This window comes from Cetorhinus maximus, chromosome 8, assembly GCF_964194155.1.
Source record: "Cetorhinus maximus chromosome 8, sCetMax3.hap1.1, whole genome shotgun sequence".
Taxonomy (NCBI): domain Eukaryota; kingdom Metazoa; phylum Chordata; class Chondrichthyes; order Lamniformes; family Cetorhinidae; genus Cetorhinus; species Cetorhinus maximus.
The window spans coordinates 67,236,842-67,381,020 of NC_135886.1; the positions used below are offsets into that span (position 1 = coordinate 67,236,842).

The following is a 144,179-nucleotide window of genomic DNA, read 5'->3' on the forward strand; positions in this document are numbered from 1 at the left end:
ATGGTTGCATGCTGTGCTCTCCACAAACTGGCGCTGGCAAGGGAGGACCCACTGGAGGAAGAGGATCTTGATGAAGCTGCATAGGCCACAGATGATGAGTCCAGTAGCAAGTCAGAAGAGGAGTACGTTGAGGGGAATGCTGAGGGTGTGGAGGCAGACCGCAGTAACCTCCAGGGAGGCAGGGACACGGGGGACGCCTTGATCCAATGCTCCTTCAACTAGGCTAACAGAGATCAGTTTCAACCGCAAGCCAGAGCTACTGCCTCCATCTCGGATATCTGAAATACCTTTTCATTTGCACCCAAAGTCCACTCAGTGTCTGTGCAATAAAGTTTAGAGCCACTCACATCCAGCATTATATACTGACATACACTGCACTAAGAAAATAAAAAGGTGAAGCATATTACGACAAAAACAAAATTTATCTCATTTTGACAATTCAAAAAATTTACATAACCTTCTCTGGTCTTCATTCCCAAACCAGTAAAGATAAACCAAACGTAAATGAACAGAAAATCACCCGTGTATGGTCCCTCTTGTGTGCCTTTAACTTACGTTTCTGAGTGCTACGCCTTAGTGCCCCTGCCTCGCTGGCACCGGCACTGGAGGCAGCCTGCTGACTCTGCTGTCTTGATGACCTTGGTGGTCATCCTCTGGCCAGTGGAGCCTGTGCTGGCCCCGCCTGGGAGGGAGTGGCCAGTTCCATGGTTGGCATCTTCCCAGTTGCCGCAGCCTCAGCAGGTGCGACAGTCACTGGCAGAGGGGTGGAGGAGCTGATGCTGTCATCCAGAGCATCCTGAGAGGAGCCCGCAGAGACAACAAGCAGCTCATGTGCCAATGTGCGGTCGATCTCGACCTCCCTGCTCATCATTGATAGACGGGCACCTAGCTGGGATACTGAATGCCTCATCCACCTCCCACACTGACACCGCCCACCTGAGGTGATTGCATGTGTGAGGTCTTGCAGGTCCAAGCACAACCCCAGGAACCCCTGATTCTGTCCCTGGAGCTGCCTCTCCATGAGAGTCGCCACTCTCTTAAAGGAGGAGGCAGTGCACTTGGCTATGAGGGTCAATGCAGTGATTGTGCTCCGGACTTCTCCACAACGGAGACCATGGCACGCATACCCTCATGGGTCTCTGCCAGATCCTCCCACACATTTGGTTGGGCATCCAGCATCTGCCGCCTAATGGATGACTCCAGAAGATCATCATCTGTCTTCGACTGAGCATCGTCCTGGACCCCAGCAGTCCTCCAACGGCCAGCGTCCTGGACACTCTCTGCCTCCGCCTGCACCTCAAGCGTGTGTGAAGTGCCCTCACCAATGTACATTGACAATCTAGCTGCCGATCTAATGCCCATCGTGGTGCTTGTATCTGCGCTGGTGCCTGGTTCAGAGAGTGGGTGTGATGCAGGTGCAAGTGAAGCCCGGTGGTCCTCCGGCATCAGGGGTGGCCCTTCGGGGTCCACAGGGCGTTTGCGTGCAGGCAAACCTTGAAGGGAGAACAACGACATATCATTAGTTCAAGTCATCACACTGTCACTGTGCATGCCAGGCACCCTGGTGAGACAGTGGAGATCTGCATCATGGTGTCATTGTCTCTCAATGATCAATGGCGACTCCAGGTTCGAGGTTCCCATCAATGAAGGGACTACGCTAGAATGGTTGCACAATCTGAAACTCTCACCTCTGTGTACTGCACTCTTACCTTTGTCTGGCACCCCCCCCACCCTCTCCACACCCGGTTATACGGGGACCGTGCTGGCTCTCCAGATCGAGGGCGTCCTGCTTGAACCGGGTGAGCAGCAGCAGGTTGGGTGGGCCTCCGCCTGTACGTGACCTCTCTGATTGGTTATGGCTCGTCTTCTCGTCAAAGAACAGAGGAGCATTGATTGGTCCACTCTCTACCTGCAGCACCACTGCAGCCTGGCCAACTGCAGCTGAGGAACACCTCGCAGGGCACATCCGAGTCATGGCCCTCGAGGCCCAAGACACTCAGTCCAAGCAGCCAGGCTCAGCCCCTTTGCCAGCTCCAGCGTTATTGACAGTTGGCAGTCAGACTCTAGCCCTCTTGATGTCCAAGGGGTGGACAGCCATGCCTTAATGCTTCTGCACACTGACCCACGTCATCATGCTACTCACCCTTCCTCAGCACAGCAGGTCATTGGATCGCTTCCGGCACTGCGCCACACCACATCATGGCTGCTCATTAGCACTGCCACCTCCTCCGCTGCCCTCTTGATAAGGTGCGGTGGCCTCCTCCCATCTCTGGGGACAAGGGTGTCCCTCCTGGCAGCCACCTCCTCCAGCAGGACGGTGGGGCACTCATCCGAAAAGTGGGGGGGGGGGCCGAGTGCCCACTCGACCTGCCCTCCCACCTGACGTCTCCAGCCATACACGACTCTATCACTTGAGCTTGCTAACGCAGAACAGATGTTCTTCCATGCCAGCCTTCCAGGGACTGCCTGGGCCATTTTTAAACCGGCCGCTGGGTCGCCATTGGGCCTAGTGGTCGACAGGCACCTGCCCCCGCTCAGCCCTTTCCAGTCAATGGCGAGCCGCGTTTCACACTGGGTGGCCTTAATTGACCTGCCAGCCTGAAATTGCGGTCGGGGGCTGATCGTGGCAAGCGGACTGTTTCCCAGCCACTCCTGGGCCCGCATACCCTGCCCGCCCGACAACCTCAAAATCCTGCCCCATGAGTTTTAAAGATAAACCAGCAAAATATACACTAACCAGTCATTTAGCTGTTTTCCTGTGATATGACACTTTGGTTTCTCTCAGAATGTAGCCACTCTGCCCTGGAGCCACAGACTGGACTAGATTGGACAGCTTTTCTAGGTGCTGCTGACTGCCTCTGGGTCATGTTTTTGCCTGTTCTTCTAGGTGCTGCTGACTACCTCTGGACCCTGCTTTGTCCGTTCTTGCAGAGGCTGCTGATTTCCTCCAGGTCCTGCTTTTCACCCGCTCTTCTAGATGCTGCTGACTGCCTCCGGGTCCTCCTTTTGCCCACTATTCATTCACCCACTCTTCATTCGGACTGTAGAATATGGAAACTTGTGTATTGTGAGACTCAAAAACACAGTCACACCATATAGAGAGATACAGGCAGAAGAGGAAGAGTGTGGAAAAGAGGAAACCAAATGGAGGTAGAGAAGGAGAAACCCCAGGAACTGATCTTGTTCAAAACAGTGTGATGTACTCACTATCTGTGGGGTGAGGAAGAAGACTGAAGTTCATGACCTCTGTACTAACCAAAGCACTGTGGAGGAGGAGGCAATTCAAGAGGGGAGAAGACTAGAAAAGTTGCAGTTTTAGGGAATTTAATAATTAGGGGGATAGACAGTATCATGATTTCGGGTCAAGGAGGATACGTTGCCTACCTGATGTTCAAGGAAACTTGGGTGTGGTTTGTAGAAGGAATGCAGAAAGTTAGTATGCAGGTGCAGCAAGCAATCAGGAAGGCAAATGACATGTTGGCCTTTATTCCAAGGGGATCGGAGTACAAAAATAAAGTCTTGCTGCAGTTGTATAGGGTTTTGGTGGGACCATATTTGGAATGCTGTGTGCAGTTTTGGTCTCCACATTTAAAAAAGAACATACTTGCATTGGAGGCAGTACAGTGAATGTTCATTAGACTGGTCACTGTGATGAGGGGGTTGTCCTATGATGGGAGGCTGAGTAAATTGGGTTTATATTCTCTGGAGTTTAGAAGGATGAGAGGTGATCTCATTGAAACCTACAAAATTCTGAAGGGGTTTTAGAGTAGACGCTGAGAGATTGTTTCCGCTGGTCGGGGAATCTAAAACACCGGGACCACAGTCTCAGGATAAGGAGCCAATCATTTAGGACTGAGATGAAGACAAATTACTTCACTTCAAAGGTTGTGAATCTTTGGAATTCTCTACTCGAGGGTTGTGGATGCTCCATCATTGAATACGTTTCAGGCTGGGATATACAGATTTTTGATCTCTCAGGAAATTAAGGGATATGGGGAGCGGGCAGGAAGATGGAATTGAAATCCAAGATCAGCCATGATCATATTGAATGGTGGAGCAGGCTCGATGGGCCATATGGTCTACTCCTGCTCCTTTTTCTTGTGTTCTTATGTTCTGATGCCAGGGTATAGGACATTTCAAAGTGGCTAGAAAGGAACTGAGAAAGGGCAGGGGAAAAATTAGTTGTCATGGCCCATGTAGACCATACCAATGATGTAGGAACAGGGAAGAAGTCCTCCTAAGGGAATAGGAGGAGCTGAGAGTTTAATTAAAAAGCAATACTTTGAGGGCATTCATCTCCAGAAAACTACCTGAGGCGCACACTACTAGGAATAGGGTGGATGAGATTAGGAAATTGGGTGGCAAGGTGGCGCAGTGGTTAGCACTGCTGCCTTATAGCTCCAGGGACCTGGGTTCAATCCAGGTGTCTGTTTGTGTGGAGTTTGCATGTTCTCCCTGTGTCTGTCTGTGTTTCTGACAGGTGCTCCAGTTTCCTCCCACCATCCAAAGTCATGTTGGTTAGGTGGATTGGCTATGGTAAATTGTCCCCCAGTGTGTGTGTCTGTGTGCCCTGTGATGGACGGGTGTGTACACTGTCTAGTGCCCATTGCCTGTTGGGATAGGCTCTGACTCCCCGTGACCCCGAATTGAATGAAGCGGTTCTGGAAAAGTGAGTGAGGTTAGGAAATTGAATATGTGGCTGAGCGAATGAAATTAGGAAGGAGGGGTTCTAATTCAGGGAACACTGGCAGCATCCTGAGATGGGAAGGAGCTGGTCCACTGGAATAGGATGCCGCTGACCTGGGCTGTGACCAAAGTCCTAGCAGAAAAGATAAATAGGACTGTAGGAAGGACTTCAAACCACTAAGTAGATGGAACTATTAATATCATATAGTTAAGAAAAAGGAAGGAGATTGAAGGTCAAAATGCAAACAGAGATAAAATAAATCAAAAACTCTCAGGGAATGATAAAATAACTTTTAAAATAAGTCAGGATGAATGAAAAATAAAAGCTTATGAAATTTCTGGTATACCAATGTACAGGACATCAGCAGTAAAACAGAGGAATTGCAGGAAATAATTAGAAGTGAGGATATAAATGCTTTGACATAACATAGACCTGCTGCAGACAGGATAACATTGTTAGTTAAATATTGCTGGATATAATGTATTTAGAAAAGATAAGGGAAGAAGAAAGAGTGCTGGGTGGCTATGTTAATCAAAAAAAACATAATTAGAGTAGCAAGAAAAGACATAACTAAAAAGTAAATAGAAACAGAATCCACATGGAATGAGATAAAGAAATGGAAGCGATCAGTCACATTATTAGAGGTATACTACAGACTATTGAATAACAAAAACAGTAGAAGAAGAAATATTTTTGCAAAAATGCCATCAGTAAAAAAGCATAATCATAATTATGGGCTATTTTAGTTACGCTCAAGTAAATTGGCAGGAAGAATGAATGAAAGGGGATAGATTTTTATGTGTATTGTGCACAAGAACATTTTGTGATCCAATTTTTATTATTATGTTTTAAATTTATTTCCATTCATTGTTTTATCCTCACCTTTTAGCCTATTTCGATCTTTTTTCCCCACACCATCCCCTCCCCCACCACGCCGCCCCCACTAGTGCCATCTGTCACTTGCTCATCCTGCTTTCTACTCTTAGGGCAGGAATTTGAGTTCGGTGAGTGGGGGGGGTGGGGGGCGGGGCTCGCTCACCGACGCGTAAATGATGCGTGATGACATCCGGCGGAACTCCCGACTCACCCTGCTTCATTTCAATTTTCAGGTCGGCGGGGGCGCAGCCGAATCAGCTGTGCGCCCGCTGACCTGTCAATGGCCAGTTGAGGCCATTTAAAAAGTAATTGCACTAGTTAAAGGACCTGCCCGTCCAACATTAAGGTTGGCGGGCAGCCCGGGAGCCCTGGCGGGCTTCAGAAAAAACATGAAACCTCATCCACGGGCGGGATGAGGTTTCATGTAGGTTTTTAAAAATTTTATAAAAGTTTAATTAAAAGTAATGGACATGCCCCAACTCATGTGACAGTATCACATGAGGGGACATGTCAGGGAAATTTTATTTTTCTATATTTAACATTTTTGAATTTGGCGCCGATCTCCCTGAGGCAGCACTTAGCCTCAGGGAGATAAGTGCGATCTTTCACGTGGGAATCCCCCTCCGCCCGCACAGGGAGCGGATAGCGTGACGCTGGTCGGGCCTTAATTGGCTCGCCCCGGTAAAATGCCGGCACACCCCTGATTGGGGGCGCCGATCAGAGGCGCGCCTGCATGCGCCGGTACCTGAACTTCCCCAACAGGGGGAAACTTCTGCCCTTAATGTCACCATTTGCACCTCCTTTATCCAGTATCACCACCATCAACATCCCGTGGACATTTTGTTTATGACATCTTTGACAATCTCTCCTTTGCCTCCAACATGAGGTAACGGGGTGAGTTCCGCCAGACGTCATCCCGCGTCATTTTACGTGTCAATGGCTTTCTATCCAGCTTCACCTGTTCCACCCACCTTAAACAGTATATATTTCACCACATTTTTACTTCTCTTTAGTTCTGAAGAATCATACAGATTCGAAATGTTAACTCTGTCTTTCTCTCCACAGGTGCTGTCAGGCCTGCTGAGTTTTTCCAGCAATTTTTGTTTCAGATTTCCAGCATTCGCAGTATTTCGCTTTTGTCATATTTAACTAACCATTTCGAATTTTTGATGAAGAAACAGAAAGAGTAGACAAAAGCAATCTATAACATGTCTGGATTTTCAGAAGGCCTTTGTTAACGTATCATATAAAGACTTATGACTAAAGTCAGTGGGCAGGATCTTCCAGGCCCATCCACCACCAGGATCATCCAGCCTCACCCACCACCAGGATCGTCCAGTCCTGCCGCAAGTCAATGGGCCACCAAATCTCCCGGGGCAGGTACGGCCACAACAGACTGGAAAATACTGGCCAGTGTGTATGGAGTCTGGATTAGGGAGCAGAATGTTTTGAAAAATAGCTAGAAAACAGAGTTAAGGGAAGTTTCTTGGACTTGTGGAAAGTGATGTTCCACAGGGGTCTATGCTGGGATAACTGTTTTTCTTCACACATTCGCACACGAGTTAAACTCAGGGGTTTGAGGTACAGTGTTCAAATTTGCATTGCACCAGTTCATAATGTGAAGAACTGCACCAAAACATAGGAGTGGGTTGGTATGTGGCAAATAGAATTCCATACAGCGTTATGATCCCTGTGGAGATTGTTAACGGTTAGAGAAATTCAAACAACCAGTGATAACTGAAAGAAATTATGTCACAAGATTTCACGTTTTTAAACAAAAACAATCCTTACTGCATATAAAAGATTTAAACTAAACAAGCACTACTAACTTAATATTATGATTTGTTCATAGTTAGAGTATATTCACTTCTCCTTTTGGAATTCAAACCAAGTATGCCACAACTCCCCAGAATTCACTTCTATTTTTCTTCAGTGTTCCCGCTATTCTTCAAGGTGCAACGTTTCAAGAGAATCCTTCCATTATCTTTTATCCAAGTGATCCTTCAACTTTGCTTCAAAATCTCATGACTGTGGACTTCTCAGCTCAAGCTTAGACTTGACTGCATTTGGGCTCAGTAATTTAACAGTCAAGAACGCCTCCCTGTTCACCCCACCCCCACCACCACCGCCCCACCCCACACACCCCTCACTACTTCCGGTTCCTAATAGCTTCTATGCCCCTTGTATTGGCTTTGGGCAGACACAGCTTCTGAACGTCTCTCTTTCTCTCTGCCTTCTCCAAACTAACTGCTTATTTTCCTGTGAGGGTTACTCTAGATTTCTTCCTCTAGGTCCAAGCTAGGCAAATCTTCCAGTCTCTGTCCGAAGGCTCATTAGATTGGTCCCTGGGATGAGGGGCTGATGTTGAGGCTGAGGGGCTCTGATGAGAGGCTGAGTAAATTGGTCTTATATTCTCTGGAGTTTAGAAGAATGAGAGGTGATCTCACTGAACCTACAAAGTTCTGAGGGGGCTTGATAGGGTAGATGCTGAGAGATTGTTTCTGTTAGTTGGTGAGTCTAACACACGGGAGCACAGTCTCAGGATAAGGGGCCAATCACTTAGGGCTGAGATGATGAGAAATTACTTCATTCAGAGGGTTGTGAATCTTTGGAATTCTCTACCTCAAAGGACTGTAGATGCTCTATCCTTGAATACATTTAAGGCTGGGAAAGACAGATTTTTGGTCTCTCAGGGAATTAAGGGACTTGGGGAATGTGTGAGAAAATGGAGTTGAAGCCCAAGATCAGCCATGATCATATTGAATGGTGGAGCAGGCTCAATGGGCTTTATGGCCTACTCCTGTTCCTATTTCTTGTGTTCTCTTATCCCTCATGAATTCTCTCTCCAAATTGAACTTGAGCTTCCATCCCCATTTTGTGTGCTGAACGACAAAGTTAGAATTTTCTCTGTTTAAGGTGCAGGTTTCGCGAACATTTATCTTTTGCTCTCTTGACTAGGTGAGCTGCAACTGTCTCTGTCTGTTCCTAAACTGAACTGCTGACTGCCTGTTCCGTAAACCAACACGCAGGCAGATAAATTAAACCAAAGGAATCTGCCTAACCCTCACAGCCTATCTCCATGGAAACATGGCACATGGGATGTTCCATGAAACATAAAAGATGTGGGGTTTGCTTATGGGAGAGATCAGTAACACAGAACCCCTGTAAGTATCTAGTGCAGAGCAAAGTTTGTAACAATGGCTCAAATTGGGATCTAGTGGAAAACACTCACTACTTTATTACCATACTATTATATTTCACTGACTTCACCACAGAGTAGAAAGGCAATGGAAGGTTGCAACCTTCACTGATAGATTTAGTAAATTACTAGCTTAGCCGGGTAGGTTTCAACACTCCAGGGCAGTATTGATGATTGACAAGCCAGCCTAGCGATGGATGCTGGTGGGCGAAGTCTCTCACTGGGGCAAGCCAATGCCATAGAACCATTGAGCCATAGAAAAGTTACAGCGCAGAAAGAGGCCATTAAGCCCATCGTGTCTGCGCTGGCCAAAAAGAGAAAAAAGAAACTAGCCGCTCATTTTAATCCCACTTTCCAGCACCTGTTCGTAGCCTTGCAGCTTGCAGTACTTCAGATGCAGATCCATGTATCGTATAAATGAGTTGAACCTTTCAGCCTCAACCGCCAACTAAATCTGAATTCCAGATGCCCACCACCCTCTGAGTGAAAAGGTTTTCCCTCTAATCTTTCTACCAATCACTTTAAATCTATGCCCCCTGGCGATTGACTCCTCAGCTGGAGAAACAAGTCTTTCCTGTCTACCCTATCTAGGCCACTCATAATTTTGTACACCTCAATTAGGTCACCCCTTAGCCTCCTCCATTCTAAGGAAAACAACCCCAGCCTATTCAATCTCCCCTTACAATTTCAATTTTCAAGCTCTGGCAACATTCTTATAAATCTCCTCTGCACTCTCTCCAGAGCAGGGGTAGTGGTATTGTCGCAGGACCTGTAATCCAGAGACCCGGTGTAATGCTCTGGGGCCCCAGGTTGGAATCCTGCCAGGCCAGGTGGTGGAATTTGAATTCAATAAAAATCTAGAATTAAAAGTATAATGATGACCATGATACCATTGTTGATTGTTGTAAAAACTAATGTCCCTTTGGGGAAGGAAATCTGTTCTGGCCTACATGTGACTCCAGACCCACAGCAATGTGATTGACTCTTAAGTTCCCTCTGAAATGGCCTAGCAAGCTACTCAGTTGTATCAAACTGTTAAAAAGTCTCAAAAAAGGGAATGAAACTGGATGGACCACCCGGCATCAACCCAGGCACCGGAAACGACAATGGCAATTTCAGCCCTGTCAACTCTGCAAAGTCCTGCTTACTAACATCTGGGAGAGCTGTCTCACAGACTAGTCAAGCAACAGTATAACATAGTCATCCTCACAGAATCACATCTGACAGATAATGTCCCAGGCACCTTCACCATCACTGGGCATGTATTGTCCCACCGGAAGCATAGACCCAGCAGAGATGGTGGCACAGTGGTATGCAGTTGGGAGGGAATTGCACTGGAAGTCCTCAAAATTGACTCTGGACCCCATGAAGGCTCATGGCATCAGTCAAACATGGGCAAGGGGACCTCCTTCTGATTGTCATGTACTGCCCTCCCTCAGCTGATGAATCAGTGCTCCTCCATGTTCAACACTACTTGGAGGAAGCACTGAGAGTAGCAAGGGCGCAGAATGTACTCTGGGGGGGGAGACTTCAATGTCCATCACCAAAAGTGGCTCGATAGCACTACTACTGACCGAACTGGCCAAGTCTTAAAGGACATAGCTGCTAGACTGGGTCTGCGGCAGCTGGTGAGGGAACCAACAAGAGGGAGAAACATACCTCATCCTCACCAACCTGCCTGCTACAGATGCATCTGTCCATGACAGTATCGGTAGGAGTGGGCAGGGCCCTGTCGTTGTGGAGACGAAGTCCCATCTTCATATTGAGGGTACTCCCCATCGTGTTGTGTGACACTACCACCGTGCTAAATGGGATAGATTATGAATAGATCTAGCAACTTGAGATTGGGCATCCATGAGGCACCGTGGGCCATCAGCAGCAGCAGAATTGTACTCAAACACAATCTGTAACCTCATGGCCTGGCATAACACCCACTCTACCATTACCGCCAAGCCAGGGGAGCAACCCTGGTTCAATGAAGAGTATAGGAGGGCATGCCAGGAGCAGCTCCAGGCATAACTAAAAATGAGGTGCCAATCTGGTGAAGCTATAACATAGGACTACTTGTGTGCCAAACAGCATAAGCAGCAAGTGATAGACAGAGCTAAGCGATCTCACAATCAACAGGTCAGATCTAAGCCCTGCAGTTCTGCCACATCCACTGGTGGACAATTAAACAGCTCATTAAAGGGGGAAGCTCTACAAATATCCCCATATTCAATGACAGAGGAGCCCAGCACATCAGCACAAAAGGCATTTGCATTTGAAGCATTTGCTACAATCGTTAGCCAGAAGTGCAGAGTGGATGATCCATCTCGGCCTCCTCTGGAGATCCTGAGCATCACAGTTGCCAGTCTCCAGCCAATTCAATTCACTCCACGTGCTATGAAGAAACAGCTGAAGGCACTAGATAGTGCGAAAGCTATGGGCCCTGACAATATTCCAGCAATAGTGCTGAAGACTTGTGCTCCATAACTTATGGCGCCCCTAGCAAAGCTGTTCCAGTACAGCTACAAAACTGGCATCTACCTGGCAATGTGGAAAATTGCCCAGGTATGTCCTGTACACAAAACGCAGGGCAAATCTACCCGGTCAAATTCCGCCCCATCTGTCTACTCTTGATCATCAGTAAAGTAATAGAAGGGGTCATCAACAGTGTTATTAAGTGGCACATGCTTAGCAATAACCTGCTCAGTGATGCCCAGTTTGGGTTCCGCTCAGCTCCTGACCTCATTACAGCCATGGTTCAAACGTGGACAAAAGAGCTGAACTCCAGAGGTGAGGTGAGAGTGACTGCCCTTGACAAGGTAGCATTTGACCGAGTGTGGCATCAAGGAGTCCTAGAAAAACTGGAGTCAATGGGAATCAGGGGGAAAACACTCTGCACAAGTACAAAGGAAGATGGTTGTGGTTGTTGGGGGTCAGTCATTTCAGCTCCAGGAGGTCCTCAGGATAGTATCCTTGGCCCATCCATCTTCAGCTGCTTCATCAATGGCCTTCCTTCCATCATAAGGTCAGAAGTGGGGATGTTCGGTGATGATTGCACAATGTTCTGCACCATTTGCGACTCCTCAGATACTGAAGCAGTCCATGTCCAAATGCAGCAAGACATGAACAATACCCAGGCTTGGGCTGACAAGTGGCAGGTAATATTTGCAGCACACAAGTGCCAGGCAATGACCATCTCCAACAAGACAGAATCCAACCATCGCCCCCTGATGTTTAATGGCATTACCATCATGGAATCCCCCACTATCAACATCCTGGCAGGTTCAGAGGCTAGGAATCCTGCGATGAGTAACGCACCTCCTGACTCTCCAAAGTCTGTCCACTATCTAAAAGGCACAAGTCAGGAGTGTGATGGAATACTCCCCACTTGCCTGGGTGAGTGCAGCTCCCACAACACTCAAGAAGTTTGACACTGTTCAGGACAAAGCAGCCCACTTGATTGGCATCACATCCACAAACATTCACTCCCTCCACCACTGATGCACAGTAGCAGCAGTGTGTACCATCTAGAAGATGCACTGCAGGAATTCACCAAGGCTCCTTAGACAACACCTTCCAAACCCATGACCACTGCCACCTGGAAGGGCGAGGGCAGCAGATTGATGGGAACACCACCACCTGGAAGTTCCCCTCCAAGTCACTCACCATCCTGACTTGGAAATATATCACCATTCCTTCACTGTCACTGGGTCAAAATCCTGGAACTTCCTTCCTAACAGCACTGTTGGTGTACATACATCAAATGGACTGCAGCATTTTAAGAAGGCAACTCACTACCATCTTCTCAAGGGCAACTAGGGATGGGCAATAAATGCTGGCCCAGCCAGCGAAGCTCACATCCTGTGAATGAAAAAAAAAACAATTTTGCCCTTCCTGTAATGTGGTGACCAGAACTGTACACAAAATTCCAGCTGTGACATAACCAGCGTTTTATACAGTTGCATCATTATATCCCTGCTTTTGTATTCAATACCTCACCCAATAGAGGAAAGCATTCTTTAACCAATAATGCTACACCCCATCTTTTTTATCCCCCTCCTGCCTGAAAACTCTATATCCAGGGATGCTGAGTTACCATTTTTGCCCCTCCTTAAGCTAAGTTTCCATTATAGCGACGATATCATGCTGCCACATGTCTATCTGTGCCCTCAGCTCATTGGCTTTATTTGCTATGCTCCTTACATTTACATATATACCTTTTAACTGCCAAATTCCTGTGCTGTACACTTTTCGACTTGTGCTGCTGCTGTCTTTCAGAGTCACTCACCAATTCTCCATCTCCCATTCCCTGCTCCGAATTTGCCCTCAGGTTCCCACCCCCTGCCAATCTAGTTTAAACCACCCCACCCCCCAACATGTCCTAATGGCCCTTGCTAGACAAGCATTGCAAGCTTACCAAGAGTCTTCCTCAGAAAACTCTTGTTTTAGCTGATTAAAATCCAGAAGCACCTAACGTGTCCCTAAGCGGGGTGTGCCTAAACAAAAAACTATGCAACCGATTCTAGGCAAACAGAGACCCTGCACAGATTTATTGGCAGCTGAGTTTGGAGACTCTTAAGCATGGTAATGGATTTCTGCGCACGTCACTCATGGCTCAAAAAAATAAAATTCTCAGTGCGAATCAATGTATCAACAGAAATCACTTTGTCTGCAGAATTCATTGTACCCAAACAAACTAATGAAGACACAGAAATCATTGCATCTGGGCACCCAGCCAAATAGTTTGTATCCACAGAAATAACTATCTGTAGACAAATCACTGTACCTACAAAATCATAGTACAGATAGATATCATGGCAAGCTCAGAAAACACTGCACCCAGGCACACTGCTGTGCCAAGGAAAATTACTGTAGTTGGGTAAATAATTTAGAGCAGGAAATCCTGGTACTCAGACAAATCACTATCCTTGTTGGAAATTGTGGTTGAGCCTAGTTCACATCAGTCACTGGTAAGAGCTTATTGTAGTTAAATTTAAACTTGAATCCACCAAGGGCACCAATTCTAATTGAGGGTGTGAACAAGAAATATGCTTACACATGAAGGTATAGCAGAACCTGAAGTTAGGGTGGCTGAGTTTCCCCATCAATTTTAATTATTTCTGCTAAAATAAATTGCACTGAGCTGTGGTCTTTAACCTGTCCATGCCACAGTGGAGTGACCAGACTCAGATGTGACATCTTTTGATTATCTGCTCCTATCACTGCTTGCTTGTCCCTACTACCAACCCACCACCCCCCCAACTTCTCTGCCCCCACCCCACCCCCCACCTTAAACCAGCTTATATTTCACCCCTCTCCTAACTTTACTCAGTTCTGCTGAAGGGTCATGAGGACTCGAAACGTCAACTCTTTTCTTCTCCGCCGATGCTGCCAGACCTGCTGAGTTTTTCCAGGTAATTCTGTTTTTGTTTCAGATGTACATTTATGTCTTCAAATATCAGCCTGAATGTGGGAATTGTATTGAGTGCCACAGGGTATAAAACAGACATGTCATTTTAATATTCTCCTATACCTGTCCAAATGCTAGTCCATGACAACAATGATGAATTCATCAGGAAATGAGAGCTCTCACAATTAATTGAACAGTACAAATAAATGAAGTAATCCTGTTTAAAGAGTAGACATGTTAATTTAAAAAAACACTGAACAGCGTCAACGTGGTATTTACAAAGAACAAAGGAGGTGTTGACAGAAACCAATTACAGTGATGGATCCTCCTACACCTTCCTCGTACTCTATGTCTTTTATAAACTCATTAAGAATTCATGAGCAGATGACACAGGGAATTATTCACTCAAAGAACTCTCTGTTAATGCACAATGGAAGGTTGTTCCAAATTACAGCAGTGTGCGTACGCGTGTGCCGGTCAGATTAAGAATTGTGCTCTCCCAATGACTTGAGTGAGTAAATGCATTTCATGATGTAGTATTGATCCACACAAATAAGGAATATCCTTGGTTTAAATTCCAGTTGAGAAACATAGGAACATGAGTAGATCATTTAGCCCCTCAAGCCTGTTGCACCTTTCAATGAGATCTCTTTGTTGATGTTGCCAGCTGATCTGTGACGTAACTCCGCCTTTGCTCAAATCCCGTGATACCATTAATTAATACAAATCTATCAATCTCAGTTTTAAAATGAACAATTGATTTAGCATCAGTTGCTGTTTGCAGAAGAGATTTCCAAACTTCTACCGCCCTTTGTGTGAAGAGGTATTTCTAAATTTCACTCGTAAAAGGTCTGGCTTTAATTTTTTGACCATGTCCCCCGACCCTGGTCCAGGACTCCACAAACATTGGAAATAGTTTTTCCAAATTTAGCCTATCCGTTCCCCTCAAAATCTTGAAAACCTCGATCAAATCACCCTTTAACATTTTAAATTCCAGGAAATACATCCTAATCTGTATGCTGTCCTCATAATTTAACTCTTGGAGTTTAGGTATCATTCTGGTAAATCTACTCGGCACTCCCTCCAAGGTCAATACATCCTTCCGAAGGTGTAGTGTCCAGAACTGTTCACAGTACTCCAGGGTTTTGAATAGCTAAAGCATGACTTCGACCCCTCTGTATTTTATTCCTCTAGGTATAAAGTTTGTTGATCTCAGCTGGACTGTCAGTGGAGATGCTACAATTGGCCTCAGGTTGCGAGTAAAATAATCAGCCAAGGATCACATTCCTAAACTACTGTGGATGCCGGAAATCAGAAATCAAAACATCAAATACAGGAAATACTCAGAAGGCTAGGCAGAGAAACAGAGTGAGGAAACAAAATTGGGTAACATTGTTTCCCCAAAAATGTGCTTTCTTCATAAAATGTATAAAAGTACATTACATGACCATTCAAAATTGATAGTACATAAGGTGCAAACCAAATCAGTTCCTTCCAATACTGTATGTTAGTCACTAAATTTATAACTACAGTTAATATTTACAATGTTCATTGGGCAGAATATTACACTCGGCGTGCGGGCACGTGCCTCACATGTCCGAGTGTAAAGCGACGTGTGACGACGTTGGGCGTGCATCCTGACGTTATCGCGCACTCGTTCGGCGGGCGCTCGCATGGGTCGGCTGCGCGCCCGCCGATAATTAAGTGGCCTATTAAGGCCATTAACAAGCTAATTAAATTCAAATCTACACTGCCCGTCCAATCTTATAGTTGGCGGGCAAGCAAAAAGGCCAAATGGCCTTTACATTTTTTAGGGAACCTCATCCACAAGCGGATTGAGGTTTCCTAAAGCAAACAAACATTAAATAAAAACTTTATTTTGTAATTAAAAACATGTCCCATGCTTTTTTAAAATTATAACTGTCTTTATTAATTTTTTTTAAAAAGCACTTTAATCTCGAACTGCGTGCTAGGCCCAGCTCTCCCTCTTCATCCCCCCGCCCACAAAGGCAGTGGTCAGCACTGCCGCTCACGGTCAATGCAGGGCGGGCCAATTATGAAATTCCGGTATGGAGCCGATTGCGAGTGGTGGTCTGCTGCCCGACTGTCCCTGCCCACCGAGCACCCCCGCCAAGGGCAAAATCCTGCCCATTATACACTGAATATACAGTCCAAGGGGTTTTACCCAGTTTTTAATCCCTTGGTGTACTATGGTTGGAAGGTCTTAGACAGTGGCCTTTCTATATTGCGTCTTTGCTGCAACTGCCCCAAACTTTACTGCGTCTCTCAGCATGTAGTCCTGGATCTTAGTATGTACCAGTCTGCAAAACTCGATCATGGATAACTCTTTGCATTGGAAGACGAGCATGTTTTGGGCAGACTAAAGAACATCTTTTCTGAGTTGACGCTCCTCCAGCAGCAGTTGATGTTTATCTTGGCGTGCATCTCTGGGAACAGACCACAGAGCAGAGAGTCCTGCTGTTTGGGGTGAACCTCGACAAAACGACTGCATCTTTTTTTAGACCTGTTTTACAAAGGCATGTTCCAGAAAGAAGTGGACAATGATCTCTACCCCACTGCAGCCACCTCGAGGGCAACATGCGAAGCGATGAGACTGTGCGTGCAGGAAGGATCTGAGAGGGTGGGCCTTTCTCACCGCCAGCCAAATTATGTCTTGGTGCTTGTTTGAAAGTTCTGTTGATGAAGCATTCTGCCAAATCACTTTGAGACTCTACTCATGGAACCATACAACTGAATTCACCACTTTGTTTTCCAGCAAGCCCTTGAAGATGTTACGTGCGGGCCACTGGCTGATGGACATGTGGTCAAGGTTGTTTTTCTGCATAAATTTCTCCATGAAGGACAGGTTATATGGCACAGTCCAACTACTTGGAGCATTCTGCAGCAACATGGCCAGACCCATCCTTTGCAACACCTGGGACAGATAGTAACTCAGCACATAGTGACACCTGGTACTTATGTACCAAGGGTCTACACACAGCTTGATGCAGCCACACGCAAAGGTGGCCATCAGGGTGATGGCAACTTTGGGTACGTTCTTCCTCTCCTTATCTAGAGACTTATTCATCATGTCCCTGTGGGCCTGGTCCATTTTCAATCTCCAGACAAAGCAGAAGATGGTTTAGGTGCACTGGCAAAGGGGACAGGGATCACAATTAACATGTGCCCATTGCTTCTGATGAAGCCAACATGCAAATGTTATGCTGCCTGCTCATTTAACTGAATGTAGCCCGCAGGCCATTGCTAAATATGTTGAGCAGCTGCAGTGTCAGCAGGGGACCCAAGATCATGGTAGGCTAGATCTACTTAAAGCTACCAGCATTATTTAAAGTCAGCCTGCACCTCTTAAAGGGGGGGTGCATTCTGGTTGGAGCAGGTGATGGAAGTGACTGAGCAAAAGTATCTATCTGACCTACAAACAGAGTGACTAATGTCACAATAAGGGAGTAAACACACTCCAAGATTCTCAGATGCTGTTCTGGAGATCTTGGTGAGGAGTGGAGAGGAGGAGAGAGGTCTTCAAGCTACAGGACGCCCTCCTACAGACATTGCAAAGGCAGTTGAATCAGATAACTGTTGTGATCAATGCCAGCAGTCTGGCCCCAAGGACCTGGATGCAGATGTTTAGTGACTTTAGTGAATGCACCTTCAAGTGTCATATCCCACCAACTGTGCCAGTAGCCTCAGACACCGTTCAATATACCACACCCCATCACTCACCTACCAACAATTTCTATCAATTATGACTCATACATAGCATTCATAGCTTCAGCTCACCCTTACACATTTAGCACTGCTGAACGCCTCACACACTGCCAGTTATTAAACGATGAAAACCAGATCACACAAATACATTGTACCACACCCACTGACATACTTCCCTCTCTCTTGCACGTAATGGTGCTACATAACCAGAGGCAGCAGCACCTAACTGAGGGTGGTGGTGGGGGAAAGTGGGGAGTGGCATAGCTGCATGCCATCACCCTCATGAAGCAGACAGTGTTTGCCATTAATGGAGCAGTCATGACAGCACCCATGACCAGTGGCAGGGTTGAAACCATTGAATGTGGTGGTAGTCTCATGTGTAATTCTCCTTCTCACTTCCTGCTTCCTCCCCATTCCACAGCTTTTTCTAGTTTATAAGCTTCAGGTGGTATAAACAGGCAGCTCTTGCTTTCCATCCCTTTCCTCACCATAACTTTACCCTTGAGCCTTTCTCTTTTCAGGATACCCGAAACTTGCAACATGAACAGGCAGTGGTGAGAAAAAAATGGAAGAGCGTGAAGATAGTGATAAAGAAGAAACACCATCATTGATTCGTATTTTCGCAGCCACCAACTCAGATACCACACTTCAGAGAATGGCTTAGACGTGGCATTTGCATGTGGTGAATCACTGGGAACAAATGGTCCACAGCCAAGACAGCAGATAAGGGTAGCGCAAGTGCCTGTCTTTCAGAATGCAAGGTCTCCCATGAGTTCTGCTGGAGGGGACTCAGGTGAAGATGTTGATGGGACAGTTTACAATAGAAGACTGATAGGTATGCATACAGAAATTTCTGATGCATTGCCAGGTCTGTCAGGAAGTCTGCTGTCAATATGAAGGAGTCTTGCACCAACTTGGCACAGGGCTTTGCGCAGACTTTGGAGCCTAACCTTTCCAGCATTAGAGTGGTGGCAAACTTCAACAGAACACTTGCAGGCCAATCTAAGCTGCAGTATCTGGTGGCTGGCATGTCAACTTTCATTGCAGTATAAGACAAGCCACCTAAAATTTAGGTGCTGCAGTCGGAAGCTCAGACTAAAGTCATATAAGCTCAACTTGTTGCCATGCAAGCTCAGACTGCTGCCATCATAGCTGCAGATGCCAGTGTTCAATAGAGCTTGCAGGGTATCACTACAGTACACCAATCTCTCCAACAGATTACTAGGATTGCTGAGGCATTGATCCGGAGGGGCGGCAGTGGTTGTATGAAACCCAAACTTGCAGTCCTCTCTCAGGATGAAGGAATTCACCCTTTCACCGCTGCCACTCCACCAGTGCCTTTGGAATTTTCAGCCAGCTAGACTAGACTGCTATCTATGGGAGTGTGAGTTCGCATTATCTATGTATCTCAATTTACCGATTATTAGTGGGATCAGCACATGATGAATTAAAACAGCTGCCAGTTCTGCTGAACATAGATGTGAAGCTAAAGGAATCAGAAAGTCTCTCATCCATGTCTTGAGGGGGTGTGACATGTTATTTGGTCATTGTTTGTAGTAATAAGGCTTAAGTGGACCATTTAACCATGGTAACAGAGTCATTGGGAGAAAGAGATGAACATGAGTGTAACTTCTTGGTTCAATAATATCTGAAGTTCTCATTGCCTGTCTTTTGATGGATTGTAATTAAGTGTGAGTATGCATACTATGTAACAATCAGGAGAATTGGTATAAGAGTTTTGAGCAAACCACCATTTGCTGTAGTCAATCTGGAATGGTAAAATTTAGTACCTGAGCTCTTATAGTGAATTGTGAACTCAGTAATAAAGAATGATATAATCAAATGGAATTATATTGTATGATTTAACTGAGCATTCATGTTGAATGTTGTAACTTGAGCTCATTAAAGTCAAAGATGTGATTATGTAGTTGTTGTAACTGATGTCTGTGTTTAAAGTAATGAAAGAAAATAGAACAGGGAAACAGTCCAACGTCGCTCATACTGAGACGGTGCAATATGCAGCCAGGCTTTCTAGGCCGAGTAAGGCTATTTGCAGCCACTCCATTGAAAGTCAGCAGCCGTCCACCACCAGCCATGCTGCAATGCCTGTCGGTAGCAATGCCTCGGAGCACTAAGACAATCAAGGGTACACAGAAGACAAAGGTTAAGGGATGCACAAAGATGATTAGATGACCTATGGAATATTATATGGTTTCATTTATAAATTTGGTTTGGAATGTTTGTTTTGTGGTGGCTTTTATTTTAGCATTATGACCAAGAGGACACTATGATGGTCAGTAACAGTGGGAAGGTAAAGTTTGAGGTTGTTAGTGAATAAGGAATTGGGTTGCATTCCTTGGTACTGCAGCTGGATGATTCGATCACAGACAGCTCAGCCAGAAAAGGGACGTATTGGTAGCCTCCTCTCTGCCTTCTCCTCTCCTCGTTCTCAGCTATTTGCCGTATACCTGGTGGCAAGCGCTGTGCAGTCATGATGGCAAGATTATGCAACAAGCAGCAACCAACATGAATCCAAACATATACTCTGCTGAATACTACAGGGCCCTTCCAAAGCAATCCAGGCAGCAGAATTGTTTAAGCACCCCAATGGTCTATTCGATCAAATTTAATGTGGCAGCAGGTTCTTGCTGTATGTATGCTGCGCAAGTCTGCATGGGTTGCACACAGACGTCATCAGCCATGTGTTCAGAGGATAGCCCTTTCACTCAGTATGAACGACAACACATATTTATATGGTCCCTTAAATGTAATAAAGAGTCCTGAGGCACTTTATAGGAGCATTATAAAAAAGACACTGAGCCACACAAGAAGGTATTAGGTCAGGTGATCAAAAGCTTACTTAAAGAGATGGTTTTTCAGTGTGTCTTAAAGGAGGAAAGTGAGGTAGAGAGGCATGGAGGTCTAGGGAAGGTATTCCAGAGATTAGGGCCTGGGCAACTGAAGGCACGGCCACCAATGATGAAACAATTAAAATCAAGGGTTCTCAAGAGGCCAGAACTGGAGAAGCATAGGTGTCTCAGAGGGCTGTGGGGCTGGAGTTGATTACAGAGCTAGGGAAGGGTAAGACCATGGAGGGGTTTGAAAGCAAGGGTGAGAATTTTAAAATCAAGAATTTGCTTGACTGGGAGTCAACATAGGTCAGGAAGCACAGGGGTTATAGGGGAAAGGAACTTGGTGCAAGTTTGGATGCAGGTGGCAGAACTTTGGATAACTTCAAGTTTATGGAGAGAAGGTGGGATATCAGCCAGAGATGCTTTGAAATAGAAAAATCTAGAGGTAAAGGCATGAATGAGGATCTCAGCAGCAGCTCAGTTGAGGCGGGGCAAATTTGGGCAATGTTATAGAGGTGGAACTAGGTGGTCTTAATGATGGCACAAATATGTGTTTGGAAGCTCATCTCAAGGTCAGATATAGCACTAAGGTTGTGAGCAGACTTGCTTAATCTCAAATAGAAATTGTGATTCACAAAGACATCAATGAAATTTTTTAGTGCTGCTGCACTTCAAGCACTGGTGCCACCCACCTACCCACCACCGCACCCCCCACTCCCTATTATAGGCACTGATGACCTATTCTGTACACTTTATTCAGAAAGTGCATGATAAACTGCCCTTGAAGCATTTCTAGTGCACATGATGTAGGTCATGTCCTTTTATACCTTCAGCAAGCATCCCATTATGTATCTGGTGTGTGGCTGCAGATGCTAGGCACCTACTTGATATGGTCAGTGGAAAGCTGACTATTATCTCTTTCTGACTTCATCCCCATTTGATCTCCTGTTACTAAATAAACCTAAGCCACAAGGATTTGAGATGAGTCCATTTGGTCAATCTTAATTAATTCATCCAGAGATTCTAAATTCCTTCCTTTTCAGCTGCCTATTGTTTCTTAAAACATACTAGGTTTTGTGTCTCCACCACTCTTCCCGAAAGTCTGTGCCATTCATTGATCACGAAGCATTAAGATTTCCACGTATCATAAAGTTGCCTTTTATTAGTTTGAACCTGTGCCTCTTCTCCTACTTTCACAAACAAGGTATATTCCAGATCTATCCTCTTCATTCCCTCACCTATCTCATAGATCATCACTCAGATAATTCCTTTCCAAGATGAAATACATAAAGGCCCACCCTACCCAGTTCAAAATGGCAATGGAAGGATTTGGTGAGGGTTCTCAATGCATTCATGCTTGTCGCCATTATAACATCCCGGATTCCAGCAGCAAGGCAGGTGGGGACTTAATTAAAATGTGAAAGCCGCAGTACTGATCACTGTCATGCTGCAATTTTAATTTTAAATCCTGGGAGGTTTGCACAATGCTACAGTCACTAATGAAACCTGGCATGAGGTAGCAGAATGACTAGAAGAGGTCAAGGTACATTCCATTTATCAGTTTTAAGAAAAATTCCTTGGGGGCCAGGTGGAGTAAGAGCCTTTGACACTAGGAGTCAATCTTGCAACTCGTCCCTTTAGTGCTGAATATCTTCTTTCTTTCTTGATAACCAGGACTGGATGTAGTACTCTAGGTATGTTCTAACTGAGCATTATACAGTTTGCTTACAACATTCTTCTGACTTGTGTTCTAATGTTTGGGCTATGTATTTTAATATTCAGTTGGCTTTGGTGACTGCTTTTCTGTATTGGCTCGACGTTCAGCACCAAGACTCAGAGTTTTGTTCAACTTTATCCTTTGCAATTTCATTACGTATCTATGTCAGTTGCTTTTTTTATTGTACGCAGTACTTCATAAAAACATAAGAAACAGGAGCAGGAGTAGAACATACAGCCCCTCGAAACAACTCAATAAGATTATCTTCTACCTCAGTCCACTTTCCTATCTGATCACCATATTCTTTGTTTCCTTTTGTGTCCAAATATCTATTGATTTCAATACACCATGTCTAAAAACCACAACCCTCTCAGTGAAGGAATTTCTTCTTATCTCAGTCCTAACTGGTCGACTCCTTATCCTGAGACTAGAGTTCTAGACACTCTAGCCAGGAGAAACAGCCTCGCAGCATCAATCCTGCTAAGCCTTCTTACACTAGTCTGCATTAAATTTCATGTGCTACTGTTCTGTCCATTAATTATACAACACATTCTATATTTTCTGAATTGCCTTCTCTGAGGAATCAGTGAAGGAGTCTTATGGGTATTTGAGCATGCCCAAAGATATAATGGCTTTTGTTTTGCTGTGCAGCAGTGAGAGAGTTAATGCTGTCTCAGGGAAATGTTGTGGCTCAGCCCCACAATCAGCTGGGATGGGAGCCCCAAGGTTGGACATATAGCCTTGCTTGGTCTTTAACTCTGAGAACTTGACAGCAGATGCTTTTCTGCAGAGCCAGACTCAGAGGGATCACATCAAATTAAATCAGGTCAAAGCAACTGTGTCGTTCTTTAAAATTATAGGTTACATGCTCTGCAGGTCTATAATCCATCAAACTGCATGAAGCAAAGCAGGAGATAGGAATTCTTTGGCTGATTTCCAATGAGGTGGGGACCTCACCTGCCAACATTGGGCTATTCAAAGTTCAAATTTATGGGCATGAAATTGGGCAGTACACTGGTACAGGCGCCATGGAACTCCTGAGGCAAGAAAATTGCATAACCGAGCTTCTGGAAATTTCTGGCCTGGCTCGCACAGTGCCCTATGCTGGCAAGGGTATTAGCATGGGCATGCTATGCATGTATTGGAAGGGTCAGAAGTGGCACTATCATGATGTCAAAAGCTGCTCTAGCTGATTGGACATTAATTTCAAGAGTTCTGCCTGTGCTATGAATGTCTATGCTGATCACTCCCAGCTGATGAGGCATTCAACAGCACAGAAGCCTCCCCTAACAGCAATATTTAAAGCGATAGGCATCAAATTTGTTATGATCCTGGGTCAGATCCCCAATGATTTGGCAAGGTCTGGTTAGGGACCAACAATGTTTTGCTTAATGTAGACAAAGTTTGAGATTCAAGACACTTGCTAAGAGAATAAAACCATGAGATTTCATGGGTTTTGAACAAACAAAAAAAACTATACCATAGTAGGTCAGAAAGATGAAACTTTACAATATCAATCTAATACGCTAACATTCAGGGTTAATATGTAGTACATATGGAATAACATGCAAACTGCAGTTGAACGCACTACACTGCATAATAAATGACAAATGTGACCGAGACAGATTTACCCACCCAGATGTCGATAACGCTGTGAGTCAACGAATCTTACTGAAACTCACAAGGGATTCCACTCCTCACCTTCGAATATCTCGCCTTGGAATTCTCTCCAAAAGTTGCTCCAGCTCGATGATGGCCACCTCACTGGGTTTCAATGTCATCTCCCAAGATTCAGTTCCCCTGGATTTGGAAGTCTGCACTCCTGCACCAACTCACAAGCTTCAGCTCTTCAGCCGTGCCGAGCAGAATACTACTGCTCCAAAGGATACCTTAGCCCCAGCGGCCCGTAGCATGGAGTCACCAACCTTCTATGGCCTCCTTTGATTGCCAGGACTTCTCCTGAGCCCTCACCACTTAAAGCCTGCCCATTCTCAGAAAGGTGTGCAGACCAATTTCCCCTGCTCCCACCAATGTTTTATGAACTTAGTGTTCAAAACTACCCCAGTCTCTTAATTAAAGCCCATAACTTACATGTGACAATAAATTATTACCTGAGGTTTAGGGAATTACAATGCAGAGAGCACCACACATCATCTGAAGAGCAGCAGCCCCCTGAACTTGTCCTTTACCCTTGTTCTGCTCGCCTTTCCTTATTACTGCTAGTTACTTCTGTTGGTCCTTCACAGGAACAGTGAGAGGCTTAGCATGTTCAATGCAAAAGGAAAACTCAAATGACTCAATGGTCAGTTAAAAATGAAGCTGTAATCTCTCTCTAACCTGTGCTCTACTTGAGCTGGGAATGATCATTGGGATAGTGTAATGAGTGTGTATAAGTGCCTCACCTTGACTGTACCTATGAATCTGATTGATGCACATCGGTGTGTGTATTTTTCATCTCTATTCAGTACAGTAGTTTCCCATGAGACATTCTTGAAACACAGAGCTTGAGGATGAAAGAAAAGCTTTGTGCTGGAAGGTCACGTATGAGTTACTTTGTGTAATTTGGCAACAAAGAATCAAATGTTGGTCAAAGTAGGAGGTCAACAGAGAAAAGAGTTACAACAGAGGCTACTGACTGGCACCTTCAATCATGTCCAGCTCTGCAGCACATTTGTATCTCAGTATCAGTCGTTTCACATTCTGTCTACCATAGTGCTGACTTACTTTCAATAAAAATGAAGAAGCATATTGTTAGTGATACTGGTCTCAAAATTACAAATAGGGATGATTTTCACCTCACCACCTGGGCAGTAATTTTGCAGAGTGTATCGCACATCCATCATAGAACCTGTGAAAATTAGACAAGTTCTGTGATTTGCTGGTATGGTAGACTGTGGTGCATTCTTTATTTTGCATTATTATGCAAAGATAAGTTTTACTGATTTAATTAAATAAACCTGATCACAACTGCTGTTTTGTTTATTCACTTTACTGTAAGGTAAAGTAAGTTATTGTTTTGTATCGGTTTCTCACTAAATGCTTGCTCCATCCGCTTTTGGAGAGATTGAAGACATATTCATATGGAAGATACAAATGTCAAGTGCAGATCACAAGAAGGTACAGTACTGTTGTTGCACATTATTGTGCAAGCAGAAAAAGGCAGTGTGATTTAAATCAAAATAGAGGTGCTTATATTGATTATGCTAGCAAGTAATTTTACATTCCGACCACCCTCTGTGTAAATTCACCTTTTCTATCTTCCTATTAATTCATTTTTAGATTGTCTTCAAGTTGCATCTCTCATTTCTATCATGGAAACAATCCATAATTATGGATCCTATCATAGCACTTCATAATCTTGAAGTCCTCCATCAGGTTTCCCCAAAATATCCTCAGCCCTATAGTGAAAATGGCTCTAACTTTTCATACTTCTCTGTCTTGGATCAAAACTCCATGGGGGCAGCTGAAGAGGAAGGCAGTTGTTAATCTTCTAAATATCAGGCTTTAAGAGTGCAATTGAATATTCCATAGCACCCATATACCCAATAGGACAGATTTAAATTTCAAATCCCACTCTGCCTGCCATAACAATACTGGAGGCAAGTAATAAAATAATGTCTCTTGCATCCAGTGTTGGTTACAATGGTAATGACAGAAAATATGCCCTGTGGTATTTTCCCATCGTTACTGCGTCACTTGAATATTGTTGGCCATATTAGAATAGACACTTCCTATGACTGCCATCAATTTTAGGAAAATTCGGAAGTGACGATGGCTGGTTGGGAGCTGGTAAAATGTTAACCTGTTTGCTTCCCCCACCCGCCCCCACCCTACCCGATGTGCTGCACATATATTTAAAATCAAACAGACAGGCCGAGATTAGCACTTAGCAGTTTATCAACTACTGACATAAAACTAACTATAATTTCCTACCTTATCCCTACCTGTTTTTGAAAAGACACTTTGTCCCTGAGATTATGCTGTGGGATACTAATGTTATTTAGATGCAGAATAAAGCTCCTTCTACAATGTTCCATCAAACACTCCAAAAATGAATTATCACATCCTTTAGCTAATATCACCACCGTCAACGCCCCTTTGTCCTTTTGTCTAATATATCTTTGGCAATCTCTCCTTCGCCTCCATCTATCACTGGCCCTCTATCCAGCTCCACATGTCCCACTCCCCTTAAACAGCTTATTTTTCACCTCATTTCTATTTCTCTTTAGTTCTGATGCAGAGTTATACGGACTTAACGTTAACTGTCTTCCTCTCCACAGATGCTGTCAGACCTGCTGTGCTTTTCCAGCTATTTTTGTTTTTGTTCCAAAAAGGAATGAGATGGATATCAGAGCTCTCCTTACAATTTAACAGCAAATAGGGAGAACTTCAACCTGTAGTCTGAGCTGGGTTTAAACCTGGGTTACAGATGTGGGAGGCAACCCAGGCACTCTGAAAATTTATGTCGAATTGTCGATTAGTTTTTTTGACAGGAACATCCCAAATAACATGAAAGTGTTGTAAAGACTCATTGGTGCTTAAATACGCAGTGAGAAAATTATTGTAGCAAGCATCAGTACATTCTTCAGATGTTGTCTCTGCTATTTTTGTTCAAGTAACCTATCTATTTTGAATGGATTAATAATTCCAGTAAAATAGCAGAGAGAGGAATGTCAGATGAGCAGACTACTGTTCAGGCACTGTTCAGTGTAACTTCAGAATCTTTGCAAGTACCTCATTCTCTCCACAATTTGTGTTTATTTATAACTTTAAAGAGCATCTCTCCTATTAGCTGTGTACAGTTGGCTTCTGTTGGAGGAGGCCAGGCAGGAACAATTAATAACCCAAACTGTTACAAGATAATGATACAGAAAAAGAACAGGAGAAGTAAATAGCTAGGAATTGCAACTGCTGATACACTTCTGGGCTGACCTTAGTGTGACTCAGCAACGAACAGCTCCTCAGTGGTTATTTGAATACAGATAAAGGTAAGGTTTGTTGGAGGCTGATCGACACTAATTTACAAGGATTGGTAACAGAAAGATAAGGTAGATTTATTGTAGAGAGAGGCAACTAAATATATGTTAAACCACATGCACAGTAGGAAATAAAGACTATAAGGCATGAGGACATTCAGAGAGTAAGTATGGAAAGTTCATAGCATGCAGAGATTCAGAAAAGAAAATATGAAAACCCTGCAGCAGGAGATCATTATGAGAAGGAAACACAGAAGACACATGGCTTAATGTTTCTCAACTGATATTGCCATTGTGGCTGCAAATTAAGTACTGGTGTAGTGTGAGCTTTGTAGTTACTAAAGGCTATCTGAATAAGTTGTTAATAAGCCAAAGCTTTCTGCAGCTTGACATTGATGAAACTAACACCAGCCATTTAGCTTAAATAAGAAACTGCATATAATTACGCAATATTACATAGTAACACAAACAGGCCATTTGGCCCAACAAATTCATACCAGTATGATAAAAGCAAAATACTGCAGATGCTAGAAATCTGAAATAAAAACAGAAAATGCTGGAAAAACTCAGCAGGTCTGACAGCTTCTGTGGAGAGAGAAACAGAGTTAATGCTTCGAGTCTGTATGACTCTTCAGAGTTCCACGGAGGGTACAGTATGAAGCTGACTCCGTCCTAGGGGAGAATTTTCAGGTCACTGGGTGGGCGCAATAGGCGGGCCTGGGGTCGGCTGGGAGACGGGCTGCCGCCTGCGATCAGCCCACGATGCTATTTCACGCTGGCAGGCTAATTAAGGCCCATCCAGCGTGAAATGCAGCTCCCCAATGGTCGGGAAGAGGCGATCGGGGGTGGGTGCCTGTCAGCCGCTGGGTCCAATGGTGACCCAGCGGCCGGTTAAAAACGGCACAAGCAGCCTCTTGAAGGGCTATGGAAGAACATTTCCTCTGCGTTTTCAATATTGAAGTTATGAAATCAAGTGCAGCTGGACACGGCAGGCGGGAGAGCAGGTCAGGTGGGCATTTGACCCCTCACTTTTTGGACGACTGCCTCATGGTCTGCCTGGAGGAGGTGGCTGCCAGGAGGGACATCCTTGTCCCCAGAGATGGGAGGACGAGGCCACTGCACCTCACAAAGAGCACATGGGAGGAGGTTGCAGCGTTGGTTGGCAACCATAATGTAGTGTGGCACACATGGGTGAAGTGTCAGTGGAGGTTCAATGACGTGCTGTGCTCAGGGAGGGTGAGTCCGTGTTGGCATGGGTCAATGTGCAGAAGTCTTAAGGCCCACCCATGGGCCTCAGGGGTGCTAGAGTCTGAGTGCCAACGGTCAATGACGCTGGAGCTGGCCAATGGGGTGAGCCCTGGCTGCTTGGACTGAGTGCCTTGTGGCTCGAGGACCACGACTCAGATGTACCCTGCGAGCTATTCCTCAGCTGGGGTTGGCTAGGCTGCAATGGCGCTGCAGGTAGACAGTGGACTTATCAATGCTTCTCTGTCCTTTCAGCAGAAGACGAGCCATAACCAACCAGAGAGGTGACGTACAGGCAGAGGCCCACCCACTCTGCTGCTGCTGACCAGGTTCGAGCAAGACGTCCTTGAGTTGGACAGCCGGCATGCTTCACATGCAACCAGGCGTGGAGAGGTGGGGTTGCCAGACAAAGGTAAGAGTGCTGTGCACAGGAGTGAGTGTTTCGGATTGTGCAACCATTCTAGTGTAGTCCCTTCATTGATGGAAGCCTCAAACCTGGAGTCCTCATTGATCATTGAAAGATGATGACACCATGATCCAGATCTCCACTGTCTCGCCAGGGTGCCTGGCCTGCACAGTGACAGTGTGATGACTTTAACTAATGACATGTCCTTGTTCTCTCTTAGATTCGCCAGCATGCACTCAATTTCTGGACCCCAAATGGCTACCCCTGATGCCAGAGGACCGCACGCGGGCTTCATCTGCACCTGTGTCACTCCCGCACTCTGAACCAGGCACCAGCGCAGATACCAGCACCTCGGTGGGCATTAGATCGGCAGCAAGAATGTCGGTGCACATCGATGAGGCCACTGCACACTCACTTGAGATGCAGGCGGAGGCAGAGAGCGCCCAGGGCGCCAGCAGCCTGAGGACTGCTGGGGACCAGGACGATGCTCAGTTGAAGGCAGATGATGAGCCTCTGGAGTCGTCCATTAGGCAGCAGATGCAGGATATCCAGCGGGATGTGGGGGAGGATCTGGCTGAGACCCATAAGGGTCTGCGTGCCATGGTCTTCATTGTGGAGGAGTCCATGTGGAGCACGGGCACTGTATTGACCCTCATGGCTGAGCGCACTACTTTCTCCATTGAGAGATTGGAGACTCTCATGGAGAGGCAGCTCCAGGAACAGAATCAGGACCTGCAAGCCCTCACACAGGCAATGACCTCAGGTAGTCAGTGCCAGTGTGGGAGATGGGTGAGGCACCCAGTATCCCAGCTAGGTGCCTGTCCATTAATGGTGACCAGGGAGGTCCAGGGTGACCTTATATTGGCATGAGCTGCTTGCTGTCACTGCGAGTTCCTCTCAGGGCGCTCTGGATGATGGCAGCAGCTCCTCCGCCAGTGACCATCACATCTGATGAGGCTGCGATGACTGGGGAGATGCCAGCTGTGACACTGGCCACTCCCTCCCAGGCAGGGCCAACACAGGTTCTACTGGCCAGAGGACGGCCGCCAAGGTCATCAAGGCCAACAAGACAGCAGAGTCATGAGGGCCAGTGAGGGGGGGGGGGGGGGGGGGGTGGCACCAAGACGTAGCACTTGGAAACATAAGTTAAAGGCACCACGAGCACAAGAGGGACAGTTCACGGGTGTTTTTGAAAAAATTTTGTTTGGTTTATATGTCTGCTGGTGTAGACATGAACACCATTAATGGTAATGTCATCATGCATTCAATGTGACAATAACATTAAATTTGCTTCGGTTCTGATGGCCCGATCATGCTTCACCTTTTTTCTTTCAGGGGCAGGGTACGTCAGTTTGTAATGCTGGATGTGAGTGGCTCGATAATGTATTGCACAGGCATTGAGTGGACTTCGGGTGCAAATGAAAGGGTCATTTCAGACATCCGGGATGGAGGTGGCAGCCCTGGCATGAGGTGGAAGCAGATCTTTGGTGGCCTAGCTGAAGGAGCGTTGCATCAAGGCATCCTTGGTGTCCCTGCCTCCCTGGAGAATATAGAGGTCTGTTCACGCCCTCAACGTTCTCCTCACCAAGCTCCTCTTCTGACTCATTACTTCATTCATCATCTGTGGCCTGCACAGCTGCATCAAGATCCTCTTCCTCCAGTGGGTCCCCGCTTGCCAGTGCCAGATTGTGGACAACGCAGCATGCAACCATGATCAGTGACACCCGCTCTGGGGGGTATTGTAGTGCACCCCCTGAACGGTCCAGGCATCGGGAGCTCATCTTGGGAAGACCTATGGTGGTCTCTACCACCGCCCTTGTGGAGGCATGACTCCTATTGTAATGCTGCTCTGCCTATGTTCTTGGGTGGCAGAGAGGCGTCATAAGCCACCTCTTCAACAGATAGCCCTTGTCACCCAACAGCCATCCATCTAGTCGCGCTGGAGCCGGAAGTGCCTCGGCACCTGGGAGTGTCTCAGGGTGTAAGTGTCATGGAAGCTGCCAGGGTACCTTGCACAGACTTGCAGAATATGCATCCTGTGATCATACTCTATCTGCACGTTCATGGAGTGAAATCCCTTCTTGTTGATGAAGTCACTTGGCTGACCCGCTGACACCTTGATGGCCACGTGTGCAGTCGATGGTACCCTGGACGTGGAGGAACCCAGCAATCGCTGCAAAGTCTCTGGCTCACTCAGCCTGGCTGGCCTTGTCCGTAGTGTAAAACATTAAGGTCAGTACCCACCTGAACAGAGCTTCTGTCACCAGCTTAATGCAACTGTGGACAGCTGATTGGGATACTCCACACAGATCCCCCACTGAGCCCTGGAAAGAGCCGAGGGCATAAAAGGTGAGGGCCATTGTGACCTTCTGAGCCACGGGCATGGAGTGTCCACCCACACTGTCGGGGCTAATCTCAGGCCCAATCATCTGTCAAATGGAGTTCACGGTCTCCCTTGAGAGGTAGAGCCTCCTTCGGCATTGCATTGCAGACATATTGAGGTAGCTGCATCGCCGCCTGTAAACCCTGGCAGATAGTGGTGTCTTCTGCGGCCCTTTCTGCCTTGGGCTCCCTGCTGGCCCTGCACCCCTTGTGCCTGCGCCTCTTCTCCCACAGATCCCTCCCCTGGAAGCTGTATTGGGACACCTGGCTTCCTCTCCCTTCTGCTCCTCTCTTCCCCCTCAGAGGATCTGCCACCAGCAGAGACCACGATCCTCATTACCAGGGGACCGGAACGTTGTCTGATACTTGGAAGGGTTCACATGGTCTGAATCCTCCAGGGGCCTTGGAGGCACCAATAAGTTCTGAAATGAAATGCTAACAATGAAGCCCTGAACAGAGATGAAGCTGCCAAATACCAATAAGCAAACAATCTTCAAAACTCCTCACTACTCACACTGGCAATGCTGCTGACACTTTTTATCCCGCCCTTGAATGAGGTTTAGCAAATTGTCGTCTGCCCACCTGTCCGTTTTGCCCAGGCGATGAGTGCGAATTCACACAGGCAATGTAAAATCCAGCTTAATTGCCTTTTTAATGGCCTTAACTGGCCTGATAATCAATGGTGGGCATGGCTCCGATTCCTGAGCGCGCCCACCTACCGAATATCGCGTGAGTGCTCGGTGATGTTGGGATGCTAACCCATGTCATCACACGCTATTTTATGCTTGAGTGGGTTGGGTGTGCTCCCGCCTGCTCAGCGAAAAATTCTGCTCCAGGAGGTTTACACATCTCTCTTCATATCTAGACTGATACCGGCTCTGAGTCATGTGCCCTCTTATATCACTGTCTGGGCAGTACTACACTCAGTCCCACATTAACCCTGTATATACCAGACCCTACTACTATAACTCCCCCTAAGTCTTTATCCCATGTATATAGAGTTATTTTAGCTTACTTAAAGTCTTACACTGTCATAAGTCTTGTGCATATACCTTATTGTTACAACCTTAATGCTATTCCAATATTATTGCTATTACAGTATTAACACTAACAACATTCTCGCTATTCCACCTCCCCCCTTCAAGTCCTTGAAGTTAGAGGTTCAGGCGGTCTGGAGGCCTTATAACCCTTCCACATCTCTCTTGCCATTCTGTCGCGTGAGTGGTAGGCTCTGTTGATTCTGGTTCTTGTTGTTGGCTTGGAGGTCGGACTAGCATCCGGGCATGGTTTCATCCATTTCTTCCATTGCTTGGGGCAGGATCTTCCGGTCGGCGAGCAGGGGCCGCTCGCTGACGTGTAAAATGATACGGGGTGACGTCGGGTGGAACTCCCGACGTCATTTCCATTTCCAGGTCGGCGGGGGCGCAACCAAATTGGTTTAATTTAGATTCAGGTGCCAGCATGACAGTCCTATCAGACAAGGTACCATGGCTCCAAAGCCTTTGGATTCAAACAACCGACATTCACCCAAGAAGCGTGGCTGCGTGCCTTCAGGGTTTAAGGTCTCGACCTCATGGATTACCATTGGGCTATTTGTGCAGTGCTGAGGTTTTACTTGCACAGTTTGCCAAAGTATCCATGTCAGTTGCAGTGGAAGCATTGGGAGGTGCTCGCAGGACACTGGTCCCTGCATTTCTGTGACCTGATAACTGTCAACGGCCTATTAAGGCCATTAGAAAACCAATTCAGCTCATTAATGGACCTGCCTGTCCAACCTTAAGGTTGGCGGGCAGGCCAGGAGTCCAGGCGGGCTGTGAAAAAGCATGAAACCTCATCCACTGGCGGGATGAGGTTTCATGAGGGTATTTAAATTTTAATGAAAGGTTTAAATAAAAGTTATGGACATGTCCCAACTCATGTGACAGTGTCACATGAGGGGACATGGCAGGGAAAATTTTTAAAATCCTTTATTAAAAGTTGAAAATCTGAGCCGGCCTCCCTGAGGCAGCACTTAGCCTCAGGGAGATCTGTGCACTGTTTCGCACGCATGCGTGAAAGAGCGCACTCTCGGCTGACGGAACCCCCCCCTCCAACCCGCACAGGGAGCGTATAGCACTTCCTGGCGGACATCACGCCACGTAAAATGGCGGCGTGCTCCTGGCCAGGGGTGCCGATCGGGAAGCCGCCCGCTCGTGCCCGCTCCCCCCCCCACCTTCCCTGACGGGGGAAAAATTTTGCCCTTGATGTTAAACCATGCCTGGTTTGTCTGGCTGGTTTGGCAATGCATGGTTGTTGTTACTCTTGACTGTTTCTTGCGGGGTGGATGATGATGGTATTTGTCTGCTTGGCAGTACCTTTCTTCTTCTTTTACATTTGGGTTGTTAGGAAGTTCTCTGAGGCTGAAATCAGGTGTTCCTGTGGCAAGAAGATTGAGTAGCATGCTCACGTCTGTTTTTTGTTGATAGTGTATGACTGCTATGAGGTTCCAGCATCCCTTGCGGTTCTGGCATGCTGGCTGGAAGTTGCTGTCTGTGCACAGTGGTTGGTGTGTCTACTGACTGTACTATCATTGTAGTTGAAGGTAGAGGCTCCTCAGATTGTGGATCCTTCTCTGGTACCACCTCCACTAGGGGTGCTATGGTAATCTCGTGTGCAGTAGGTTGGTCTGACCACTGGGGACTTTCCCGGACATGGAATGATGATGGACAAACCTGCTGCTCAAAAAGAGAGATCACAGGTGAGATCAGAGTCTGAATACTCTTTAGTGTTTGAGGACTCAGTATCGTTCTGTTCTGATCGGCTAATGACTGTGGTAGCCTTGACATCTTCTGCCGTCTGGTGGAGATTAAGGTATTCCTACTCAAAAGAGAGAAAGGCTGATCCTGGACAACATACATCAGCTAAAAATCTGTTTGTTGCCATACCTCAGTGGTTCAAGGATCAAGCTAATGCCTGGGAGTTGGACTTCCCCTGCTCCATAAAGTGGAATGTCGGTTGTTCGAATCCAAAGGCCTTGGAGCCATGGTACCTTGTCTGACAGGACTGTCATGCTGGCACCTGAATCTAATTTAAAATTTCTTAGATGACCATTTACCAGGAAGTTTGGATTCCAAAATGAAGAGCCGCATTCTTTGATGTCACCCAAGAAGCGTGGCTGCGTGCCTTCAGGGTTTAAGGTCTCGACCTCATGGATTACCATTGGGCTATCTGTGCAGTGCTGGGGTTTTACTTGCACAGTTTGCCAAAGTATCCATGTCGGTTGCAGTGGAAGCATTGGGAGGTGCTCGCAGGACACTGATCTTTCCTGTGAGGGTGCTTCGCGCCACAGCAATGGCAAAGTCGCTCTGCTGGGCAGTTCAGGAATTGGTTTCTTTGACTTGGATGGTCCCTGCATTTCTGTGACCTGATATGGTGGACTGAGGGTTAGTTTCTGCCCCAAGTAGTGTTCTCTCCCCTTAGGATGGTCCTATGTTGTTCATGTAGCTCAGACAGTCTAACTAGCTGGATTGCCTTGTCTAGGGTAAGATCATCTTTAGCTTGTAGGGGTCAGAGAGTGAATCACTTGTAACATTCACCATGATTCTGTCTTGGATGAGCTTAGACTTTAAATCTCCATATTCACATCCCTCTGCCATCCTGTAGAGATCATTTATGAAGGAATTAACAGGTTCCCTGGGCAGTTGGACTCTCTTATTAAATTTGGCTCTCGCCAATATTTTATTGGATCTCAGGTTGCAATAAACGTCAAAGGATTTTAAAACATAATCAAATTTGGCAGATGACTCATCAATAGCTTGTCATACAATGATGTTGTCTGCAATTACCCCAATCAAGTAAAGAAGTGTATTGACTTGTTCTGCATCTGATTCTTTATTTAGGCCAGTAGCAGCTCAAGAGGAGGGGAAGGAGGAAGAGGAGGAAAAGGAGAGGGAAGAGGATAAGGAAAAGTAGGACAAAGAAGAGGGACAGGAGGAAGGGAGGAGGCAGCCAACACATATTTTCGAGCCAGACTGTGCATGATCGGCTGATTTGTTTGCAGAATTGGTAAACTTAACTCCAATTCCCCATTCAACAATAGTCTCACACCTTACCATCCCTCTGTTACTGACTCACAGCATCTTCCACAATAATGAAATAACAGCCACCACAAAACATTCCAAACCAATTTTATCAAACAGACCATCCAAAATGCTATGCAAAAGTCAACTCATCACCTTAATGCATTCCCTTAGTGTCTGCCTTCTCAATGCCTTTGCCTGGCCTAGTGCTCCTAGACGTGCTACCCCGAGAGATAGGCTGGTGGAAGGCTCCTGATTTTCACAGGCCGCAGGGTGAACTCACACAGCTCTGGGCCCTAGAAAACACCAACTTGACATGGGTGGCAGATGTCAGGGTTGGTTGGTTGACAGGGAACAGGAAGGTCACTGGCGGTATGCAGTGGTGGGAGCACGAATGCTGTCATTCTAAGGGGCCTGCAGGTTCTTGCTGCATGCAGCCACTTTCACTCCCCTGGGCAGCACCTCAGCAATCCTAGTAATGCATTGGAAAACTAATTGCTGGACTTCTGCAGGACTCTGAAAATATTTTTAAAAATTGGTATCCACTGCCATGATGGCAGCAGTCTGAACTTGCATGATAGAAAGCTGCATTTGCTTGATTTCAGTCTGAGCTTCCAGTGTAGCACATGCTGGGTCACTTTGGTTTTTGTTGTAATGGAAGCGGAGACATCATCTTTGAACATTGCATCATGGTTTGGTCCACAAGTGTGCTAATGGAGATGGATACCATTTCCATACAGGAAAGGATGGGCTCCAAGCTCTGTACAAATCCACGTACAAGGCTGGCCCACCAATGCCCCAAGCATTTCTATATGCCTACCCATCAACCTTTTCCTTATGTCACCCCATTGAAAGTCTCATCTGAAAACCCGGCATATGATATCATCCTCCAGTAAGCTGGGGCCTCCTGCTGAAGACCACTCATGTCCTGTTCAGATCCTGCCTCTATGCTCCCCTAGTGCCAGTATCTAAGCTGGTGGCTGTGAGTGAGACTGAAAGATGGAGTTTCATCATCATCAATCTACTTTTCCTCTTTTCTTGCCTGGCCAGGTTGCAGTTCCTGGGTATCTGAAAACCGAAAGACACAAGGGTAGGGTTGTGGTGAAGGAGGGGGGAAAAGTAAGATTGCACGCTTACACCATGTGCAGCTGGGAAATAGAAGAGGTTGTGTGATGAGGGGGAATTGGAATGTGAGGAGGAGGATTAGGTATGAGCATAACTTCACCTCCATGGCTTTAGCCCTACCTTTAGCCACAGCCTCGAAATTGGCAGCTCCAATGATGGTGGGTACCTTTTCTTCCATCAGGATGAGGATATCCAGCCATGCCTTTGTCCTGCCAGTTAGCTGCTGTTGTCGGTAGTTGTTCACCATCTTGTCCTGCAAAAGAGAGGAAGGTGTATCAATGAGTCAGTGTCTGGGTGATGTGCTTGTCCTGGTTGAATAACTAACTGGCTGTGGATGCAAGCTGTGAGATGTAGTTGTGAGGCTTACAACAATGCTAAGTGTGCGGTGGTATGGTGAAACAGTGAATATGAAGCATGAGCCATGATTGATAGAGATTTTTGGCAGGTGAGTGATGGGGATGTGGTGAATTGAGCAGTGCCTGAGGTTAGTGGTGCAGTTGGCAGGTTATGGCGTTTGAATATGCATTCTGGAACTCTATCCCTAGACCTCATAGCTTTATTGCTCTCATGTTTCTCCTTCAAAATCTACCTTTTTGATCTAGTCTTTGGTCACTGGGCTTAATCTTTGCTCAGGTCATATCCTTAATTTATGAGTGCTTCAATGCACTGGAGTGCTATGTAAGTGTAAATTGTCATTGCTACTAACAATATAGAGATACTTCCTGATAAATAAAAAATTTTCAATGCACTGTATTTCTGGTGGAATCAGATATATGTGGGAGCCTGTAGAAGATTTGATTCCCAGTTGCCGTTCAATGAATTATAGAGAGGTTTTTCATATAGGGTGGAAGGGAAGAGATAGTAATGTTCTCACTGACCTCAAAGAGACCCTGCTAAATAATAAAACTTCAAGTCAAACAAAAAGCTCTTAATAACTGCATAGAGGCAATGATAGAGTGGATATGAACCTGCATTGGAATTCAGTGGATTCTGAGAGAAGCAAATTTATGATCTGCTTGAAGTTGACATGAGAGGGATCTAAAAATAAACTGTCTGACAATGTCAGCTGAATTTACTTTGGCTGTGGTTCAAGAAGCACTATTCATTACCCAAAAGGACATGGTGCACACTGCAAAATTGAAGTGACCTACTCATGGTACTTTGGTTTCATTGGCCTGTGCATCTAGTTGCGCAGCTCCCACCCTGCAAAGCCATACAGTTCATTAGAGAAAGAAGCAAAGACAGTCTGAATGGAGTGGTTGGAATACCTTTCAGTAATTGGTGAACGAACCACTGAGTAGAACTCAGCCATTTAGGCCAGGAACATAGCAGGCTTGATTCCTGTTCTGTGTCAAGTTCGTCAGTGCTAAATGTGATTGTAGCGGCATACTTTAATTAGTGACACATTCCCTGGATTAGGAAGGGGATTTGGACATTGTGGATATTGTGTGAGGACAATATCAGACACAGCGATCAACTGACCTTTGAGGCATATACTTATTCAGAATGGTGACAGTAAAAGGATTTTTCATACCCTTTGACTGAATCAGAATAATATAAGAAACTGAATATCCAGAGCATAAATTTGGTACGGAAGCTTTGCATCCTCCTGGCAGTGCATGCTGTGCTGTGCTGTCAGTTGCTTCTAGCGTGGCCCATGCAGTACATCCTCTTGAGAAGGTTGGCTATGCAGGGTGCATGAACTGGAAACATGTGAGGTAACACTATTGTTTCCAATGTTGGTTGCATGGTCTATCTAATCCTGATTAATTCTGGTCTGACTCAGGTAATTACTTCAAACTGCTCTATTTACACTATATACATGATGAGCTACACTAGGTAGGTATATCTCTCATTAGTACAGACTATTCCATCTGCTCTACCGAATGTCTAGCACATGACTGCTGATGTCACCACTACATCATGAAATATATCACTAACTCATTACCATAAATACATGTCCAAATTAGGCAGTCTGGAGTCACAACAGCCAGTAGAATTCTGCGTCATTATGATATCTGTAGTATAACGGGTTAATAGTTATGGTAATGAGTTAGTGATGTATCTCATGATGTAATGCTGACATCAGCAGTCATGTGCCAGATACTCGGTAGAGCAGTTGGAATAGTCTGTACTCATGAGAGATGTGCCTAACTAGTAGCTTATCATGTATATAGTGCATAAAGTGTAAATAAAGCAGTTTGAAGCAACTACCTGAGTCAAACCAGAGTTACTAAAGATAAGACAGACCAAGATAAGATAGATAGTGGGAGTTAATGTTTAAGATGGTGGATGAGGTGCTGATCAAGCAGGCTGCTTTATCCTGGATGGTGTTGCACTTCTTGAGTATTGTTGGAGCTGCACCCATCCAGGCAAGTGGAGAGTTTTCTATCACAGTTGTGTCTTGTAAACAGTGGACAGGCTTTGGGGAGGTGAGTTACTGGCCACAGAATTCCCAGCCTCTGACCTGCTTTTGTTGCAGCAGTATTTACATGGCTAGACCAGTTGAGTTTCTGTTCAATGGTAAACCCCAGTAGTTTATGGAGGGAGATTCAGCAATAATAATGCTGTTGAACATCAAAGGGAGATGGATAGATTCTCTCTATTTTGGAAATGGTCATTGTCTGGCATTTGTGTGACACAAATGTTACTTGCCACTTATCAGGCTTAGTCTGAATGTTGTCTAGGTATTGCTGCATGCGGGCACTGTATGCGGGCATGGATTGCTTCAGTATCTGAGGAGGTGTGAATTCTACTGAACTTTGTGCAATCATCAGTGAACATCCATTTCTGATCTTATGATGGAGGGAAGACCATTGATGAAGCATCTGAAGATGGTTGGGCCTAGGACACTCTTCCTGAGGAGCTCCTACAGCTATGTTCTGGGGCTGAGAAAATTGGCCTCCAACAAACATCTTCCTTCATGTGAGGTATGACTCCAATGAGTGGAGAGGTTTCCTCCTGATTCCCATTGACTTCAACTTTGCTAGTGCTCCTTGATGTCACATTTGGTCAAATGTTGCCTTGATGTCAAGGCAGTCACTCTCATTTCACCTCTGGAGTTCAGCTCTTCCATGTTTGGACCGAGGCTATAATGAGATCTGGAGCCGAGTAACACTAGCAGAACCCATACTGAGCAACTATCAGCAAGTTATTGCTGAATAAGTGCCATTTGTTAGCACTGTCAATGATACTTCCATCACTTTGCTGATGATCAAGAGTAGACTGATGGGGTGGTAATTGGCTGGATTAGATTTGTCTTAATTTTTGTGGACAGGGAATTCCTGGGCAATTTTCCACATTGCCGGGTAGATGCCAGGGTTGTAGCTGCATGAAACACCTTGGCTCGGGGCGCAGCTAGTTCTGGAGCACAAATCTTCAGCACTACAGCCAGAATGTTGCCAAGGACAATAGCCTTTGCTATATCTAATGCCTTCAGCTGTTTCTTGATATCACATGGTATAAACTGAATTGGCTGAAGACTGGCATCTGTGCTGTTGTGGGCCTCAGGAAGAGGCTGAGATGGATCATCCACTCAGCACTTCGAGTTGAAAATGGTTGCAAATGCTTCAGCTTTGTTTTTTGCACTGATATGCTAAATTTCCCACTCATCAAAGATGGGGATGTTGGTGGAGCTTCCTCCTCTGGTTAGTTATTTAATTGTCTACCACCATTCACAACTGGACGTCGCAGGACTGTAGAGCTTTGATCTGATTTGTTGGTTGTGGGATCGCTTAGTTCTGTCTATCACATGCTGTTTCCACTGTTTAGCATGCTTGTAGTCCTGTGGTGTGGCTTCACCAAGTTGGTACCTCATTTTCAGGTATGCCTTGGCAGGGAATGTTGCTGGGCCTTCATAGGAAGAGCAGAGAAGAACATGATCTGTCCACACAAAGACTGCAGTCGGTAGTGGAGCAGCAGTAGCAGTGCCTCTGAGTCTACAGCATGACAGGAAGATGGAACAGGTCCTGTCCTTTCTGCAGCCTGTGCTGTAGTTTATATGTTACATTATTTACATATTACTGGAGGGATATAGCGTGCTGTATTTACTGCAATATGCTGGAGTATAATTATTAAGCTAAACGCTTTTAATTTGTGTAATTAAGGCAAGGTATTGATGAATCACCAAAATTATATTTAACTTACAAATGAAAATCAGATGTTCCGTGATAATTTTTCCCAAAGTAACTGAGCCAGCCTCTAGTTATGTAGCTTGTAATGCTCATGTGCTATGCTGATATAGATACAGTATTCATGTGCCATATTTATTCAGTGCAATTTGTACCTCAGGTATTGGCCTAATTTCAACAAGGCTTTCCATCAAAGTCCCAAGCTGTGAGTTGAACATGATTTTGACAAGTAGTACGTTACTTAATTCAGAAAGTATGAAAATATTCTAATATACAGTACTAATTAGGAACAATTTACATATGTTAATTGGGTTAATTGCATCCTCTAATTCCCTATTATTGTGAAATTGAACATTCTCATTTACTAGACACACAAGTTGTTCTGGGTGATGGTTATTAATTATGTTGATATGACCTAATTTATGTATATGCCTTGCTGGTGGACAAACCAGTTTCCTTATTTACCAATTGCGGAATTTTATATTTTTACCTTTGCTCTGTCAGATGTGAATATTTGTAGCCATGCTTATACAGAATTTATTGTCGCATCAATCAAGCCAACGTGTCAATTAACTTCTCCATTATTGAAATAACAGTTACATTCCTACATTAATAGGCTCTTAAAAAAGCCCTCCTACACTGTTACACATTAATTGTGCACCTGACCTGATACTATTGGCCTGAGTGCCCAGATACTTACTGGGAATGGTATAAATCTCTAACATGCCCATTCTGGCACCATTGTTTTGAAATTTTTCTGTTGGTTGTATCTCCTTCAAGTACTGACACACTACAGAAGTTTTAATGCATGATATCAGGACACTTCTGGAGAATCCTGTTATAACTTTTGAAAAGACAATGGCTTTGATATCTTACAAGCTTCCTCAGAAAATGGGTACTGATTTATTACACAGTGAAATGCTGCCATGGAATGAAACCATCACAGACTGTCCACTGTTTGGAGACTGACAGTAGACTGAATAGCTGGGCTCAGACAAGTACAGATAAACCCCCATGAAGCCTCTGGTCACAAAGCAATCTGTTCAACCGATCATTGACCATGCTCCTTCTCACAAGCCTAAGACACGGCTCTCAATTAAAATCACTAACTCAGGACGTTTGGTGCTTTCATCTGTGGCACGCAGTTTCACTAATCTGTTTCAGTAAAGACTTGTTAGGGCAAATTACAGTAGCACAGTACCTTCTTTAATTTACATAGATTCTCAGTATTCTGCCACCAATAATACTTAAAGGAGCAAGCTTGGTGCCCCTGTAGTTTGGAAAATTCAAAGTCAAAAACTTGAACAATTAACATAAAGAAAGAAACAGAAAATGCGGAAAATACTCAGCAGATGAGGCAGCATCTGTGGAGAGAGAAATAGAGTTAGCATTTCAGGTCATTGACCTCTCATCAGAATGGGAAGATGTTAGAGATGAACAGTGTGGTAATTATGGTTTTATCTAATGTGTAATATACCTTCAAGAAGAATGCTGTTAAGGAAGATCACATGATGTTGAATAACCAATAGAAGAGTAGGGTGGACTACCTCTGTAGTTAGTAGTCAGTAGAGTAGAGATAGGATTTGAAGTGAAAGCACATGAGTTGCTGCTTGGGTACCTTTGTAAATGAACATAATGTTTTCCACCTAGAAATGTCTGCCGATCAACTCTATTTATAATACCAACTCAGCTACCACTTACAAGTGTGCGACTAGGATCCACAAGATCCAACAAACAGCTTAGCAAGTACACTGCCAGGGAAATGGGAGTGGGGGTGGTGGATGTTGGGGAGTGGGGAGGGGCGGGTTTCAATGGCAGAGGGATTAGTGGGAAGAACAAAGGGCAAGGTCTATGTTAGGGATGGGGGCTGGAGTGATTAAATGACAAAAGGGATAATGGGACAAGGCAAAACACTATGGCAATGCAGCAAGTAAAGAAACAAGATATGAGTCCAGAAGATGGTAAAGAGGAATACGGAGGGAGAAGGAAACATGGGCCAAAATTTTAAACTACGCCCCTCCCTGGTGGGTTCTGAGGTGAGGGGGGAGCGAGAAATTCCACGGACAGGATTCCCTCCGAGATCACATCCGTCCCGACCTGGTCATGATTTTATGCTGAGGCGGGTAGGGCCTCAGGCGGGAAGACCGCCCTCGCCCCAATTAAGGCCCTTAAGTGGCCACTTAAAGGCTCTTTCACACCCAGCCTCAAAGTTCGATCGCGGGTGAGAAGGGGGATGGGCGCCTCCATCAGAATTCCCCTTTTGACTGGGAGTGCCCTCCCCTTAGGGCCTGATGACCTCCGGAACTCCCTCCTCCCATGACCTATCCCTCGAGACATTGATCGCTCCCTTGGCAACTCCCCCAAGCCTTCCGTACCCGCCCCCCACTTTGACCCCTGCCACTTATCTCTCCTTTGGTTCCCGACACTTAGTTCCAGGCAGCCAGCTGCAGTGCCTCTTCTAGCCACTGCAGTGCTGCTCCTAGAATGAAGGGAGAGCTGCCAGCTTATCTGATTGGCCAGCAGTTTGCCAAATGGGAGGCCAAGCCCCCGCCTTCTGAAAATTCTGGCCATGAACATCTGGCAACTGGGAGAAGGCTCCTATGGTCCAGCAACGTGGCCAAAGAAAGACAGGTAAACCCCAGGGATGTAGACCATCCACCCACTTTCTATGTTAAAGGTGCTTTATAAGTTATTGGCTTGGCACATATATTTCCATTACTAAGTGGGTAATTCGATTCTCAGATATCTCCATAATGATGGCTCAGTTTACAGTCGTCTGGTTCCTCCTACATGCTTTTTCATTTGAATTTCTTTCATGGCTGTTTCACTTGTGAAGACATTCATTTCCTCATTCCTTTTGGCTAAAATCTAAAAATGCCTCCTTTAAACTTAACAAGCTATAGGTACCACTATCGTAAAACCAGGCCTTTTTATTACATATGATTAAATAGGATATACAGCACAGAAACAGGCCATTCAACACCAACTAGTCCATGCTGGTGTTATTGCTCCACTCAAGCTTCCTCCCATCTTTCCTCATCTGAATCTATCATTGTAACAATCTATTCCCTTCTTCCTCATATACTTCCTCTAGTTTCTCCTTAAATCCATCTATATATCTTGCTTCAACCACTCCCTGTGGCAGCAAGTTCCACATTCTTAATGCTCTTCGGGTGAAGAAATTTCTTCTGAATTCCCTATTGAACTCCTTGGTGACTTTCTTATATTGAAGGCGGGTAGTTATACTCTTCCCCACAAAAGGAAACATTCTCTCTGTACATCTTTTACACCGCTTGTTAGCCTTTGTTTTGGAAGTGAATGTTATTCATTCTTTTGTCTTTGTTTGTCTGCCAAATAGTGTTTGAGCTATTGAGCTGTCCAGGAATCTTACTTGATGTATTTTACCATACAAGAAGAGTGAGGTAAGAACCCATGCAGGACTTGTATTTTTCTAGGAGTACAATTTTTTGGGTACTTTTATTGTACAATCAGGTTTACTTGGCTTTTACGTCATTTACTAGCCCTGGTTTTAGAAATTAGTTTCCTGTGGGGAAGAGTATTTTCATTCACAAGTATTCTTTGAGCTGGCCAGCTGTTCCGTACCTCACTTGGTGTAGTCTACTGGTTGAGAAAAGCAAGGCAAGGGTCAGTGTCAGACTTGTGTGCCTTGCCTTTACAATTTAGCATTTAATTTAGCATTACAAAACAGCATTCTCAGCCTTGTCACGTGCCTGTGGTTACCTTGGTGAACTTGTGGCATGACTGAACTCTTGTTACTTGGGAACTCCCCTGAATGTTCTCTATTACAAGCCCACTCTTGATAATGCTGCAGCATTTTTGTTCCAATAAAATTAGTCATTCAATAATTTAAAATAAGCAATGTAAATAACACAATAAAATGGCAAATTAATACCCTCAAAAATTCAGGTTATCAGGTTCCTGTGATTTCACCCATCCCACTATCACCAAGACAGCCCAGCAACTGATTGCACAGATTTACCTACTCAGTCGAGGGCCTGTGGGCTACATGAATCTGCACCACTTATGGATGACTTCCTGCTTCTACTAGGAGTGAAGTCCAGCAGTGGCATTTAGACGTGGCCTGGAGTTAAATACACTCAGGCCCAGATGGAGGGGGGTCTCTGTCATGGTGAAATTCTCGAAAATGGCTGAATTAAGTGCCACCCCCAAACCAGGCATTTCCCATCTTCGCAGGCGTGGGACCAGAGTCAAGCTGGGGTTCACGCATGCGCAAATCGGAGAGGTAGCTGGCCATTTAAATCACCAACTGCCTCCATTGACTTCTGATTTTTGTACCCTAGCTGCGTGAATCCTGAAGTGCACAAGGTAGAACAGGTAAGAATAGCTCTGAATTTGGTGGATTCATTGGGTAGCCTTTGGAGAGGTCAGGTACCCCTTTGGATAGGGTCCCGGGACACCGTTGAGAGAGGTAAGGCACCTTTGGGATTGTTAGAATTAAACATGATTATGCACCTTTTACGTACAAACTCATTGGAACTGTCCAGTTGTCAAGGAACTGTCAAATTGTCAAGGAGCTGTCCAGCTGTCCATAAAGTGCCAAAGCTGTCCATGTACTGTCCAAGGATACTAGGTGAGTTGGCTTGGAGGGTGTAAGGGCAAAGGGTGGCGTGTGCAGATCATGGGGTGGCAGGAGTTGGCACTAAATTGGCATGGGGGTATGAGGGGCCAAGTGGGGTGGCTAGAGGGCTTGGTTTGTCATGGGGGTATGAGAGGCCATGGAAGGTGGGGACATGGTTTGGCATCAATGAGGTGTAGGGTGCATGTGTGGGGGGTGGGAGGGGTGAACGGTGAGGGCTAGAGGTGTGTTTTTTGTTTTATTATTATTTTGATTTATTTAAACACAGTGCCAGAGCACAGAGGCAGGCCTTACGCCCAGCCTGCCTTCACACCCAGCAACCTCTGCATTCAATCTGGGATTGCCCGGTCTGACTCCTACTTCAGCCAGCCCTCCCCAACCGAAAATCCGTGCTGTAGGCGAACATTTTTAAAAAGTGTGTTCGCCGAGCCAGGAAATCACCCACCTCTGCGCAACCGACCTGGGGGTGAAAATCAGGACCCGAGTTTCCTTTTTTCCCCCCTCAGAGTGGGTGAGTTTTGCACTGACATCAAAACACACTCACTGAAAAGTTGCCTCTACCATGGTCTTGCTTTTGCTGTTTTGTTCAAACTGTTGACAGACATCATAGTTTCTTATGTAGGTCTCTATGTCCTTGTTTATCGGACATAAGTAAATCATTTCTATAAGTCTCTGGCGACAACCTTGCATTCTATAAGAGCTTAATTCACTTCTTTGCTTTGTCTCCTCTTTCACATGAAGTGGTACCACTACTCAATCTGCCTTGAACATTAGTCCATCCTGCGTGATAAATTAATCCCCAATCGTGAAATGCAAAGCAGGCTGGAGCGGTTCTGAAGAAGAGTCATACGGACCCAAAACATTAACTCCGTTTCTCTCTCCACAGATGCTGCCAGACCTGCTGAGTTTTACCAGCATTTTTGTTTTGATACTGGAGTGGCACACCGCTGCTGTCAGGCAACTGTGATGTTTGGCAAATGGCAGGGATATGATGGAGTACCCCAACTGCCCCTGACCTGGAATGGTGGGACAGAAAGCTAACAATGTTTTTCACAACATTGACATTCCATTATAGAACTCTCTCCCTAACAGCACTGTGGGTGTACTTGCATCACATGGACTGCAGCAGTTCAAGAAGGCAGCTCACCACCACCTGCTCAAAGGCAATTAGGGATGGGCAATAAATGCTGGCCCAGACAGTGAAGCCCACATTCCATGAATTAATTAAAAAAAACAAAAAAAAACCGTGCAAAATTCCTTAATGGCTGATTTTAAGCCTACCCAGTGCTGCAAGTAGGGCGGATGGGTAGTTAAAATAGCACTTATTGCTGTATTTCAAATATGTTAGCACCCTCTACCATTTTAACTGCTGGATTTTCAGCAGCATTGGGGCTGCCGCAAACAGTTGGGGTCTTCTCAATGTTTAAGTATCTGGTCCAATTATGTAATGTGGAACACCAAAACCATCTTAACTCCCAGTTATGAAGGTGGCACTAAGTGACCTGACAGTGAATCCTGCTGCAGGCAGCAATTTAATCAGAGGGCACTCAGGCATGACTTAATTTGTTGAAAGTCTCCATTTGGACAGGAGTAGGAATGTTGCCCCCACATGCTGCACTGCACTCCGAGTTAAAATCGGGCCTTTAGACTTCACACCTAAAATTGTTTTCTGTGGAAGATGTTAGTGCTTCCATGTTGGTTCTTCCTGCTGATTTTGTAGTTAATTTATCTATGTTGATGCAAGCTTTCAAAGCCAGTTTTAGTTCTTATAAAAGTCTTTTGCAAAAATTCTTGTTAGCTTTGGGCCCCAATAACTAGTCTGCTCTCCAACCACCCGCAATGGAGGCAAGAGGGCCTGGGGGGTGGGGTGGGGAGGGCGGCGGAGGAGGGGGCATTAAAAATTGAAAAAGTGAGGAACTCAACTGCAACCCATTACATAAGCACCCATTGAGGCTTTTATAGTTGGTGCGCTTTAATTGGATTGAATCAGTGTCCGGTCCTTGAGAGGTGGGACATTTTATTAACATATTCAGGGCTCCCACAATGCAACTGGGAGCCTGATTTAAATTTAATAGTTGCTGTCTGGATTTCCCAGGGCTTGGGAATCCCAGCAGTGAAAGGGAGGTGAGAATTTCAAGCTCTAAGGAATTCATTTTTTTTATATAGAACTTCTTGTTGACCAGCACTAGGAAGGCTTTGTGTCACCTTTCTCTCCCAGTTGCTCAAGGAAGCCTTCAGCTTCCATTCTGCCGAATGTGCCTCTTACTCCCTCATGCCGCAATCACCAACCTCCCTCCTCCAGACTCGTTCTCTAAATCTCTCCCCCGAGGTCAGAAACTGATCTCCCTCAAGCAACAAAAATTTACAATTAAGTCCTGCTGTTAGATTCAGCAGGACCTTCAGGATCCTGGTCTTGCTAGGTTTCCCTGCACAATTTTTCCATCTCAGTGGAAATATTGCGGCTTCTATCTGATCCGTACCACCCTCCCTCAGCTGATGAGTCAGTGTTCCTCCGTGTTGACCTCCACTTGGAGGAAGCACTGAGGGTGGGAAAGGCGCAGGGTATATTCTGGATGGAGGACTTCAATGTCCATCACCAAGAGTGGCTCGGTAGCACCACTACTGACTGAGCTGGCCGAGTCCTAAACAACACAGCTGCTAGACTGGGTCTACGGCAGGTGGCGAGGGAGCCAACGAGAGGGAAAACCATACGATCATATCCTCATCGACCTGCCTGCCGCAGATGCATCTGTCCATGACAGTATGGGTAGGAGTGACCACCGCACAGCTGTTGTGGAGGCGAAGTCCCACCTTCACATTGAGGATACCCTCCATGGTGTTGTGTGGCACTACCACTGTGCTAAATGGGATAGATTTTGAACAGATCTAACAACTCAAGACTGAACATCCGTGAGGCGCTGTGGGCCATAAGAAGCAGCAGAATTATACTCAAACACAATCTGTAGTCCAGCATATCCCCCACTCTACCATTACCATCACCATCAAGCTAGGGGATCAACACTGGTTCAATGAAGAGTGCAGGAGGGCATGCCAGGAGCAGCACCAGGCATACCATAAAATGAGGTCTACTTGCATGCCAAACAGCATAAGCAGCAAGTGATAGACAGAGCTAAGCGATCCCACAAACAACTGATCAGATCTAAGCTCTGCAGTCCTGCCACATCCGTCATGAATGGTTGTGGACAATTAAACAACTCACTGGAGGAGTTGCCTCCACAAAAGGCATTGGATAGTGCAAAGGCTATGGGCCCTGACAATATTCTGACAATAGTACTGAAGACTTGTGCTCCAGAACTTGCCGTGCCCTTAGCCAAGTTGTTCCAGTACAGATACAACACTGGCATCTACCCAGCTATGTGGAAAATTGCCCAGGTATGTCCTGTACACAAAAAGCAGGGCAACCCTACTTACCGCTCCATCAGTCCACTCGCGACCATCAGTCAAGTAATGGAAGGAGTCATCAACAGTGCTGTCAAGCGGCACTTGCTAAGCAATAACCTTCTCACTGATGCCCAATTTGGGTTCCACCATGACCAGCTCCTGACCTCATTACAGCCTTGGTTCAAATATGGACACAACAGCTGAAGCCCCGGTGAAGTGAGAGTGATTGCCCTTGACATCAGGGCCGCATTTGACTGAGTGTGGCATCAAGGAGCCCTAGCAAAACTGAAGTCAATGGGAATCACAGGGAAAACTCTCCGCTAGTTGGAGTCATACCTAGCACAAAGAAAGATGGTTGTCATTGTTGGAGGTCCATCATTCCAGCTCCAGGACATCACTGCAGGAGTTCCTCAGGGTACTGTCCTTGGCCCAATCATCTTCAGCTGCTTCATCAATGGCCTTCCTTCCATCAGAAGGTCATAAATGCGGATGTCCGCTGATGATTGCACAATGTCCAGCACCATTTGCGACTCCTCAGATACTGAAGTAGTCCATGTCCAAATGCAGCAAGACCTGAATAACATCCAGGCTTGTGCTGACAAATGGCAAGTAACATTTGCGCCACACAATTTGTGCCAGGCAATCACCATCTCCAACAAGAGAGAATCTAACCATTGCCCCATGACATTCAATGGCATTACCATCACTGAATTCCCCACTATCAACATCCTGAGGGTTACCATTGGCCAGAAACTGAACTGGACTAGCCATATAAATATAGCTATAAGAACAGGTCAGAGGCTAGGAATTGTGTGACAATTAACTCACCTCCTGACTCCCCAAAACCTGTCCACGACCTACAAGGCACGAGTCAGAATGCGTGATAGAATACTACTCTCTTGCCTGGATGAGTTCAGCTCCCACAACACTCAAGAAGCTTTACACTATTCAGGAAAAAGCAGCCCGCTTGATTGGCACCACATCCACAAACATTCACTCCGTGAGGTGCTGTGGGCCATAAGAAGCAGCAGAATTATACTCAAACACAATTTGTAGCCCAGCATATCCCCCACTCTACCATTACCATTGAGCCACTACTAAATTTGGATCACACAGCTCCATTCGCTAAATTCCCACATCATTCAGAAAATGTCAAGTATTCAGATGCAAGATTGGCCCTGCAATAAGGTTATTTAAAGAGCCAGGCATACAGCTTGCAGTTAAGGTGATTTTGTTGAACTTCTACTGTTGCAAAGTGGCTGAAAGAACTGTGTTTTTGGATGTGTTGTTTTGAGTTCCAAGTTTTGGCAGGGAGTATTGCTGCATCCTCACAGGTAAATAAGAGGATTTTAGTAACCTATCCACACAAAAGCTGCATCAGGAATGGGGGCTGGGACTTTGTCAACAGTGTGCTGCTCCTGATGTCATAACCAGGACTGTGTGCTATAATATTCTTGGTCTCATTTTGCTCACAGAGTATTTACAAAGTCTGCCGAGATAAGGAAAACGTTAACTGTATTGGAACACATCTTGCGGTAAGCTACATCTCACCACCAGGTTGTACAAGAGAGAGCAAGATCATGAGACATTGTATCACTTCCAGTGATGTTGCATATGGCATCTCATTAGCATATCACACAGTTAGAATTAACCCCTTATACTACATCTCCCCTCACCCTCAAGTCTCTGACTTCAATTTTTTTTTTTTACATAGGGACAACCGCTGTGGAGAATTCACTAGTCTACCTAAACAGGTCTTCAGCTCCTTTGGAGTAGTTTGGGGATTTGAGTCCTGCATGTGATCTCTTAGGCTCTTCTGGGCAGAAGAAGAATTTGTAGATGACTTAGGGTAACCAATTTAGTTGTCATCTGGATCTCTAGATGAACACAGCATCTCTGGTCTGTTTTCACAAGCCCATGTAGCAGCTGATGCTTCTTTCTTTATCACCGCATATCTGTTCAGTCGTGTTGCAAGGAGCTGGAAATTCTTTGATCGGTCTTGTCTTCTGTGGATCAACTCTGACACTAGATGCATCCGCAATATGCCCAAGGAACTTGACAGTTGGCTGCAAGAATTCTCATTTGTTGTTGGTGTGATTTGTTGTTCCTGTTTCCTGCAGGTGTTGTAGCACAGCTCGCACTCTAGTGTCATGTTCTGTCTGAGTGGATCCATGGATCAGGATACATCCATGTGACATGCAACTCCATCCAGTCCTTCTAGGATATTTGACAGCATCCTCTGAAAGATTTCTGGCATTGACGTGACTCCAAAGGGTAAATCTGTTGAAGCTAAACCTCCTAAACAGTGTAATGAAGGTTGCGAGTAACTCAGACTCTTCATCAAGCAGTAGTTGCCAAAAACCCCTATCTAGCTTTGTGAAGATTGAACTCTTTCCCAATTTTGCTAAGCTCTTGTCCATAGATGACACAGGATGAACTTAACATTCAACTGTTTTATTCAGCTAGGTAAGTTCTATGCAAATCCGTTAGGTTTTGGCACTGGGACCATACCCAAGCACCTGTTTGTTGGTGCTGTCACAGGTGAAATAACCCCTTCATCGCTTCAATTTCCTTTTTGCCAGAGTGGATGAGGAAATTTTCTGGGTGTAAACAGACACACTGGATTCGTGTCAGGATGTAGAGTGATGCAATATGCTGTCTTCAGCTTTCCTAGTCCTGTGAACAGCTATGGAAATTCAGCTTTGAAGTTTTTAGGCTGATCTTCTCAGTTTTCCAGTTCCCCTACTCTGCAAATCGGTATGAAAGTCGGTACAGGCTTTCCCGCTTAAGAGTGAACACCTCTGGTTCAGTATCACATATAAGTTTTCAGTGATTTTTCTCTCTCTTTATTGAAGGGTTGCATTCAGTTGTCCTATGATCTTGAGTTCTATACCTCTTGGCCCGTGTAGTTTTATGCATGATGAGAAGTTTTCTCCAACCACAGTTCAGCATCACAAAGAACTGAAACAGTTGCACTTGACTCTAACTTAAAGTGTGTCTTGTTTCCCTTTACTAGGATATCAGCACTCCAGTAGCTTCTGTTTGTTTCCTGGATCTATCCAAATAAAGGCATCTTAATATAGGAACGTAGGAACATAGGAAAATGAGTAGGCTATTCAGTCCATCGAGGCTGCTCCGCCATTCATTACGATCATGGCTGATCATATTCAATGCCCTTTTCCCACACTATTTCCATATACCTTTATGTCATCGGTATTTAGGAATCTGTCACTCTCTGCTTTAAACATATTCAATGAATGAGCTTCCAGGGTCATCTGGGTTCAAGAGTTCCAAAGATTCACAACCCCCGAGTAAAAAAAAAATTCTCCTCATCTCAGTCCGAAGTAGCTTACCCCTTATTTTGAAATTGTGTCTCCTGGTTCTAGACTCCCCCACTAGAGAAACATTGATATATACTGTGAACAGCTGGGGCCCAAATACTGATTTTTGTGGTACCTGACTATTCGCAGCCTGCCAACACCGGATTTTTTTTTTCATTCACAGGATGTGGGCTTCGCTGGCTGGGCCAGCATTTATTGCCTATCCCTAGTTGCCCTTGAGAAGCTGGTGGTGAGCTGCCTTCTTGAACCGCTGCAGTCCATTTGGTGTAGGTGCACCCACAGTGCTGTTAGGAAGGGAGTTTCAGGTTTTTGACCCAGTGACAGTGAAGGAACTACAATACATTTCCAAGTCAGGATGGCGAGTGACTCGGAGGGGAACTTCCAGCTGGTGGTGTTCCCATCTATCTGCTGCCCTTGTCCTTCTAGATGGTAGTGGTCGTGGGTTTGGAAGCTGCCATCTAAGGAGCCTTGGTGAATTTCTGCAGTGCATCTTGTAGATGGTACAAACTGCTGCCACTGTGTGTCAGTGGTGGAGGGAGTGAATGTTTGTGGATGTGGTGCCATTCAAGCAGGCTGCTTTGTCCTGGATGTTGTCAAGCTTTTTGAGTGTTATGGTAACTGCACTCATCCGAGGCAAATGGAGAGTACTCCATCACACTCCTGACTTGTGCCTTGTAGATGGTGGACAGGCTTTGGGGAGTCAGGAGGTGAGTTAGTCGTCGCACGATTCCTGGCCTCAATATTTATGTGGCTAGTCCAGTTCAGTTTCTGGTCAATGATAACCCCGAGGATATTGATAGTGCGGAATTCAGTGATGGTACTGTCTTTGAATGTCAAGGGGCGATGGTTGGATTCTCTCTTGTTGGAAATGGTCATTGTCTGGCACTTGAGTGGCACAAATGTTACTCGCCACTTGTCAGCCCAAGTCTGGATATTGCCCAGGTCTTGCTGCATTTGGACATGGGCTGCTTCAGTAGCTGAGGAGCCGCAAATGGTGCTAAACATTCATCAGCGAGCATCCGCACTTCTGACCTTATGATGGAGGGAAGGTCATTGATGAAGCAGCTGAAGATGGTTGGGCCTAGGACACTACCCTGAGGAACCCCTGCAGTGATGTCCAGGAGCTGAGATGACTGGAATCCGACAACCACAACCATCTTCCTTTGTGCTAGGTACGTCTCCAACCAGTGGAGAGTTTTCCCCCGATTCCAATTGACTCCAGTTTTGCTAGGGCTCCTTGATGCCACACTCGGTCAAATATGGCTTTGATATCAAGGGCAGTCATTCTCGCCTCACCTCAACACACTGAGATGGACACACATTTGGACCGTACTGACACCATCCTTTAGGCCCCTCATTTTCTTACCTTTACTCATTTTTCCCACCACCTTCCACCCCTCTCCACACCAAGGACGCCAGGCCCTTCCCACTTCCCTCCTCCATGCCCACAACTCCACTGTCTCTGTCCTCCTCTGGATCACTTTGGCACTCCTTCATGCTCTTGATCACCCTCCACAACCCCCCTCACTATTGATTCACCCTTGCCAGCCCGAGGCTCCATGTAAACTGCCATTCTTCTTTATGCTGTAGGAAAACCGCTGACCTTACAGACACTACACAAAGCCTTTGCACGCCAGCTTTAAATGATCGTGAACCAAGTGCCACAAAATTCACTTGTGCTGCTGACTTTATCCTGAGGGTAGGACTTCATTAAAAACTATTTCATGTTAATGAATACTCATGGCACTCATGAGTACAAGTACGAACCTGCCACAGGTCGGCGTAATGCTCAACATGCCGCTGACCTTATCTCTATATTTCAACAAGCCATCAGGAAATCAAAATTTCACGTTCCACTTAATTAAGTCACGCTGCACACCACATTTCCTGCTCTTGCAGGCTCCATAAAAGCCCCCTTGGGGCTGCAGTTGCAATACCTCTGGGTTTGCAACATAGCAGAGAGCTAGGTCAGAGACTTTGGAGAGGGCAAGCTCTGCATGATACCTTCTGCCAACTTGGAGTCGGACTCCTTCATGCTCCTTGATGGTGACAGGAGACTGTCTGGCAGGCCAGACAATGCATCAAGCATTTTAGTATACATGCCCATCAACACTTTCCGGTATGCTACCTCATTAAGGTCCTCATTTGAGAGCCCCATAGCAGGACTCATCTGCAACCTCACCCTCTAGTGAGCTGGCACGCAACCATCCATTACACCTGGCTGGCTGCAGCCCACTTATGCCCATGACTCAGCATGTGCAGAACCCTACTCTATACTACCCTCTAAGGCATGTGCAAAGCCAATATCTGAGTTGGTAGCTGCAAAGTGTCAGAACAAGTAATGGAGCCTCTCCATCAGTGCTGTTCCACTGCTGTCTTTCCTCTTCCTGGGGCTGTTATAGAGTGGCAGCCAGCAGTTCTTGAGTAATGAAAACAAAAAAAAACGCTGCAAATATTCAGCAGGTCAGGCAACATCAGCAGAGAAACAAGAGTTAATGTTTCAGATTGGAGACCTTTCTTCGGAACTGGGAAAAGTTAGGAATGTGTTAGGTTTTAAGCAAGTGAAAAGCGGGAGGTGGGGGGAGGGTGAGAAAAAGACAAAATAGAAGTTCTATGATAGGGTGGAAGACAGAAGAGATTAAACAACAACAGGTATCATCGTGCAAGGCCAAAGAGGGTGGTGATGGAATAAGTAAAGAAACAAAGAAAGACTTGCATTTATACAGCACTTTTCATGACATTCAGGCATCTCAAAGTGCTTTACAGTCAATGAAGAACTGTTTTAAAGTGTTGTCACTGCTGTAATGCAGGAACTGTGGTAGCCAACTTGCACACAGCAAACTCCCACAAACAACAATGTGATAATGACCAAATAATCTGTTCTTGTGATGTTGATTAAGGATAAATATTGGCTAGGGCCTGCTCTTCTTCTTTGAAATAATGTCGTGGGGTCTTTTACATCCACCCGAACAGGCAGATGGGGCCTCAGTTTAACATCTCATCTGAAAGATGGCACCTCTAACAGTGCAGGACTACCAGACTGGAGCGTCAGTCTCGATTTTTTTTTGTTCTCAAGCCCTGCATTAGAATTTGAATCCAGAACTTTGTAATTCAGAGGCAAGAGTGCTATCAATTGAGCCATGGCTGACACTCCAAAATACGGGTCTGGAGATGGTGTGAATGGCAGAACGATGAACAGCTGCTGTCCATAAGCAAAAACGAAAGATAAGCGAGAGTAATACCAAAACTGAAAAAAACTCAGCATGTGGCAGAGGTCTGAAATTGTTGAACTCAATGCTGAGTCCAGAAGTAAAGAGCCTAATTGAAAAATGAGGTGTTGCTCCTCGATCATACACTGTGCTTCACTGGAACACTGCAGGTGACCAAGGTCAGAAAGCAAGGTGGAGAATTAAAATGACGGACAATTGAAAGCTTAGGGTCACGCTTGCAGACTGAATGGTGGTACTCTGTAATGCTATTACCCAATCTTCATTTGGTCTTCCCAATGTAGAGCCGACCACATTGTACACAGCAAATACATTAAACTGAACTGAAAAAGAACAAGAGGAATCCCATCTTGGTTCTGGGAGGGAGGGGAAGGGGTGAGAACAGAAGTGCTGGAAATGAGATAGACACAGTTGACAGACTGGCAACCATAGTGGGAAAGGGGTGGAATTCCTCATTTGAGTAGTAAGGAAGGCATATCAAAAATACTGGTATGGAAGGTTGCATCGTCAGAGTGTATGCGACAGAGATGGAGAAACTCAGAAGACAGAACGGATTCCTCACAGGAAGCAAGGTGTGCGGAACTGTAGTCATGGCAGTTTTTGGAATCAGTGGACTTATACTGAATATTTATTAATCGCCTATCCCCAGAAATAGAAATGAGGAAGTGTAGGGGAGAGTCAGAGATGGATCATGTGGAGGTGAAAGAAGGATGGAAATTGAAAGCAAAGCTGTTGAAATGTTCCAGTTCAGGGCAAGAGCAGGAAATAGCACCAACATAATCAACAATGTCCTGGAAAAAGAGATGAGGGATAGGACCTAAGTAAGACTAGAACAAGGAGTGTTCCACATTTCACGCAATAAGGCAAGCATAACTAGGACCCATGCGGATGACCACAGCAACAGTTTTTATTTGGAAGAAGTGAGTGAGTTAAAAGAGAAGTTGTTCAATGTGAGAACAAGTTCAGCCAGGCTGAGGAGTGTGGTGGTGGATGGAGACTGGTTGGTCCTCCGTTCAAGGAAGAAATGGAGAGCTTAGACCACTCGGGTGAGGGATGGCAGTGTAGAGAGACTGGAGGTTCATAGTGAAGAGGAGACTGTTATGGCCAGGAAATAGGAAACTGTTGAGGTGTCAGAGGGCATTGGAAGAGTCACAGGTAGGGAGGCACTGGAGAAGGGAGAAAATAAGAAGAAGAAATCAGTTAGGTCCAGCAGGAACAGGCCGAAATGCTATGTTTACCAGGGCAGTCCTGTTTGTGGATCTTGGGAAGGAGGTAGAAGTGGGCTGTTCTGGGTTTGGGGACTATGAAGTGGCAAGCTGTCAGATCTCCAGAGCAAATGAGGTCAGTGACAGACCTGGGAGACGATGGCTTGATGTTCAATGGTGGGATCATGGTACAGGGGAAGTAGGACGAAGTGTCAGGGAGTTGATGTTCTTCCTCTGCAAGGTAGAGGTCAGTTTTACAGACAACAACAACAACATCACCCTTGTCAACAAGTTGGATGACAATGTTCGGGTTGGATCGAAGAGAATGGACTGCAACAAGTTCAGAGGGAGACTGAGTGGGTGAAGGGAGCAGAGAAATTGAGATGGTTGTTGTCATGCCAGGAGTTTTTAATCAAAAGATCCAGAGAGCTTAAGGGTCCAGAGGGATGGGTCCAGATGGAGGGCTGGGGTGAATACTGGGGCTGGGTAAAGGATCTGCTGTGTGTGGGAGGGAGCGGGGAGGACTCCTGGCCAAAGAAGTGGGCAGGAAGGTGAAGGCAACAGAAGAAAAGCTCAGTGTTATGCTGAGGTCAAACTTCATCAAACTGGAGGAAAGGGGGTGAAGCTGAGACCTTTGCTAAGGACACGTTGTTCAGGATCAGCAAGCGGCAGGTTGAGAGTATCATGAATACACAGCAAGGGATAAGATGAAAGGGACGGATGGCTCAGAGGGAAGTGACGGGATAGAAAGTTCTGAGGGGTGTTGGCACCCATGAGTTGTTGAATCTTGTGATCCTTCAGGTATGAGGGGCCAGCAGTAAAAGAGCAGGAAATTACAAGGATAGTCTTTGGGATATTTTATTGTATAATAGTGTGCCCATTTATTTTGGATGGCACCATACCCAGACATACTTTCAATCTAAACCTTTCTGGCAGTTCTGATATCAAACTGAACCCAGTTTGACTGGCAGTGCTACTGATATTGACATAAATTTCAATTAATTTTAACACCGCTCAAAGCATATGCTTGTATCGTAAAAGTAATTTCACGTCTACCAGTCAGTTTGGGCACTAACGTGGTAATATCAGTACAGGAGCAATGAAAAACCTGTAACCCCATAGGAATGCTGTTTGAAATTCTGTTCATCACTGTTTCCTTTTAGCTATCTTTACACCTGTTGGGTTATCTGTTGGATACTATGGCCGGGATTTAGCCCTCTGGGTCTAGATCATGTGGCGACCCACCATGTGAGAGGGACTCCCACCACACAATCTAGCGGGAAAACCTGCCAAATTGAACGATGCTATGGTGATCAATTAAACAGCCGGGAGTTTCCTGGGGAATCGAGCGGCAGGACGGGCGGGTGGGAAGTCACACACACCACAGTCATATCCGGGCACCATATTTAAAAGGCGCCCAGACAGCTACTCGTTCATCACACACTGGAGTTCAGAGCTGGATATGGCAGGCAGGAGTCTACAGGCATCAACTCCAAGGTTTAGCAATGCCTCACTGGACACATGTCTTCAAGCAGTGGAGGACAGGAGGGATGTCCTTTATCCAAGGGATGGGAGGAGGAGACCCATTGGCCTCACCACACTTGCATGGGAGGAGGTCGCCAGGATGGTGAGTGTCAATTCAACTCATAGGAGGACCGCCCTGCAGTGCGGGAAAAGAATGAAGGACCTCATCCCTGCTGCCAGGGTAACTGAATCCTCTACTCCCCATACTCACCTCACTGAATGGGAACTGGGATATGGTCCTCAAAGGCAAGGTCACCATCTGTGCTGCCCATGCATGAAAGCCCTTTGCCAGGTACAGGTGTGCTGCCTCATAGCCCCGCTGCAGTCCATGTGGCCTGCAGATAGGGAGACGACTGCAGGTTGCTGACTGAGCCACACTCAAGGTATAAATTTTGGGGGGGGATGGGGGTGCTGGTTGGCAACTGCAGACGCTGCTGCTGCCATGTCTCTGTTGTCCTTGTTCTTCTAGCTGCTGGAGCTTGCAGGTCTGGAGGGTGCTGCTGAAGTACCCTTGGGGTACTTTCATATGGCACACAGTTGCCAATGGGCTGGTGACGGAGATTAGAAGCATGCAAATGTCACCTGCATCACAAGTGGTCAGAAACCACCTTATATCTTTATGTAGGAGAAGACAGCACACAACAAGAGTGAGAGAGATGACGGGAGGGGGCACGCTCAATCTCCACTCCCTCTTACATTATGAAGAGCGGGCTGTTGAGCTGGCAGGGGAGGACCATGACCGTGCTTATGCTGACGCTGACAGCGAGGCCGGTCTGCCCCAGCCATCTAGTGAGGAAGCATGTTTAATCTCTGCACATAGAAACCTGAGGGTGATGCTCAGTGCAATGTAGGAGGTAGTCTATGCAGTCACTCACTCTCCCCTCTTTCCATTACAGTTGCCAGCAGGAAGAGGGTGAGGCCAGACCCCGATCCTGAGTCCAGCCCCAGCCCCAGTCTGCAGAGGACTGAGGAGGATGACAACGATAATGACATCTGCGTCTTCCGCTAGCCCAGAGATACAACCCCGGTGGGTCATACATCTATCTTAGGCTCGCTGTTATGGCGCAGCTGATTGTAAATGCTGAGTTGTTCAAATCCCAGGGGGAAACCTGAAACATCTGCCACAACTTGTTTTGCAATCTGTATAAATTTCGAGATGCGTGCCTTGAATTCAGTAGTAATAAGACCACCAAGTCTTATAGGTTTCTTACAAAACTAAATAGAAACTTCATTAATAGAAGAAATGATTTTAAATACAGACATAGATCTAGAAATTACTACTTTGATAACTTCTAAATCCCCTAATTAATCTAACTCCCAGTTACACTTGCATTAAGGCAACAGTAAGACACATAAATTTTAAAAGACTCAGGCAAAGAAATATGATACCCTGAGCAATCCAATCCAAAGTGAGTTTCCTTAACTTCAGTTCTCTGTAGACAACAGCTTGAGGCTTAGATGCTGAAGATGTTTCACACTTGTTATATCTTAAAATAACTGCCTTTACACATAGCCTTCTCTCCTTTATACATATTTTCCCTTTGAATGCAAATTCCCATTGTTTCACTATCTCTTTGGACTTTACCTCCCTGATCATAAAAATAATCATTGTACCAATTTTACCAGTAGTCTTTAGGAAAAATAAACACACTGTTTCTGAACTTCACCTGGCTAGGTGACACATTTCACCCCTCCTTTGAAAACAATCTAGTCTGGTTTATTCAAAAATGCAAATATCCTTTTACACCTTACATTCTAAACTTCCCCCATGTTTACCTACTTAATATTTCAAACCATGCTTATATTTTGTTACATCAAAGCCTCCAGACAGCTGCCTTTAATCCAATTAACTCTCTCTCTGTCTCACACACACACATACAGACACACACACACACACACACACACATACCAATAAATTCAAATGACCTCATTATATCTTCCTGACACTCAGAGTCACACTCTGGTGGTCACTGCACAGACACGTGGCTGCACCAGGAGGAGGCAGGGACAGCCAAGGTCACCGGGACTCCGAGGACTGCTGGAGAAGAGGCCAATGCTAAGTCTGAATCTGATGACAAGCCTCTGGGAGTGGTCCTAGATAAGATGCTAGAGATACAGCAAGAGGCAGGGGAATCATCAGGCAGAAGTATCGAAGGCTCTCAACAGAGTGGCATGAGAGGTGGAGGAGTCCGTCCGTCTGCTCTCTGATATAATGGCACTGACATGTGCGCACATCTAGATCTCCATGGGAAGGATGGCAGACGCCATGGAGAACCTCGTCCACCAGAGCGCCCAGTTTCTGCTGGAGATGTGTACAGACCTGCACTCCATCACTGTAGCCATGGGCGAGTTTTTGCAGTGGCTACGTGAGAAGGGGATGGGGCACCTAGACCTCCCTCCAGGTGCCCCTTTTCCTCAAGGAGTCAGGGAGGAGCCCTCAGGCACCCAAATGGAGGAGGAAAGTCCGGCAGACACCCCTGAGGCCTCCACTCAGGACCTTCCAAGGGTTCCCTAGCATTCCGAGTCCCCTTGGTGTATGACCCCATCAGCTCCGGCCTCTGGGGCTGCTGAAGGTGCACCTGCCCCAGAGCAGGAGACCCAAAGAAGGCCGGGGCCCTCCAGGCCTCGGACCTCCACAGGTCTGGCGCCAAAGTTATCAAAGACAACAGGACATAGTAGTCAGAAGGCTGGCTTCACCCTGCTGCAGATGTCAGGGGAGCACCTAGGCACAGTGGTAGGGCACGTTAAACTAAAATGTTCTGAGTTCATTCCGGTAGCATGTGTGTACAATCATTGTGAATTGTTGTTGCACTTTTGCAAATGTATGTATAGTTGCACTTTATGGAGGTGTGCTGTGTTTTTATTGTTACTATTTGTGTAAATGCCTGTGCGCGCTCCCCGCACTCCACAGTTCAAGGGGCTGACTCAGGTTGGGTCCGTCCCCCTGAATCATGCCTGTGCATGGAGGCATTAAACTTTACCAGGGCCCTTGCAAGCCATGTGCGAGAAGGCTCCCACACATGCTGTTCCCTTGCCCTCCATTGCCTAGTCTATAGAAGCACCACCAGTGAGATTTTCTAAGTGTCTTGCTATGACCTCCTTAATAATAGATTCTAGCATTTTCCGTATGACAGATGTTAAGCTCACTTTTTAAAAAATTTACTCATGGGAAATGTAATTGGATAGAGTCAACATGGTTTTATGAAAGGAAAATCATGTTTGACTAATTTATTGGAGTTCTTTGAGGAAGTAACAAACAACATGGATGAAGGGGAACCTATGGTTTTGCAATACTTAGATTTCCAGAAGGCATTTGACAAGGTGTCACAGTAAAAGCTGTAGTTTCCTGCTTTCTGTTTCCCTCCTTTCTTGAACAGAGGAGTCACATACGTTATTTTTCAATCTGATGGAACCTTTCCAGAATCTAGGGAACTTGGAAAATCAAAACCAATGCATCTGCTATTTCAGCAGCCACTTCTTTTAAGGCCCTAGGGTGAAGTCCATCAGGACCTGGGGACTTATCAGCTTTTAGTTCTAATAATTTTTTTCTGTACCCTTTCCCTAGTGATCGTAATTGTTTTAAGTTCCTCCCTCCCTTTCACCTCCTGATTCACAATTATTTCTGAGATGTTATTTGTATCCTCTCCTGGGACAAGTTGTTCCAGGAGGCATCCCTTAGATTAGGTAGAACTTTACATTTCATCAATGCTCAGGGACAGGAGGCTGTAACCGTGAGTAGGCAGGTATGGGGATCCAGCATGTAGTGATGGAGGAGCCCAGGCCCTTGATTTTGACCAAAATGTATGAGGCGGTTGCTACCTGTCCGGATGAGAACAAGGACTGCAGGGTGGATGAACAAACCGATCATGGCATCATGGCACAGTAAGCCATTCCCAGTCGGGGGTGGCGGAGCAAAAAAACATTGGTAGTGATAGGGGACAGTATAATCAGGGGTATAGATACTATTCAATGCAGACACAGCTGGGAGCTCTGAAGTTGTGTTGCCTGTCCGGTGCCAGGGTTAAGGAAATCTCCTCACGGCTGAAGAGGAACCTGGAGGGGGAGGGTCCAGTTGTCATGATTCACATGGGAACCAATGACATCGGTAGAACTAGGAATGATGTTCTGCTGAGAGAGTTTGAGGAGTTAGGGTCCAAATTAAATCACAGAACTTCAAAGGTAATCACCTCGGGATTGTTACACAAACTGCATGCCAATTGGCATTGGGTCAAGCATATTAAAGAATTAAATGTGTGGCTCAAAGAGTGATATGGGAAGAACAGGTTTCAATTCATGGGGCACTGACGCCTGTATTCAGGAAAGAGGGAGTTGTTCTGTTGGGATGGGGTCCACTTATACCAGGCTGAGACCAGTGTCCTGGCAAATTGTATAGGGCTGAGGATAGGGCTTTGAACTAACATAGGTGGGTGAGAGGATTCAGGTGAAGGGGGTTTTAAAATCCAGAGAGAAAAGTTGAAGCAATAGAACGGTGCAGCAATGTGAGTATAGAAAAGTAGAGTGGGACAGGCAGGGATAGAGAATTTAACAGTAATAGTGTATCAGTGAGTAAGGTCCATGTAGGATAGTAAAGAAATAAAATTAAATTTTATCTGAATGAAAAAAACAAGCAAAACATCTGCAATAATAGCAAAAGAGGTAAATGGTGTAGATCTAATCACCATTACAGAGGCAAGGGGTGGAATTTAATGCCCTCCCCTGTGGCAAGTTTGGTGGCAGGGTCATTTAATCAGGTGGAGGGTAGCGACCCTGCCACCTTCCCACCTCTGCCCTGATTATATCTGTGGCAGGAAGGCCAGTGGACGGTCTTTCCACCCCACCACCAATTGAGGCTCTTAAGTGGGCAATTAATGCTCACTGAAGAGCCCCATCCCACCATCATTGATATTCACCTAGCGGCAGGCAGGGGACTCACTTTGTGTGGGACCCAAAAAGCAAAGACTGTTGTGGTTGCTTGCAGAGTCCTTCGTTCAAAAGCAAACAGTCCCTGTTTCAGGGACCTGGCATCGGGAAGGGGGTGCGGGGGTGTGTGTGTGTGTGTGTGTGTGTTACTGAAAACTACCCTTGTGCCCTTGCTGCCAACACCCATCTCCCCTGACCCACCTCCTGCCTTCAAGCCTTCAATATTGTGCCTGGGTCCTTCAACGATCCTAGGCCTTGGGTGGTTGCAGTACTGGCAGCAGCCACTTTGGGTAAAGAAGTTTCTTCTGAATTTTCTATTTGATTTATCAGTGACTTAAAGTTTCAATTTTTGAGCTGAAGGAAGATGGTGCAGTACTAGTCATGGAGGCATATGTCTTATCCTAGAACAAAATGTGATGGTGGAGTGATATAGGGCAGGTAAGGAGAAAGGAGATCATTAAGGTGATAGAGAAATCCTAATCTTTCCAATGTCTCTATTCATGACTTCTTCCACTTTGCCTCTCTTTCTAACTCCCAGCCAACTGAATTAATTACATTTCACCTTGCTCACTGGCCAACTTGTTGCTACTCCCATTCTTTCTGCTACCCCTGACTCTCGTCTCTCCTTTTTATTTTTGTTGAGGATCTTGCTACAGGGCGATTACAGCACAGCCTAACTCGCTGTTCTTCCTTATCTCAGCATCTTCCTCGCTTCCCTGGAGCTGAACTCTTGAAATTCCTGTCTACCTCAGTGATGCTTGATTCAGTTAGTAGCAGACTCCTGAGACGGAAGGCTGTGGGCTCCAACTGACAATTCAGTTGAGTAAGGGGAAATACTGCATTGTTGAAGGTGTTGTCTTTTGGATAACTTATTTAACCAAGGCCCCATATGTCTTCTCAGATGTCATATCCTATGACAATATCTGAAAAGGAGTGGGGTATTTCCCATGGTGTGGTAGCCAACATTTTTTTCCACAACTACCACTACCAAAAAAATGATTGTCTGGTCATTTATTTGTTGCATGAATTGGTTTCCATATTTGCCAATTTAACAATATTGACTGCACTTGTAAAGAAAGCATTTTGTAATGGATGTTAATGTAAATGAAGATAATATAGCTGAATCTCCAATTATTCCACCCCACGCCCCCACCCCCCCGCCCCCCGACAATACCCCACCACCCAGATGTTGTTTTTATCCATGGGCTCATCTTGGAGGGATGCCTGAACATCCTGGGCTAAGAAGAAACTCAGGATCACATATTCCTTCTCTCAAGAGGACTGCTCTGCCTGGCTTCATGCTCACCATATTCTTATCCCAACAATTCTTACAGTGTAGCATCCTCTCCAAATACCACTTTTTTTTGCTGCCCTCCTTCTCTACATGCAAACCCCCACCTTCCTTCATCTGCTATTCATCATGATGACCATTGTCTATTTTTCAGCAACCCCACCCCATCCTCCCACACACAAAAACATCCCTGACAAGCCCCTTCCAAATCTTACATGCTTTAGCGAGATCATTTCTTATTCTTCCAAACTCCAGAGAATATAGACACATTTTGCTCAGCCACTCATCATAGGACAACCCTCTCATTCCAGGTATCAACCTAGTCAACCTTTGCTGTACCACCTCCAGTGTAAGTATATCCTTCCTTAAATATGAAGACCAAAACTGCACACACTATTCCAGATGTGATCTCACCATGTACAATTGTAGCAAGACTTATTTAACATTGTACTCCAATCCCCCTACAATATGCTGCTGGCCTTCCCAACTGCTTGCTGTAGCTGCAGGCTAACTTTCTGTGTTCTTTGTATTAGTGCACCCAAGTCGCTTTGAAGATAAACATTTATGAGTCTCATGCCTTTTAAAAAGTATTTTGCTTTTCTACTGTTACGACCAAAGTAAATAATCTCACACTTCCCCCTTCCCCACATATACTAGCATACTAGCATGGATAGATTCCCCACATTATATTCCATCTGCCACCTTGTTGCCCGCTCACTTAACCTGTCTATATCTCCTTGCAGCCGCTTTGTGTCACCCTCACAGCTTGCATTTGCACCTAGCTTTGTATTGTCAGCAAACATAGAAGCATTATTCTCAGTCTCATTGTCAAAGTTATTAATACAGATTGTAAATAGCTGAGCCCCTAATCCTCGAAGCACCCTGCTAGTCACCACCTTCCAACTTGAAAATGTTGCATTTATGCCTACTCTTTGGTCCTGTCCATTAACAAATCTTCTATCCATGCTAACATATTACCCCCAACTCGATGAGCCCTTGTCTTGCCTATTAACCTTTTGTGTAGCACCTTATCAAATGCCTTTTGGAAATCCAAATATAATAAATCTACTGGTTCTCTTGATCTATCCCATTACTTACATCCTCAAAAACAATAATAAATTTGTCAAACAACATTTTACTTTTATAAAATCACGTTAATACTATGATTTTCTAAGTGCATTGTTAAGACCTCATAATAGATTTCATCATTCTCCCTACGACCGATAACAGGCTGACTGGCCTAAAGCTCCTGGTTTTCTCTCTCCCTCCTTTCGAGGATAGCCTTGTTCCATTTGCTAACTTCCAATCTGCTGGGGTAGTTCCAGAATCTAGGGAATTTTGGAAAATCATAATCAGTGCCTCAAATATCTCTGGAGCTATCTGTTTTAGAACCATCAGATCCTGGAGATTTGTAGATTTTAGTCCCTTAAGCTTCTTCAATACTACTTCTAATATTAATTACCTTGATTTTCCTACTCTTATTAGCTCCTAAGTTACCCTATATTTCTGTCAGTTAACTTGTGTCTTCTACTGTAAGGACAAACACAAAATATTTGTTCAATATCTCTGCTATTTCTTGGCTCCCCAAGATAATTTCTCCTGTCTCTGTTTTTAAGGGACCAGCATTTACTTTAACTATTCTCTTCCTTTTTACTTTCCTTTTTTTAAATCACATTTTTTGTAACCCCCTTGCTGGTTTCTAAAACACTCCGAATCCCAAGGTTCATTATTATTATTCATTGCAACATTATTAGCCTCTTCTTTTAAACCAATAATATCCTTAACCCCATCAATAAACCATGGATGGATCTTTCTTGTTGAACTTTTGTTTTTCAATTGAATGTGTTTTTGTTGAACATTTTGAATTGTTTCCTTAAATATTTTGCACTGTTTATTTACTGCAATTTTACTACTTTTAGTCTATTTATCCAATCAACCTTAGCCAATTCTTCTCTCATACATATGTAATTGACTTTGTTTAAGTTTAAGATTCTTGTTTGTGATTGGAGCATGTTTGTTGCTTTCAAAGTCAATACGGAATTCAATTGTCTTATGATCGCTTTTTCCAGAGGATCCTTCATTATAAAATTATGAATTAACCATGCCCCATTTCACAATACTAGTTCTAAAATAGCTCTATTCCTAGTTGGTTCCACAATGTATTGATCCAGGAAACTGTCATGAAAGCATTCTACAAGTGCTATAACTACTGCTACCGTGTTTTTAATCTATTCCCACCAGTTTTTCTGTCTCTTGCTATTAATAATCTCCACCCATAGTGATTCTAATTCCTGATCTTCTCAGCCAAGATCCTTTCTCACTAATGTCCTTATGTCATCCTTTACTATCAGGGCCACCTCTTCTCCTTTTCCATTCCGCCTGCCTTTTCAGAATGTTGTGTACCCTTAAAAATTTATTTCCCAAACTTGGCCACATTGTCACCATGTCTCCATAATGGTGAGTAGATCCAAACCATTTATCTCTTTGTGCCACCAGTTCATCTATCATATTGCAGATGCTTCATGCATTCAGATAAAGAGCCTTTATTTTTTATTTTTTACTACTATTCCCTGCATGGACCTTGTTTATTGTTGCACTATTATTGTTAAACTTAAAGTCCCTTCCTGTCCTACCTTGCTTTTCTTTACTCCCATTGCTACACTGTTCTATTGCCTCAATTTTTCTCTTTGGATTTCTAAATCTCCCTTCGCCTGAACTCCTTCCCCCCGCCTCCCCCACCCTGTTAGTTTAAAGCCCTATCCACAGCCCTAGTTATACGATTCGCCAGGATACTGGTCTCAGCCTGCTTTAAGTAAAGCCCTTCCCAACAGGACAGCTCTCTTTTTTCCGAGTATTTATGCCAGTGCCCCTTTAATCAAAACCATTTCTTTCCACACCATTCTTTGAGCCACTAATTTACTTCTCTAATCTGCTTGACCCTATGCCAGTTGGCTCAGTTAACAAGCCAGAGATGATTACCTTTGAGGTTATGCATTTAATTTGGATCCTAACTCCTCAAACTCTCTCAGCAGAACATCATTCCCGGAAAAAGACTTTGGCAAAATACTAATGTTAAATGGGAATCCAACTCTAACGCAGCACACATTGTCTGCACCTACCACATGCTGGCTGACAGTTAAATTAAGATAAACTACTGCATATGCCACATCCATTCCTCTGTATATGAATGAAATCTTGGACTCTCAGGAGTGTGTTGGAGAAGCAGTAGGAAAACAGACATAATCCTATGCATCCTCTGAACATTCCCATAAATCCAGTCACATTGGTACGATGTTCAATGGAGAATTTAAAATCAATCAGTTGAACATGGAGCCAGACCCAACACAATATTGCTGAGATTCCAGAAATGTTTCAGCTACTTAAGCTGTTTCAGAGTATAAGATATAGCGCATGTTTGGAAACTCTTAGATGAGATACTTTCCATAATTACAGCCATGAACATCTTGATGGGTTCAAGTGAGACTCTCATGCTTGAGTAAGGAACAGAAAACAAATTTTGTTTAATTTGTATATGCAAATTCCATTTAATTAATTCCAGTCAAATTATGCTAGATACAATTTAGATCTTCTCCCAGAATTGGAAAAGAAACAGTGTATGAAACTTGGAAGCTATGTTCAATCTTTTGAAAAGAGGAACTATTAATGAGGATAATGACTAATTAGTTTTAATTTATTTATACAATTATGTACTAGTTGTTGGCATTATGCAAACAAACTACAGAAGGAAGCAACAAAACAATTTTCATAAATATCCAGGAAGATGTGACAAAAATAAAATAATTTTGTTGACTACCATGTTTATTTTTTCCCTTTTGTCAGGTTTAGCCACAGAAAATGACCCAATTTGTTTCTATGAAAGAACACCATAACATAGATACAAAAGCAAAAAACTGCAGATGCTGGAAATCTGAAATAAGTATAGAAATGCTGGAAATACTCAGCAGCTCTGGCAGCATCCGTGAAGAGAGGAACAGAGTTAACAGGTGGAATCTTGTGAAACTCCCGGGCACAGTAAATGAGGCGGGTGGGGGCATTTAATTGTGCAGAAGGCCAAAGGTCAGCTTCCCAATGGCGGGATGAAACTACAGAATTAAGTTAGCGGTGGATTGACAGCAGATCAGGCTTTTTGATGGGAATCTACTTTCAATATATTTGCATGTCTTTCATTCTCATTAAAAGGCAACCTCGCCAGAAGTTAGTGTCCCTCTCCAATTATGTAATTGGCAAACAAGAAATATGAGCCTTCAGATTTATGACTGCTTAAACATGGCATGCAGCAGGCGAGGTAGTCTTCCTAGTGGACTTGGACTGAGTTGGAACTGCTTTTTCTTCTATGGGATGCTTTGTTCGACTATTGGAGAGAAAGCATTGATGATTGAGATTGGTAGGTGGCAGTCGAAGGGAAACGGGGGATGGCTGTCTGGGGAAGGGAGGGATGTTGCAGCCCTATGAAGTCTCGTGAGGGACAGGGAAAGAAACTTGGCTATACAGGGAAGATCAATGTTAAAAGACAGTGGGTCAAGCATATGTGGGGAGATCAAGGGTTATACAGGGAAGGTCAATGTTGAAGTTCTGAGAGTCAAGGGTAACAGGGGGAAGGTCAAGGATGATAGAGGGATGGTCGAGGATGACAAGTCAAGGGTTATGGGAGGCTGTGCCGGGAGGAAGCCCAAGGGTCAATGATAGTGGTGTAGGGTGATGGAGGGAAGGTCAAAGGTGATTGAGGGAGGGTGCAGGGCGATGGCTTCCAGTTCCAGGGTCACTGTGTGAGTGCCCACAGACATGGCTACGTCAACAAGGAGAGTTCTCTGCCGTGAACCTCGAGGATGGAGTTGCCCACGGTGGGGTAAATGGAGACCAGCGTGTGGCAAAATCTAAGTACTGAGCTCTCAACTGGTCAAAAGTGCTCAGGACAGGAGGGAGGGCCTCATGCTGCCTCCCTGGGAAACAGGACCTCCTGCCATCCCCGCACAGCCTTGAGGAGGCATCACTGCACTGTGAGCCGCTTTGTGTGTATGCTTGGACATTTACCACTTTTGTATGGGATGGCAGCAGCTCCAGCGATCAACAGATGGATAGGGGGTGGCAGCAGTTGCAGTTCCCAAAACCTCCTCTCAGACAACAAGACTGATGCTTCTGGCTTGCAAGGTATCAGTGGCTGTCCAAGTGCCCTTTAATATGAAGCCTGGCCTTTGACCCTATGAGGTAATGGCAGGGGTGTCGACTTCTCCCCCCCACAACTGCATGATTCGCCACACTCCTCACGAATGAATACCTAATTGGCTGGCCGTCATGTGATTGCGCATGACCAGCTGTCCCACTCACAAGCAGAAGTGCTGTGTACTTCCAGTCCCATTGCTGAAAACCTCACCACTACTGGCAGATTCCACCCAAAATTTCAGGTCGATGATGTTTCATCAGAACTGATGGTCATGGGCCTGAAACGTTAACTGAGTTTCTCTCTCTTCAGATGCTTTCAACACGTCGATGTTGTTTTTGACCACATGTTAGGGAGGCAAAGCCATTTAATTAATGTAGAAAGATGTGGTTTTGTGTGTATGCTTGTGTAGTGAATGTGGTACTGGACAAGCAATGCAAAAGATTGTAGGTTCAAATCACACAATGTCAATTTATGAAACTGCATTTCATAAGTCTGTAAATTTATGAGCAAGTTCCAGAAGAATTACCATGAAAGTTAGCTATTTGTAGTAAAAAGACAATTGGATATCTAATATCTTTCAGGTAAGAAATCTTGCTAACCACTATTCAGCCTGACCTCCAGATGACCCTAGCCCCACATGACATTGTTGATTCCTAAAAACTCCAGCTGTAATCGATCACTAAAAAGTTCAACTTATAAGGAAAACTATCCGAAAGACTTCTATCCAGGCATTGTATCAGGGCAACACTTAGGCAATCTCAGCCCAATTGGCCCTTTGAAACCCTCCTCACTACCCACTTGAACATTACTCTGGGTCTGCATCAGGTGGTCACTGAACCAACACGAGGTAGTAACCTATCTGACTTTGTCATCATCAAGCTACCTGTCATAATCATATCTGTTCACGATAGCACTGGTAGGACTGAATGCCGCATATTCCTATTGAAAATAAAGTACAATTTCCATAGTGAGGATATCCACCATGGCACTACTGCTAAGTGGAACAAGATTAGGACCAATCTAGCAGTTCAAAATTCAACATTTATGAGGCAGTATAGGCCGACGTCAGCAGCAAAATTGTATCCGACCACAATATGTAACCTCATGGCCAGGCATTTATCCCTCACTCACTGTCAAACTGATAGCTCTTCCCCGGTTCAGTGGGGAGTGTAGCAGGTCTGCTTTGAATGAACTATGAACAAAGCAGCAGGCTGCAGATAGAGCTAAGCAGTTCCACAACAAATGGAGAAGAGCAAAGTGCAGTGATGGACAATTATGTAGCCAACAGAGGAGCAAACTTCATTAGCATCCCCATCTTCAGCCATGGTTTAGCCAGCACATGAATGTAAGAAGCAAGGCTGAAGTGCTTGAAGCATTCTTCAGTAAAAAATACTGAGTGGATTACTCAGCCTCTTCATCTAGTCCCCACTGGAGCTAGATTAGGGCTGTGCAATTGCACTGGGCCCAGAGGGCCTGAGTGAATTCAGTGAAAGATCACCTACGTAAGAAGAAACAAATATGTTATTTAATTGATTAATGTGCAGATAACAAGATTCAACAATATCAGTTTTGCTCTTTATAAGATCAACAATGTCTTAATTAAAGTTGAAGACAATTCATGATAGGTTTATTGCATATATTCCAAATAATTACATATAATTAATTTCCATGATTATTTCAAGGTATAATTTGACAGAATATTTGATCCATTACATTAAATTTATCTCATGCAGCCAAGTCTAATGCACTAGGGAGAAATGCACATACACAAAACTTCATATTATATCCATTTTAAGAAAACAAATTACAACTGGCTATCAAACCAGTCAATATGTGGCCAACAAGTCACCGAAGATTAGCAGGGATACACCACACACATGTAAGCAACAAGAATTTACATAATTCTCCTCTTCAATTTTCTTTAAGGTAGTTCAATATTATTTGTTAGATTTGTTGTAGAGAATATGTGAACTCTTAGCCAGGGGAAACAAGATATATTTTATTCAGAGTCCACACTTTGGGCAGAATTTTCTGCTCGTTGGGCGGGTGTGCGCCTGAACCGAACGAGCATAAAGTGATGCGCGATGATGTCAGGCAAGTGTCCCGATGTCATCATACACTCGCATGATATTTTGGTTGGCGGGCGCGCACTGGAGTTGGCAGCATGCCCGCCGACAATTAAAAGGCCTATTAAGGCCAACAACAATCTAATAAAATTAAATTTTTTGCTGCACGTCCAACCCAATCGGCCTTTCCATTTTTTGCAAAACCTTATCCACGGACGGGATGAGGTTTTGATCCGTCGTGAAAAAAAAAGAATTTTATACTAATTTCTAACATGTCAGAGTCACGTGTGACAGAGGGGACATTTTTTTTAACATCTTAAAATGCTTTATTTTTAATTTTTCATATCTTCATCACCCTGAGGCAGCTCTGTGTCTCAGGGAGCTTTTCCTCCTTGCGTGCATGTGCAAAGTTCCTTGCTCGCCCTCCTCGCCACCTCCCCTCCTCCCCAGCACACAGGCAGCTCTAAGCGCTGCAGCGCATTATTCATGCTGTGCGGGCCAAAAGTGAAACAGCGGTCCAGCCCCGATCACGGGGGGTGGTCGGCTTTCCAACCGCTCCCGCCCGCTCCTGCCGAACCTGCCTGACGAAGGCAAAATCCTGGGCTTTGAGTTCTTCAGAAGCAGTAGAAAAATCCAATGAGCAAAAGAAAATAGATTGAAGGAAAAAGGAGACAGAAAATTTAATAACAAAGAAAATTCATAGTGTTGAAAGGAGAAACAGAGATAAATAAAAACAAAGGATGAGAAAAGTGCCTGAAAGGAGTACTGCGTGGCACCAGAAGTCACATTGAAATTATGATTAATGGAGCTGAAATAAGGCTAAATAATATCCCAAATAATAGGACACAGTTAAATTTGTAGTGAAAGGCTTTAATGCCCAAGATGAATTTGTACAATCTATATATTTGTTCAGAGTCTAAGCTGCAATGATCCCTGAACATTGAACCCCTATCTCCTATCACATTTAGTTAAGCCTGAAGGGTGAAAAATGGCAATTTTCTATTACTTATGCAAACAGCTAGATGATCAGGGCATATTATTTTACTTACTGAGAACAGAGAGGCACAAGGACAACCGAGGCTAACTCTTCTCTAATGAGTGTCATGATCCAGAGGACACGCAGCAATCAGAAGTGTGCTCCGACCCCAACGCTTAGCTTCTCACCTCCTACCGTCATGATTGAGGTGAGAAGGAGAAGGCAAAATTTAACTTATACAAACTGCAACTACCACTTAACTACTCATATTACATTAGACTTTGCTGTAGCTAGTTTCTGAGCTATCATGTGGCATATTTACTGAAATAACATTGGTGTTTCAAGAACTTTTAGTTGCTCAATGTCAATTATTCTTGCGTTCACCACTGCTTCTGATTTTGTCATCTATTTGTATATTTCTTATTGTAAACATGCCTTTTCGCGATCATAGTGTGTGGATTGAAACCAGGTTAAGTTGGTAGCATTGTCTAGTAAAATATAAGGGCTCCAAGTCAAACCTTTAATTGCACAGGGCCTTCCCAAGGCAATGCTGCCGTGGGTCACAACTATCATATATGTTATCTAGCTAACTCATTTCATTCCATGTAAAATTAATTAATGGCTAAGTGCACTGGATACAGAAAAGGTTATTGGCCCTGACACCGTTTCAGTTTTGGTGCTGAAAAACTGTATACAGAGAGCTACCTGCACCCCACCCACTCACTACCCCAGCTCCAAACCGCCACCCCATCTTGTGATATCACTTTAAGGGAATGTGCAAATGAGTAGCCAGGTTGTACAATAGCATGTGACCAGCATGTGTGCAGAAATTGCAGTTGTGTTGCTCTTGTGACTAATAGTCGCTAAATCCATAAAGTGGATCTGTCTGCTGAGCCATCCTGCACTGTATCTTCTAATAAACAGAACCTACATATAGTTTGCCAGTCCTGGTGTGAGATTGGTAAGCTTGTGTAACTGGGTAATAGAAACACAACAATGTGAATTTGAAGACCACAGGACAAACCACGAACAAGAATTTGTAGAATACAGAGGCTGTACGTATATTGAAACCCTGAGAGGCAGAGTCCCTTTACAGACGGTGCTTTGCAGAACAGTAAGTACCTGATTTGTGAATTAGCCGGATCATTGGTTAATGGGAATAGCAAGTTGCTTTAGACTCATGCTGTGCAGTCGTTTTGAATTGGGCAGGAAAAGCTGCAGGGCCATTGTGATACCCTCGGGTGCCATTCCCATGCAAAAGACAAAAGCATGCAAAATGGGAAAAAAACAGAACTGTAGCCACAAAGCAAGAAGGAAGAGACTAAAACAAAACACAGCAGCTGCATTGGTGAATCTCTCCTTGGAGTAGAGAGATTACAAATCCCCCATACATCAGGGAGATGACCATCAAATTCCCCAGCATGAATTGGAAGGCCACAGATATCCTATCCGAGTTTAGGCTGTTTAAACAAAGGATGGAACTATGGCTTTTTAGATTTATCCTTCACAAAACCAGATAAACAAGCAGTGGAAATGAGGGGTTGCACGGAGTCAACACTTCAGGCCTGTCTGAGGAGGATCAGAAGGCCCCTGTTAAACTGGAGGATCAGCTTTGCGTAAAAGTGAACTTCAGGATTCGTTCTTTGGTGCTATTGGCCTACAGACAGCAGCCATGGGAATCAATTGATCAGCTCATCAGCAGGAGCTGTGACAAGGACTTCTTCGGAAGCTGTGAGCTGTCTGAACCGATGATGGAGCTGGTTATAGCTTCAACGCCAATCGAAGCCTTCCAGAAGACCTTTTGAAGAAAAAGGTCACAATATTGACACACTACTAACAGATGACAGAAAGTATGAAGCCAATGTGGCTGGACCACAACGCCTGCAAGCATTAGGTATGGCAACCAGTATTACTGTAGTAGCCAGGACACAGAAAGCAAACAAGCAATGTGGGAAGTGTGGTTTACTGTGCCCACCATGAAGCCATCTTGTATTCCAATTTCTTTGTAAGATATGCAGTATAAAAGGACATTGGGATAGCCTATGCAGGAAACCTGGTTCCAGAGGTGCGACCATAGGTTACAGTAAGATACAACCAAACAGAAAGTATCCTTAGCATACTGGTAGCAACAACAGGGAGTACACCAGAGACCTGTATAAGTGCAAATACATACACAAGGTTGGACCAAGATTAAGACTCAGAGTTGAAAGATCTTCAACTAGAAAGCGAACAGGCCTTCCAAATTGTGAATGTATGGATGAAGTCAAATGGTTAGAGGCTTTTGCAACACAATGGGCAGAATCATCCCAGATTTGCACTAAGTGCAGTAGCAGGTTTTCATGCCGTATCGTCCCAAACTCGCTGCATTACTTATGCATTCCCTGGAAACACGCCGTTTTGATGGTGGGCAGGCTCTGATTCACATGCCATGCTGTCATCTCGCCACTTCATCACGCCAGGCACCACATTTAAAGTACAGCCTCGCTCAGTGCTTCCAATCCAGGACTGCAGCAAAGAAGACATTGCCCTGAAAGGCAAGAAGACTGCAGCCCAGCCCTCGAGCGCCTTTCGGATGCCGTGGAGTTCCGCTGTGATGTCCTCTACCCCAGCTCTGGCCGCAGGAGGGGCAGCTCCATTACCATTCCGGCTTGGTAGGCGATGGCAGTGGTGATCAGTCCCAATGTTGCACAGAAGAGGCTGACCATCCAATGCAGATAGAGGATGAATGATCTCATCCACGCGGCCAGGGTACGGCAACCATCTCATAACTCTAAACTCACACACTCAAGACCATCACACATGCACTGGCATCTCACTCTCTGCCAGTTCAAGGGACATCACCTCCCATTCTCACAAACATACCCTCATATGTCCATCTGGCCTATCTCCTCTGGAGACTGTCTAGTCAACACTCACCATCTTGAGGCCACTTGCACAGATCAACATGTGCCTCCACACACACCCTGGGTTACCTTCCTTCCCCAGTACAGCCCTCGTCCTGCAGCCTCTTCCCTTGCCTGAGGCCACTTCTCCCCCTTCCCCAAGCAAGACCTTGCCCTGCAGCTATTGAAAAACCACCCACATATGGCTGATCTGGTAGGTAGAGACCTACCCATGAGCCCCCCTAAAAGTGATATGGTGCTGTCTGTGAAGCCTGCTGCTGATGACTGCAAGCGCTGACCGAAGCAAGGTAGACAAACAAACCTTGAAGTCCTGAGCATAGTGCAGCTTGCCAAGTGCACGCCTTAAATATGCTGTTATGAAACACATCACCGAGGCGGACGATCCAGCAGGGTGTGGGGGGGGGGGGGGGGGAGATGAGTCCAGCGGGCTAGCTTATAATGATATGCTGATGTATTACAATGAGGTTCCTGACGTCCGATAGCGGAGAACATGGACCGCCATCGGCAGGCGGAACGGACGATCGCAAACTGGTTTCACGACGTCGTGAAACTGATTTTTGGCCTTCTCGCCATATTCTCTGCTCATAGCACTGAACACGCCTGACGCCAGCGGGCACGGAAAATCCCAGCCAATATGTGGATGAAGTCAAATACTTAGAGGTTTTTGCTACCATCAGCATCATATGCCCAAAGAAAAGTGGCAAACACACACCTGCAGCCAAAGTTGAGACAGGAGCGAATGCAAATGTCTTTGTAAGTCAGGATTCTGAAGGATATGTATCTAGATTGTTGGAAGTCAATGATACAACTTACAACAGCCAAATTAACTGCGTACAATTGGTCATCCATTCATTGCATAAGCATGTTGACATTGCAATGCAACTGCACAAGTCTGCATGGAAGTACAAGTATTTTACTTGGTGGACGTGAGCAGACCAGCAATAGCAGGGTAACCAATGTGTATGGGACTCAACATTGTGACCATATACAAGATCACCCACCTACCATTCGTGGCAGAAGAGGCCAAGAATAATCGCAATGAGTCAGTACAATACTTACAACAGATGTGTCAATGTATCAGTAATTACATTGTTGTTTTTTTTAAATAAAGTTCTCCCTGGAGAGGGGAGAGGGGGAGAAAGGTGGATATAACCTCCCCCTTTTATTTAGGAGAGGAGAGGAAGGAGAGGGGTAGAGGACAGGGAGGCACAGGAGGGAAAGGGGAAAGTCCAGATGGGTGTCTCGTGATGCAAAGATGGAAGGTGGGTGGGGGCTTGTTGGTCTTCTGGCAGGGGGAGGCGATGGCTTCAGCCAGTACTGGCCTAACTGGAAAAAGGCTGGGTTGGGGCGGGGGGGGTAATTACATTGTTTTTTTTTTGCGGAGCGCCGAGACAAACGATCACCAGCAGCTCCAAGAAACTAAAATTGTGCTTCCGAAATCTCTTGATATCGATTCCGCACGGATAAAGCGCAAGTGCCTCGTCCTTGACTATCTGCTTGTTGACTGGCAATTACATTGTATAGCAATTAAATTGTTGAAGACAAATGCTTGTTAAAACAGGTGATGGGCATTGATTCACCCATCAAATTATATAAAAATGGGCATAGCTGTAACACTCTGGTGTGGAGGGACTGAAAAACTGATGCACTGAAGAGCTGTCTTGAGAATAAACCAGCTTGGGATAAAGGGCAGGCTTTGGACTCTTTCTTCCACAACAAGCACTTATTGTGAGTAACCAGAAGAGCATAGCCATATTCTACAATCACTGATAGCAGCAGCTCATTGTGAAGGACTTGTCTTTAACAACAAGAAATGCCAGGTTAGATCAGATTAACCTGTTCAGCTCTAATTATTCAAGTTCTGGGATCTGTCCTGACCCAGCCAAACTTGAAGATGTACAAGACATGGCTACTCCCCAGGACGAAGAGGATGTGCAGAGATGCCTCAGATTTTTCAACTTCTTAGTTCCATACATGCCCAACTTTGTCGATAAAGCATCATCTCTTGAGGAAGAATGTTCCATTTGTATGGCAGGAGGACCATGTTTGAGTCACATGATCAGGCATTGTCAGGAGAGACATGCATTCTACAATAAAACAACCCAAGAAGAGAGATGGTCTCAGAGGTCGACACATCTCAAAAAAGGTTAGGAACGCATATCATGCAAAACAGCAAGCCAACTGCATTTGGCTCCAAAGGTCTATCGCAAGCACAATTCAATTATTCAAACACAGTGCATGAGACACCCACTGGTATTCGGTATCACAAGATTCTGGAGGTGTCAGCTGTGGCTCAGTTCATAGCACCCTCGCCTTTGAATCAGAGGGTTGTGGGTTCATGTCCCACTCCCGGAAAAACCAAGAACTGTGATTGTACTCGAAAGAAGTTGCAATCTGTGACTGTTGGTAACTCGAAAGAGTTTCCACCTCTGGTGCTATGTCTTTATTTGTCAAAAGATATCACAAGATTCTGCACATACCTATTCGGTAAATGATTCATTGTGAAAACTGACCACAAACAACTGGAAATGATTTGGCACAATCCACTGATGAGTGCACTACCCAGACTACAATGACTTTTGATACAAACCGGGTAGCAAAATGGTTACTTCAGATACACTGAGCAAGTTACCAAATCCGAAACAAACCGCAGATATTTTGCTAGACCCATAAGAAGACTGCATAGATATCGAAGTAGAAGAGGTACTCAATGTTGATCTGATGAGTTTTGGGTCAATACAAACACAACCAACTTCAGGAGGAAACAGCCAAAGATCCATGACTGAAGGCACTATGGAGACTTATTGTAGAAGGTTGACCTGATATGATACAAGGAGGGCCAGGCATCCTTAGAGGTTTTTGGCCATACAAAGATGAATGGGATATTTTAAGAGGTGTGATTTTCAAAGGAAAGCTGGTGCTTGTACCTGAAGCTCTTCATGAGGACATATTGTCACAGTTACACCAGGGGCATATGGGTATAGGTAAAGGAAACTGTGTATTGACCAGAGATCAACAATGATATCAAGAAGGTAGTGAGGGTGTGTGAAGCATGCCAGAGCCACTAACCATATCAACACAAAGAACCTTTACACCCTCATGAGATTCCATCATACCCTTGGTCTAAAATCACAACAGATCTATTTGTTATCCATGACAATGACTTTCTCTCAGTCACTGATTACTTTTCCAGGTTTCCAAACATCAGACACCTCTCAGTGGTGACACAATGAGAGTGCAATATCCGGTATGCCTAAAGAGATCATATCAGACAACGAGCCACAACACACTGATAGACCTTTTAGGGACATGTGTGCCAAATGGGTCATAAACCATGTCTCACCACAGTCCATTAAAGAGAGTCCGTTAAAGAGTGCAGAGAGAGAGGCGAGAGGCCATTAAAGAGCGCGGAGAGAGAGAGATGAGAGGCCATTAAAGAACGCGAGATGGAAAAGAGGGCAAAGAATGGCTGATTGGTGAGTCTTTCTAGGCTTTAAAGTATAAGTAAGGTCTTTAGTTTGTGTTTAGGTCTTTAGTCTTTTTCTTAAAAATAGCTTGTTAAGTACAGGATCGATACTGGTGTGTAAAAAAAAAAAAATGACAATAAAGTGTAAAGATTGGGGGATTCTTCAAGTGTAAAGATCAGGGATACTAGAGTCATTAATTAATAAATTAAATTAAATACGATAGTGATGGCAGAATAGGTGATGTGTTGTTGCTGCAGCATGTGGGGGTTGCCGGATACCAAGGTGATCCAGAGTGAACATGTCCATAGGAAGTGTTTGCAGCTCGAGGAACTTCGGATCCGAGTTAAGGAGCTGGAGTCTGAGCTGCAGTCATTGTGCCACAAAAAGGAGGGTGAAAGTTACCTGGACACATTGTTCCAGGAGGCAGTCACACCCCTCAGATTAGGTAATTCAAATTTGGTCTGTGATCAGGGACAGGAGGGTGTGACTGCAGGTGAAGCAGGTATGGGGACCCAGGGGGTATCTTTCGAGGAGCCTCAGCCCCTGCAACTGTCCAACAGTTACGAGGTTCATGCAAGCTGTGTGGATGAGAGCGAGGACTGCAGGAAGGATGAGTGAACTGATCACGGCACTGTGGTCCAGGGAGCCATTCAAGTCGGGGGAAAATAGGAATGTAGTAGTGGTAGGGGACAGTATAATTAGGAGGATAGATACTGTTCTCTGCAGCCATGAGCGTAAGCCTCAAAGGCTGTGTTGCCTGCCCGGTGCCAGGGTTAAGGACATCTCCTCAGGGCTGGAGAGGAATTTGGAGTGGGAGGGGAGGGATCCAGTTGTCGTCCATGTTGCTACCAACAACATTGATAGGGCTAGAAAGAAGGTTCTTCTGAAATAATTTGAACAGTTAGGAGCTAAATTAAAAAGCAGAACCTCCAAGGTAATAATCTCGGGATTGCTACCTGAGCCACGGGAAAACTAGCATAGAGCAAATAAAGTTAAGGAGTTAAATGCGTGACTCAGAGATTGGTGTGGGAGGAATGGGTTTCAGTTCATGGGGCACAGGCACCAGTACAGGGGTAGAAGGGAGCTGTTCCATGGGACGGGCTTCACTTGAACCGTGCTGGGACCAGCATCCTGGTGAATTAAATAACTAGGATTGTAGAGAGGGCTTCAAACTAAATTGAGAGGGGAGGGTTCTGGAGAGGGGATACTTAGGCTTACAATGCAAAAGGATATGGCAGCATTGCAGGGCAGCTATTTAGGTAATGATACCCAGAGTGTGTCAAGAAGGGACGGAGTGTACAAACATAAAAAACAGCTGCAAATAGGGTCAAAGGGGGAGAAAATGGTAAAAAGGCAAAATTAATGGTCCTTTACTTGAATGCATAGAGTATTCAGAACAAAATAAATGAATTAATGGCACAAATAGAGGTTAATGCGTATGATCTTATAGTCATGGTTATAAGGCGATCACAGCTGGGAACTAAATATTGGGGGTATGTGACTTTTCGAAAGGACAAGCAGGAAGGAAAGGGTGGCAGGGTAGCTTTGTTAGTATGAGATGGAATAAGTACAATAGCAAGAAATGATCTTGGATCGGAAGATGTAGAATCCATATGGTGGAGGTAAGAAATAACAAGGGGAAGAAGACACTGGTGGCAGTAGTCCATAGGCCCCCCAACAGTAACTACATTGTAGGACAGAGAATAAATCAGGAGATAATGAGGGCGTGTAAAAAAGGCAGTGCATTAATCATTGGTGACTTTCATCTTCATGTAAATTTGGAAAATCAAATTGGCAGAGGTAGCCATTAGCAAGAATTCATAGAGTGTATTCGGGACAGTTTCCTACAGCAATATGTTGTGGTTCCAACCAGGGATCAGGCTATTTTGGATATGGTCATGTGTAATGAGGCAGGTTTAATAAATGATCTCAGAGTCAAAGATCCCCTAGGAAACAGTGACCATAACATGGTTGAATTTAGCATTCAGTTTGAGAGTGAGAAACTTGGGTCAAAAAAAACTATGCTAAACTTGAATAAGGGTAATTACAAAGGAATGAGGGCAAAGTTGGCTGGGGTGGACTGGGGAAGGAGTTTAACAGAAAAGATGGTTGATGAACAATGGCAGACATTGAAGAAAATAGTTCATGACTCACAACAAAGATGTGTCCCAGCAAGGAAGAAGGATTCTAAGGAAGGGGATAAACCAACTATGGTTAACCAAGGAAGTTAAGGATAGTATCAAATTGAAAGAAAAAACATACAACGTGGCAAAGATTAGTGGTAAGCCAGAGGATTGGGAAAGTTTTAAAAACCAACAAAAGATTACCAAAAACATAATAAAGAGGTAGAAAATAAACTTTGAGGTTAAACTAGCAAGTACTATAAAAATGGACAGTAAGAGCTTCCTTAAATATATAAAAAGGAAGAGAGAGGCCAAAGTGAACATAGGCCCCTTAGAGAACGAGGTTAGGGAAATAACATTGGGGAACTAGGAAATGGCAGAGGAGTTGAATAAATACTTTCCATCAGTCTTCACGGTAGAAGACACTAATAGCATTCCAAAAATACTAAATAATCAAGGGGAAAAAGGTGGAGGAGGAAATAAATACAATAACTTTCACTAGAGAAAAGGTACTAGGGAAACTAATGGGGCTAAAGGCCGATAAGTCCCTTGGACCTGATGGGTTGCATCCTAGGATATTAGAAGAAGCAACTACACAGATAGTGAATGCAGTAGTATTAATCTTCCAAGAATCCTTAGATTCTGGAAAAGGTTCCAGAAGATTGGAAAACTGCCAATGCAACGTCCTTATTCAAAAAAGGAGACAAAAAACAGGTAACTATAGGCCAGTTAGCTTAACAGCCATCATTGGGAAAATGTTACAGTCTATTATAAAGGGTGTAATAGCAGAGCATTTAGAAATGCAATATAATCAAGCAGAGTCAGCATGGCTTCATGAAGGGGAAATCATGCCTAACAAATTTATTAGAGTTCTTTGAGGAGGTAACAAGCAGGATAGATAATAAGAAACCAGTAGATGTAATATATTTGGATTTCCAAAAGGTGTTGGATAAGGTACCGCACATAAGGCTACTTAATCAGATAAGAGCTCATGGCGTTGGGGGTAGTATATTAGCATGAAAAGAGGATTGGCTAAGAAGGCAGAGAGTTGGAATAAGAGGGGCATTTTCAGGATGGCAACCTGTAACTAGTGGAATGCCACAGGGATCAGTGCTGGGGCCTCAATTATTTACAATAAATAGTAATGACTTGGATGAGGGAAGTGAATTTACTATCGCCAAGTTTGCGGATGACACAAAAATAGATGGCAAAGCAAGTGGTGAGAATGACACAGAGTCTACAGAGGGATATGGATAGGTTAAGTGAGTGGGCAAAAACTTGGCAGATGGAATATAATGTGGGAAAATGTGAGGTTATGCAATTTGGCAGGGAGAATAGAGGAGCTGAATATTATTTATGTGGAGAAAGACTGCAGAAAGTTGCAGCACAGAGAGATTTGGGAGTCCTCGTGCATGAATCCCAAAAAGCTAGCATACAAGTTCATCAGGTAATAGGGAAGGCAAATGGAATGTTGGCCTTTATTTCAAAGGGAATGGAGTATAAAAATAGGGAAGTCTTGCTAAAACTATACAAGCTACTAGTTAGACCACACCTAGAATACTGTGAACAGTTTTGGCCCCCTTATCTAAGGAAAATATACTAGCAGTGCAGAGAAGGTTCACTAGGTTGATCCTAGGTATGGAGAGATTTTCTGACAAGGAGAGGTTGAGTAGGTTGGGCCTGTACTCATTGGAGCTTAGAAGAATGAGAGGCGACTTCATTGAAATATATAAGAATCTTAGGGGGCTTGATAGGGTAGATGCTGAAAGGTTGTTTCCCCTTGTGGGAGAGTCTAGGACCAGAGGGCATAATCTCAGAATAAGGGGTCGTCCATTTAAGACAGAGATGAGGAGGAATTTCTTCTCTCAGAGGGTAGTGAATCTATGGAATTCTTTACCGTAAAGGGCTCTAGAGGCTCTGTCATTAAGTATATTCAAGGCTGAGATAGATGATTTTTAATCAGTAAGGGAATCAAGGGTTATGGGGAAAAGGCAGGAAAGTGGAGTTGAGGATTATCAGATCAGCCATTATCTCATTGAATGGCGGAACAGACTCGATGGGCCGAATGGCCTACATCTGCTCCTATGTCTTATGGTCACAGTATTGCAGATTCAATTGTCTTGCCAAGTGATTGGTTCGCACAGTTAAGGCATTAATCATGAAGTACAGGGAAACAAAAAAGATCTCCATATTCCAATGTTACACTTAAGAGCAACACCTTTAGATATGGGCTTGCCGTCATGAGCAGAAATCATGTTCGGAAGGCAGGTTATGATACCTTCGCCATGCCACCACCTGTCCCAGTTCTCAGAGATACAGGGGAAACTTCTCAAAAAGTAAGGGAGAATGAAGTTGACACACGACTAACATGCAGGAACTGCCTAGTCTGTGCGTGGGACAGAAGGTTCAGTTCATACATCCTACCCAGGAAACCTGATCCCCCAAAGAGGTATCCAAAGTGTGCAGTGAGCCATTGATTTTATGAGGTCACAACACCAAAAGGAGAAACAGAAGCCAGCTAAGGGAATTGTATAATCCAGCAACTCCAATTGCATCTGAAACACATCCAAAGATTAACTTAAAAAGTGAAATTGTGGAAGACCACCATGAAAACAATCAACACTCCGATAATGCACATAATGCCAATGCATCTACAAGTCAAGAACACCTAAGTGACAAATCTAGATCTCAGGAAGGTCATACCATCACAAGATCTGGGATGATTAGCAGGCCACCCATACTTTATACAGACCCTCGAACTCCTAAACAGAGAACTATCTTTTGTGGAAATAGTTTTCACAAACACCCTACACTCCATGTATTTTTACTCATAAAGTATTTAATGTTATCTTGGGGAAAATAGGAGATTTTGCAATATCACTTTAAGAGAATATACAAATGAGCAAGTAGCCAGGATGTAGAGTTGCATGTGACCAGCAGCTAGTAGGGTGTAGGAATTGTAGCTGTGTTCTCCTTGTGAGTAAGGGTTGCTGAATCCATAAAGTAGATCTGTCTGCTGAGCCATCCTGTGCTGTATCTTCAAATAAGCTGAATTTACATATAGTTTACTAGTCCTGGTATGAGATTAGTGAGTTGGTGTAAAGCAGACATAGAAACACGACCATGTCCCCCACCTCACCCACCCTAACTCCCCGCAAAGTTGTTCAATTATAACCATGACACTGCCATCTAGTTGAAAATGTGGAAGATTTCCAAGGTATGCTCTATTCACAACAATCTGAATAATTTTAACCAGAAAAATTATTGGTCCAGAAACTTCCTTATAACAATTGTTAGTAAGGTGATAGAATCATAAATACGACCAAAACATGCCACTCAACATCACCTCCGGACCCCATGAAGTCTCATGACTTCAGGTCAACATGGGCAAGGAAACCTCCTGTTGATTACCACATGTCAGCTGATGAATCAGTGCTCCTGCATGTCGAACAGGGAGCACTGAGAGTGGCAAGGACACGGAATGTACTCTGGGTGGGGGACTTCAATGTCCATCACCAAAAGTGGCTCAGTAGCATAACTATAGACTCAGCTGACTGAGTCCTAAAGGACATAACTGCTAGACTGGGTCAGCGGCAGGTGGTGAAGGAACCAACAAGGGGGAAAAACATCCTTGACCTCATCCGCACCAACCTACCTGTCACAGATGCATCTGTCCATGACCACCGCACAGTCATTGTGGAAACGCAGTCCCATCTTCACATTGAGGATACCCTCCATCATGCAGTGTGGCACTGCCACCGTGCTAAATGGGATAGATTTTGAATGGATCTAGCAACTCGAAGCTGGGCAATCATCAGGCACTGTGGGCCATCAGCAACAGCAGAATTGTACTCAACCACAGTCTGCAACTTCATGGCCCAGCATATCCCCCATTCCACCATTACTACCAAGCCAGGGGATCAACCCTGATTCAATGAAGAGTGCAGGAGGGCAAGCCAGGAGCAGCATCAGGCATACCTAAAAATGAGGTGTCAACCTGGTGAAGCTACAACACAGGGCTACTCGTGTGCCAAACAGCATAAGCAGTAAGTGATAGAAAGAGGTAAGTGATCGCACAACCAATGGATCAGATCCAAGCTCTGCCATCCTGCCACATTGTTATGACCCATGCAGTTGGTAAAACGGAGTTATTTAAAATCCCAGAGGGAAGCTTTAAACTACTGTCATAATCAATAATTTTAAGTGTTATGTTTGAGATGCGACTCTAAACTCAGGAATCAGACCTCTAGTTCTTGAGGCTTTACATTAACTAATTGAAACATTTTATTAATTTAAACATGTTAAAATATATATACACATGGCTACAAATTATTACTATCATAACTTTTAACAAGTTCCCAAACTAATCTCCATTATAGCAACAGCAACTGATAGACTTAACCAAACACCAGGCAAAGCATTTTCACCTTACAAATTCAAAATGAGGTTCTTTGCACTGTGGAGCCAGTTGGAGGCTTGCAGCTGCCTTTTGATCTTACATTGCCTCTGCTTTGTACACTCGAAAACTACTGAAGTTATACCTACCACTGCTGATTGATTGTTAATTCTCATTGTATCAACAACCTCTTTGAACTTTACCATTTAACAATGAAATCCCATTCATTGAACCAATTTTATTAGTAATATAGACATATGGCTTAGTATCTGTTAGAAAGGCGTCAAGTTTTCACCCCACTTCTTGAATGCTCTATTCAAAAAAATGCAACTGCAGGCTATCTCTCTTCCATACCAAAACTAGTACCTTTCAAAGCACCCAGACTAGTTGGTTTTAACGTAATTAAGACCGACCCATGGACCAAACCTCTATTTTAAAAGAAAAATATTTTCCAAAATATTATATACATTGATAGCTTCATGACACACATCTAGTCGTGAATGGTGGTGGACAATTAAACAACTCACTGGAGGAGGAGGAGGCTCCACAAATATCCCCATCCTCATGATGGAGGAGCCTAGCACATCAGTGCAAAAGATAAGGCTGAAGCATTTGCTACAATCTTCAGCCAGAACTGTCGAGTGGATGATCCATCTTGGCCTCCTCCAGAGGTCTCCAGCATCACAGCTGCCAATGTTCAGCCAATTCAATTCACTTCACATGATATCAATAAACGGCTGAAGGCATCGGATAGTGCAAAGGCTGACAATATTCCGGCAATAGTACTGAAGACTTGTGCTCCAGAACTTGCCGCGCCCCTAGCCAAGCTGTTCCAGTGCAACTACAACATTGGCATCCACCCGGCAATGTGGAAAATTGCCCAGGTATGTCCTGTACACAAAAAGCAGGACTTGGCCAAATTTCTACCCCATCAGTCTACACTTCATCATCAGTAAAGTGACGGAAGGGATCATCAACAGTGCTATCAAGTGGCACTTGCTTAGCAATAACCTGCTCACTGACGCTCAATTTGGTTTCCACCAGGGCCACTCAGCTCCTGACCTCACTACAGCCTTGGTTGAAACACAGACAAAAGAGCTAAACTCCAGAGGTGAGGTGAGAGTAGCTGTCCTTGACATCAAGGCAGCATTTGGCTGAGAATGACATCAAGGAGTCCTAGCAAAACTGGAGTCAATAGGAATTAGGGGGAAAAACTGCCTGCTGGTTGGAGTCATACCTAACACAAACGAAGATGGTTGTGGTTGTTGGAGGTCAATCATTTCAGTTCCAGGACATCTCTACAGGAGTTCCTCAGTGTAGTGTCCTAGGCCCAACCATCTTTAGCTGCTTCATCAATGACCTTCCCTCCATCATAAGGTCAGAAGTGGGGATGTTCGCTGATGATTGCGCAATGTTCAGCATCATTCATGACTCCTCAGATTCTGAAGCAGTCCATGTCAAAATGCAGCAAGACCTGGACATTATCCAGGCTTGGGCTGACAAGTGGCAAGTAACATATGCACCACACAAGTGCCAGGCAATGACCATCTCCAACGAGAGAGAATCTAACCATCAACCCTTGACATTCAACGGCATTACCATCTCTGAATCCCTCACTACCAACATCCTGGGGGTTACCATTGACTACAAACTGAATTGGACTAGCCATATAAATACTGTGGCTACAAGAGCAGGTCAGATGCCAGGAATCCTGTGGTGACTCCCCAAAGCCTGTCCATCATCTACAAGCCACAAGTCAGGAGTGTGATGGAATACTCTCCGCTTGCCTGGATGAGTGCAGCTCCATCAACACTCAAGAAGCTTGACACCATCCAGGACAAAGCAGCCCGCTTGATTGACACCCCATCTACAAACATTCACTCCCTCCATCACTGACGAACAGTGGCAGCAGTGTGTACCATCTACAAGATGCACTGCAGGAACCCACCAAGGCTCCTTAGACAGTACCTTCCAAACACACAACTGCTAGCATCTAGAAGGGCAAGGGCAGCAGACACATGGGAATGCCACCACCTGGAAGTTCAACTCCAAGCAACTCATGACCCTTACTAGGAAATATGTCGCCATTCCTTCACTGTCGCTAGGTCAAAATCCTGGAACTTCCTTCCTAAAAGCACTGTGGGTGTACCTACTCCACATGGACTACAGTGGTTCAAGAAGGCAGCTCACCACCACTTTCTCGAGCAATTAGGGATGGGCAATAAATGCTGGCCTAGCCAGCGATGCTCTCATCTCAAGAACAAATGTTAAAAAAGCTACCAAATGTACCCACTGGCCTGTAACATGCTTATTAATGGTCACTTCTGTTTCTATCAGAAACACTGAGCGATGACCTTGTCAGAGCCATGATCCTTGTCATAGCCATGTTCATGACTGACAGAGGCCAATCCTTGCAGCTCATGTCAATGCAAGCGTTTCTCAGGGCAGGGGCCTGGCACATCCATCTACTGCTTCATCAATGATTTTTCCTCCATCAAAGGGTCAGGAATGAGTTGCTTGCTGATGATTCTATAATGTTTATCTCAATTCTGATAATGAAGCAACCCGTGCCAGTCTTCTGCAGGACTTGGACAATAAACTGACTTGGAATATCAAGTCGCACATAATATTCAAGCTATAAGTATTAGTTAATAACTATATCCAATAGGGAAAGGCCCAAGCATCATCCCTTGCAATAATAAAAAGCCTAATCACCTTCAATGACACTATCACTAACCAGTGCTCCAACAACATTCAATTATCACTAGGATCACTCTGGGATGAGCAACAAATGTTGGCCTTGCCAGCAATGCTCACATCCCATGAAAGAATTAGAAAAACAATCTATTGACCAAAAGCTTAACTGGATCAGCCATATCAACATCATGCCAATACGAGCTAATCAGAGGCTGGGTATTCTGTGATGAGTGGCTCTCTCTTGATCTGCAAAGCCTCTTTACCACCCCACCTGGATAATTGGACTAACCTGAGCCTTGTCCTCGCAGGTTTTCTAGATGTGGATGTGGCCTAGCGAGCAGCCACCTCCAAAAAATAGGTTTAATTATTTTTAATTGATGTGGAGCCAGGAAAAGCTGAAATGTTCTTCCTTGCTCCAAACCATGTTTGATTGCCACTGTTGACTTTCTCCCTCCCCCAGGGACATATCTGTAGGCCACGGGAGACAAGGCGGGTGGTGCAAACTTGATTCCTGTCAAGTGAGCTGCCTGTGGAGGCATGGTGGATGCTGGTTTGCCTGCCACGATCATTTAGTTTGGATCAATTTTGGGATTCCATCTTTGGGCAAAACGATTGGGTGCTTGAAACCTAGCCTTGTTGAATTTCTAGGCTGAAACCTTTGGCAATGTCACAGGAGATCTGCTAATACTTTCAATATTTTAGTTTAGCTTTGCATGGAAAAACCTATGCACATATTTAGCATACATGCTATGATAGCTGATCACACTGATTAAATATGGGGGGCAAATACATTAAAAATTTGGTTAATTCAAGGAAAGACTTTTATATATAAGAACATACTAACTGAATGAAATGCACTATCCAGTTAACATATTGAGCGCCCTCTGCTGTATCAGCACAGACTGAACAAGCTCTTTTAGTCCTGCTGTGCAGCTAAATTAGATGAGCAGTTGCTTTAATACTGACAGGAATATCCAACCTCCTCTTCAGGGTACATGTCCTTAATAGATAACCTCTGGTCTGAAGGTTTAGCATATCCAGACATCCTCCCTAACTACTCACTCTTACTGACCAGCTACCAATTCACAAAGCTTTCACTCCTCACTTTTTTCAGTGAACTTCTCCAGCTGTCAGACATACTGGAGCACCTAAGTATTTCTTGGATAGGTTTGTCAATTTCTCCACAGTCTTGAAGGTGCAAAGGCACCTAGTTCACAAAAAGTATCCCCTGTATGGCACTTGATTGACATTAATTTGGTAGTCTTGTTAAGTTATGCAATGCAAGGGTGAATAACTGGTGCAGTAGCAGGTGTTCTACTGAGCAGAGATTGAAGTTGTCCATTTGTTGTTTAATCAGGGTAGAGGGGACATGAGACTGAACTAAATTACCATGTCAGGCTCATTTGCACTTTCTCTAATAAACTTTCAGTTTACGTAATGGTCACCTTGTTTTACATGGAAGATAAGAATTGTTAGGTACAGAGAAAAAGGCCATTTGGTTTAACAAGGCCTCAACAATACCCTCTTTGAAAGATCAAAGTCAGAAGCCTGGTTCTCAACAGTCTCCCATCTTCCTCCAGATATTTATCCATTTGTCACTCGAACCCAATAATTCTCTTGACCTGATGTTCTTCACTGGTAACTTATCCCACACTCTAGCTATGCCTAATTTATTTTGTTATTCCTATAACGTCAGGGTTGTTTTGCATGTCTCCGCAATCTAATTATTTCAATTTTAAATGCTATCAATATAACATGTAAAGTGATCCTGTATTCACAGTTCCCATACTCTCCCTTTAGGAATAACATAATTAGACTTTGAACTATTCACAGTTTTCCAATAAAATGACAGTCTAGAATTTATAGGGAAAATAATGGCCAGCAATGGGATGCTTAAATTGGATGAACTGAAAATTCATGCAGCATAAGGACCAGATGGAATGTTAGGATATTAGAAGAAATGAGGAGTGTGTAGTGCATGTGACCAGAGGGCTGGAATACAATGATAGCCATTTCAAATTTTAAAAAGGAACAGAATCATAATCCTGGGAATTGTAGGTACACTAGAAAATCTACAGCATTGACAGGGGGAAAAATATTGGAGTCTGTAGCAAAGGAAACAGGTCAAGGATATATACTGAGACTAAAAAAAGACTTGCAATTGTATAACATCCTATCATGTCTCAGAAACATCACAATGTACTTCACATAAAATGAATTACATTGAAGTGCAGTGATTGTTCTTGTCATGTAGGCACATCTAGTAGCCTTTTTACACAGAATGATCCCATGAATGGAAATAAGATGAATGACAAGTTATACATTTTCCAGCGATATTGACTGAAAAAAGAATACTGATCAGGTTGTATTTTGAATCATGCAAGCAGATCTTTGGTATCTATTTGGACAGATAGGTAGTACTGGAGTTTCAGGAAGATTATGTACTCAAATTCTGGAATGTAGTCTAAATATACAATTTTCTGACTCAGCAACATCACTGCAACTGAGTACAGTTGACTCAGACCAAATCCAAATCCAAAACAAAAACAAAAATACCTGGAAAAACTTAGCAGGTCTGGCAGCATCTGCGGATAGGAGCACAGTTAACGTTTCGAGTCTGAATGACCCTTCAACAGAACTAAGTAAAAATAGAAGAGAGCTGAAATATAAGCTGGTTTAAGGGGGGTGGGACAAGAAGAGCTGGATAGAGGGCCAGTGATAGGTGGAGATAACCAAAAGATGTCACAGACAAAAGGACAAAGAGGTGTTGAAGGTGGTGATATTATCTAAAGGAATGTGCTAATTAAGGGTAGAAAGTAAGACGAGCAAGGTACAGATAGTCCTAGTGGGGGTGGGGTGGAGGGAAGGGATCGAAATAGGCTAAAAGGTAGAGATAAAAAAATGGATGGAAATACACTTAAAAATAATGGAAGTAGGTGGGAAAAGAAAACTCTATATAAATTATTGGAAAAAACAAAAAATCCAAATCCATTCTGAAAGTTTTTGAATGGCTTTGCTTGTCTAAAATAATGTTTCCAATTCTGAGAAATTAGCACCATTGATTGGTGAAAATAAAATGGAAATTATAGGGCCATTTTTTTAAAATCACTGCAGAGTTTGCAGAATGCTCAATGTCCAGATGCTAAGGATAGGAAAAAAAGAGGCCAAAGTCTGTTATGTCAGGTCTCAGCCCCCAATACATTTCCTCAGGATTCCTGGGGTTTTTCTAAATCATTGGACATGGGTTGGCAAACACGGCATTGCTAGGGAATTTTCTTTTATTCATTCACGGGTTGTGGGCTTCGCTGGCTAGTCCAGCATTTATTGCCCATCCCTAGTTGCCCTCGAGAAAGTGGTGGTGAGCTGCCTTCTTGAAACTCTGCAGTCCATGTGGTGTAGGTACACCCACTGTGCTGCTAGGAAGGGAGTTCCAGGATTTTGACCCAGCGACAGTGAAACAATGGCGATATATTTCCAGGTCAGGATGGTGAGTGACTTGGAAGGGAACTTCCAGGTGGTGGTGTTCTCATCGATCTACTGTCCTTGTCCTTCTAGATGGTAGTGGTTGTGGTTTTGGAAGGCGTTTCTATTGAGCCTTGGTGAATTCCTGTGGTGTATCTTGTAGATGGCACATACTGCTGCCACTGTGTGTCGGTGGTGAAGGGAGTGAAGGTATGTGGATGTGGTGCTAATCAAGCAGACACCATCTTTGTCCTGGATGGTGTCAAGCTTCTCGAGTGTTGTGGGAGGTGCACTCATCCAGGCAAGTGGGGGTATTCCATCACACTCCTACTTGTGCCTTGTAGATGGTGGACTGGCTTTGTGGAGTCAGGAGGTAGGTTATTCATTGCACGGTTCCTAGCCTCTGACATGCTCTTGTAGCCACGATATTTACATGGCTAGTCCAGTTCAATTTCTGGTCAATGGTAACCCCCAGGATGTTGACAGTGGAGCATTCAGTGATGGTAATGCCATTGAACATCAAGGGGTGATGGTTAGATTCTCTCTTGTTGGAGATGGTCATTGCCTGGCACGTGTGGCGCGAATGTTACTTGCCACTTGTCAGCCCAAGCCTGGGCATTGTCCAAGTCTTGCTGCATTTGGACATGGGCTGCTTCTGTATTTGAGGAGTCTTGAATGGTGCTGAACATTGTGTAATCATTAGCAAACATCCCCACTTCTGACCTTATGATGGAAGGAAGGTCATTGCTGAAGCAGCTGAAGATGGTTGGGCCGAGGACACTACCCAGAGAAATTCCTGCAGTGATGTCTTGGAGCTGAGATGACTGACCTCCAACAACCACTACCATCTTCCTTTGTGCTAGGTATGACTCCAAAGAGCAGAGACCTTTCCAGTTTTGCTAGGGCTCCTTGATGCCACACTCGGTCAAGGGCAATCACTCTCACCTCAGCTCTTTTGTCCATGTTTGAACCAAGGCTGTAATGATGTCAGGAGCTGAGTGGCCCTGGCTGGTGCCAAACTGGGTGTCAGTGATCAGGCTATTGCTAAGCAAGTGCCGTTTGATAGCACTGTTAATGACCCCTTCCATTACTTTAATGATGATCGAGAGTAGACTGATGGGGCGGACGTTAGCCGGGATAGATTTGTCCTGCTTTGTGTGTACAGGACATACCTGGGAAATTTCCAACATAGCTGGGTAGATGCCAGTGTTGTAGCTGCACTGGAACATCTTGCCTAGGGACGTGGCAGGGTCTGGAGCACAAGTCTTCAGTGCTATTGCTGGAATATTGTATGGGCCCATAGCCTTTGCACTATCCAATGCCTTCAGCCATTTCTTGATATCACGTGCAGTGAAATGAATTGGTTGAAGAATGGCATCTGTGATGCTGGGAAACTCCAGAGGTGGTCGAGATGGATCATCCAAATGGTACTTCTGGCTGAAGATAGTAGCAAATGCTTCAGCCTTATCTTTTGCACTGATGTGCTGGGCTCCCCCATCATTGAGGATGGTGATATTTGTGAGCCTCCTCCTCCTCCAGTGAGTTGTTTATTGTCCACCACCATTCACGACTGGATGTAGCAAGACTGCAGAGCTTAGATCTGATCCGTTGGTTGCGAGATTGCTTAGCTCTGTCTATCACAACAGTATATACTGCTTATACTGTTTGGCACGCAAGTAGTCCTGCGTTATAGCTTCACCAGGTTGACACCTCATTTTTAGGTATGCCTGGCGTTGCTCCTGGCATTCCTGCCTGCACTCTTCATTGAACCAGGGTTGATCCCTTGGCTTGATGGTAGTGGTAAAGCGGGGAATTTGCCATGTCATGAGGTTACAGATTATGTTCGAGTACAATTCTGCTGCTGCTGATGGCCCACAGCACCTCAAGGATGCCCAGTCTTGAGTTGCTAGATCTGTTCAAAGTCTATCCCATTTAGCACGGTGGTAGTGCCACACAACACGATGAAGGTACCCTCAATGTGAAGATGGGACTTTGTCTCCACAATGGCTGTGCTGTGGTCACTCCTACCGATACTGTCATGGACAGATGCGTTTGTAGCAGGCAGATTGGGAGGATGAGGTCAAGTATGTTTTTCCATCTTGTTGGTTCCCTCACCACCTGCCGCAGACTCAGCCTAGCAGCTATGTCCTTTAGGACTCAGCCAGCTCGGTTAGTAGTAGTGCTACTGAGCCACTCTTGGTGATGGACATTGAAGTCTCCCACCCAGAGTACATTCTGCGCCATTGCCACCCTCAGTGCTTCCTCCAAGTGGAGTTCAACATGGAGGAGCACTGATTCATCAACTGAGGGCGGGCAGCACGTGATAATCAGCAGGAGGTTTCCTTGCCCATATCTGACCTGATGCCACGAGACTTCATGGGGTCCGGAGTCGATATTGAGGATTCTCAGGGCAACTCCCTCATGACTATATACCACTCTGCCTCTTTCACTGCTGGGTCTGTCCTGCCAGTGGGACAGGACATACCCAAGGATGGTGATGGTGGTGTTTGGAACATTATCTGTAGGGTATGATTCCGTCAGGGTGACTATGTCAGGTTGTTGCTTGACTAATCTGTGAGACAGCTCTCCCAATTTTGGCACTAGCCCCCAGATGTAAGTAAGGAGGACTTTGCATGGTTGACTGGGATGAGTTTCCTGTTGTCCTTTCCGTTGCCTAGGTTGATGCCAAATGGTCCGTCCTGTTCATTCCTTTTTTGAGACTTTGTAGCGATTTGTTACAGCTGAGTGGCTTGCTAGGCCATTTCAGAGGGCATTTAAGAGTCAACTACAATGCTGCGGGTCTGGAGTCACATGTAGGCCATACCAGGTAAGGGCGGCAGATTTCCTTCCCTAAGAGACATTAGTGAATCAGATGGATTTCCCAACAATCGGCAATGGTTTCATGGTCGTCATTAGACTTGTAATTCCAGATTTTTATTGAATTCAAATTCCACCATCTGCTGTGACGGGATTCAAACCCAGGTCCCCAGAGCATTGCCCTGGATATCTGGATTATTGTATCTGGTGTTTACATAGAGTAGATAGCACAGAAACAAGGAATTAGTCCAACTGATCCATGTCAGTGTCTTTTGCTCCACACTTTTATTCCTCTTTCTCTCATGATCTTATTTAGCTTCCCTTAAATGCATCAAATGTGTAATTATTGCTAATAATAGTTACCATTGTATACTTATTCCAATGAAAGCCATTTGAACTCTATCATTTTATGGAATAACTTATAGTGAGAATATCTATTCCCCAACGCTATTGATTTTCTTGAAAGTCTTGCATCTGTCACTTTACACCTGAAACAGAGCTCCCAGTCATTGTTGACTACTTCCCTGAAGCATATGAGAGGGGCCTTTCACTAAACACCCAGAAAGTTAAGGTCCTCTTCCAACCAACTCCCACAGCACAGCATCTCCCCACATCGATTAAGATCAATGGTGAGATCCTGAAATATATGGACCATTTTCCAAACCTTGGGAGCTTCCACTCAATGAAAGCAGACATAGACAATTAAATTCATCATCGCCTCCAATGTGCCAGCTCAGGCTTTGGCTGACTGAGGAAAATAATACGAGGACCAAGATTTCAAACCTGAGACAAAGGTTGTGAGTTACCGGACAGCAGTGATTCATGAGCAGCTGGCCATTTAAATCACCAGCTGCCTCCACTGAAGTGGCATTTTGGAAGGCCAGGAGTGCGGAATTCGGAGTGTGCAGATTATAACAGGTAAGAGGAGGTCTGAACTTGATGGATTCTTATGGATAACCAGTGTATCCCTTTGGAGAGGTAAGGTACCTCTTTGGAAAGTGTCCCAGGACAACTTTGGGAGAGGTAAAACACATGTTGGGAGAGTTAAAGCACCATTTGGGAGAGGTAAGGCACCCTCTGGGGCTGTAAAAAGTGGACATGATTATGCACTTTTTATGCACAAAATCACTGAAATTATAAAGCTTTCAAAGAGCTGTCCAGCTGTCAAGGAAATGTTTGGCTATCAATAAAATGTTAAGGAGCTGTACTGTTAGCAAATCTGTCAAAGCTATCCAGGAACTATCAAACCTTTCAAAGCTGTCAAAGCTATCCAGAAAGTGTCAAAGCTGTCAAGGTACTGTCCAAGGACACTGGGTAAGTTAGCATGGAGGCATGGGTTGGCATAAGTTGCCTCTATGTTGGCATGGGGTACGGAGAAATGGTGGTATGGAGAAATGGGGATAGATAGAGGGGCACAAAGTTGGCATGGGGTGAGGGGCCATGGGGGTGGGTAAAGGGTAACTAAGTTGGCAAAGGGGTGTGGGGCCATAGGGGGTGGGTGGGTGGGGGCATGGGTTAGCATAGGTTGGCGTGGATAGGACATAGGCAGTGTGTGAGGGGGTGACAGGTGAAGGATGAGAGCTAGAGGGATGTTTTTGTTTTATTATGTTTTATTTATTTCAACACTGTGCTGGGGCACAGAAGCAAACCTTCCGCCCAGCCCGCCGCTACACCTGACAACCTGTGGATTCCTTCTGGGGTTACCCCCGTCACCCCACAACAAAACATACCACCTGTGGGCAGCCATTTTAAAAGGTTAGGTTTGCTGAGCTGGAAAATCTCCTGATTCGGTGAACTGACCCCGGGATGAAAATTTGGGCCTTGGACATCCTACAGCAGGCACCTCAAAGCACTGGAAAAGTACCACCTGTGCCTTCACAAGATCCTCCAAATCCAGTGGCATGAAGGCAGTGCAAAGGCAATGTTCTCTCCCAAGCCAACGTGCCCAGCATTGAGGCATTTTTGTTTCATGTTTGTTTATGGGATGTGAGCATCGCCGGTCCATCCCCAATTGCCCTTGTACAGAGGGCATTTAAGACTCACCCACATTGCTGTGGGTCTGGAGTCACATGTAGGCCAGACAGCAAATTTCCTTCCCTAATGGACATAAGTGAACCATTTGGGTGTTTATGACAATCGGCAATGGTTTCACAGTCATTATTAGACTTTTTAATTCCAGATTTTTATTGGATTCAAATTCCATCATCTGCCGTGGTGGGATTCGAACCCGGGTCCCCAGAGCATTATGCCTTGGTTTCCAGATTACCGGTCCAGTGACAATACCACTACACCATTGCCTCCCCACATTGCTTGTACGCCTGACACCAGACTCCTGAAGCAATTGCTCTTCTAGGAACTTGGCCATGGCAGGATATTCCCAAGAGGACAATGGAATTGCTTTAGGGATCTTGTCAAAGCATCCCTGAAGAAGTTAAACATCCCTGTCGTCTCAGGTGAGTCGCTGGCTTGTGACTGACCGAAATGGTGAAGGTTCATTTAGAAAGGCACCAAACAAATCGAGAGAATTTGTCAGATACATAAATAGGTGAAGTTGAGGCATTGAAGAGAGTGCACAAACCTCTCAATGGCTCATCTACCCGACCCTCTCGGTTCCACTTGCCCCGCATATGTCTTCATATCATACATTGGATTTACCTGCCATCTCAGCCATTGAACTGGAGTGGAAGCAAGTTATTCTCAATCCCAAAGGACTACCCAAGAAGAAGGTATCTGAAAGCATTATACTCTAGGGTGCCACACCTCATGGATCATATGCCTACACAGCTAAAATTCATGACTGGCCAAAATGAGGACTGAACCTATTAACTCATCAACAAATATTGAATAGGATCACCAATAGCTTTAAATACCAACAAGAAATGAATAAAGCATCAGAAAACTGAACAAAAAGTTGTTCACGTTACTTTAATAAGCTTCCAATTTTGAATTAGCAAATAGCAGCAGGAAGCAATCATTCCAAAAATATTGGGACATCAGTATGAGGTGTCAACTTGAACATCCCCGAGCTGAAAACTTTGTGGTAATTTCACAGCATTTATGAAAAAAAACTTAAAAATAATCAGTTTTACAATAAAATGCGCATTTTTACTCAGTAAGAGTTTCTTGTAATCTTTGTAACCCCATCTGACTCCACCCCTGTCTCAGCTCCTCTGCTGCAAAAACCCTCACCCATGCCTTTGTTACCTCTAGACTTACTATTCCAACCTACTCCTGACTGGCCTCCTATGTTCTACCTTCCATATGATTGAGGTCATCCTAAACACTGCTGTCTGTGTCCTAATTCAGACTAAGTCTGTTCACTCATCACTCCTGTGCTTACTCTGGTTCCTGCCTTAACTTTAAAATTCTCAACCTTATTTTCAATTCCCTCCATGGTCTCATCCCTCCCTATCTCTGCAATTTCTTCAAGCCCTATAAGTTATGTGTGCTCTTCTAAATCTGGTTTCTTGAACAGCCCCAATTTTAATTGCTCAGTTATTGGTGGCTGTCTTCAGCTGTTAAAGTGCTAGGCTCTGGAATTCCCTCCCTAAACCTCTTACACGTAATGACAAATTGCTGGAAAACATTTTCTCAAAGAACTCTGTTCATGTTTCATTAGCCTGCAAAAGCTCAAAGTAAAGTACCCAAATTAGGTGCCTTACATTTAAAATTCTCATCCATCTGTTCAATTTCCTCTATGAATTCAGCCCCTCTCTATCTCTGCAAGCTCTCTCCAATAACTCAGCAATCGACCAATCTCATTCCAGCCAATTTCATCACTCTGCTTAGACCTTAAGTTCTGGAAATCCCTTCCTAAACCTCTCCATCTCTCATCTTTGAAAATGTTCCTTAAAATTATCTCTTTAACCAAACGAATGTTGGTTGGGGCACCAAGCGGAATCTTCTGCTCTTCTTCAACTAGGCCCACAGGAAATTTGGCATTCACTAAACTGGTAGTCAGGGCCTTGGTGTAGCAGTTTGTCTAAAAGACAGCACCAGCAACAGTGTAGCACTCACTTTGTGCTACACCACAATGCTAGCCTATATTTTGTACTCAAGACTTGGAATGGAGCTTTAACTTCTCTTGCTGAGAGGCGGTGAGTTCCACAACTCAGTTAAACAGATAATGGTGGACTGATTCCTGCTTGAGCAGAGAATGGAAAGCAGCAGATTCGAGTAGATCTGGTCTGAGTGGACACAACTGGGGTAGGCAGACAGTTGGCTCTAAGTATAGGATGGACTATGTGTGATTAAACCTTTTCTGAACGGCTTTTGTACGTGAATCAAGCAAGTTGGGCAGATTGCATGGTTTGTGCTTGTACATATGTTCACTGACACCGGCAGGACCTTTGTAAAAGGAATTGTTGGAGGAAGTAATATTTTTATATTGCTCTTAAAAACAATAAAGAGGATGATTTTCATGGTCTACTCAAAAGACAAGTGATGAAACCCAAGAAACATTTGAGACTGCGGTGTGATTGACTGACTGATACAAATCATTGTTGGGAGCTAATCTTGCACAACTCTGAGGGGTTGGAAACTGCGTCAAACCCCTTGGGAGTTATGCTGGTCATGAAATGTATTTTGTAAATACCAAAACTATTGCAAATTTATTGAGACACCTCAGAGTGCAACATGCTATATGGGGAAAAGTTGAATTTTATTGCACTTTCTGTAATATTCAATATGAATGGTTTTGGAATGTACTTTTACAAATTTTATTCATAAAATATATTTTGAGGGGAAAAAATGGCCCAGAATTTACTGCCAACATAACAATGTGTTTAACAGTGCACACCGTCATTAACGTGTAAATCTCAACCAACCGCAATTTGTGGTGAGGGACACTCCTCCCTTAGCCTCAGGGAATCAACAGCTCACTGCAAGTTTCATGATGCTGCACTTGCACATTAATTGCCAATTAAACTTGAAACTTGAAGATTTATGATCCTGAAATTCTAATCAACCAGAAAGGTAGCAATTTAAATTGTATAATTGCAATCCTACAGGTAATAAATTGTTGTCAGAGCTTTTTCAAAGTTTACATTTTAAAGATGTTTTGTTTTCTTACTTGTCCTGTCTCATTTTTTCTCTGTTAATCCAATCTTTCGTTTCCTTTCTATTTCTTTCTATACCTAATTTGAATATAATTCATCCTATTTCCTTCTCCATTGTTTCTGTTTCTTTCTCCGTTGCTGTTCTCCTTGGGGAGGAGAGTATTAAGAGGAGATTTGATAGAGGTTTTCAAAATCATGAGGGGTCTGGACAGAATAGATAGAGAGAAATTGTTCCCATTTGCAGAAGGGTTGAGAACTAAAGGACACTGATTTGGTGATTGGCAAAAGAAGCAACAGTGACATGAGGAAAATCTTTTTTATGCAGTGCATATTTAGGATCTGGAATGCTCTGCCTGAGAGTGTGGTGGAGGCAGATTCAATCTAGGCCTTCAATAGAGAATTGGATAATTATCTGAAGCGAAAATAAATGCTGGGCTATGGGCTAAAGGCCAGAGAGTGGGACCAGTTGAGTTATTTTTCAGAGGGCTGGTATTGGCATGATAGGCCTAATGACGTCCTTCTAATCCACACCATTCCATGATTCTATAATTCTTAATCTCATTGTTTAAGGAGATGAACTGTTGATTCCATTAATCACCAAGATTCCAGATGCACCTTTAGCAAGCTTGTCCCGCCATTATCAGTTCACACAATTACAGGGCATAAATATTTCGACTTGAAGAGTGAGGGATAAAGTCTACCTGGTGGGGCATGCTGCAAGGTGTCCCGTCCCAGCAAACTTTGGGCCAATATTTCGCCAAAACAGTGAGACCCTTCAACCCATCTACTCACGTGCGAACCCTTCCTCTTCCGGCACCTTTGAAGTGTCTAAAACCTCTAAGCAGCCTGCGTTGTGAGATCAGTTGGGAAATTGCCTATCTGAATGCATCTTCGGAATTTGGTTCAGGCTGAGTGATGGCGAGGTAGTAGACGGACGCAATTCTCTGCCCAATCTCCGTCTCCCCGGCTAGCTCCTTCACAGGCTGATGAAGATTCAGGTCACGTCGCGCTTTGCTGTGGACGCGCATTGCTCGTTTCCGCGGCACGTTCCTGTATCCCCCCCCCCCCCTTGCAGTGAAAGGAGTAGCGGTGGTGGGAGAGGCAGCGGTCGAACCGGTTCGATGGTCCGATCAGAGCGGAGAAAGCGCTCCATCATCCCCGGGACGTGGATATGGAACTGTTGGGGAGTTGCACAGCTTCGGACCGCTCCTGATAAGCCTCTCAGTCCCAGGTAAGAGTCCCCGAGATGGAACGGGAGAAGGAGCTGATGTGAGCGCTAACCGGAGACCCAGCACCCACTGAGGGGCTCTCTCACATTAGTTATTCTATCTGTTCCGTTATTTAGCTTAGCCTTTCGTTATGTCTGTCCCGCTGAACCTTTTCTCCGTCTGCTGACATCCACTGCCACCTTCTTGAATATTTCTCCATCTTTATAGGTGTTAAATAACAATATCCCACATTATTCAAATCAAAAACAAGTGTTTATCTGAAGGAAATCTGCTCCAGGGTTCAGGCAAGAGAGAGAGAAAAAAAAACAAGAACTGATGGTTGATGATCTTTCTATCCTCGTGATGCTGTGTTTTTGATGGAATTGGTACGAAGTCTGGTTTGGTGTTGAATGCAAATAGATTCGAGGTTTCCGGCTGCTTAATTGGGTTTTTCTTGTTCCTCCGAGTTTCCTGCTTGTTTTAGTATGATGTTTTATATATTGATTCACCTTTATATCGTTTTACATGATTTCTTAAAAATATAAATTAATTGATCATTGTGGACTAGCAGAGGGATAAAATCTCCAGGCTAGCTGTTGTCATGGAGATTGAGTCTAGCCAAGTGAGTGTGTGTTTGTGTGCAAGTTGAAAGCAACATAACATGTCTCCATATAAAATTAATAAATGCTTTTTGTTTGATAAACAGAATGTGGAGATCAATAAAGATTGTTAGAATGGAATAAGCATATTGTCCTTTTCTCTCCATGATGAGAGCTAGACTTTACTCCTGAATATCTCCCATTACCGTGTTTGTATGCAATTTCCACTTGAGTTGGGTTTAATTTGATGGGTTCCTCCACCTCTTCTGGTTTTACCCGGGTAGGCGCATAATCTGATCGACATACAATGTTGGAGATTTACTGATTATTGTGCAGCCAGCTATTAATTGTCTTCAGTACTGGGTCTGCTAGCACCACCATCCTTAATTCCACAGCCCCCCTCTTTCCACACCCCACCCCCCCCCCCCCCCCCTTTCCATACATTGATGCAGGATTTTTTTCCTCTTTTCTCTAAAGTGTTTAGGGTGGTATTTGTGAGCTGTTTTTTCCTATTCATATTCGGGTCTCGTAGACTGGCTCTAACTGGAATCCCTGCTGCTTTAAACAGATCCCATTCAATAGAAACCGCCAAACATCCAGGCACTGCATCTGAGCAGCTAAATCACTAACCCTTTCAGACCTGAAGGGCCTCTTGTCGCATATTGGGGGATGAAAACAGAAATTTTAAAAATAGTATTGTACCATTCTAAAATCTGCTGTCTGCTTTTCAATGAAGGAAACACTGCTTCCCTTCATGTGATACATAAATGTGCTCTTCATGTAGGGGTTTATATATTTACACATATTGTGAGAATTTGAAAAGGGTCACTTCTTTCAAAATGTAAGTCTGTATTAGCCTTTTTTACTGACTCCTTCAAATAGCATTTTGAAATGAGACATTCTGGGCACTGGACAATTTGTGACCTTTCTCCACCTGATTGTAAGTTGTATTGTTTACAAAGTCTTTGGCTAATGCTCAGTTTGAGGGTATTTGCTTTAATTTTGAAAGTGAAAAGTGCCATGAATTCCTAAATAGTTAATTCTCAATTCCATTCATGTCACGGGTATGGGGTTTATTTCATGTCATTTCAACTTTAAATCCTGAAATGATTTTTGGCTCCAATTTGATATTCAATTGTCAGAACTCAGAATAAAGGGTACAGGTATGGAGGTGACTGTCTAAATACAGGATTATATATGTTATATGTATATTTGAATTAAGATATGTTTGCTGTGCATGTATTGTGTATGTATTTCTAGTGTTTATGTCCTATATATGCGCTTTGCATTTTTACGTAAAATGTGAGTGCCTGAGCGCCTGCCTACACAGTTATACCTGTAGACAAATGTTCTTGAATGCTATTTTGCTTTGTTCTCAGTAAATTCTTACCTTTTAAATATCGCACTGTAAGAGGTGTTGTAATTGAACTAATTGAAAGGATTCAATACAGAGAAGCTATTTCCTGTGGTGGGGAATCCAGAACAAGAGGGCATAATCTAAAAATTAGAACTAGGCCATTCAGGAGTGAAATCAGGATGTGCTTTTTTACACAAAGTGTAATGGAAATCTTGAACTCATTCCCCAAAAGACTGGATGCTAGGTTTATTGAAACTTTCAATACTAAGATCAATAGATTTTTGTTAGGTGAGGTTATTAAGGGATATGGATCAAAGGCAGGTAAATGGAGTTGAGATATGAGTTAACCTTGATGTAAGTGAATGGCAGAATAAGCTCGGGGGCTGAATCACCTGCTCCTGTACCTGTGTGCAGAGTTGATGTTTACATCAAGCAGCCTGTACACAGTTCATTTTTGGGAGGAGGGCCTGAGCTATCCTAAAATGCAATTGCTTCTGCTAATTGAATAAGTCTTTAGTCAACAAATGTCACTCAGTTGACAGGAGATTCAGTCTGCAGCTATCTTGCTGAAAAATTAATATAAGCACTGCATAGAAAATTGTATCCACTGAAAGAGGCAGCTGGTGAGTGACAGCCAATGTTATTTGAATTTTAATCTGCTGGAGTTTGATGGAAAAGGAGAAGTCTCACATACACCATGTAGGATGAGGGGGCAGGCATGAGCATGTCTGAATTGTGACTGTGAGTGTGGTAAGATCACAACTGGTGGGTTACTCTGATTTTCTTTTTTGAATAGGTGGCAGTAGATGGTATTAACAAGTTGACATTTAAAAAATGATATATCTTCTACGAAATGAAACATGGTGAAGCATTGATTCAGAATGACCTAGAAAGTCCCAGGTTCAATTCCTAGTCTATGTTGATTTTAGTTGATGACAGGCAGGGTGGCGTTAAAGGTGTTAGATTTGACTCAGTACCTCTAGGTTAGAGAGAAGAAAATCAGCCAGCGTTCATCCAGTGACCTCTGCTGGAAAGGGCATGTATATAGACATTCACGTTTCTTCTTCCAAAAGGTACACAGAGAGCGCTCTGTGATCAGCAGCCTGAAGGAAGAAGACGGCTCAGTAAAGTCATCACGGTCCGACATTCTGAGGATCAGCAAATCCTTTTATGCCGGTCTGTATGACGTGAAGCCCACGGACAGCACGGCCTCCCAGTCCTTCCTGTCCTCTATCACGGAGGTCTTAGACCACAGTACGCGGGAGAGCCTAGACAAACCGCTAACTCCTGACGAACTGACTAAGGCCCTCGAGTCCTTCGAGAAGAGTAAAACCCCCGGAAGCGACGGCCTGCCGGCGGAGTTGTATTCGGCTCTGTGGGACTTGATCGGCCCAGACCTGCTAGAAGTGTACGAGAGTACGCTCCTGGCCGGCAGCATGTCAGAATCCATGAGGAAAGGCATCATCACCCTCATCTACAAGCACAAGGGGGAAAGGGAGGAAATTAGAAATTGGCGACCCATTTCACTGTTGAATGTGGACTATAAGATTCTGTCCAAGGTCATCGCCAACCGGGTCAAATCCGCTCTGGAATTGGTGATTCACCCTGACCAGACCTGCTCTGTGCCAGGCAGGAAGATCTCTGACAGCCTGGCGCTGCTCAGGGATACGATTGCCTATGTACAGGACAGGGGTGTGGATACCTGCCTCATCAGCTTGGATCAGGAGAAGGCCTTTGACAGAATATCGCACACCTACATGGGGGATGTGCTCTCCAAAATGGGCTTTGGGGAGGGAATTCGAAATTGGATCCAACTGCTCTACACTAACATCAGTAGCGCAGTCTCAATCAATGGGTGGGAAACAGATAGCTTTCCGATTAAATCTGGAGTCAGGCAGGGCTGTCCTCTCTCGCCTGTCCTTTTCGTGTGCTGCATAGAACCCTTTGCCGAGTCCATCAGGAAGGATCCGGGCATAAGAGGAGTGACGATCCCAGGCAGTGGAGGCACTCAGGTAAAAGCCTCCCTGTACATGGACGACGTCGCCGTCTTCTGCTCGGATCCGCTGTCGGTGCGCAGACTGATGCACGTCTGCGACCAGTTCGAACTGGCCTCGGGAGCCAAGGTAAATCGTGGGAAGAGCGAGGCCATGTTCTTTGGGAACTGGGCTGACCGATCCTTTGTCCCCTTCACTGTCAGGGCTGACGGCCTGAAGGTGCTGGGGATATGGTTCGGAGGGACCGGGGCATGCGTTAGAAACTGGAAGGAGCGAGTGGCTATGGTGAAAAGGAAACTGGGCATGTGGGAGCGACGCTCCCTCTCCATTGCGGGTAAGAACCTGGTCATCAGGTGTGAGGTACTCTCGCTGTTGCTGTACGTGGCGCAGGTCTGGCCCATTCCACACTCCTGCGCGATGGCGATCACTCGAGCCATCTTCCGCTTTATCTGGAGGTCGAAAATGGATCGTGTCCGCAGGGACGCGATGTACAAGCCTCTAGATAAAGGGGGAAAAAACGTGCCCAACATCGCCCTCATACTGATGGCCACCTTTGTGTGTGGCTGCATCAAGCGGTGCGTAGACCCTCAGTACGCAAACACCAAGTGTCACTACGTGCTGAGGTTCTACCTGTCCCCGGTGTTGCGAAGGATGGGTCTGGCCACGCTGCCGCGGAACGCTCCAAGTAGTTGGACCGTGCCGTACCACCTGTCCCTGGTGGAAAAATTTATGCAGAAAAACACCTTTGACCACAAGTCCATCAGGCAGTGGTCAGCACGTAACGTCCTAGAGGCCCTGAGGGATAAGGAGAGGGTGGACCCTGTGGGATGGTTCCCCGAGCAGACTGTCAAAGTCATTTGGCAGAATGCCTCATCGCCAGAACTTTCCAACAAGCACCAAGACGTAGCTTGGCTGGTGGTGAGAAAGGCCCTCCCCGTCAGATCCTTCCTACACGCCAGGAGTCTCACCCCCTCTGCACGATGCCCTCGAGGTGGCTGTGGTGGGGAAGAGACCGTTGTTCACCTCCTTGTGGATTGTGCCTTTGCAAAGAAAGTCTGGAGAGAGATGCAGTGGTTGCTGTCGAGGTTCATCCCGAGCAGTTCTGTGACACAGGACTCTGTGCTCTACGGGCTGTTCCCAGGGACACACACCGAGACAAACATCGACTGCAGCTGGAGGATCATCAACTCGGTGAAAGAGGCGCTTTGGTCTGCCCGAAACTTGTTGGTCTTCCAGCACAAAGATTTGTCCCCGACCGATTGTTGCGGACTGGCACAATCCAAAGTCCAGGACTACGTGCTGAGGGACGCACTAAAGCTTGGGGCAGCTGCCGCAAAGGCGCAATGGGGAAGGGTCGCTGTCTAAGACCTTTCTACCACAGCGCACCGAGAGACTGGGAACTGTTTAGAGCCCCTCGGGCTGTACAGATCAAAATGAAAGGCTGTAAATGATTGTAATATTGTTTGTACTGATGCACCTGGTGATACATTTTGTAAAAGTTTAACCTGGATTGTACCCTTGTAATGTTGTTTTTGAAATGGTTTTGAATGTGATTGAAGATTTTTTATGAATAAAGTATATTTTTACAATAAAAAAAAAAAAAATGTATATAGACATTCTGAGGATCAGCAAATCCTTTTATGCCGGACTGTATGACGTGAAGCCCACGGACAGCACGGCCTCCCAGTCCTTCCTGTCCTCTATCACGGAGGTCCTAGACCACAGTACGCGGGAGAGCCTAGACAAACCGCTAACTCCTGACGAACTGACTAAGGCCCTCGAGTCCTTCGAGAAGAGTAAAACCCCCGGAAGCGACGGCCTGCCGGCGGAGTTGTATTCGGCTCTGTGGGACTTGATCGGCCCAGACCTGCTAGAAGTGTACGAGAGTATGCTCCTGGCCGGCAGCATGTCAGAATCCATGAGGAAAGGCATCATCACCCTCATCTACAAGCACAAGGGGGAAAGGGAGGAAATTAGAAATTGGCGACCCATTTCACTGTTGAATATGGACTATAAGATTCTGTCCAAGGTCATCGCCAACCGGGTCAAATCCGCTCTGGAATTGGTGATTCACCCTGACCAGACCTGCTCTGTGCCAGGCAGGAAGATCTCTGACAGCCTGGCGCTGCTCAGGGATACGATTGCCTATGTACAGGACAGGGGTGTGGATACCTGCCTCATCAGCTTGGATCAGGAGAAGGCCTTTGACAGAATATCGCACACCTACATGGGGGATGTGCTCTCCAAAATGGGCTTTGGGGAGGGAATTCGAAATTGGATCCAACTGCTCTACACTAACATCAGTAGCGCAGTCTCAATCAATGGGTGGGAAACAGATAGCTTTCCGATTAAATCTGGAGTCAGGCAGGGCTGCCCTCTCTCGCCTGTCCTTTTTGTGTGCTGCATAGAACCCTTTGCCGAGTCCATCAGGAAGGATCCGGGCATAAGAGGAGTGACGATCCCAGGCAGTGGAGGCACTCAGGTAAAAGCCTCCCTGTACATGGACGACGTCGCCGTCTTCTGCTCGGATCCGCTGTCGGTGCGCAGACTGATGCACGTCTGCGACCAGTTCGAACTGGCCTCGGGAGCCAAGGTAAATCGTGGGAAGAGCGAGGCCATGTTCTTTGGGAACTGGGCTGACCGATCCTTTGTCCCCTTCACTGTCAGGGCTGACGGCCTGAAGGTGCTGGGGATATGGTTCGGAGGGACCGGGGCATGCGTTAGAAACTGGAAGGAGCGAGTGGCTATGGTGAAAAGGAAACTGGGCATGTGGGAGCGACGCTCCCTCTCCATTGCGGGTAAGAACCTGGTCATCAGGTGTGAGGTACTCTCGCTGTTGCTGTACGTGGCGCAGGTCTGGCCCATTCCACACTCCTGCGCGATGGCGATCACTCGAGCCATCTTCCGCTTTATCTGGAGGTCGAAAATGGATCGTGTCTGCAGGGACGCGATGTACAAGCCTCTAGATAAAGGGGGAAAAAACGTGCCCAACATCGCCCTCATACTGATGGCCACCTTTGTGTGCGGCTGCATCAAGCGGTGCGTAGACCCTCAGTACGCAAACACCAAGTGTCACTACGTGCTGAGGTTCTACCTGTCCCCGGTGTTGCGAAGGATGGGTCTGGCCACGCTGCCGCGGAACGCTCCAAGTAGTTGGACCGTGCCGTACCACCTGTCCCTGGTGGAAAAATTTATGCAGAAAAACACCTTTGACCACAAGTCCATCAGGCAGTGGTCAGCACGTAACGTCCTAGAGGCCCTGAGGGATAAGGAGAGGGTGGACCCTGTGGGATGGTTCCCCGAGCAGACTGTCAAAGTCATTTGGCAGAATGCCTCATCGCCAGAACTTTCCAACAAGCACCAAGACGTAGCTTGGCTGGTGGTGAGAAAGGCCCTCCCCGTCAGATCCTTCCTACACGCCAGGAGTCTCACCCCCTCTGCACGATGCCCTCGAGGTGGCTGTGGTGGGGAAGAGACCGTTGTTCACCTCCTTGTGGATTGTGCCTTTGCAAAGAAAGTCTGGAGAGAGATGCAGTGGTTGCTGTCGAGGTTCATCCCGAGCAGTTCTGTGACACAGGACTCTGTGCTCTACGGGCTGTTCCCAGGGACACACACCGAGACAAACATCAACTGCAGCTGGAGGATCATCAACTCGGTGAAAGAGGCGCTTTGGTCTGCCCGAAACTTGTTGGTCTTCCAGCACAAAGATTTGTCCCCGACCGATTGTTGCGGACTGGCACAATCCAAAGTCCAGGACTACGTGCTGAGGGACGCACTAAAGCTTGGGGCAGCTGCCGCAAAGGCGCAATGGGGAAGGGTCGCTGTCTAAGACCTTTCTACCACAGCGCACCGAGAGACTGGGAACTGTTTAGAGCCCCTCGGGCTGTACAGATCAAAATGAAAGGCTGTAAATGACTGTAATATTGTTTGTACTGATGCACCTGGTGATACATTTTGTAAAAGTTTAACCTGGATTGTACCCTTGTAATGTTGTTTTTGAAATGGTTTTGAATGTGATTGAAGATTTTTATGAATAAAGTATATTTTTACAATAAAAAAAAATGTATATAGACATCAGGTGGGAACAGAATCAATTCAGCAGTGTAACCCTCCACATTCAAATTATCCACTGAAACTTATCTAGGTTCACACATGCAGAACAGTCACATCTGTGACAAATCAGAGTGCATGCATCCATACCATGCCTCAGCAAGAGGTAGTACTTTCAGGGAAGGAAAGGGATTAAAAGGGGAATTGAGGTGAAAATGAGACATGGAGGGCAAGGAGATTTTGCAAATTGCTGATGTTTTTGTTTTTATTTGATTCATTTTTGTGATGTGTGGGTCACTGACAAATCCAGCATTGCCCATCCCTGGTTGTCCTTTGAGCAGGTGGTGGTGGGCCCCCTACAATTGAGTGGCTTGCTAGGCCATTTCAGAGGGCAGTTAAGAGTTAACCACATTGCTGTGGGTTTGGATTAACATGTAGGCCAGACCAGGTAAGGAGAGCAGATTTCTTTCCCTGGAGGGCATTAGTGAAACAGGTGGGTTTTTACAGCAATTTGGTAGCTTCATGATGATCATTAATGAGACATGTATGATAGCCAATTGTCTCATGTCAGTAACACGGAGATGCTTGGTTTGCAGTTGTTGACTTGACTCTATAAAGTAGCATGACAGAAATGTTCCTCAGAACTTTTCTTTAAGAAATAGATAACATGCCTATGTTATTTCTGTGGTGATCCAGTCTAATTCATTAATTATAATGACTCATTGGGTATGTTAAATAAATCAGTGGGTTTATTTTTACACTTTACATTCAGAGGAACATCAGCTTCATGTGTTAGCAGGTGTCAAACATTATTTTGAGCTTCTAGTCAGATTTTGCTTATACTTGGACAAAATAAGCCCTGTTTGAACCAAATTTAAATAAATGACTGCTTTTACCTCCATTTGTAGTCTCTCTTTGACCAGGTACTCAGCTTCTAACCACCACTGTACGTGCTACATACAATGAAAACAGAAAATGCTGGAAATACTTAGTAGGTCAAGCAGCATCTGTGGAAAGAAAAAAAAACGTTAATGTATCAGTTTTGTGATCTTTTATTAGCATTCTCTGTTTCTATTTCAGATTTCCAGCATCACGGTTTTTTGCTTTAATAATACTGCACATGCTACTTTGAGTTCTAATTCATGCCCCTGTTATTCACAGCACTCCTATTCCCTTCTAGTACTCACTGTACTCTCCTAGAGAAGCATAGAACAGCACAGATGGAGACTGCGGGGCTCTTTTGAAGAGCAGTCCAGTTAGTCCCACCCTCCCTCTCTTCCCTCATATCCTTCCAACTTTTTCTCCTTCTAGTATTTGTCCAATTTTCTTTTAAAAGCTGCTATTGAATCTGCACTTAGTATGCTATCAGGCAGTGCATTCCAAACCCGAATTGCTCGTTGAGTATAAAAAGTTTTTTCTTGTTAGTGCGTCTGTCAATCACCTCAAATTTGTGCCCTCTGGTTATTGACCCTTCAGCCATTGGGAGCATCTATCTACATCCTTCGTTATTTTAAATACCTCAAAATCTGCTCTTAGTATTCTGTGCTGTAAAGAGAACGGCAGCAGCTTCTCCAGCCTATTTATGTAACTGTAATCCCTTATCCCTGGACTCATTCTAGTAAATCTCTTCTGTACCTTCTTCAAACATGTGATGTCCTTCCTAAAGTATAATGCCCAGAATTGGATGCAGTACTCCTGATGGGTTGAAACTATTGTTTTAAATTGGTTTAGCATATCTTCCAGGCTTTTGCGCTCTATGGGGTGGTGGGGGTGGTGGTCGGGGGAGTTTTGACTTTCTGGTCCACTGTAATCTGGGTGGGGATGGAGCGGTGCCTGACTAACTGGGAGATTCAGGTTTCCCTGTATGCTGTGTCTGATGCCACTGGAAGATTTTCCACCCACGTGTCCACCTGATAATCAGGCAAGAATGGTGGAGAAGAGGCCACAGGACTGAGTATGTCAGATCCCTGATCCCTAAGGGAGAAGGAGGTGTCCAATACTGGAAGCTGGGGTAGTGTGAGAAGTTTGAACCCTGACCCTGATTTTGTGGGGCCCAATCCTGATGAGGGGTGCTGATCCCTGGGATGGTGTGATGGGGATGTGGCCCAGTCCCTGTCCCTGGAGGATGGTCTGACCCCTGACTCTGGGGACGGTAGAGGGAGGGTGTCCGGTCCTTGGATGGGGGTCCAGTCCCCGAGCCTGATGGTGCAACACCAAAGGGAGTGGAATAAAAACAGAAAATGCTGAACATACTCAGGATGTCAGGCAACATCTGTGGAAAGAGAAACACAGTTAACATTTCAGGTTGATGACATAATCAAACGCGATCTGACTTTAACAAATCCCTGCTAGCTCTTTATTGATCCACGCTTGTCCAAATGGCTGTTAATTTTCCCCAGGATTATTGTATTTAAAACTTTCCCGTGACTGACAAATTTACTATACCAGGGTATTCCAATTGCCCCCTGGCATTTGCAGTACCCTAACATGTCTCTAAATATTTGCAGTATCTTCCTGTGATCGAACTTGCAGTTATTCCTTTTATATGCCGTACCCTCCTGTGTTCCCTAGTATTCACAGTATCCCCTGTGACCCTTGTTTGATTGCAATTCTAGCTATTTTGGACATTATAAGATAATCTAATGTTACTTGCTGTACAATTGGTTGTGCCATTTGACAGCGTTCTTTTGAAGTTACTGTATATTGCATATATTGTTCAAACAAATTCATGGGAGAATTGATTTTGAGTCCCATAACTGAGTATGGTTATTCAAGAGCTATAACCAAGGAAAAGCTGTTGTAAGGAGGAGATTAGAACAATAGAGATCATAAAAAAGGGGGCTTGTAATAACTAGAGGTTTGTAATAACAAGGATTTGTAATAATGAGTAACAAAGTGAGTTTGTAGCAATGAGAGATTGGTGATGAGTTCTGTAATGAGAATGCCTAATAAAGAAGAATGAGCAACATTATCATAATGATTTGTAGTAGTAATAATAATAAAAATAATGGGTTTGTAGTAACTAAAATTAGCAAAACAGTTGTTTGTTACAAGTCTAAAAGCTCTCCTTGGCCATTAGACTGATGGAATTATATTGTTGTGTGACTTAAGTCTGTTACAAAAAGGCACCTCTGACCTTGGATAATTTTCCAGCCTGATGGTGGCAGAGTGTGACTGTGTCAGGCTTTGGAGGCCTGGTTTAATGTCTCAATTTGAAAATGCTCATCCGTGTATCCAATTTCCTTCATTTCCTGGCTCCTTCTTGTATCTGTAACCTTCTCTATTCCTACAACCCCCTGTGAACTTTGTGTTTCTCCAACTCTGACCTTTTGTGCCTTCCCTATTTCCTTTACCTGGCTTTGGTGGCCATGCCTTCAGCCGTCTAGGCCCAATGGTCAAGAATTCATTTCCTAAACTTCTCCGCCTCTCTAACTCCCTTTATCATTTTGTAAGACTCTCTTTAAAACCCACACCTCTGACCAAGCTTTTAGTTACCCTTCCTTCCTAATATCACCTTCTTTGTCTTGTTGTTGACCTTTTATGAGATGAAGTTCCTTGGGAACTTTTCAATATGTGATATAAAATCCAGACTGCAGGCAGAATATTGTGGGGTGGGAGGAGGTGGTGTGGGGGAGGGAGATGGTGGTGCAGATGGCTCACCGTCCCCGATGCAAAATTGGCATGGAGTCAATGTGCTCTATGCCAGCCTGCCCTGCAGCCATAAAGCGCTGTGGGTGGGCTTAACAGGGGCAGAGTAGGAATTCCGCCCTCCACTGGGAGTAAGTTGGGAGCTGCTGGACAATCAGGATGGCCGGCAGCTCCATCAGTCCTGGCAGTGCCAAGAGCGCATTAGTGGGTGCTGCCAGGACTGCAGTGAGGAAGCAGGAGAAGGCCCAATGGATCCTTGGAAACAGGTAAGTCTTGGGCAGGTTGGTGAGGTGGGGGTGGTGTGTTTTAAGGCAGAAGGCGGGTAGAAAGAGAGGAGGGTGTTCTATCCTTTGGGGGTGCGGGTGGGCGGGGTGCCCCCGATCCACAAAGGGCAGGCCCAAAGATAGAAACCCCCTTCTTTCCCGCCCTTTGAAGAATTTTTTTTTGGGCTGCCCACAGTAACCGTTTAATGGCGTGGGCAGAGTGTTATTGGGGTCAGTTGGCTTGATTATCTATTTTAATATGGTGGGTAGGCTGCCAATTTTCTTCCAGACTTGTCGATTAAAATTCTCTCCTAACTCGCCTCGTGGTCTCCACTCTTTGCCCCATTCACAACTTTGCTGCTCATACCCTATCGGTAACCTATGTTGGCTTGCAGTCCTTGAATCACTCAAATTAAAAATTCTCATCTTCTTTGTTTAAGTTCCTTCATAGCTGCCCCTTTCCCTGTTTTTGGGTGGCCTGTTTTCACCAGACCATACAATGCCTTACTACTGTTATCTCCATCTCTCTCACTCTGAACTTTTGTGGAATTCCCCCTCTGTTTGCCCTACAATTACCAGCCATTCCTACAGCTTTCTATGTCCCATGCGTCCCATGCTCTAGAATTTCCTCCCCCTCTCCATTTCTCTCTTTTCCTTTTAAAACCCTCTTTAAGACCCAGGTCTGAAATTGAACTTTTATCACCTCTGCTAATATCACTGTGACTCCGTCTGTAACATACTCAACCCTGAATCACAAGATTCTGGGTTCAAATCCCATTCCAGGGCTTGAGTGCAAAAATAAAGGCTGAAGCTTCAGTGCAGTACTGAGGGAATGCTCCACTGACCGGAGGTGCCACCTTTTGGGGAAAGTAAACCAAGGCCCCATTTGCTTGCTTGGGTGAACGTAAAAGTCACTATTTTGAAGAAGAACAAGGGGGGTTATCCCCGATGTCCTGGCCAATATCTATCCCTTGATCAAGATCACAAAAACAAATTATCTGATCATTATTACTGTTGCTGTGGGAGTTTGTGGAGTGAATATTGGCAACCACGTTTCCTACATTGCAACAGTGACTACACTTCAAAGGTACTTCATTGACTGTAAAGTGCCTTGTAACATCATCGCTGATCATGAAAAGCACTATATAAATGTATTCCCTAATATTTGTTTCTTGTTTGTGTCCATTTTTGCCTTTATTACTCCTCTAAGAAATGGCTTAGGACATAGCATCTTTACTGTAGAGCAATATAAATTAAGCCATTATTATGTTAAACTGCCCTTACAGTTAATCCTTTGGTACAACATTGTTCTGGCACAAAGTACAGGAAAAATGTTAAATGATATATTTGCATCATTTGTTTAGTGTTTGCATGTGACCACTCATAATTTCAACAGACTTATTCTGCCCATCACTTCTAAAGGGAAATCCAAGAAGTGTTGGAGACCAGTGAGGAGCCAGTAGAATGGTTTGATAAAATGCTGCTACCACTAATGGAGTTATACCGTCTTGGCAGTGCAATTCTAGTACAACATCTAGATGTTTTAAATTCTGAGTGTCCTGTATCCTGTAGTACTTTTACAAATGGTGCCTCCTTTTTTGGCATGTAATTTCCTTTTGAATGAAAATATTTTTACTGTTGTTCAATTTGACACTTTATTTGGATACAATATTTCTATCCTATCTATGACAGCCCTGAGGATGCCAGTAATCTTGTGTGTGAAAGTGAAAGAGGGTTTGCCAAAAATTCCTTTAAACAACCTTGTGAATTCAACATCTGTCAAAGCTGGTGAGACATGAGTAATTCTAGAGTAGTGGTAGAGGTGAACATGGGCTTGAAAGGTTACTGGTTTCTTTTTTCCTTTTTTTTATTTAAGGAATCACTAGTTTGAGCTGTTAAGGATCTTTTCATTTCAAAGGAGCAGTATTTCCCCTTTATATAAAATAATTTAGCCAAGTTAGGACAGTGAACTGTACAAACACTGATTTCAGAATTAACTGATTTGTTAGATTCCTATATTTAAATTGTTTGAATCTGTGTATGGTGTTGCTTTATGATTTAAGAATACTCCCAGCCATAAATGTGCGCAGGGATCTATAGAGTGCATGTGAAGTCTAATACGTTGAGGCATCAGAAGATATCAAGCTATAGTGCTGTAGATTTGTATTTATTCTGAACACTGCTTACCATATTTACATTTTTGTTAGCTATAAAGTTGAGTTTGAAATTTGCTTTGTGGAAAATGTCATTATAAGATCACTAACCTGCTGCCCTGCACAAAATACAGCTTTTCTCAGTCTTCTGAATGAACAGTCCAAAATCAAGAACTTGGGGTATTTGATATTGTGGGCTTGAGCACACTAATCCACTGTACCCACTACAGCTATCTTTAACAGCCTTGACACATTGCCACAGATTTTCTTTGACAGTTTTGTTAAATTCTTCACTTTACTCCAGCATGATGCCACCACCAAACACATCTTCCCTTCACCCCCCCCGGCGGCATTCCGTAGGGATCGTTCCCTCCGGGACACCCTGGTCCACTCCTCCATCACCCCCTACTCCTCAACCCCCACCTATGGCACCTCCCCATGCCCACGCAGAAGATGCAACACCTGCCCCTTCACTTCCTCTCTCCTCACCGTCCAAGGGCCCAAACACTCCTTTCAAGCGAAGCAGCATTTCACTTGCATTTCCCCTAACTTAGTCTACTGCATTCGTTGCTCCCAATGCGGTCTCCTCTACATTGGAAACTGGGCGACCGCTTTGCAGAACACCTGCGGTCTGTCCGCAAGAAAGACCCAAACCTCCCTGTCGCTTGCCATTTTAACACTCCACCCTGTTCTCTTGCCCACATGTCTGTCCTTGGCTTGCTGCATTGTTCCAGTGAAGCCCAACGCAAACTGGAGGAACAGCACCTCATCTTCCGACTAGGCACTTTACAGCCTTCCAGGCTGAATATTGAATTCAACAACTTTAGATCTTAAACTCCCCCTCCCCCCATCCCCACCCCGTTTCTCCCCCCTCCCCCTTTTTTTTCAATAATTTATATAGATTCTTCTTTTCCCACCTATTTCTATTATTTTAAAATCTAAAACTAAAACTGTTAGTCTTTCCACCCCACCCCCACTAGAGCTGTACCTTGAGTATCCTGCCTTTCATTCTTAATTAGCACTTTTCTTAGATAATATCACCACCTTCAACACCTCTTTGATCCTTTTGTCTGTGACATCTTTTGATTATCTGCTCCTATCACTGCTTGCTTATCCCCACAATCACCCCACCCTCAACTTCTCTCTCCCCCCCGCCCCCCCACCTTAGACCAGCTTATATTTCACCTCTCTCCTAACTATACTCAGTTCTGCCGAAGGGTCGTGAGGACTCAAAACGTTAACTGATTTCTTCTCCACCGATGCTGCCAGACCTGCTGAGTTTTTCCAGGTAATTCTGTTTTTGTTTTGGATTTCCAGCATCCGCAGTAGCTTTTAGCTTTTTGTTTTTATCTTCACTTTATTTTCTGTTTTGCTCTTCTGGTGAGGTGTGAAATGTAAATTGTCTTCATTGAATGAGAGAGGAGAGCAGAAGATTGGCAATGTTGGGCTGGGCATGTTGGAGGATTATCTCAGCTGTTGAGTGGATACGTGATGCTACCAGCCTGACAGTTTGCTTTTCCTTTAATCCCTGGGGCCTGGGTCCAGTTTTGGGCTCTGGCTTCTGCTCATGGTGATACTTAAAGTTGATATTTTATAAAGTTAAAGGACTCAAAATGCCTCTCAATGGAAAGTGGGTGCAACCAGCATTTTTCTATAATTAATTATCCAGTAACAAATTTGCATTTTCAGAAATTGCATGTTTCAGATTGTTTTCCTCTGATTTTGTTAGTGGGACATTAATTACAGAGATGAGCTGTCATTCTTGTTTTTCCTTAAAGGCAGAATTGGAGCTCAGGTTTTTATGTTTGTGAGCTCTTCAAGAAGTGTAAAGAGAAGATTTTTTTTCAGTTACATGTAGCACTCACCAGCCTCTATAATAATATAGCATGTCCATGCCAGCCACAAACTGTGCTGTTTTACAGCTTTAGCATTTGTAACATATGGTTCATTGGCAACTGTTACCTGCACTACTTTGCCCAACTGGTCACTTCTCATATGCTCCTTAACGGTGAGCATTGACAGACCTGATACTGAACTAGATGCTGTTGTTACCCAACACAAACAATGTATTTTTTATCAGTAGTCACTGGGTTTTAATTGGATCAGAAATCTTGGCTGATTTTTGCTCTGCCTAGCCCTGGGGTACTTAGACCAATTTCCATACCTCTACCGTCACCTTGACTGTGGGCTGTTAGTTTCGCACAGAATGTGGATTCCTGCTCAAAGTTTTGTTTTAAATTAATTTGTGATGTTGAGTTGTAATTATTAACTGCTGCCACTTATTCTTAGAGTACATTTACACACTGACTTTAACCTTGCAGTGAAACTGAAGCTAGAATGCAAACATAGCATTAGTTAAGTGACCTGATTCCTGATTGATCTTGGAATGGTAAATTAACCCCACCATAGCAGATGGATATTTCAAACCTGAATCACTGATCACATTATAAACAAGATCATCAACAACTCAGGGTCCAAACTAATCTTTCCTATTGGAAACTTGTTTCTAACATTTTTTTTGTAGGGAAGTGAGAGTGGGTTTGGAAAACCCAGTGAAAATCAGTCCTCCAAATATGCAAGAAACTCAGAAGTTGTTTGCTCTTTGTTCCCTTGATGACAAGGGGAGACAATGGTGTAGTGGTATCGTCGCTGGGCTAAGAATCCAGAATCCTGGGGACCCGGGTTCGAGTCCCGCCACAGCAGGTGGTGGAACTTGAATTCAATAAAAATCTGAAATTAGAAGTCTAACGATTGTTGTAAAAACCCATCTGGTTCACAGCCTACACAACGACAGCAATGTGGTTGACTCTTAACTGCCCTCTGAACATGCCCAGTTGTAATAAATCGCTACAAAGTCACAAAAAAGTAATGAAACCGTATGGACCACCTGGCATCGACCTAGGCACCGGAAATGACAACGGCAATCTCAGCCCTGTCACCACTGCAAAGTCCTCCTTAGTAACATCTAGGGGCTAGTGCCAAAGGGAGAGCTGTCTCTCAGACCAGCCAAGCAATGCCTGACATAGTCATCCTTGTGGAATCATACCTAACAGATAATGTAAGAACCCACCGGCAGGACAGACCCAGCAGAGGTGGCGGCACAGTGGTATATGGTCTGAAGGGAGTTGCCCTGGGAATCCTCAACATCAACTCCGGTCCCCATGAAATCTCATGGCATCAGGTCAAACATGAGCAAGGCAACCTCCTGCTGATTACCACATACTGCCCTCCCTCAACTGATGAATCAGTGCTCCTCCATGTTGAATATCACTTGGAGGAAGCACTGAGGGTGACAAGGGCACAGAATGTACTCTGGGTGGGGGGACTTCAATGTCCATCATCAAGAGTGGCTCAGTAGCAGCACTACTAACTGAACTGGCGGAGTCCTAAAGGACATGGTGGTGAGGGAACCAACAAGAGGGAAAAACATACTTGACCTCATCCCCACCAACCTGCCTGCCAGTATCTGTAGGAGTGACCACCACACAGTCATTGTGATCACAAAGTCACATTGAGGCTACCTTCCATTATCTTGTGTGGCACTACCACGCGCTAGATTTCGAACAGATCTAGGAACTCAAGACTGGGCGTTCCTGAGGTACTGTGGGCCATCAGCAGCAGCAGCAGAATTGTATTCGAACACAATCTGTAATCTCCTGGCCAGGCATATCCACCTATCATTACCATCAAGCCAGGGGATCAGCCCTGGTTCAATGAAGAGTGCAGGAGGGCAAGACAGGAGCAGCATCAGGCATACCTTACAATCAGGTATCAACCCGGTGAAGCTATAACACATGACTACTTGTGTGCCAAACAGCATAAGCAGCAAGTGATAGACAGAGCTAAGCGATCACACAACCAACGGATCAAATCTAAGTTCTTCAGTCTGCTACGTCTAGTTGTGAATAATGGTGGACAATTAAACAACTCACTGGAGGAGGAGGCTCCACAAATATCTCCATCCTCAATGATGGAGGAGCCCAGCACACCAGTGCAAAAGAAAAGACTGGAACATTTGCTACAATCTGCAGCCAGAAGTGCTGAGTGGATGATCCATCTTGGCCTCCTCCAGAGGTCCCCAGCATCATGGATGTCAGTCTTTAGCCAATTCAATTCACTCCACGTGATATCAAAAAATGGCTGAAGGCACTGGATACTGCAAAGGCAATGGGCCCTAACAATATTCCGGCAATAGTACTGAGGACTTGTGCTGCAGAACTTGGCACACCCCTAGCCAAGCTGTTCCAGTATAGCTACAACACTGGCCTCTACCCGGCTATGTGGAAAATTGCCCAGGTATGTCCTGTCCACAAAAAGCAGGACAAATCCAAACTGGCCAATTACTGCCCCATCAGTCTACTCTCCGTCATACGTAAAGTAATGGAAGGGGTCATCAAGCAGCACCTGCTTAGCAATAACCTGCTTGCTGCTGCTCAGTTTGGGTTCCACCAGGGCCACTCAGCTCCTGACCTCATTATGGCCTTGGTTCAAACATGGACAAAAAAGCTGAACTCCAGAGGTGAGGTTAGAGTGACTGCCCTTGACATCAAGACTGCATTTGACTGAGTGTAGCATCAAGGAGCCCTAGCAAAACTGGAGTCAATGGGAATCAGGGGGAAACTGTCCACTGGTTGGAGTCATACCTAGCACAAAGGAAGATGGTTGTGGTTGTTGGAGGTCAGTTATCTCCGCTCCAGGACATCACCGCAGGAGTTCCTCAGGGTAGTGTCCTCGGCCCAACCATCTTCAGCTGCTTCATTCATGACCTTCCTTCCATCATAAGGTCAGAAGTGAGGACGTTCACTGATGTTTGCACAATGTTCAGCACCATTCGCGACTCCTCAGATACTGAAGCAGTCCATGTTCAAATGCAGCAAGACCTGGACAATATCCAGGCTTGGGCTGACAAGTGGCAAGTAACATTCATGCCACACAAGTATCAGGCAATGACCATCTCCAACAAGAGACAACCGAACCATCGCCCCTGTCCTTCCAGCAACACTTTGAGGAATACATGGACTCCTTTTGTCACTAAGCCTGAGACCATCCAGCTGCCACTCCTGTTTTCCTTCCTTCATTGGTCCTCTGGGCCAAACTTCCTCTGAAGTTCTACCCTACCCTAACCCTACCTTCCTTTTATCTCTTTCTTTCCTATCCCCGCCCCCCCCTTCGTGTTCTCTAAGCTCATCTTAGCTATGACACCCATCTCCCGCCCCCTCGACCCATTTCCCACTAAACTGCTCTACACCTAATTTCCCTTCCTGGTCCCCATGTTATCCAATTATCTATCTTCCTCTTCGGGTACTGTCCCCCTCTCCTTTAAATCTGCCAAGTTTCTCCTCTCTCCTCAAAAATATAACCCAAGACTCCACTGTCCTTGCAAAGAACAGCCCCCTTTCCAACCTTTCTTTCCTCTCAAAAGCCCTTGACCATGTTGTCCCTTTCCAAATCCATGCCCATCTTTCCAAGAACTGTGTTTAAATCCCTCTAACCAGGATTCCACTCCTCCACTGTACTAAAACTGGCTCTTAACAAAGTTACAAATTACATTCACTGCGGCTGTGACAAAGGTAAACTATTCCTTCTCACCGCTTTCAACCTGTCTGCATGCAGCCTTTAGACTGTTGACCGCACCATCTTCCTTCAGTGCCTCTCCACTGTGACACAGCTAGGTGGGACTGTGCTTGCTTCATTGCATTCTTATCTATCTAATCATAGCTAGAGTATCATTTGCAATGATTTCTCATCCTGCTCCTGCACCATTACCACTAGTAATCCCAAGGATCTATCATTGGGCTTATCTTATTTCTCATTTACATGCTGCCCTTCAGCCAATCATCTGAAAACATAGCTTTAGTTTTCCCAATGCACGATCATGGCAAATCGTGTTCAACTAACTGGATTCATAGTTTTTTTGATGAGGTAACAGGGAGGGTTGATGAAGGTAGTACAGATTATGTGGTGTGTGTATATACAATTCCAAAAGAAGTGCCACATAATAGGCTTTCCGGTAAAGTTGAAGCTATAGATTCAAAAGAAACAGTAGCAGCCAAGGAATACAAAATATGCTGTGTGACAGGAAACAGAGTAAGTAGTGATAAATGGTTGTTTTTTGGACTGGAGGAAGATATTCAGTGGGGTTTCCCAGGGGTCAGTACTAAGGCCACTGCCTCTCCTGATTTATATTAATGATCTAGATTTGGGTGCGTAGGGCACAGTTTCAAAATTTGCAGATGACACAAAACTTGGAAGTGTTGTGAACTGTGTGGAAGATAGTGATAGACTTCCAGGACATAAGCAGGCTTCTGGCATGTAACAGATGAAACTTAATGCAGGAGTGGTACACTTTGCTAGGAAGGATAATGAGAGGTGCAGTTTAATCTAAAAGGTATAATTCTAAAGCGGGTTCAGGAGCAGAGACATCTTGGGGTATATGTGAACAAATCATTGAAGGTGGCAGGGTAGGTTGGGAAAGTGGTTGAGAAGATATGTCGGATCCTGGGCTATATTAATAGAGTATTGCTTAAAAAAAGAGACATTTTTGTCAAAGCTTTTTGTCTTGCCCTCATCAGGATATTTCGCAAAAATACAAATCCAAGGGAAAGGCCTTGCAAAATGTCCTGATGAGTGCAAGATGAAAAGCTTCAACAAAAAATGTCTTGTTTTTTCAGCAATACTGAAGTTTTGTACTACCAAACGACTGTTTATATTAATAGAGGCATAGAATACAAAAGCAATGAAGTCATGATAAATCTTAAAAAAACACACTTTCAGCCTCAACTGGAGTAATGTGTTCAATTCTGGGTACCACACTTTAGGAAGGATGTGAAGGCTTTAGAGAAGGTGCAGTAAATGGTTTCAGGGATGAGGGACTCCAGTTACGTGGATAAATTTGAGAACTTGTGGTTGTTCTCCTTGGAGATGAGAAAATTGAGAGGAGATTTGATAGAGATGCTCAAAATCATGAGGAATTTAGACAGGTTAGATAGAAACTGTTCTAACTGGCAGATGAGTTAAGAACCTGAGGACAGAGTTGAGGTGAGTGTTATGTTCCATGTAGAGATGCATAACATTTTTGAAAAAAATTCAAGCTTTCAGTTACTAACTGAAAGAATGACATGACACGATCTCACGTTTTAAAACTTTTACTGTAACAAATGACTAAAAAACTATTGATTAATTTCTATTAACTTTTTAGAGGCGACTTATGCTTTAAACTATAGAAAGGAACATTCCATTTTTATATTTATCACACATTACCCTCCACGAAATTGCTGTCCTTATAGCAAATAGCCCACAGTTGCTCCCAGCTTCCAATGAGTTCACATTTCCCTGTTTTGCTAAGTAATAACTTTGAGTGACTGCCTCCATGTGCTCCCCTTACTTTTCGGATTGTTTCCTAAATCTACTATCAGCTGTAAAGTCCAACTCAATTATTCTTCGCCTCTTTCCACACCAAGATGAATCTCCCAGAATCCGTAAATGGCTATGGGATACATCTGTTGGACTAGAGACTGTTTCCCTTCGGCATTGAGTTGTGTTAGTTCACAAAACCAAACAGCCTCTTCTTTCTGCTGATCACACAAAGCTGCTGTCTGTCTATGATATTCATTGTGTTGTAGGGAAGCCTATAACCTGATATCAGAAATGGCCTCCTCTTCACTCTTTCCACATGGCAACGTGTAACACATTAACCTTGCATCCAGGTAGAAATGCTGATTAGCTATTCTTGACCCACAATCTCTTTCACCTTAAAGCAAATTGAAAGTTTCCAGCACAGCTGTTTATAACCCAATACTTTCAACACCTTTTTGGGAGTTTGCGGGACTCAGAGTCTACCTATTACGAACTCAGAGACTACTGTCATTGTCTCCAACTGTGAACATCTTACACCATTGCCCAGTAATACAATATGGGCCTCCATTTGATCTTTAACCGCCTCGGGCCTGTTATGAAGCAGACTTCAGAACAGGTCAAAACAAAAAGCTAAAAGCCGAAGGGCCATGAAGGCTCGAAACGTTAACTGATTTCTTCTCCGCCGATGCTGCCAGACCTGCTGAGTTTTTCCAGGTAATTCTGTTTTTGTTTCAGAACAGGTCACATGATCCCCTTCATTTTACCTTAAATTTAAAGACATGGTTCTAAATGCAACAATCTTATAAACCTCAATTGTAACAGTTGGCAAAAGAACTAAAAGTGACGTGAAGAAAACCCTTTTTTAATGCAGCGAGTGGATCCAGAATGCACTGCCTGAAAGGGCGATGGAAGGAGATTCAATCATGGCTTTCAAAAGGGAAATGGATAAGCACCTGAAGGGGGAAAAATGTAGGCAATAGGGGATAGGGTGGAAGAGTGGGACTAGCTAAATTGTTTTTGCAGAGAGCTGGCACGAACTCTGTAGGCCAAATGGCCTCCTCCTGTGCTGTAACTATTCTATGATTCTATAGCACCGAGCTCCACCTCTCTCGACATCTCCACTGCCTAAATTGTCAGACTACTTGCTGACATCCAGTACTGGATGAGCAGAAATTTCCACCAATTAAATATTGGAAAGACTGAAGCTTTTGCCTTCAGTCCCTGTGTCAAACTTTGCCCTTTTGATACCGACTTGATACCTCTCACCAGCAACTGCCTATGGTTGAACCAGACAGTTTGCAACTTTGGTTTCATATTTGACCTCGATGAGCTTCTGACCACACATCCAAATCATCCCTAAGACTGCTTATTTCCTTCTCTGTAACAGTGCCAAACTCCAGCCCTGCCCCAGCTCAACTTCTGCTGAAACTCTCATTAATCCTTTATTACCTCTAGAGTTGACTATTCCCGTGCATCCTTGGCTGACCTTCCAAATTCTACCCTCCATAAAGTTGAGGTCCTCTATAACTGCCTTAGTCCTAACTCAGACCGGGTCCCATTCACCCATCACCCTTAAGCTCACTGACTGCAGTAACTGCCAGTTGAGCAATGCCATGATTTTAAAATACTCATCCTTGTTTTCAAATACCTTCATGACCTGGCTCCTCCCTATCTTTGTGACCTCCTCCAGGCACACACCTCAGATGTGTGCATGCATCTAATTCTGGCCTCCTGAGCATCTCCAATCTTAATCACTTCATTATTTGGATGTTGTGTCTTTAACTGCCTTGGTATACACAACATACACACACAAGTCATTTGTTGTTTTTTACTTTTGTGCAAACACTTTTTGTGTAATAACTCGATTTATAAAAATAAACCCAAGTCTGGACAAGGGGTGAATACTGGCCTCAATGAATGAGGAGACCCTTCTAACACCACATAGAAATATACAAGGAAAGCTTGATGTTAGCTCGCCATTATTTCATGATTTATCTTTTTTCCTTATTTTTAAACTTAGTGGTCACCTGCACTTCAGACCTTAGTCTTGCACCTGGGTTCCTTGATTTAAAAGTAATTTCTGGCAGGCATGAGGCATGTGAGAGTGATTCATATACTTTGTTGAATTCAATAAAATCTTTTCCCTGTGTACAGTTCATTCAATACAGAATTCAGATGTGTTTGATCACTCACTTAACCAAGAACAGAGAACTAGTAGCGGGCTCCTGCTGGTTTGGGGAGTGAAATTTGTTACATTGCACATTCTTAATGGATTTAGAATGTGTAAAATAATTTAATGTCCATTCCCAAAGCTAACATTAAAGACTGTGTGAACAGATATATGTTCTCTTAAGATGTATGAAGATGTGATTTTGCAAACAGACAAATTTCCACCTTTTCTTTAATGTGGGAGCCCACTCCCTGACCATGCTAAGAAATAAACAGGAAAAGTACATAGGCTCCAAGGATTTCCATCCTTTCCCCAGGTTGCTGGCTGTGAATTCAGCCCCTTAGCATTACTGTTGCCACCACTGCGGAAGCACTGGACTAAAAAAATGGTGGCATGACTGCCTGCAAGGTGCACCCTGCTGACAGGGCAGCAGCATGGGAGTAACGTGGGTGCCAGAATCCTGCAGCATGAGCAGATTGTGGTATCAAACAGACTTTAATGTTGATCTGGTACAGGTTCTGTCATTTTGGACCATGCAGGTTGTATTAACACCCTCTTAATCACCTCCAACTGAGCATGTGTTCACCTACGCAATGGATGCCACCACCCCCCTGCCCCTCCCCACCAATGTTATATAATGACCTGAGCATCCAACTTCCAAGTGAGGTGCTTTTGATTTCCTTTTGCTGGTGCCAAGTTAGTGCAAGTTGTGTGTTACTGGAGGAGTTTTGCATTTCAAGGGAGTGGTGCTAGATCTAACGAGGAGCCCAGCGAATTGGTTGGCTTCAGTAATGCCCCTACTTGCAGTCCCTCTTGAGCTGCAGCATAATTTGGAAACGAAACACAAGCAGCAGAGAGAGGGGAAGCAGTGCGCAGAGGGAGGAGGAGGGCTCTCAATAGAAGGCCCCTACCCAACAAGTGTCTTTCGGGTGCCCTTTTCCTATTTCCACCTTGAGCAGGAGCATATGCGATGGGCTTTTGTTTCACTAAGGAAATTGTCACTGACCTGTGGCTCCTTCGACAACCCAAACTGCAGCCTCGCAGCAGGATGAGGACAGCACTGCCAGTGGTCATTAAAATCACTGCTACCCTAAATACTTACACCTGTGGAACCTTCCAGGTGGGAGCTGGTGACACTAGCACCATCTCAGTTTGCCATCCTTTGTTGCATTAGAGAAGTGACTGTAGTGATTGTAGTAAAACCTTTCATACTGTTTGAGGATCACGCAGCTGTACAGATGAATCAGCCCTAAGCATGGGTAATCTTAGGGATGGAGTTTTTCTAGTCGTGGACCTGGTTCAAGCATGCAGCTTCTTCAGGAGCTCTATAAATAAAGTTCACTCTTTCTGACAAGAAACCTGTCCGGTGCACCAAGTTTATTACAATTGGCGATGAAGATAAATAGCTCCGATGCTGCACCTCACCTCCTAAATGTGAGTATATTGATTTTTTTTTTAAGGGAAGAAAGAAAAGTATACTCACCAGTCATGCCACTCTTCAGATTTGACCCGTACAACTCGCCCATGGAAGACTGAAGCCAGTACATAGAGCGTCTAGGTTTCTACTTTGTGGTAAATGAAATAACAGCGGAGGAGAAGCAGAAGGCAATTCTTCTAAGTGTCTGCAGGAGCAAGATGTATAACCTCATCCGTAGTCTGATGGCCCCGAATGTGCCCAATTGCAAATCTTTTGACGAGCCAGTAGACCTCGTGAAGGCCTAAGCCATCGGTGATTATGTAAAGATTCAAGTTCAACTCTAGAGTAGGGGTCCCGGGTGAGTCCGTCGCAATGTATATCAACTAAAACAGCTGACTGACCACTGTGACTTTGGAGATACTCTCAATGGCGTATTGCAAGATAGTTTCGTTTGCGGCATACACGATAATGACATTAAGCCCCATTTACTTGCAGAAGTTAATATTGACCTGAGGCGTGCCATGGAAATAGCGCCAGCAATGCAGAGTGCTGAGAGGGACTCACAGGCATTGCAGAGTGTGCAACATGTCGCTGTTCTTCAGTTGGGGCAGGAACCTATCGCCGGGCGTGGCGCGAAAAGCGGGGAGTTAACCGTGAAGCGGGAAACGGTCTCTACTACTTGAAAAACAAAAGGAAACACTGGAAGCATCTCACCAGCGATTCAGCAATTAATTTGTTACCAATGTGGGGGTAACCATGTACCAGAAACCTGCAGATTTAAAGAGGCAGAATACCACTACTGTCACAAAAAGCGACACGTTATAAAGCAATGCAGGGCGAAATCAAGGCAGCCAATCAGACAGCAGGCTAAGATGATTCAAGTGCACAATATAAATAAACCAGAAGCTGCTGATATTGATATCGATTCCCTATACAACCTTAAGGCAGTGAAAGCTGAACCAATCACTGTGACGCTTCAAATAAATGGGAAGTTTCTAGTCACAGAGGTCGACACTGGAGCATTGATCACAGTGTTGGGAGAACGCATCTTTAAATACCTAAGTGAAGGTACCCAGCCACTGAATCTGGAGAAAACTGCGGCTCAGCTGGAGGCAGAAACTGAAGAAGCAATACAGGCAAAAGGCATCGCCTCTGTACCTGTATCCTATAGTCAGATAGCCCAGCTTCCAGTGATTGTTGTAACAGGTGAAGGACCCAACCTTCTGGGCCATGATTAATTGAAATAAATTAAGTTCAACTGGTCATAAATTTTCCAGGTTAGAACAGGAGGAATTCCTGAGCTGTTAAAGTATGACAACATATTCCGTGATGAGCTGGGAAAAATAAAAGGTCTACAATCAAAAAATATAATTAGTTTCAGAAGCAAAGCCTCAGTTCTTAAAGGCCAGACCTGTGCCTTGTGCCCTAAAGGAGAAGGTGGATGCAGAATTATGCTGCTTAGAAAAGTTAGGAATAATCCAGCCAGTCTAATTTTCAGAATGGGTAATACCCATAGTCCCTGTGATGAAACCTGACCAAACCATTCGTGTTTGAGGAAATTACAAATTAACTGTGAACAAGGCTGCTAAATTAGACAAATGCCCACTTCCGAGAATTGAAGATCTGTATGCTAAGCTTGGAGGAGGAAAACCCTACACCAAACTAGACATGAGCCATGCATACCAACAGCTAGAGCTGGACAGCACATCTAGAGAGTATGTAACAATCAACACTCACAAGGGCCTGTACCAATATACACGCCTACCATTTGGTGTGTCATCTGCATGAGCGATTTTCCAAAGAACCATGTGAGGCCTACTACAAGGACATCCCCAAGTAATAGTGTACCTGGATGATCTCCTGGTCACAGCATCAACGGAAGCTGAACATTTGACCAACCTGGAAGAGGTTTTAAGGAGATTTTTGGAGGCTGGTGTACGATTTGAAGAAAGGTGTACTTTCCAAGTGATTGAGGTCACTTATTTGGGTCATCGAGTGGATGCCCAAGGGTTGCATCCAGTAGAGGAGAAAGTCAGGGCAATCAAGGAGGTGCCCTCTCCTACTAGTGTCACTGAACTCAAATCTTTTTTGGGCATGATAAATTATTACGGTCGCTTCTTGCCTAATTTGTCTACAGTGTTAGCCCCTTAACACTTATTATTGAAGAACTATAGATGGTCATGGAAGGTGCAACAAGAAGAGGCCTTCATAAAAGTCAAGAAGCTATTACACTTGTCATGTCTACTGGTACATTATGATCCATCAAAGGAATTAATATTAATCTGTGATGCATCTGCCTAGGGGGTGGGAGCTGTTATCACACAGGATGGAAGGCGGTTCCGAAAGAACAATAGGCTATCCCTCCAGAACCCCCTCTGCAGCTGAGATGGGTTATTCACAACTTGGAAAAAGAAGGCCAATCCGTAATATTTGGAATAAAGAAATTCCAACAATATTTGCATGGTCGACATTTCACCATAGTGCCAGATCACAAGCCGCTAAAGGGTTTATTTAGTGAAGATAAAGCAACTTTTGGCAACAGCCTCTGCCAGAATTCAAAGATGGGCTTTGATTTTGTCGGCATATGAGTACACCTTTATGCACTGTCTGGGTGTGCATATAGCAAATGCAGATTCCCTCAGTTGTCTTCCTTTGCCAGACAGCATTATACATGCTCCAGTGCTACAAAAAGTTGTATTTGTGTTGAATTTCCTGGACTCATTGTCAGTCTGTGGGAAGCAGATAAAGAATTGGACAAATCAGGATCCAATTTTATCAAAAGTCTGAGAACAGGTATTGCAAGGGTGGTTGGACGCAGTGATATAGAAAAAGTGGTTAAACACTGTCTCCAGCGTCAGCAACAACAGACACTGCCCATTTCAGCTCCACTACGTTCGTGGGAGTAGTCTGGTCGACCCTGGATTAGACTATATATAGACCATGTAGGCCCATTTTTAGGTACCACGTTTTCAATGATCATCGTGCATTCTAAGTGGATGGATGTATGTGAAGTTAGATCACCGACATTGTGTGCAACTATTGAAAAGTTGCGCCAATGTTTTAGTATACATGGCCTACCAGAAGTCATTGTTTCAGATAATGGTATTGCCTTCACTAGTACGGAATTTCAGAGATTCCTGAACTTAAATAGAAACATAGAAAATAGGATCAGGAGTAGGCCATTTGGCCCTTCGAGCCTGCTCTGCCATTCATTATGATCACGGCTGATCATCCAACTCAATTGCCTGCTCCCCTTTCTCCCCATATCCTTTGATCCCTTCTGCTCCAAGAGCTATATCTAACTCTTTCTTGAAAATATACAATATTTTGGCCTCAACTACTTTCTGTGGTAGCGAATTCCACAGGCTCACAACTCTCTGGGTGAAGAAATTTCTCTTCATCTCAGTCCTAAATCCATATCCTCAGACTGTGACCCCTGGTCCTGGACTCCCCCACCATTGGGAACATCCTTCCTGCATCTACCCTGTCTAGTCCTGTTAGAATTTTATAGGTTCCTATGAGATCCCCCCCCCTCATTCTTCTGAACTCCAGAGAATATAATCCTAACCGACTTAATCTCTCCTCATGTATGTCAGTCCCACCATCCCAGGAATCAGTCTGGTAAACCTTTGCTGCACTCCCTCTATAGCAAGAACATCCTTCCTCAGATAAGGAGACCAAAGCTGCACACAATATTGCAAGTGTGGTCTCACCAAGGCCCTGTATAATTGCAGCAAGACATCCCTGTTCCTGTACTCGAATCCTCTCGCTATGAAGGCAAACAAACCATTTGCCTTCTTTACCGCCTGCTGCAGCTGCATGCTTACCTTCAGCGACTGGTGTACAAGGACAACCAAGCCTCATTGCACATTCCCCCCTCTCAATTTATAACCATTCAGATAATCTGCCTTCCTGTTTTTGCTACCAAAGTGGATAACCTCAAGTTTATCCACATTATACTGCATCTGCCATGCATTTGCCCACTCACTCAGCTTGTCCAAATCACACTGAAGCATCTCTGTATCTTCCTCACAGCTCACCCTCCCACTCAGCTTTGTGTCATCTGCAAATTTGGAGATATTACATTTAGTTCCCTCATCTAAATCATTAATATATATTGTGAATAGTTGGGGTCCCAGCACCGATCCCTGTGGCACCCCACTAGCCACTGCCTGCCATTCGGAAAAAGACGCGTTTATTCCTACTCTTTGTTTTCTGTCTGCCAACCAGTTCTCTATCCATCTCAATACACTACCCCCAATCCCATGCGCTTTAATTTTACACACTAATCTCTTATGTGGGATTTTGTCGAAAGCCTTCTGAAAGTCCAAATAAACCACATCCTCAGGCTCCCCCTCATCAGCTCTACTCGTTACATCCTTGAAAAATTCCAGTAGATTTGTCAAGCATGATTTCCCTTTCGTAAATCCATGCTGACTGCTGATTCTGCCACTGTTTTCCAAGTGCTCAGCTATTAAATCTTTTATTATGGACTCTAGAATTTTCCCCACTACCGACGTCAGGCTGACTGGTCTATAATTCCTAATTTTCTCTCTACCTCCCTTTTTAAATAGCATTACATTAGCTACCCTCCAATCCGTAAGAACTGTTCCAGAATCTGTGGAATCTCGAAAGATGACCACCAATGCATCCACTATTTCTAGGGCTACTTCCTTAAGCACTCTGGAGTGTAAATTATCAGGCCCTGGGAATTTGTCAGCCTTCAATCCCATCAATTTCTCCAACACCATTTCCCTACTAATACTGATTTCTTTCAGTTCCTCCCTCTCACTAAACCCTGTGTTCCCCAACATTTCTGGTATGTTACTTGTGTCCTCCTTTGTGAAGACAGAACCAAAGTATGTGTGGGATTAAGCATATTTATACTGCCCCATATCATCCCTCATCCAATGGATTAGCAGAAAGAGCAGCACAAACTTTTAAAACGTGAATGAAGAAATTATCTGAAGGAATGTTAGAAACACGAATTTCACAATTTCTTCTCAATTATCACACGACACTTGCAACTATGGCTTCAACACCGTCTGAATTACTAATGAAATGCTGCCTTCAAACAAGATTAAGTCTGGTGTTCCCTAATTTAGAGGAGAAGGTAGAGAAGAACCAGAGTAGTTAGAAAGTGAATCATCATATTCACAGTGAAGCTCAAATTTACTGTGGGAAGAAAGTTTTTGTGCAAAATTTTGGAAATGGACCTAGATGGGTTCCTGGTATAATTATCTCTGAAACAGAACCTTTGCCATACCAAGTGGAGGTGGAAAACCGGATTGTTAGGAAACATCTAAGAAGTAGAGAGACACTCCAACCAGTTACTCCATCTGAAATTGAAATCAAATCTTTGATCCCTGAAGTACGAGATCGACGTAGAGACATCAGGTATGTCTATTCTGTTGAAGTTAGTAATTCTGAGCTGCCATTGTCTAAGGATGTCCCTGAGGCCACAGTTCCTGATCAAGTTGATTCAGTGGTAGAATCTCAATTCATAGAGCAGTGTCGCTCCATCCAAATCAGAAAACCTCCTCAGTGACTTAATCTATAATTGCATTTTTATGTTATGGATTTTTATGTTATGAATTAAGATATTCTTGTAAAAAAGAGATTTAAAACAAAATTAAAGGGGGAGGAATGAAGTGATTTTAAGTAAAACCTTTCATACTGTTTGGGGATCATGTGACTATACAGATGAATCAGCCTTATGTGTAGGTAATCTTAGGGACGGAGTTTTTCTAGTCATGGGCCTGGTTCAAGCATGTGGCTTCTTCAGGAGCTCTAAATAAAGTTTACTGTTTTTAACAAGAAACCTGTCTGGTACACCAAGTTTATTACACTGACATATGCCCCTTATAGAAGGAGAGGGAACTTCATTGTTTCCTCAGTGACCAGAGAGAAGCAGGAGGAGAGAGCATATGGATTTGCCAGGCTGGTGGGATTCTTAATGGTGAACAGTGCAATTGATAGTACATCCAGTTCTCTGCACCCCACGTAGTAATGTGGAGATGTTCCATAACTGCAAGTCTACCACCCTATTAATGTCCAATTGCAGTGCCACTATGAGCAGTGGATCCTTTTAGTGAAAGCCTGCCATCCTAGCAGCAGCTATGATGCATTCATCCTGCAGCATTCAGCTATACCTGCCATACTTGGACAACATGAGGAACTGGAAACTGGCTGAAGGGTGACTAGGGATACTCGCTCTACACCTGGCTAATGATTCCTCTCCAATACCTGATCATGCAAAGACAGCACACCTGTAATGAAAGCCATACAACAATCAGGAAGATCATGGATCTAACCATCATCATGCTGAAACAATGTTTCCAATGCCTGGTCCCATCAGGGGGAATCCCTCCAGTACTTAGCAGAGAATGTCAATAAACTCATGGTGGTCTGTTGCATCTTCCATAATCTTGCTGTTACAGCCCTTGTCATCAGACAGTTGGAGATCACTTCAGAGGGAGGAAAGGAGGTGGCATTGAGGGCTCCTTGTGCTTGGCGGCTGATGGATTCTCAGATTTTGGTTTCCCTGAGGTCATTTCCATATCACAGTGCTCCACAATTCTCCACCTTTCAATCTATCTGCTCTGCACCGTCACAACATCCTCTTGACCAAAACCCTGAAATAAAAGCCACCACTTTTTAAAAAAAAACTCTATTACAGCTTTGTTCAATGACACCTCCAGTGGTACACACAAAACTAAACTATTCATGTTAGTACCTTCCCTTACTGCCTGTCTTATCTTTGCATAGGAACACTAGGGCAGGCAGTGCTACCCCAGTGACTGTAGCATGTCTGGTGGAAGGCAGCTGATGTTCAGTGGGGGAGACTGCAGTTGGCATCACAGGACAACCTCGATCTGGGCCTTGTGGGTCTGGCTTTAGACTGCACCACCTTGGCATAGGCAGCATCTGCCTAGGATGCCGGGCAGAGAGACAACAACGAGCTTTTATGATTCCCTTGGAGACTAGTAAGCCAAAAGAACCAAATTTACTGAATGATTACCCAATGAGGAAGCCAATAGACAAGATTTCACTTTCTATAACTTTTATTTTAATGATCAAATCCAATATCAGCATAAATTAAACCTGAGTTAATAGGCTAATTCTGAACCATAATATGAACCATAAGTTACACATTAAATAGTACATATAACAAAGATAGATCTCTCAGATTTACTCGGCAGTCCACTTAGAGTATGTGGCCCCAATTCCACCCCCAAAGCCCATGAAAATGTTGAATTTCCAGCTTTTTCTTTGAGGCTTTATCCACCAAGTCCCTTCTGACAGCAGCTTTACTCCACCGGCATTCAATGGGTACAATTTCCACCAAAAGGCACACTTTTCTGGATCCCTCTCGGCTCTGCTGATGGATCTAGCTTGTTGGGTTTTCTTTTCCAGCTGTGCCATGACTTCTTCTCCTCAAAGCTTGCCTGCACTGAACGACACTGCCCAGGTCATTTCATGGCCCTGTTTTTTTGTCTGGTTTCAACCAACTTCCAGTTCCCTAGCAACATGAGGTCGCAGCCTATTTCCCAGAAAACTGAAGTCTTAGTTCCCCTTTCAGTAAGGGACTGACTTTTTAAAATAAATTTTGGAAGCAGGGTCAGTGCAGAGAAGAACATTCAACCAGTTATCTGTTTAGACAACAGCTTCCCATTGGCCCTGAAAACTGCCGATTTACATCACAAAGGGCATGTATGAAGTGACAGTGGTAGGAGCACAAATGATGCCAGGTTTGTGCTCCACTGGCACATCCCTGGTGTGATGCGTCAGCAATCCTAACCATTTGGAGCACAGATTGCTGGACTGCTGTGACAGCCTGCATGCCCCTTTTGAGCACTGTATCTGCAGCTATGATGACAGCAGTCTGACCCTGCATGGTACCAAGCTGGACTTGCATGGCAACAAGCATAGCTTTCTTGACCTCCTTCTGTCATAGGATTTGCCACAGCTTCATTACTGGAAAGGATGGGCTCCGGGCTCTGCACAAAGCCCTGTGCCAAGTTGGAGACAGACTCCTTCAAGCTCCTTGACAGTGATGAGAGATTTTGTGTTAGGCTTGCCACTGCACCAAGCATCTCAATGTGCATGTTGATCAGTGTTGTCCTGTACACTGCCTGATCAAAGTCATAATTTCATCCTATCTGTGACCTTTCCCTCTGGTGAGCTGCCACATTATTCTCCTTTCTGCCTGCCTTTGCTGCAGCTTTCACATGCAGATCGTGTCTCTGTGCCATCCTTGAAAGTTCAAACAGCACCAATATCTAAGCTGGTGATGATCAAATGACGATGCTTCTTCATGGGAGGTCTGGTGTTGCTCTTCCCCCTTCATGATGAGGCTGTATCAACTAGCCAGGTGACAGTTCTTGGGTATTTGAAAGCAAAAACGTGGAAGGCCAGGCTGAAGGAAGGGGCTGTGTGGACAGCAAGAGGCCCATGGCCACGCCGCCTGCAGCTTGCATTTCATTGCCGGATAGCAGGATACAGTGAGATGGGATTTGAGAACATGCATAAGGCAGGAGCATATCATCATCCTGAATGTTCTTGGCAACAACCTCCATAACAGCTAGCCCCATGATGCCGAATCCAGAAGACTCCTTTGATGCAGGTGCGCTGTTCCCCTGCCAGTTCTGTCCTGCTTTCTCCGTTTATGGGTGACCTTGTCTTGCAAAGGAGAGGTAACAATGTCAGTGAGGGTGTTGCAATGTGTTTGGGTGATGTAGCTTCCATAGCTGAAGGCATCTGGACACTGCAAGAGGTGGGTGTGAGGCGTGTAGTATTGATACATGTGTGAAGGTCAGGTGTAGTAGTTGCATGTTCTGCATGAGTTCTGACCGCTAATGAATGTATGATGGTGGTATGGAGTATTGAAATGTTGGTGGAGTGGTGGGCAGAAAATGTCATGGGAAAATGTATTCACTGACTTTGACCAACTATGTGAGGTCATTGAACATCTTCTGACCCTGTAGCCAGAATCTGGGAATTGACCTATGTGGCGACTTGGTTCTGTACCCTTTTCATAGTGTGTATTAAGGACCTCCTGCCCCCTTGCAGAAACTGCATCTTTCCTCCTTTCCAACTCCATGACTAATGCCTCCAGCATCACTTCAGAAAACACTGGAGTGCTCTTTCTAGCCTGTTGCATCATTTGCTGTGCTTTTACTTCCAGCAGAACCTGTTACAGCAGCTCCTGTTGCATGAGTGCAGCTCCCATTTAAGAAAGGCAGGCTACCTTTGAGATCCAGGCTCGCTGTGCATTATGATAGCCATGCATGCTTCTGGGCCCTCTATTGAGTGTGCAGCCAGCCAGCCAGTAGCACCTTCTGCACTGGGCTACACATTGAAATCATATAGATGAGCAGGCAGTACAAAGTTTGCATGCTGCTGCCTCAGTGGGACCAGGCACAGGGTAATTGCACATTATGACCTTTGTGCTCAAAAATGTGTCTTATCCCATGTTTTTCTCTGCTGAGTCTTGCTGAAATATGGTTATTTGGGTACTGGCTATATTTTGATTCCTCACCCAAGTGGCCATTTTTCATGCATCAGCTAAAACAGTGTGTGTCACCAGGGTATTCGACTATGATGGATATCACACCTGAGCCCAGTCTGTTGTCACCTGATGGCCGCACACGTATGCTTTCTAGCATGGGTCACTAGATAATGATGAGCATCAGGAACATTGGCTGATCTTTTCCATTATCAGGACATTGCGTTCACTTGTGCACTCGTTGAAATTGCCTTAACTTAGATAAGACTAGGAATTGCATGGGGTACTTTCTGCTCTGGATGGATCATATTGGACAGAACAGTTCCCTTAACCATAGGCCTCCAGGGAACATCTGGCTAAACCTAATTTCTCAAGTCTCCATTGAAATATGCTACATCAAATTTGGGCAATTTAAAGTAGGATAAGAAATCATTGCATTATGGTAGAGTACCATCCTGTTCTCTTGTCAAATAAGAGCAGTATTGGAACAATTTTGGTTTCTGATTGATGGACAGGATTCTTGTTGAACAGATGTTAGTCCTGCGAATTTGCATTGAGAATGAATTTGCATTGAAGAATGAAAGTGCAACAGTATAACCGATACTGTCCACGAATTAAGCAATTTATCTCACAAAAAGTTTATCCTCTCTTAGGTCCTTAGCTCAGGCATCCAACTCTTCCGAGTCAGGTACTTCAACATTCTGCCCCTCCCCAGACATTGCTCTCCTGATACACAGCTCCCCCCTAGACATAGTGCCCTCGTCTACACAAACCTCTCAATCAGCATCTTCACATTGCACTCTCACACTCTGATCCTCCTTCACATGACCCCTTGACCACAACCATTGTCCATATTTGACCCTCCCCCATAACCCACCCGCATATCAGTCTCCCACAAACAGCCCCTACTACACAGTCAATCCTACAGTTCAAACTCTGCTACCTCCTTGCTCATTTTTCACACTCAGCTCCCCCTCACGCAGTCTGTTATCCATGACCACCCTTAACATTTGACACTTTTCCCCACCAGCACAGGCCCACCCTTACATGCTCACAGAGGCCTCTCACAAACAGCCCATTCTTCACAATCTGTTCTACTCCTCTTACTGAACTCTCCCACTTCACTGATCTTTCATTCCTGGCTTTTGCTTTCACCCACTCCATTGTATATGTTTCACTTCTCTGATAAGAAAGAAAGGATTTGCAGTCTTGGTCCCCTCATTTATGTGGTTCCGTCTCGTACTAGTCCTTTCCACTTAGGCCACACCCTTGTGTGCAAGGGTGGCTATTCTCACTCGATCTTGATAAGATTCAGCTTCCTCTCCCACTCCCTTGCTTTATTCCTCACTAATTTCCCCTCAACTTTTTAAAAACTGATTTTGTGTGCTTGAGGGGAAGAAAGTTAGTGCTGACAATTGGAATGTGCGTAACTTCATCTGAACTAATGGAACACCTTGTGGTGTCTCAGTTGCTGTTTTGCACACTCCAGGAAGGCACTGAGAGTTTAACCCGCTCAGCCTTGATGTTTCAAAATTACGTAGGTGACACTTTGAGATAGAGCATGGACCGATACCCAGTATACAATAAAGCCAGAAATTCCCAGGGCCAGTTATCTGCTCAATGAATGATGTAAACAACATTAACGCCTGCAGTCATGTGTAGTGATCAGTTTACCATTCTCTATTGATCCATGTCCCTGCTCTTTTTGTGCAAAAATCAACAGAATTCCTGATATTGGAAAAATTGAGGACTCTTCGGTGCCTGAAGCCGGTTCTGCTCTTGTCTAGCCTTTGCTGATGTCCTTGTTTCGCTCTGATTTTCACATTCTAGATGTGCTGCCATCACTATTTGCTGTTTTATCAGTGCCCTCTCTGCTTGATGTGCAGCTGTTTTTTTCACACTCTGGCAGCTGTCATTGTTCATCTGCCCCCAGAGTGCTGAGGAGTCAGACCTCATTTGTTGAAAGTGAATTGAAAACAAGAAAAAGTTCTCAGCAATGAAAAGGAATCTGAAGGTGCCCGTGTTGGATCACTGGGTCACCTAGTACTGAGCTGTTACTTGCTGCAGCACAAAAACCAAAGAATGTATAAGAGCACAAGAAGGCCGATAATGGTTTGAAGAGCCTACCCTATTTTCATTCATTAGCTGCATCGACACACCTCAACTCTTCCCTCTCAAGGCTCTTTGAGTCAATTTATACTGGTATTTTAGTGACTTTCCCTGGTATATATTCCACAGCTTCCATTACCTTTCTGCTGTAAAAATTTCATCTGACTTCTTTCCTACTCCTAACTTCCTCAACTATTTTTCTGCTGGTATTTGGTGACCTGAAATGGTCACTATTCTTTTGTTTTTTTTAAATTTGTTCATTCATGGAATGTGGGCGTTGCTCGATAGGCCAGTGTTTATTGCTCATCCTTAATTGACCTTGAGAAGGTGGTGGTGAACCACCGCCTTGAACTGCTGCAGTCCATGTGTTGTAGGAACACCCACAGTGCAGTTAGGGAGGGAGTCCAAGGATTTTGACTCGGCAACAGTGAAGGAATGATGATATAGTTCCAAGTCAGGATGGTGTGTGACTTGGAGTGGAACTTGCAGATGGGCATTTTCCCATGCATCTGGTGCCCTTGACCTTCTAGGTGGTAGATGGCATGGGTTTGGAAGGTGCTGTTGAGGGAACCTTGGTGAGTTGCTGCAGTGCACCTTGTAGATGGTACACACTGCTGCCACTTTGTGTCAGTGATGGAGGGAATGAATGTTGAAAATGATGGATGGGGTGTCCGTCAAGCAGGCTGCTTTGCCTAGATGGTGTTGAGCTTCTTGAATGTTGCTGGAGCTGCACTCATCCAGGAAAGTGGAGAGTATTCCATCACACTCCTGACTTGTGCCTTGAAGATGGTGGACAGGTATAGAGGAGTTAGGAGGTGAGTTACTTGCCACAGAATTCCCAGCCTCTGACCTCTTTTAGCTGCAGTATTTATATGATTGCTCCAGTTCAGTTTCTGGTGAATGATATCGGCATCCAACAATGGTGATGCTATGGAATGTCAACGGGAGACGGTTAGATTCTCTTGTTGGAGATGGTCATTGCCTGTCACTTTTGTGTGTCATGAGTGTTACATGCCAGCCCAAGCCTGGTTGTTATCCAGGTCTTGCTGTATATGGGTATGGACTGCGTCAGTATCCGAGGAGGCGTGAATGGTGCTGACCATTGTGCAATCATCAGCGAACAGCCCCACTTCTGACCTTATGATGGAGGGAAATGTTCTATTATGGTATGCTGTGGTGTCTCAATGATATCTTGAGACTGGTATATTTAAACATGAACTCTTTATTGGTAGTCTTTAACTATTTACAGATCCAATATATGGTCGTGCATGGTGCTGTTACCTGCATGCAGGCTGGTTACAGAGTTGTTTCTAGACTGTTCTCTCAGCCTATTACCATGTGACTCTATGCATCAAACCATGGACAGTGCTGTTCTCCAGTCTCACATGAACCCTTGCTCTACCGAGCATCTTAATATTACAGTGGCATGTAAGCACATTATTACGACATTATACTTCATCTCCCTTTCTTCTCCAAAGAAAATTTTCCTTTCCAATGGAGCATAACTATTTATTTGTAATACAATCTTTACTTGCTATCCCTCCTCCCCCATCTCAAGTCTCTGACTTTATAAATTCAGACGGCCTTGAGGCTTGACATTTGTTCCACATCTTGGCCTGTCATGTTTGGAGGGTTGGTAGTAGTACTCTGTGTTTCTGATACTTGGCTAAATCCTTTTGATTCGCTTTTTGCACTCCTTCAAGTTGTATTTCACTTTACTAACAACCCGTCTGCTTTTTTCAGACACTGGGTTTTTCTGAGGAGGGTATGCATCCTGTTCATTCCTAGAGTGGACTTGAATTTTCTTTTTCCGTGGTATCCGCTATGTTCTTGCTAGACACTAACATTTCACAACTGCAACCTTCATTCCCACTTGTTTCACAATTTCAGCCAAACACTTGTTTGCTGTTTTATTTTCAAATCCTTTGCAAGCTTATGAATCTTTTCAGCTCAGCTTTTCCTTCCTCTAGTTCCTTGTGCTTCAGTGTCAGAGTTACATATTCTGTTCTAATTTCTGTCTTTTCTTTTTCTGTCTGCAACAGAGCTTTGTCCTCGTCCTTCATTTTGGATTCACTGTTGGCCGGGTCTGCCTCCGACAAAATCTTAACTTGTTTCAGTTCTGTTATTGTGCTACTCGTGGCTTCATTATCTGCTTGCAGTTTGGAAAGTTCTATGGCTTTCCCTTCCAATGTCTCTTCTTTTTCATTCAACTGCTTCTTCAGGTCTTCAGTCTGTTTCTTGTAGCTTTAAGCTTTCCCCTGGAATATTGAACATTGCTAAATCTTCTCTGCCAACTGCTTCTTCAGTTTGTTCAGAGTGACATTACATTAATTTTGCTCCTCTTTATAATTTTCCAGAAGAATAAACTTTGTCCTGAGGGATTCTTGTAACATGTGAAGATCTTTCAACAGGTTTTCTTTTCTTGGTGAAGCTTGCTTGCTTCATCTTGAGCTTTCCTGTAATTCAGTAGAGTCTCTCCGAGTTTCTTCTGCTATGCTTCCATCCTGCTGTTTAAGACAGTCTTCATGTCGCTGAATTGTTATTCATTCCTTTTGCATTTGATCTTGAAGAACAATCAGCTATTCTTTCAGCTGTTTATTTTCTTGTTGACCTCTTGCCAATCCCGTTTGGGCTCAGTGCATCGTTTTGTTGCTACTGATACTTCAGAAAAAGCTGCTTTGGGACAAATATCCAAAGTCCTTTTTAGCTTCTCATGTTTTTCCATGGCTACATGTTAATTCTCCAAGGAGTCTTTTAGGGTTGCAACTTCTTTGCATTTGTTTTCTGCCTGCTGTTTTGCCTGGCTGTACAACTGGTTGAATTTTCCCAACTCCTGCTTTGATTTACCAACTGTGGGATTGAGGGTCGCTATTTCTTCCTGATATCTTTGTGTCGCCTCTGAAATTTGTTTGTTCAGATCTCAAAGAGCTTGGTTCATTGAAGACTTCAGTTTATCGTACATTTAGCTGAGTGTTAACAATAAAATGAACTCTCTTTACTTGCTAACTTAAACCTGGCTGGCTTATTTCTTGCATTACACTATACACAGTTGAATATATATTAAATTGGCAATATCACCTCCCCTTTAAATTCAAACTATTATAACCAACTCAAGTGTGAGACAAAAATAGGAATCAGTTCACCCCTGTCAACCTGGTCATAACACCTTCCTCCACATTATGTAGTGAAACCAAAAACACTCATCACAAAACCCACCAGCTTTGGTGCCTGAGTAATGGATTGATTTTGTATGGCTCTGCAAATGGTGGTGCCAGCCCCAAAATTTAGGTGTGCAATACTGTGTGTTGGAATTCCCAGTGCTCCCAATCATGTAATGTATGATTAAAAACAAAAATACCTGGAAAAACTCAGCAGGTCTGGCAGCATCTATGGAGAGGAGCACAGTTAACGTTTCGAGTCTGAATGATCCTTCAACAGAACTAAGTAAAAATAGAAAAGAGGTGAAATATAAGCTGGTTTAAAGGGGTGGGGGGAGACAAGAAGAGCTGGATAGAGGGCCAGTGATAGGTGGAGATAACCAAAAGATGTCACAGACAAAAGAACAAAGAGGTGTTGAAGGTGGTGATATTATCTAAAGGAATGTGCTAATTAAGGGTAGAAAGCAGGACGAGCAAGGTACAGATAGCCCTAGTGGGGGTGGAGTGGGGGGAAAGGATTGAAATAGGCTAAAAGGTAGAGATAAAACAATGGATGGAAATACACTTAAAAATAATGGAAGTAGGTGGGAAAAGAAAAATCTATATAAATTAAGTTCAACGCAAACTGGAGGAACAGCACCTCATCTTCCGACTAGGCACTTTACAGCCTTCCGGACTGAATATTGAGTTCAACAATTTTAGATCATGAACTCTCTCCTCCATCCCCAACCCCTTTCCAATTTTCCCCCTCCTTTTTGTTTTTTCCCAATAATTTATAGATTTTTCTTTTCCCACCTACTTCCATTATTTTTAAGTGTATTTCCATCCATTGTTTTATCTCTACCTTTTAGCCTATTTCGATCCCTTCCCCCCACCCCATCTCCACTAGGGCTATCTGTACCTTGCTCGTCCTGCTTTCTACCCTTAATTAGCACATTCCTTTAGATAATATCGCCACCTTCAACACCTCTTTGCCCTTTTGTCTGTGACATCTTTTGGTTATCTCCACCTATCACTGGCCCTCTATCCAGCTCTTCTTGTCCCAGCCCCACCCCCCACACCCCCCCCCCTTTAAACCAAATTATATTTCACCTCTTTTCTATTTTTACTTAGTTCTGTTGAAGGATCATTCGGACTCAAAACGTTAAGTGTGCTCCTCTCCACAGATGCTGCCAGACCTGCTGAGTTTTTCCAGGTATTTTTGTTTTTGTTTTGGATTTCCAGCATTCACAGTTTTTTGCTTTTATCTTAGTATGTAATGTATGATTTCAGGGGCATGACAGGATGCAACATTGGTGTGCATGAGCCTTGGGCCAGAATTTTCCAATCCCACATGCGGTGGGAATCGGCGCATGTGGGACTAGAAAATTTGGAGAGCAGCCAAAAGTCCATTAACTTTGAGTGGAAACTTTGCCTATTTATTTTAATTAGGTCATATGTCAAATTTGACAACTTGGTGCAAGGCTCTGCTTTCAATGTGCACATTGTCTGCCAGACAATTGAAATACTGGATGGAGTAAAAATTGATAAAGAGGAGATATTAGAAAGGCTGGCTGTACTTAAAGTTGAGAATTCACCAGGACTAAATGGGATGAATCCAGGGATGCTGAGGAAAGTAAGGGTGGAAATTATTGAGGTACTGGCCATGATCTTCCAATCCTCCTCAAATACAGGGGGTGGTGCCAGAAGACTTGAAAATTTTAAATATTATAACTTTTTTCAAAAAGGATTTAAGGATAAACCCAGCAACTGCAGGCCAGTTAAGTTAACCTTGCTGGTAGGAAAGCATTTAGAAACTATAATCCAGGACAAAATTACCAGTCACTTGGACAAATATGGATTAATTAAGAAAAGCCAGCACATGTTTTTTAAGGGCAAATCATGTTTAACTAACTTGATTGAGTTTTTTGATGAGTTAGCAGAGAGGGTCGATGAGGGTTATACGGTTGATGTGGTGTACATGGACTTCCAAAAGGCACTTTATGAAGTGCCTCATAAAATGCCAGCGAACTTGAAGCATGGAATAAAAGGAACACTGGTAGCATGCATGCAAAGTTGGCTGTATGACAGGAAACTGAATGATGGGAAAGTGAGAATAGTGCCTGTTTTTTCAGACTGGTGGTAGGTAGGGTTCCATATTGCTTATTACAGTCTTCCTGAATCTGGTTTTTAGGGCTCATACTCCCTTATACATTAATAAAACCTTTTGCTGTTACTTTTAGAGTTCTTTGCAAACATTTTTTTTATTACTGTTCTGCACCTCTTATTTTCTTTGTATAGCTATGTTGCTCTTTGTTCCCAGGACAGAACTTTATGGCCCCTTGCGCCAGCGGGAATTTATGGTCCCATCGAAGTCCAATTGACTTTTGAATGGCTTGCCGCATTTTCTGGCCCTGCCCACACCACTATGGGGCCATAAAATTCCAATCCCAGTCAGTTGGATTTCTACTTTTCCTTGCATTTGTGTGAGCCTTTTAGCTTGATATTTATTCTCTCTTGTTTTGTTTGACCATGGTTTAATTGCACAAGTGGAGCCTTTATCTTTTAGGTACTGTTATGAACCCGTGGGAACCCATGAACAGAAATAACCAAATTTACCAAATGACTCCCCGCCCGTTTCCCCCACCGAACGAAGAAATTGCCAACAAGATTTCACTTGCAACTTTAACACAGATCAAAATCAATATAAATTTAATGTGAATTAACAGGCAACTCACGGTCAGTACAAACAATAAATTGCATATGGAATGGTAGATATAACAAAGACTATCTCATGATGTTAGTAGGTATGTCACGCTGCCGGTATTATCCCAGCTTCAGCCACACAGTCTTTCCAAGCAGAATTCTAGTCCCCTTTCCTTCAAGGACTTAGCCGATTCTCTACAGGTAGCAGCTTCTGAGTAAACAAGGTTCTGTCCATGCAATCTTCCCTATATGCACACTACTTTGTGGAACACTCTCAATTTCCAGCTCCCTTCTTCTCTTGGTGTCTCTGTTTTTGTGTGTGCCACACGTGCCCCATATTTTGATTTCCTTCCTGTTGGGTGGTACTTCTAGGTCAAAGATTGCCTGAGTCATGTGGACCAGCAATTCTTATTATCCAAAAATTATAATTGATTATACAATTGAAAAAAAATCTCTTTAAAGTCTTTTTTCAAACATTAAAAAAAAATCAATTACAGATTCTCCAAACATTGTAAAATAATTACCAATTTTCCTTACTTTCTTTTTTCCTTTTTATTCATTCAAGGGATGTGGGTTTTGCTGGCTGGGCTAGCATTTTATTGCCCATCCCTAGTTGCCCTTGAGAAGGTGGTAGTGAGCTGCCTTCTTGCACTGCTGCAGTCCATGTGGGGTGGGTACACCCACAGTGCTGTTAGGAAGGGAGTTCCAGGATTTTGACCTAGACACAGCGATATATTTCCAAGTCAGGATGGTGAGTGACTTAGAGGGGAACTTCCAGGTGGTGGTTTTCCCATCTATCTGCTGCCCTTGTCCTTCTAGATGGTAGTGGTGATGGGTTTGGAAGGCGCTGTCGAAGGAGCCTTGGTGAATTCCAGCAATGTATCTTGTAGATGGTACACACTGCTGCTACTGTGCGTTGGTGGTGGAGGGAGTGAATGTTTGTGGAATTGGTGCCAGTCAAGCGGGCTGCTTTGTCCTGGGCAGTGTCAAGCTTCTTGAGTGTTGTGGGCGCTTCACTCATCCGGGTAAGTGGGGAGTATTCCATCACACTCC

At 44.5% G+C, this 144,179-nt stretch overlaps 1 long non-coding RNA gene and 1 pseudogene across 1 annotated transcript; both read right to left on the reverse strand.

Moving 5' to 3' along the window:
• Positions 1–25,015: 25,015 nt before the first annotated feature.
• Positions 25,016–100,275, reverse strand: LOC144683294 (uncharacterized). Its single transcript, XR_013577224.1, has 4 exons — positions 100,244–100,275; positions 54,419–54,557; positions 36,814–36,900; positions 25,016–25,303 (listed from the first exon to the last, which is right to left on the reverse strand). It is a non-coding gene; the product is annotated as an uncharacterized LOC144683294 (long non-coding RNA).
• On the reverse strand, positions 76,812–76,986 carry LOC144684127 (U11 spliceosomal RNA; annotated as a pseudogene).
• Positions 100,276–144,179: the final 43,904 nt, after the last annotated feature.